The sequence below is a fragment of the Eublepharis macularius genome, chromosome 7, assembly GCF_028583425.1.
Source record: "Eublepharis macularius isolate TG4126 chromosome 7, MPM_Emac_v1.0, whole genome shotgun sequence".
In the NCBI taxonomy this organism is placed as follows: domain Eukaryota; kingdom Metazoa; phylum Chordata; class Lepidosauria; order Squamata; family Eublepharidae; genus Eublepharis; species Eublepharis macularius.
The window spans coordinates 28,084,039-28,228,217 of record NC_072796.1 but is presented as its reverse complement, the minus strand read 5'-3'; the positions used below and the strand labels follow the sequence as shown (position 1 = coordinate 28,228,217).

Sequence of the window (144,179 nt, the reverse complement as noted above, 5' to 3'; positions counted from 1 at the left end):
ATTCCTCAGACTTCAAGAAGACTGTTAGGAAATTTCTGCAGTAATTCACACCAGTATACTATCTGGAAGACTTGAAAGCCAGTTTGGTGTAGTGGTTAAGAGCAAAAAGACTCTATTCTGGAGAATTGAGGGCCAAGCTATAAGTGACAAATGACACTTGAACGGCAAGTGGATTAAGTGGAGGGCAAGCGAACAGGGAGAAATGAACAGCAAGACGTATTTCATTCGTCACTTGTAGCTTGGCCCTCAGTTTGATTCCCCACTCCTCCACATGAAGACAACTGGGTGACCTTGGGTCAGTCACAGCTCTCAGAGCTCTCTCAGCCCCACCTCAGAGGGTGATTGTTGTGGGGATAAGAATGACATACTTTGTAAACCGCTCTGAGTGGGCATTGTCCTGAAGGACGGTATATAAAGTAAATAATATTATTATGTTATTAAAAACAGAAGGATTCCATCTACTATGCTATGAAGAGCATTAACATAGCAATTTCTTGTATCAGAATACAGCTAAGGATCACATAGTCATGATCCCATCATGAGGAATGTAAGTCACCTATGACTGAAGTCAATAAGAAAACTCCTACTGATGATTTGTTTAAAACAAATCTGTATTACACCCTTCTGCAATTGGAATTGATTCCATTGACTGTGGCATCTGCTGTAGCATAGTGATGCAGTTGTTGGGCTATGAATTGGCACTATGCTGGTTTGAATCACATTACTGCCGTGAGCTCAGTAGGGTTTCTGGTGCCTGTGGCCGCCCCTACATGCGCGCGCACCCAGACTGCATGGTGACATCACCGCGTGATGACTTCATCATGCAGCAAGCCGGGCCCATTGGCCGGCGGGTGGCAGGGGCAGCGCACAGAGGCTGCCAGCATTCTGCACACTGCCCCAGATGCCTGCTGTGCCTGGCCCGTGGCTGCTGCACCCAGCCGGGGGCGTGTGGTGGCAGCGGTGGCGGCGGTGGTGGCACGGGGCTGGCCAGCTGCAGCAGCTGTGGGCCAGGCACGCCAGCTCCGTGGCATGTGCCTCCACCCCAGCACCCCCTCTGGCAACCCCTCTGGCACCCCAGCACCCGCAGCAGCCACCTCAATGCCTCAATGGTGGCGCCGGCCCTGCCAATGACTAACAGTGTGAGAATATGGATAAACAAAACATCCACAATCCAATTTCTAATATTTAAAAAGCAAACACTTTTTTTAGTTGATGGCCGAGGAAGCTCCTTGCAGTTGTGAGCTGCTGTAGCACAGTGGTTAAGTGGTTCGGCTGTGAATTAGCACTCTACTGGTTTGAATCACATTACTGCCGTGAGCTCAGTAGGGGGCCTTGGGTAATCCACTCCGCTCAGCCCCAGCTCTCCAGCTGCATTGTGGGGATAATAATAACACTATACACTGCTCGGAGTGGGCACAAATCTGTCTGTAAGATCGGCATAGAGTCCTGCTGTTGCTGCTATCATCATCATCATCATCATCATCATCATCAAAACAGAGAAAGTTTGGGCAGGGTTAAATCTTTTTGCCAGATTCTTAAACGGAGCAAGATCTCAGCATATCCATTCTATAAGAAACAGAAAAAAAAACACCAACACAGAGTTCCTCCACTTCCCCCGATGATTTCCCATAATAACTAGCGTTTCTTCTTCTTACACTTCCTGCATATCAGGGAAAAGGGGAACCTAACATACAGCTGCCCTGTGTTTGGGTATATAGACTGATGAGAGCCACTGTGGAATAGTGGTTAGAGTGCTGGAATGGGAACTGGGAAACTCTGGTTCAAATACCCCATTGCCGTGGGAACTTGCTGGGTGACTTCAGGCTCTCAGTCAAACTTTCTTCATGGGGTGTTATGAGGATATAACATAGGTAAGAAGAACAATGTAAGACCCTTTGGGTCCCCACTGAGAAATGGGGGGGGGGGGAGATAAATAAAATAAATCACTTTGCATGTGCATGCATTTTTGTTTTGTTTTGTTTTTTGCATTCTTGATGTAAGAAAACTGAGAGTCTAGCAGATTCCCTTAAAGAAACTATACTGAAACACATAGGAATATTTTTTTTAAACGACTGGCTTTTGCCTGCTTCATTTTTCTGCGATTGGTGCTTGCTTGGGCCTCCTTATTTTCCAGTTATTTATAATGTGCAAAAACATCTTCAGGGTAATGAGAGACAGCCATTGACAGATGAACAGTAAGCCTGATGTGATCTGACCCTAGAAGCAAACAAAGGATACTTAAATGAGAACACTGGACTGATCCATATGAACCGGCAGCAATGCATTTTACACCCCAAAATCACTCCGAGGATGTCATGGCAACGTGGGCTGAACAGTATTTAAAGCATTTCTATGTATGCAGTTCAATTTCACAATAAGTACACGTCCTTGGAACCCTGCACATGTCCTTGGAACGTTAGGGGAGTGGGAGGATATTCCACTTAACTCACATAAGTGATATCTCATGTCTTTCGTTCTGTGATGCAGAAGGAGTTTAAACGACTCGACACAGTGCAGAGTTAGGGCCAAACTACACACCCAACACTGGGGACCTATGTTTCAGTTCCTAGATCTACAACTGAGCCATGTGGGTGGGGGAGCCCGATAGAGAGCGATGCAATGGCATTGGAGAACCTGGTTTTAACTCTGCCAGCTCCACACTGCTTTAAATGTGCTCAAAGGTCTGCTTTAAATGGGAGGGAGGAAAAGACAATTATTTATATTGTGCCTGTCTCTCCCCCCTCCCCACCTCTGGTTTCTCTACTCCACAGAATATACCCTCAGCCTATAACAAAACTAAATTGCTCCCTCGAGTCTCCATGACCCCTTTGCATGAAGCAGGATGTTGGCCTCTCCAGGTAAAAGATCTCTAACAATACAGTTGGGAAGATTTTTGCCTGGAACAATGGTGACCTCCTACCATCCAATTCAGCAGTTGTAGACAAGACAGACCAAATGTCTTCAGCTCCTCATATGCTCTATCTATGCTTCAGATTATTTTAAAAGCATTTTATATCTAAGCCTCACATTAAAAAAAAAAACACGCTGAGCTTTATTTTTCTGTGAGATGAAAATACTCACAGTGACTGAACAACATTTAATTTCTTTAATCATTGCTGGCACTTAATTCAGTTATATTTTCACACTTTATCACAAGCTGCTATGGCGTATGGAGACAATATTCACATCCCATGGGAGTTTATAGCAGATACTAACTAACATTCCAAAGACTTCTTTACAGTTGCTCATTTTCCTGCAGTAGTAAATTCACCAGCCAGGATATCCAAGAGGAAAGATGATGACATCAGGAGCTAACAATCCCTATGAGACAAGTATGGTGCAATCCTAAACGGAGTTACACTTTGTATTGTCGAAGGCTTTCACGGCCGGAGAACGATGGCTGTTGTGGGTTTTCCGGGCTGTATTGCCGTGGTCTTGGCATTGTAGTTCCTGACGTTTCGCCAGCAGCTGTGGCTGGCATCTTCAGAGGTGTAGCACCAAAAGATAGAGATCTCTCAGTGTCACAGTCACACTGTGACACTGAGAGATCTCTATCTTTTGGTGCTACACCTCTGAAGATGCCAGCCACAGCTGCTGGCGAAACGTCAGGAACTACAATGCCAAGACCACGGCAATACAGCCCGGAAAACCCACAACAACCATCAGAGTTACACTTTTCTAACTCCATTGACTTAGGTGGGCTAAGGAGAGGGTAACTCCGCTTAGAACGGCAATGTTAATGTCCCAGCAATTACATCGTTTGTAGTGGAGGGTATGTGATGATTAGTAAGTCTATCAGAAGTGAATTAAGTAAATCAAAATGGCTGTTAAAACTGGTTCACTATGTGGAATTACATCGTTCCAGAGCAAGTAGGTAATGTCAGAAGCAACAATCTATAGAACTAGAAAACATGGCAATTTTGCTATGCTCTCCAATGCTGACAGCAAAGGAATTGTGCATGAAAGCACTTTTGCACTTTCAGGGGAATGGGACACAAAGCACAAACTCTGCAACAGAGCCCCACTGTACTGTGGATCACAGCTTGCTATGCCTCATAATGAATCCTACAAAACATGGCTGCCAGCATTGGAACCGAAGTTCCATTAGAAGCTTGTTTCTCTCAACTCTGACCCTGGAAAAGCTCTTTTTTTTTTTGCTTGTCACCGCTCGTGAAGGAGGAAGCAAAATGCTACTTTTAAAATCTCTTACTCTGGTGCACTTGTTATGTATAAGCTTCACATAATAAATACTGTGAGCTCTCAGGGCAATTCTCTTTGGACACCCAAGGAAACATAAAAACTAGAAAACAGAAATAGCAAACAGAACAAGGCAGGCTGATAGAATTCTACAAGCTGCAACCGTGGAGATAGAAAAGAGGAGAGTCGCACATGCCCTGCTAATTTCTTGTTTTATCTGAGATTATTTTGTTCTACACTCTTCAGGCCAAGCTACACAATATGATTTCGAACTAGCTGGGGCTTTCCCTGAAGCCACACAACAACTGCAGAGATTGGCATTTTAGAATTCTGAAGGTTTAGGACTGAAACATAAAGGGCAGAGGGACTCCCGCCTCCCCCCCCCCAGCTTGCTATTTCCTGGAGCTGAAACAGCCCCGGGAGGAGGGAGCAAGTGTCCCCATTATTTATTTAGAATGTATTTATTAATTTAGAATGTGAATTAAGCATTTCTTCCATCTTGCCTATATTACAGCTTGTATCCAGATCAGAGTGCATTTGTGCTGTTTTATCGGCAAAGAATTTTGCAAATGAGTCACACCTAACTGACTGTTTGTGAGCCAGTAGAGATTCAAGTTTAGGAGTCAGAAGACGTCAAGATACCGACAACAACCGGGATGGTTGTGAACTAGCTGATGCACGGTTGCAGAAAAGTAATGTTCCTTTTCTGTTATCACTTCCATAGGTCTTCCAATGGGATCGATTGCATGCACTATCAGCTTGAGCATGAGTTTTCCATCCATGTCTTTCTAGACACCGTCTAGCCATTTTTAGGTCATCCATGGTAATAAACCATGGGCCTAGCTTCTGCCCTAAGGGTGGGAGACATAGACAAGGGGCAAGCTTGTCAGTGGCTTTAAGGAGCTTCATGTTCCAAGCTTTCACTGTAACCTCAAGTGAGTCTGAGCTTGGAATTCTAAAACCATCAAAGCATTTCGGAATCGAGAAGGATCCATGAGCCTCTGTGGGGTGTCAGGGCCACATTGCCCTATGTCAGGCCAAGGCTCTGGCCAAACCTCCAATTTTTGGAGGTGTACATGCAGTACCCTACAAGCTACACAATATGATTTCTAACTAGTCAGAGCTTTCCCCAGGGAATAACATTTTAGAAGTCTGCAGGGGATTTATTTGGCTTCAGACTGAAGTGTGCGGGGAGGAGGGCATTCTGTCTTTCTCTGCGTACCATTGCCCTGAGTTGAAACAGTCCTGGGGCAGTTATTAGCAGTACCGTAAAGAATCCAGATGTGACTTGTTAGAAATTGTATTGTGTAGCTTGACCCTTAGAGGATTAAAAGCTTTGTGCATCTACATGTAAGCAAGCAAAGTACAATCATGGCAACATTCAGTTATCTAAGAGCCGAACTTGGGTTTGTGGAGGACTTGAGGAGGAAATTTAGCTAGATTTACCTTTGCTACAGTCTGAGGGTATATTTTGTGGAGATTCCTGGAATGACTATTACAGTTGCCAATCTCCAAGTAGGGCCTGGGGTTATCCCAGAATTACTGCTGATCTACACACTAGAGAGATCAATTCCCATGGAAGAAAATGGCACCTCCAAAGGGTGGATTCTATGGCATTCCCTGCCCCAAACAGTGCCCTCCCCAGGCACCACCTCAAATCTCCAGGAATTTGCAAAGTTAGAGTTGGCAACTCTAGTGACTGTGCTGATAGTGTCTATGCTGATGGCACCTCTTTTGCTGGCATTAGGGGTGAAATCTGGGCTTGGAATGCCAAGTGAGCCCTGTTCCTCCACTGATATACCTTAAATGCCACTCATTTTTGGCACCAATGCTGGCACTCTTTGTCAGCACCAGGGTGACATCCGTATAGCAATGAACCAGTGAATATTATCCAGATGTGCTAATGTATTTCCAAGGCATGCTGGTCTAGAGGGTTCATTGTCATCCAAAGGTGACTGCTACGCCAATGTGGTCCTTTGTCTTTCCGGTGTTTTAGTGAAAAAAGTGTGGGAAAAATTGAGAGGTTCCTTCTGTTTAAATATGCTTTCCATTCTTTTCAAAATGGAGAACACAGTATTCGCTTAAGGAAGAGGCACCCTTGCTTCATTAGTTCTTCCTTTTTAACTCTTTATGCTTGTAGGTTTCTTAATTGTCTTTGCCCAAGAGACAATAGGTTGAGGAAGGAATATCCGGCAAACAACAACTTTCTGGATGCTTGCATGCCAATTTGAATGTGACCCACAGGCATTACTCTTCCACAAATGAGCTGGTGCAGTGTGTGCCTCTTACTTACAGGACTGCCAAAGCACAGTGAGGCTGCCAGAGCTCAAACGCCACCAGAAAACTCATTACATAGTATAACAGAACAATGCAGTCATTCTCAAGCAAAGAGCATTACACCGGGAAGCACAGTGCTGAAGAGGCAAAAGAGAAACACAAAAAAGGAGAATGTGGCCATTTTAATTAACAGAACAACACAGCTCAGGCATGTTGCAATTCTGAGGGAAATAGATGGTATGGGTGTATGTGTGAAGGAGCTAGTTTAAAATGAAATGTGAGGATGAATGGTATATGAAAGGAGGGATGTTTGAATGAGCCAAGGGAAGGGTGGTTGCCAGGGCTAGGGGTGGGGATATGAGGGTTAATGTTGACTGTGTTTCTACGTGATGTCCAGAGAAAACCTGAAAGTGACATAGGGTAGGTCTAGGAAGAGATGGAAAATCTATGGTTTTGCCATAGAGTTCTATTGATTCCTAGAACTACTGTACATCACTTCCAGGGTTCCCCCAGAAGTGACACAGCAACATGGCCAACACTGCTGGTTTCCCCTCCTCTTTTCTTCCACAACTGCTTGGAGTGGCAATGGACAACTAGGGCAGCCAGCAGGAGGCCTATCAGCCCGTGCCAACAGAAGTATGACGGCAGGAACTGGCCAAGGGATGTAGCCGCATGGTAGAACTCATGCTTACTGGGTAGAAAGTTCCAAATTCAACCCACAATATTACCAGTTAAAGGCTCCAAAGTACCAGATTGTTGACTTTTTCAGACATTATGCCTGGGGGTATGCAACTGTATGCAGCGGGGGCACATGCTATCTGTGATCTTTCTGTTACATCCAATAAGGCCCACATGTATTTTCAGGCTCACAACATGCCACATGTCATGCTATTGAAACGGGAAATATGGTCAGAGCCTATCCAGACAAAATGGCAGCAACATACATCAGGCAAATCCTATTCCTACTACATATAGTTGGATACCCTGAAATATAATATCTGGAAAAGGTTGTTGAAAAGACCTTTCTGTGCCTCAGGTCAGCACAGTGTTAAACTAAGGGGACAAATGTTCTGACTTGGTAGAAGGCAGCTTTGTATATATCTCTTGAAAGGGAGACAGAGGACAATGATATCAAAGTTACAAGTGCATTAAAAGCAATTCCTGCTAATTATTGGGAAAAAATGATCTCCACAAGGCTATATCTGGCAAAAAATCTGAGGGATATATATATATATTAAAAACACTGTCATTTTAAAATGTTCCATCCAGAAATTAAAAGTCTGGCCAGGAATAATTGTGAACATGATTAGTATGGAAAACATCCCAGTGACAAAATGTTCAAATTGTTTCTTTTATTTTACAAGGTTTTTTTGTTTATATTTTTATTTAGAGATATTTAAACTTTTTCAAGTTATAATAACTAAAGTACAAAATAAAAAATAAAAAAGTAAACTCAGTGGTTAAATCTTTAAGACAAAATGTGCACAATGGCATGTCAAGAATGTTGGCAGAGTGGAGAGTTTGGTCAAGAGTTCTAGCAACTGGGGAAGGGAGGAGCCATGGCTCAGGGGCAGAACATGTGCTTTGCATGCAAAAGGTCCCAAGTTCAATTCCTGGCATCACCAGTTAAAAGGATTAAGTAGTGGATGCTTGAAAGACCTCTACTTGTTGGCGAGCTGCTACCAGTCAGATTAGACACTACTGACCTTACGGCCCAATGATGTGATTCGGTGTAACGTAGCTTGAGGTTTCAATGGTTTCACTTTCAAGGATGTTGAGCACCATAGCTCTCTTTGTCAGATGCATGGAAGATATGAACAAACTGCCCAGAGATATATAGGTGGTGAGGGGAGTGGGGGAGAGGATGCAGGGAGTGAGGGCCATATAAATGTAAATCAGTTGCAAAAGTCACGAAAGACTTGCATACGAAAGTGTGCAATCCTGGCTGGGTGTGGCCCCTTCCCTTCATTGCTGAGTCTGAATGGAATGCCTGAAGGCAGTTACTTCTGGTAATGAGATAACCATCCAGAGTCTCTATTCAATCCAAGTCTGATTGAGTCAAATTTACATATGAGTTCCAATTCAGCAGCTTTCCATTAGATTTTGTTTTTGAAATGTTTCTGTTGAACTATGGTGATCTTTAAGTCCTTGATGGAGTGTCCTGGTATTCTGAAGTGTTCTTCTACTGGTTTCTGGATATTGCCATTTTTGATGTCAGATTCGTGTCCATTTATTCTTTTGCGCAGATGTTGGCTAGTTTGTCCTATGTATAGAGCAGATGGGCATTGTTGGCACATGTGGGCATGTAGCACATTGGAGGATGAGGAGCTGTAAGAGCCAGAGGTTGTGTGGTTGATGCCATTAGGATACCCAACCATCCTTGGGCTTTTTCTAGGTGGGACCTCAGAGGTTTTTTTTTTTATTGTCCACAAGTTCAACCTGCAGTTTCAGTGGCTCACCACAGGGGGCAGCAGAACTTCCAAATAACTTCAAATCCCAGCAGTGCCTAGAAGAGTTCTTCCTATTGATGCATATACATATACAATTACTGTCTTACTTGAATTATATGTGCTTTAGAGGCATCGTCACAGGCAGGGTCATGTCTCACTGAAAATAAGCTACATTAGCATGTATGTCCTGCACAGTTCATGGCATTTATCAGTCAGTAGCATTTGTTATGCTGGCCCATGCTCATATCAGACTGGATTGAATTACAGTTTCCAAGCTCTGATACAAGAATGCATAAATCCCATTAACAGAAATGAACAGGAACGCGTTTAGCTTTTGGAGTCATGCAGGGAGGTAAAATGGACAAGGCTGCAAAAATGGAGTGACAAATCATGCAGCTCTTCCCATCTCCACCCCTCTCCAGCGGGATTGAAAAACCATCTTTTTATTGTAAATTGACCCCCACCCCCCACCCCCGGTGTCAAATACATTGGATGAACAGATGAAGGAGAAGGAAACCATGGCAAAGTATTTACAAACCAGACTGGAAGAGAACCAAGCAGAGACACAAGTAGACAGAGAAACCACACAACTTTCTCCACCCCCACCTTCTGCAACTTAAAAACAACTCTTTTTATTTTGTGTTTTAAAAAATTATATATTTAAGTATTTATCCCAATTTTCCTAGCACTGGTTGTTCAAAGAAACATTTCCCCAAAAAATCACACAAAAGGAAAAACGCACACCGCAGAACTTCAACACCGGGTCTGGGATCCACTGAGTGGGCTTAAGGCCCCAGATGGAGGTGTTAACCAAACTGCCTTAAAGATGGGGAATTAATAAGCAGCAGGATATTATTAAGAGATCAAGTCCTATATATACCAGGGTCAGAGTTCCTGAGACATGCCCAATAAGAGAGGAGACTAATATTTCAATGAATCGAAGACTTTACTTAATAACCTTGAGTCAAAAGTACACGAGACTCACACACACATTCATTACAAGACTCGGAAATAAAAGATGAGAAAAATAGAGACAGTTGCATGACCAGAAATATCGTTAGTGGGCAATACATACCTGTCCTGGCGAGAGCAGAGATCCAGCAGCAATGGGCAGAATGCCTAGTGAGATGCCAGCAACACACTAGGTGCGGTGGGGTAGGAGGAGCCCTGGGGAGTTTGAGCATCTCCCTTATATAGCCAATTTCAGCCCTTGGGCTAGACCCAGGGTGGGCTTATACCCTGTCAAATGGTTCTCAGGAATGGTTGTTGTGGGTTTTCCGGGCTGTATTGCCGTGGTCTTGGCATTGTAGTTCCTGACGTTTCGCCAGCAGCTGTGGCTGGCATCTTCAGAGGTGTAGCACCAAAAGTCTTTTGGTGCTACACCTCTGAAGATGCCAGCCACAGCTGCTGGCGAAACGTCAGGAACTACAATGCCAAGACCACGGCAATACAGCCCGGAAAACCCACAACAACCATCGTTCTCCGGCCGTGAAAGCCTTCGACAATACATCGGTTCTCAGGAAATTTAACAAAAAGAAATAATGTGCCACTCAGATGGAATAAAGGAGATCCGGACTGGGTACTTTGGAGTCTTAATGTTTGTGTTTGTGACACCTCAAGAATAACAAAAGGGACAGGAGGAAGAGAGGATGAGGGGTGATTGATTTTTATGATGGTCCATGGCAACACTTCCAGAGGGAAGAAAGGGCAGAGGGGAAGAGCGGATGAAAAGTGATCTGCATTTTATGATTGTCCATTGCTTGATGGGTGGAAGCGATTATCTTGATTATGGGATTACCAGGAGATCCTGAAGTGCCTTTTGTTCCTGGCCTCTCCCTATCAAGAGGCCCATCTGAGATGCAGACATGCCATGGCTTCCACAGGAAAAATAGTTGTCGCTTTAAAACTGTCTCTGGGAAAATGGCTTCTCTCTCTTTCACTTCTAGTCCTGGTGCCTACAGGAATCTCAGCAGGGGCTGGCATCTTGGCAAGCAGGCCCATTTATCTGGGTGCAATGTGGCCACTCCAGAGTGTTTGCAGAGAGGGTGGCTTGTGGGTGCTGTTTAGGGGGTTGCCCTGCCAGTCCCATGCCACTCCCTTCTTCATGCATCATATTGGCCTCAGTACCAAGTTATGCACAGTCCATATATGAAGTCCATGTCTAGATTCTGTGAGGGGGGGGGGTCCAGGCAACAGAGGACCAAGAGCTCCTTGACTCCTGCCCTTCAGCTCATTGCCGCTCTGGCCTAAAAGACCTATTTTTAAACACCCCAGGCTTAAAAATAGGGAGGGAAACGGAATCTTAGCTCAGTTCTCATTCAACAGTTAGACATGATCCCAAGATTCCCATATGGTTGATCACAAAGAAGGTAGATGAAGACAGGGGCAGGGAAGCAATTGTTGCTGTTCATAATTGGTGAATGAATTGTAATCCAAACTGGAGGTGGGCTGTGTGTGATTGAATATCTTTGTTCATGTTGCACTTAGTATGCAACTAAATCAGAATTTAACCCTCATGTACCAATGCAGTTGAGTTGCACGATAAAGTGCTAACTGTGGGTTGATTTGTTAGCTGGACAGATGACAGAGCAGCCACAGAACAGCTTAAGCATATGCCAAACTTTGCCAGAGTCCATGCCACTAATCTTCTGAGTAAACAACCCATGTGTCACTTCAGATGTTTTCAAAGAAGAGGCCAGAAGGGAAGGATGAGTAACTTAAATACAAGACAAAATTCTGCGCTCACTGGAATATGGGCTGAAACCGTGTCTTCCAGAAGAGGCAAAATTATTTTCAGAGTCATCGTAAAACCCAAAGCTTTCTGGATAATTCCAGAATCAATCCAAAATCTTTGATACAGAGGAGGAATTTTCTTTCCAGTTGAATGCATCAGAGGACTTGCTCTAAACATGATGTGTGGGGGGGGGGGGTTCCACCACACTAGATACTCGCCAGTGTGGTGAGGATACAGTCCTTTTGACAACTTATTTAAATATTTTTACTCTGCTTTTCTCCCTCACTGGACTCACAGCGACTTACACCATTGCTCCTTTCTTCCACTTTATTATTGCAACAATAGTCTTGTGAGGCTGGCTTGCTGCTACCAGCTCCTCTTGCTCACTGCCACTGCTGTGACTAGTGGGAGGAAATAATTTCACTGTTGGTGACAGCATGAGGTCACTTCCAGGAGAAACTTGGAAGTGGCCTTGGACTTTTCTGGGAATTGCTAGAAATTGTATGGTTTTCCCATAGAGTTTCTAGCAATGCCTAGAGAAGTATGCCATCAGTTCTGGGAAAAATCCAGATGCCACATATTTCCAACACCCTCCCAATGCCCCCCCACTCTGTTTCATTGGTTGCCAGGTCATACCTGGAAACCCTAGGTAGGTTAGGCTGAGAGATTGATTGGCCTAAGGTCACCCAGGAAGCATCCATGGCAAAGTGTAGATTCAAACTTGGTCAGACCTGGGTCTCCCAGATCCTAGTCCAACACTCTAACCACATAACCCACTGACCCATTTCCTGGCCTTGTTACATTCATGATGAAGTTTACCTTCTGTAAAAAGGGGAAATTAGCATGATCTCCCAGGCTACATTTAGACATCACGAGTAACTAGCATTAAGGGTAAAATATGCACGGACCAGTTGGTTACCAAACATGCCTTGCATAGTATAGTGGTTAGAGTGTTGGACTAGAGATGGGCACAAACCACAAAAAAACCAAACCATGATGTTCGTGGTTCATGGGTTTTCACAAACCAGGAACCAGGAACTGGTACGAACTGGGGCAAGTTTACGAACCAGACTGTGGTTCATGGGGTTTAAATGCCCCATTCCAGCCACTTAGCAGTGGCAGGGAAAGGGGCATTTGACAGTTTAAAGGGCCCTTTCCTGCCTTGCAAGCAGCAGGCCCCTTTAAACTATCAGCTGGCAGGCGACAGGGGGGATCCCCCCTCGCTGCCTGCCAGCTGATAGTTTAAAGGGACCTGCTGCTTGCAAGCGGCAGGGCCCTTTAAACTACCCAAACCCCAAACCCCAAACCCCAAACCCCACCCCAGCTCCCAGCTCCAGCTCCAGCCCCAGCCCCACTCTTACCTTGCCCTGTGTGCCCACGGCATCCTCCCCCTCCTCCCACGAGGGGCGGGAAGGCCATTTTTGGCCTCTTCTGCCACTGTGTGGGCCATGCATGGATCCCCCCACCACCTGCCAGCTGATAGTTTAAAGGGACCTGCTGCTTGCAAACCACAGAAAAGTTTTAAACTGCCCCTTTATTACCCAAACGAACCAGTAGACCAGTTCGTGGAAGCTCATGGAAATGAGCTTCCATGAACCACTGATTCGCGAACCACGAACCAGCCTGGTTCGTGCATTTTTTTGGGTCGTAATTCAATTTGTGCCCATCTCTTTGTTGGACTAGGATTTGGGACCCCTGGCTTCGAATCCCGACTGCTATGAAAATTTGTTGGTTGAGATTGTGCCAGTCACTTAACTCATAGCCTAACCTACCTCAAAGAGTTGTGAGGATAAAATGGAGAAGGAGAAACTGTTGTAAGCCCCTTTAAGTCCCAACCGGGAAGAAAAGTGAGATATAAATACCCCCTTCTCCACTCTCTTCTCATGCCTAAAATGCTAGTTAAACATTAATTACGGTACACATTTGCAGACATGAAGACAGCTAGTTATCTCCCCACTAACTGGGATCCTGTTGCCTAGTAACTTAATTTAGACTTAGAATCCTGGTTTGTGGGAGAGGAGGTTAACTCAGTTAAGCAATGCACCAGCATTCATACATTATATGTAAGTGTAATTCAGTGCCATTCTCAGAAGTGTGGAGTGAGACACACGAAGGAGCCAGTCAACAAGATGGTTCCGGGTCCAGGCATATACTTTTTTCCTTAACCACTGTTACATGCAATGCCTGAAAGCAACCTGAGTCAAAGGATTTGCTGGGATCAGTTGCAAGATAGCAGTTTTTTAAGCACTTTCCCACACTGAAAGTTATGTGGTAAGAAATTAGAACTGATTCACTTATCACTCAGTGTTTTTACAATTTGAGCATGTGCATGGAGGGGGGAGGGGTTGTTCTACAAAGAATATTAGGTACAGTTTCCTTTGCTTGGGGAACTGTGTCCGGAATGTCTCAGTTTTTACAATAATGTCACTCTTCAGTAGTTACCGGCACAGCGTTGTTTCTTTTCGGTCTCTCGAGATCAGAGCCATCATTTTTTCTTTGCTAGTCGCTATCTCTATGACAACCTGAAACTCTTTCCATCTCTTCCAAGTTGTTCTGCAGATTATCTGATAAGTGCCAAAACAGCTGCCCTACAAATTAACTTGTGGAACTTTTATTTATTAACAAAAATTGGTCAAAAATGTTTTCCTGATTAATGGCATCAAGGTGTGTGTGTGTGTGTGGGGGGGGGAATAATTGACCTTGGCTGTTCAGTGACTGATACAGCCACAAAACTCAGTGGAACCATAGCAGGCCAATATAACTATGCAGCTTTAATGTATCTTTTCAGCAGGAAGGGCATACCTGAACAACCTCAGCTTGAAAGAATCATTTCGGGACAAATGGAGCCAATAGGGCCCATCTTGAGAGTATAGACAACTACACAATTTTAGCTTTTTAGAACGCAAAAGCACTCGTCCCTCACTAAACAGGGAACTGCTATACGACACAATTCAGTACAAAAGGCTTGAAAATATTAGGCTATTCCAGTGGCACATCTTCCAGCTGTAATTACTTATGTATAGAAAATATGTATACCATGCACTCTCCATCCATTGATTCACAAGCTGTTCAGCAGCATTCCTGAAGAATATATCCTATATGCAATAATATACAACCTGGGCACTGAGTGTACAGAAAACAAGCAACATACACTGTAGCCTCCAATGAAGTAGCTTGAAGTGGAACCCAAGAAAACATCCCGATAAGACTAAGAGTTACCAAAAAATCTTTACATCATATAGACTGCATCTTTTCCAATATGAGCATTTATTAAAATATTTCTGTCCTGCTTTTTTCAGAACTATCCAAATGAAGTGATGCCTCAGGGAAATCTTACATGAACAAACAGTAAAATCCCTACAATGATGTCAGTAGAATATCAGCACAGGAAAAAACAACTATTTAAACAATACTGGGAAGAGCATACTGAGGAACTGATAAATAAGTAGGTATTTGGCAGATGCCCAAACACCAGTGGGTAGCAGGCCAATCTCATAAGTAAATAAGATCCAAAGGTGCAGGACCACATCAGAAAAGTACTATTGTTCATCTTCATCCTTGAAGAATACCAGAGAAATCCTTTAGAGTTTTATAGATTAGAATCAACACTTTGAATTGCACTTAGAAACAAACTGGGAGCCTGAGTAAACCTTGTAAAATGGTTGCAATGTTTCACTGTAATAAGAAAAGCTAGCTTTATGTGCAGAAATGAACGAGGAGGGGGAATCGGACAAAACCACAATATTTTCCCATTTAATAGCTTCTTTTGTAATTCTTCAGAACAGACCTTTTTTGTCTCTGAATTGTACTGTATGTTTTCACTGAACAATAATACAACAGCTTTGTTTCGGACAGGATATAGATATAACTGCATCTGGAAAAAAGATATTTCATTTTTATGTGTTTTATGAAAAGATTTTTGTCTGTGGGTACAAAATCGCCTCTGGATATATATAACAATTTGCACCAAGATATTCTGTAACATCTACAGCGCGAATGAAGACTACTTGCTTTCACGAGACATTCTGCAAATACACAGGGAGAGGAAATCCTTTCTTCAAACACAGTACAATCTGAATTGGCATTGCATTGAAATGACGGGTTGAGGAACAGAAGGTAAAACGGCTTGGTTCATAGCAGATCTGAGAACACGTCAGAGTTCAAAGAGAATAGAATCAGCCCCTAGATAATTTCATGTGGACTCCGTAGGTATCAAAGTGAAGCCTCCTGCTCATTCCAGAATATGCTTTTCATACATTTAAAAACATGACATTTTCTAAATAGATATTTCATTGTAATCTGGGGGGGTGGGGTGGAAATCTCTATCTAGAAGATGTGTAATTTCTATTTTTTCGACCAGACAAATTATTTGAATATTGGCACCATTATCCTAAAAAAAAATATCGGTAGCTGCAATGGCTCACAGAATGGTTTCTGGCAGTATCAATATGGTGGCAGATCATTGACTCATACTAATGCAAATATTAAATTGTTACCATGGCTGGCTGGACTTGAAAGCATCTTTATGATGGCACGTAAGTAGACTGTCTAGTCCTCAAGCCTTTCTGTGCTCCATCTCCTCCTAATTTGTTTCACCTAGTAAGAATTTGGTGAATTAACCAAATGTTACATCTTCCAGAGGTGGCCATTGTAGTGACCAGTGTCGGACTAGGAACTGGGAAACCCAGATGCAAATCTCCACTCTGCCATGAAAGCTTGTGAAGGTGATCTTCGGCCAGTTACTTTCTCTCAGCTTAGTTTACCTCACAGGTCCACCTTCTAGACAACATTTTCAGCAGATAAACTACTATGCTGGAAAATTACTGTTTGCCATGCTTACCACCATGCTTCTATCTACCATCCAAAACACAAACGATCAATCAAGCCTTAACATACAATTGAGCACCACGAGTATTTAAAATATGGCAAAACATCTTCAAGATTCATATCAAACATTCCTAAAACAGCAGTACTCACCTGGAGAGATGAAGAAGCATATTGACAGCTAAACAGGAGACATATTTTACAGGGGAATAAAGCCCTGTTGTCACATTTCCAGCATGTAACTATGGATTTGCAACCTCTCAGAGAAGAAGATCCTTTTGCAGCACTTTCGGATCCTCGCTTACTGTGACACCAAACTGAAGGAACTAGTTTCCGGTAACAATGGACAACCCAATGGAGATACAAATCCAAAGACTAGTCCCCGCAACTTATGTTGCCCATAGAGAGTCAGTTTGGTATAGTGGTTAAGAGCGGCAGGACTCTAATCTGGAGAGCTGGGTTGGCTTCCCCACTCCTCTGCTTGAAGCCAGCTGGGTGACCTTGGGCCAGTCACTGCTCTCTCAGAGCTCTCTCAGCCCCACCCACCTCACAGGGTGATTGCTGTGAGGATAATAACAGCACACTTTGTAAACTGCTCTGAGTGGGTGTTAGGTTGTCCTGAAAGGTGATATATGAATCAAACATTGTTATTTTGAAACAGCTACACTGGTTGCCTGTTTGTGTCCAAGCTCAATTCAAGGTGCTGGTTATGACCTTTAAATACTTTTATGGCCTGGGACCTACATGTTTGAAGGAACTTCTCCTTTCGTATGTCCTTGTGTGCCAACTTTGGTCTTCAAGCAGCCATCAGTTAGTGATCCCACCTGTCCCAGTGGCCCATTTGGCATCAACCAGAGCTCCTGGCTTTTCTATTGTGGCTCTGTGGAATGGGCTCCCTGAAGAGGGGAAAGGAGCTCCCATCTCATATATCTTTAGAAGGCTCTGCAAGGCCTGTCTGTTTGCCAGAGATTTTGAGGAGGTTTGAATAACAGGCATATTTTAAGAGGAGAGGGATTTGTGGGTTATTTTGATTTTAACTGTAAATGTTTTAATACATTATTGTAAGCTATCTTGTAATAGCAAGAAAAGGTGGTTTAAAATGTTTTCGTAAAAACATATTTTTGGCACGTATCATTTAATCTTTTGCCTTTATGAAGTCCCTGTCCCTTTACCAAGACATCTCTCTGAGCCAGTCTTATAGCACAGCCCTTATTACCTGAGTAAAAAGCCCTCCTGATAATTTAGTTTTTCAAAGTTTGCAGAAAGCCTGACCTCTCCAGGTAGGCCATTCCATAAAGTGGTGACTAGCACAGAGAAGCCAAGAGTACAAGCAGCTGTTGGTTTCGCCCAACTGTGGGGTGGTATCCGAGAAGGCCTTGTTCAAAGGAGTGAAGCTGCTGTGTTGGAGCACAGTGGGATTGGCCGTCGTGCAAATATCAGATGCCATGAATGGTTTTGTATGTAATAATCAAAACCTTGAACTAAGCTCAAATGTGGGAAGTACAATGTCTTTCAAGATCTCTTCCCCAACCAGCATCCTATCCTAGTTACGTCCTATCTGGGTTCAATTTCAATTTTTTCCCCTTTCATCCATTTGACCACAGCTGTCAGGCAACGACTCCTGCATCCTGGACAGCAAGATACAGAGGTGGGTATCAGCTGCATATCGATGGCACCCAAATCCAAAGCTAAAATGATTTCTCCTAACACGGGGGGATAAGATTGCACCTTGTGGAACCCTGCAAGATAATTTCACACTGAAGATAGCTGGGCCATTTCCACACACATTGAATATTGCACTTTCAATGCACTTTCATAATCCTTTAGAAGTGGATTTTTTGTTCCACACATGGAAAATAAGTTTCAAATCTTCACTAAAGAGTATTGAAAGTGGATTATCCAACATGTGTGGAAGCAGCCCTGGTCTCCAATTGCAACCCTTTGAGTTCGTTCCAAGAGGAACAATTGAAACCAACCCAAGGCACATCCACTGATACCTACTTCTGCCTCCAAATGCCTTGGCAGGATCGCATGGTCTACTGTATCAAAGGCTGCAGATAGATCCAAGAGGAGCAAAAAAGATGCAAGGCCTTTCTTTGTCTATATTCAGGCACAGGTAATCAAGCAAAGCAACCAGCGCTCTCTCTGTGCCATAGCCTGCCCTGAAACCAGTCTAAAAAGGGTCCAGAGCACTTGGAGTTGGTCAGCTACTGGTCTCTTTTCCCAGAAAGGGCAGATTAGAGGCTGGGTGATAATTGGGTATATCATTTTTATCTAGAGATGGTTTTTTAAAGTAGTGGGCCAGAGGATAGATCCCTGAGTTAGTGACTTGTTTATGACAGGCATCAAGGCCTTATTTATCTGGCCTTTACAAGGTTTTGGTAGCCAGGATGGGCAGGGACCCAGTGCACATTTAGTGACCTTCACCTGGCACCTTCATAGATGCCAGGATTTTATCATTATCCATCACTATAACTTGGTCAAAATGATTTAGGAATGGATCAGACATTGCATTTCTTCTGTCTCACCTATATTCAAGTGAGCATCCAGATGAGAGCCAGTTTGGTGTAGTGGTTAAGAGCGTGGGACTCTAATCTGGAGAGCCGGGTTTGATTCCCCACTCCTCCACTTGAAGACAGCTGGATGACCTTGGGCTAGTCACAGTTCTCTGGAGCTCTCTCAGCCCCACCCACCTCACAGGGTGTTTTGTTGTGGGGATAATAATGGCATACTTTGTAAACCACTCTGAGTGGGCATTAAGCTGTCCTGAAGGGAGGTATATAAATCGAATGTTATTATTATTATTATAAGAGCATATTCATGATGTTTTATCAGCAAAAGAACTTTGCAAAGGTGTCACAACAACTCATTATTAGTTCTTGAGCCTGCAAAGGTTCAGATTTAATAGTCAAAAGTTGTTGAGATACTTTAAAATATTGGGATGGGCATCAACCAGCTGATGCAAAAGTTGCAGAGAAGTAAAGTTTCTTCTTTACAACCTAAACACCTCACAGCCACCATAAAGATGGACATCTTATTAGCTGGACATCTTATTAGCTGGTCATAAACTTAAGAAAAACTAAAATCTTTCCTATATTGATCAATCTATATGTTTATAAACAATTTCACACTTCTCTATTGCAGTTGGAGTGGATTACAAAGTCTGTTGAAAATCTTAAAAATACAAGATTTAATTGTGACAAATACACACCCCATGTGTCTAAGAATTTGAAGAAACTTCATGGAGACTCCAGACAGCAGAGATTTAGAAAAAGACTGATTAGAAAAGCTTATTTTCAAGTGCTCTCATTTCTGGTAAACAGTATGCTCCTCTCTTAGTCTGACCCAGCTGTCAGCGAATGTAGGCTCCTATATTAAAACATTTCTAAATACAAACATGTATTGGGTACATTGAATTACAGAGATTGCTCATTCATTTATTAATCCCCTTCCTGTTTTCCATAGGAATGTAGCAGGCTCAAATTCTATCAAAATCCTCTCAAGTCATAAACATGGTCTGTCAGAACCACAGTTTCTCTGAAATAACATAAAAGTCTCATTTTTTAAACATAAAATGAATTTAAAAATCCCGCATGTATTTTATCAGGCATAACAAAATGAAGGAACCTATTCCATATTCAGAGTCTAGGATGACAGGAATAACCAATCAGATCTATACTGTATTTTTCCAGTTTCCAACAATGGTCACAATGAAAGCTTTGGTGAATAGCTTTGATTAATAACGTTTTATTGTATCATTTCATACACTGTACCTCATCAAAATGAATAACTCCAGAGGGCAGTCTACAATGAATTACAGTTTTCCCAATATAAGAAAGTCAGGAAGTTTATTCTTAAAAAAAAAAAAATCCACCCACCCCTTGAAATCTTGCTGAATTTTTCAAGAGACAGGAATCTATTTCATCACAAGAATGACAAGATCATCTGAGATTTCTCTTCTGAAGAGTGAGTTATTCAACAGGCCTAACTTTATTTGGGATATATCTTTTCAGGTTGCAGGTGAGAACTTAGAATATTAATCACTCTTACATATAAAAAACATTATTGGCACACAGGAATGTAGATGTACACAGAAGGGGTAATAGCCTAGAGCTGTATTCCTCGTATACTAGGGTAGCCATGCTTAGAAATACTGTTTTTCTGAGCAGATAAGTGCCATTTGTGGCATTAATGCTGTGGACTTGTTTACCCTGGCCTGCTTTACTTTCAAATGTGTCACAAGACATTACTGGTCAGGAGAGAATCCAAGGAGAAGTGGGCAGCAATTAGTTACATAAGGAGTTAAGCCCCCTCCTACACAGGCTTTTTCTGACTGCTGTTGATCCACCTCCAGATATACAGGAACCAAGCCATGAAGGGCTTTGTACGTGATAGCCAAAACCTTGAAATGAGCTCAATAACTGATGAGTTGCCAATAGAGAGGGGCACGAATCGAAATACAAAACAAAGTTTGGCACGAACCACACCAGTTCATGGTTCGCAAACCGGCGGTTTGTCAGAGCCCATTTCCGATGAACCGCCATGAACTTTAGGCCGGTTCATTTTATTCTTTTTCAGTTCATCACTGCAGACACTGAATACTTCTTGAAGGTTATGCTTTTTCATAAGCTTTCCCATCTGATCAGTAATTCCTTTGATATATGGCAAAAACACTTTTCCTGTAGGAGACTGTTTTTCCTTGGTTGTTTGATTCATCCTGGGTTTGATTGCTCTTCGGATTTCATTACTGGAGTAGCCATTCACCTGAAGTGCATGGTTTAGATGATTAATTTCCTCATTGAGAAAGTGCGGCTCACATATCCGTCTTGCACGAACCACTAATGTTTTCATTATGCCTCTTTTCTGTCGGGGGGGTGTATTCAGACCCACCCGAAAAATACAACAGATGCTACGATCAGCAAAAGATAGTAGAGACCCCCTCACCTCTGCAGGAGTATACCGTATACCCTGCAGCTGTGGACAAGTGTACATCGGGACCACAAAGTGTTGCATCCAGACAAGAATAAAAGAACATGAAAGACACTGCAGACTTGGACAACCTGAAAAATCAGCAGTGGCTGAACATAGCCTAACTCAAACAGGGCACAGTATCTTATTCCAGGACACCAAAATACTAGACAACACTTCCAACTACTTTGTCAGACTGCACAGGGAAGCCATTGAAATTCACAAGCATAAGCAAAACTTCAACAGGAAAGAAGAAACCTTAAGAATGAACAGAGCATGGTTTCCAGTTCTGAAAAACACCAGGCTAACAAAACACTCTACACCCGACAATAGCCCTGCAGAGAAGATTAGCACATCAAGCCCCAATCCATATGCAAAAGAACCTCCTCAGGATACAGTGAAGCCTCCCGCCATTAGCATTCCACACCCTGGGAAACTCTTACAGGATGACTCAGCTCAACCCCACCCCTCCTGAGTAGATATAAATGACCTGTCAACACCTTTTCCACACTGTGACACTGAGAGATCTCTGTCTTTTGGTGCTACACCTCTGAAGATGCCAGCCACAGCTGCTGGCGAAACGTCAGGAACTACAATGCCAAGACCACGGCAATACAGCCCGGAAAACCCACAACAACCATCGTTCTCCGGCCGTGAAAGCCTTCGACAATGCATTAACTTGCTTCTCTAGTAGCAGTACTAAATCCAGTATAGACCATAGCTTCTTCAAGGGTCAACTGAACCACAATGAAAGTAGGGAGCATAATGTCCTTCAAGATCTCTGCCTTCCCAACCAGCATCACTTCCGAAGACAGAGCTTCATCCAAGCATCCAAGAGGTTAAGAACCAAGAAACTGCAAGTTCCCTTCCCATATCAGGTCAAGAGCATTGGTCAGGAAAATAATGGAGAATCAATGACCATGCATGCACAGTTCCATCTCTATGGTCAGTAGTTCCTATAAAATAAATAATTGTGAATTAATTTAAAGAAAACACATTAGGACATGTCTTCAGTCTTACTTTAAAATATTTTTTATCTTCCATTTAAGGTCAGGATGCATGTTACATGCAGCCACTACCACAGATGCCTCTGCCTCCCTCCAACCCTTCAAGAAAAAAAAAATGTCCATATTATTCCCAGTACTCAAAACAAGAGCTGCCTTCATCACTTAAACCTATGCTCTGCTATGTCTTTGTACCCTGGACTTTCATTCACGTGTTAGATCCAGTCTGGGTCCACATGTTCTACCTTCTGGATCTTAAATTTATTGCTTGGATCTACAGTTTCTGAATAAACTAACCCAAGGAGACATCCCAGCACAGAAAAAAGTAGAATCACTACCCAATCTTTCAGCAGCTACACTTTTATTTTTAAAGGCTGACTGTGGATAAAATTTTTTTGACAGATACAGTCCACAATATTTCCTCAGACACTTCAGGTTTGGAGTTGTGGTAAAGGTTGTGGTTATAAAGGTTGATATAGTTAAGAAAGAGCTGATTGGGACAGTCTTACTAATTCTGGGGCCCTTGGCAAAAGTTCAATACGGGCCCCTAGAATTACCCCCACTGACAGGACAGGAACCAGAACTGAAAGCTGACTGTCTAAGTTGACAGGGTAAGCTTGAACAGCTGCCATCATAAACCAGCTTCCTGAGCCCTTGATGGGGCAGGAGTGAGAGGCTGTAACATTAGCTGCCAGAGCCCTAGTCAAGGTGAATGTGAATAGATGTTGCCAGCACATGGCCTAAGCCCTGAACAGGGTGGGCGCAAGTGGTTTTGGTGTTGAGAGCCTTGTCTTCTTTCCCCCCTTCCATTGTCCATAGACAGACAGGAGGCCCGTCCCACTTGGGACAGCTGATCTAGTGGCTAAGTTGCTGAGACCACCTCTGGAGGTACTGTTTGGAGGCCATCTGCCTCCTAGTGTGTCTGGGAAGAAGCTGTGATGGCTGCTGGATTTACTGCAGATAGGAACTCCTTCTGCTGGGATCAGTTCTTTGGGGAACCTGGAGGATCATCTTCAGTTCCAATTACAGTATGAGTATAATAAGCTTGACAGGGAAAGGAATACAAAAATGAGCAGTAAGCCACCAGGAATGCCTCTCTGTATCCCTTTTTTTCCAGTTGTGCACATGGATTTCATAATCAAAAGAACATTTTTAGCAGATCTACAGCTGACAAATATATTACAAGCTGTTGTGTCAATACTCCTATACCTTTCCAAGTAATCCTTCAAGGAAACCAATCATAGAGCTGGGTCACATGGCAGTACTGCTGTTACAGTATTTTAACAACATTGTTACCCACTGTGAGCCCACTTGCAGGGAGGGTGGGTTAGAAATTCAATACATTAAGTTAATAAAAATAATTTATGGAAAGAACACTAGTATGAAAAGTAGTGTTCACATGTTATCCAGAGCTTACTGAAAGCAGACATTCCACAACAGCCCCCATGCCTCTGCTTGTCATGTGGAAACCAGTTCCTTAACCCCCAACTCCTCCTAGAGATGGGCACGGAATGGAAAAAAACAAACCATGTGGTTCATGGTTCGTCACATTTCATGAACCATGAACTTTCATGAACCTGCCCCTGGTTCGTGAACCGGTTTGTTTGGTTCGTGAAAATGTCACATCTGGGTCAGAAAATCTTCACTTCCGGGTCAGCAGAAGGTCACTTCCAAGTCAGTAGAAGGTCTGCAGGAAGTCCATCCCCTGTTGCCTAGAAAACTTATTGATTGGCACCAGGCTGTCTGCAGTCACAAACCAAAAAATGAACCAAATGAACCAGCCTAAAGTTCATGGAAGTTTGTCAGAAATGGGATCTGACGAACTGTGGTTCGTGAACCACAAACCGGCCTGGTTCGTGCTTAATTTTGGTTTGTATTTTGGTTCGTGCCCATCTCTATTGTAGATAGGACAGCCTGTCCTGGGAGAAACTCCATGGATCAGACTCACCAATTTAAAAAGAACAGTTACCTTCATTTTGTCTGCACTGCTTAGATACCTGCGATAGCCAAAAAGAAACCACTCGAGAGCAACCATAATGAAACTTTCCCCCTCAGTAGTATATATACTTCTGTTATTTGATGCCAATAAATTTATGACAATTTTCAGGGCCAAGCTACCCAATACGTGTGATGTGACTCAGGTCACAGTTCCCTGACCTGACATGCAATGATGTTTGATTGGGGCATTCTCCTTCCAAAACTCTTTATCGCTTGGGTGGGGGACTTCAGCCTTCCCTTTCATGCCATTTTCCTGTGCAAAACAGCTGCAGGAGCCCATTTGCTCCATTCTTACATGATTCTAGTCATGGACACTCACAGCATCATGTGTATTGTGTAGCTAGGATCTCAGAACCCTGTATGTTTCTGGAAACTACAAAGAAACTGACATAAAATACATACTTTTATATGAACATGCTGATTTTCTCCCACTGAATTTTCCTTAAGCTTCAGAGTGAAATTCAAATTAGATACACTTAATGTTACCTACTCCAACCTGTTTAGATTTGGCAAGGTCATTAGGAGCTTACAAGAAATGTTTACAGGGCTGTTAGCGTGCGGAAAAAGTGGAAGGAGGGAGATCACTGTTAAAAATAAAGCAGAACAATGATAGAACACAGTGAGGTGGTAGGAATTAAGGTATGCATGGCCTAAGCAATAGAGGTTTTTTAGAGATTATTTTATTTAGAACATATGGCAGTATAACCTGGTCTGAAATACACATTGTAAATAGATTGCAAACAGCTTTAAAAGGCAAAAACCCTGCACTTATCAAGTGTCTTCGCTTCACAAAATAAAGTAAGATTTTCAATTCATTTAAAATTATCTTACTCAGAATAATGTTTTGTATAAGTTTGCACTTTTTTCAAGAGGCCAGTGGACTAAATTTATTTCATATTAGATGCATATTTTTTTCTTACCCTTCCAGCACAACTGGATAATAATAAGAAAAATCATTATCCAATCGATAAATGCTCAGTTGTCTGTGCAAAATGATTCAATGATCCGAATGTATTCCAGGTGGGCAGGTACACTCATAACAAGGGTTGAAAAAATGTCTTTGCTAGCAGTTTCAGAAGGGAAGACTAAACTGTCCTAGCCACAAAAACTGAAATATCATTTAATTTGAAGTTTTATGTGCATGGTAGGCTGTATAGGTATAGACACAAACACAGCATATCCTACATCTGCACTCTACCTCACACACAAACACTATATATTCCTTTGGGAACAGGGCAATTGACCTACTATATAAAAGGCAAACTGTATTCCAGACAACTCACCTCCTACCCTGGTGCACCTGGTGCTGCCATGGAGGGAAGCCCAGACAAGGCAGCTCGGGTCTCCAGAGAGCACGCTGCAGCAGGAAACCCAGACCAGGATCAGGCACAGAGCAGGTGGTAATGCATGTTCCCCACCTTCACCCTGCTGTGATCAGGAACGGAGCAGGTAGCAATGCCTGCCCCCCAACTTCACTGGGATCAAGAGTGCAGTAGGTGGCAATGCCCCCCCCCCCGCAACTTCACCCAGCTGGGATCAGGAGTGGAGTAGATGGCCCACTCACCTTCACCCAGCTGGGATCAGGAGGGAAGCAGTACCCAGCTGGAATCAGGAGTGGAGTAGGTGGCAAAGCCCACCCTCCTTTATCCAGCTGAGATCAGCCAATATATATAATTCTTAATATATCCCTAATGTGTGGATCCTTAAATCCAGAGACTGGAGTCATGAACGGACAAAACAGATCTTTCTATAAACTTAAGAAAAGTCCTAGATCAGCACAAAAACCTGAAATCCTCACAAACAAAATAAAAATACCATTAAGAAATGAATGAGTTCACAGAAGCCATTTGGGGGGTTGCTAGACAACCACAACAATATCGCTAGCCTTCAAAACTTGGTTTCTGTCAGTAGAAGGTAAGGAGGAGAGTGCTTCCCAATTCACCCTACTTACTCTTCCAAATGCCTTGGGGGGACAGCTTGCCAGGGCCAGCAGCAAATATCAAGCAACTTTATACTATGCAATTTGTGTGATTCTCCGAGACAATTTGATGTCATGTAACCTGCCTGGGCCCAGCAGCATTCTCCACAGAACTTGCTTAACTTGGCTGGGCCCTGTTGTGGCCACCATGCAACTCACTCGAGCAACTTGCTATTGCACAACTCTTGCAACATAGCCATATTTTTCCCAGGGAGAGGCTGTCAAGGGAAGGGAAAGTGGGAAAACTGAGAGCCAGTGGTGTGCAGTGGTTAAAGTGTCAAACTAGGATCTGGGAGTCCCAGTTTCAAATCCCTAGTTTGCATGGAAGCTTGCCGAGTGTCCCTTGGGGCCAACCTCTCCTTTTTTCAGCCTATTCTATCTCACAGGAGAGAAAGTTGGGATATAAATGTAAATAAATAAATAAAGCTGAAGACTGTGGGACAGATAAAAGAAACATTGGTTGGTGAGTGGGAAGAAGGAACAAGGAAAGAGGAGAGGATATGGAGGCTATCAGGAGCGGAGAAAGAGGAAATAGTATGAGGAAGGAGGTGAAAATGAAGTAATGCCAGCAAGTTCTTGCAGGTTCTCCACTTGTCAATATATCTAATTCTCAATATGGTCCTCCTATAGATTCTTAAATCCAGAGACTAGGAACATAGACAACACAGATCTTTCCTCTGAACTTGAGAAAAGCCTCAGATTTGCAGAAATATCTGAAATCTTTGATTGATTGATTGATTGATTGATTGATTGATTGATTGATTGATTGATTGATTGATTGATTGATTGATTGATTGATTGATTGATTGATTGATTGATTGATTGATTGATTGATTGATTGATTGATTAGTGGTTTAGCTCCCCCAGTGACAGAAGTAAGTACCTGTAGATTTAATAAATGAATGCACTAAGCTAGGCAACAAAAACAGCATTGCCAGTCTTCAAGCCTTGGTTTCGGTCCATTGCCTTTTATGTGTGTTGACCATATTCAGCAGTAGAACTTACCTTGTTTGACTGTGATGATCAGATGGGCACTGAACAAGTTGAATGCCTGCCGAGCAGACATGCATAAATGTTTTTCAAAACTATATTCCAAAATGCTTCTGATGCAAACAGATCAGCAGCCATTAATAGGACTATTTAGATGAATTACCAGCAGTAGGATTTCTAGTAAATAATGCATTTATTTGTGAATGTTTTATATGGTTTTAGAAGGGTATAACTCTGGTTAGGTTTGCTTTGTTAACTATTTACACTATGCTCAGTGGAGCAGTGGAACAACAATGAAGGGTAGGGGATATAGTTCAATTGAGGTCTCTAGGAACAAGCATGTGTGAAAAGCCTATGGCCCTGTTAGGGAAGAGGACATTGAATACCTGCCAAACAGCCACAAATGGCTAGACTAACAGTCCTCAGAAAAATTGGCTCCTTACTCATGCCTGGCAAACAAGACATGACCTGAAGCGGCAGGTGTCCAAGCACCTCTAGCCATAACATTAGAACATCTCACTATCACAACAAGGAAGTAAAGCTCACATCCAAGTTGAGAAGAACTTTCACATTCAGGATAACAGAGTGTATTTGAATTACAGGAGTTGGAAAATTCTTTACTAAATATATAAAAATTACTATAAGTACTCTAACGTGCTTTTCACAGGAAATGTTTGCTCATCAAAAGCGTAATTTTAAAACTTGTGGAGTGCGAGACTGGATGCAGCCTCATCTCCGTTTCTATTTGTAGCTTCTTCACGAGAGCAATTAGCATGAGAAAGAAAGAGGAGCTATACAGCCATCAAGCTGTTCCTCATAAATGTTTTCATTCCTTGGGATAACAGTCCCCTTCTGAATGGGAGTCTTCAGTGATTCTTCAATTAAGCTGAATGCTGCAACTAACAAAAGTTTCATTTTCATACAAGAAGACTGGATTGCAATTTAAACTTCTTCGTTATTGATTATTATGTGTTATCAAGGCAGTTGTTCTGTGAAGCCTTAAGAACGGCCTACTGTTAAATTTTGCCCACTTGTTTCAATCGTCGACACTTCCATTATTGCACTTAAAATAACTTGGGCTGATTTTTATTCCCACCCACCCTCAACTTGGAAATTCAGTTTTTGATTCATTAGAATATTGAAATATACCATAGTGGATTTTAAAAGCATCATTATTTAAACATAAGGATGAAAGTCAATTTGCTAAAAAGGTGAGGTGGGAAATGGTTGCCATCCTCTAGGTGATGCCTGAAGATCTCCTGGAATCACAACTGATTTCCAGGTTACAGAGATCAGCTCCTCTGGAGAAAATGGCTACTTCGGAGTAGGTGGGCTCTATGACATTATACACTGCAGAGGTCCTTCCCCTCCCCAAACCCATCCCTCTAAGAATGTCCCAAACTGGAGTTAGTAACCCCCGATAGCATACATTTCACTCTGAATATTATCAGAAAACTTTAAATACTTATCAAACCTGGTCTCCCCCTTTGCTCCTCTGAACCAGTTATTTTCTGCAGACAGCCTTCTCCTTGAAGTGTCATCCTTTAGGGCCGTCCATATGGCTATACTACATCATGGGCATTTTTTGTGGTAGGTGCAGTCCTCTGAAATGGCCTACTGGTGTGGGTGAAAAGTCCACCTTCAGGATGGTATGTAAAGCAGTCTAAATCCAGAAAATATTTGATGGAGGGTGAATTAAAGTTGTGCTCATTCTAATCCTGTGTGGCTATTAATAAATGAGTTCTATGCATGCCAAATAAGCCTGTGCAGCACAGCGTGTTTCCTATTCTGCTAGCCCTTCTGTTTGGGCAGGACAAATGGTTTTCAAAGAGCCCATGCACAAATGGAAGTGCTAGCAACAGAAACAGTCGGCCACTGGACTTACCTAGTGGCTAGTTTGCAGCCGACCGGCAGGGAGGAAGGATGAGGCATGGTGGCTGCCATTGCTGCAGCTCACCCAACATTCCCCTGGGTGAGCCAGCAGCCAATCAGATTGAAATCCCCAGCAGCCAATCAGTTTAAAAATCCCTGGCAGCCAATCAATTTGAAATCCTTGGCCAACCAATCAGGGGCAGCCGGAGATATGCTGGGGGGGGGGCTGGCACCGGACCTCAGGGAGGCACTTCTCCCTCTGGTATGGCAGCTGGGTATTTATTTAGCTGCTTCCCTGCTTCTTCTGCATTCTGCTCTCCGGCAGCGAAGAGAGCAGAAGGAAGAGCTGGAAGAACAGTGGGCCTGAGAACCGGCAAAGGCAACAAGCAGCTCGAGGCTGCAGGGGAGAGGTTGGAGCTGACCCTCACCCTGAACCAGCTCGATTGCCTTGGTGGCCCTTGGTGGCAAAGAGCGGCAGCACCGGTTTGTGGAAGAGGAAGATCACAGCTGAGCCTTCTCCCTGACTCGACTGCCTGGCCCCACTGCTGAAGAACAAAAGCGAGGGAGCAGCTGGGACTCAGTGGCAGCAGGGGTCTTGCTGAGCCCCGCACTCTGTGGCAGCAGCTTCACAGGCAGCACCAAGAGGGAGCATGTGGCTCTGGGGGCCACACAGGGGCCCAAATCAGTCATTTGTGTTTTTTTTGGTGGGGCAAGGTAGGTTTTACCATGGTCCCCATCAGGCAACTGGGGCTGGAAGCCTCCAGGACAGGCACTCAGCGAGGAGGTAAGGCAGCAGGCTTGCCCCCCAGCAAGGGCCCAGCCAACCCCACTTCTGGTTCCTCAAGAGGTTCCAGGGCCAGGAAGCCAGTGCAAGTGACCTCCTCTTAGCGAGGCCAGCTGCACAATTAAGTGCCAGCAGCAGGCCAAGTGAGGCCAAAGGGGCCAGAGGGATGGGTAAATGCCAACAATCCTCAGCAAGGCATGGTAGGCCTCCCTCCTCTTCCGCTTCTGCCAAAGGGAAGGGGGATGAACAGGGCAAGCACAGGTCCCACTCAAGAATTGGGGCATGCAAAAGGAAACCTGCATCCAGGAGGACTTTTGGGGCGCTGCAGCCTCAGTTCCTGGTCTCCCGGGTTGGGCCCAACAGCGCAGAGGGGATCAGGTCAGGATGGGTGACCCCAGGGAAGTTTGGGATTCCGAGTCGGCCAGTGACAACCCTCCTGTCTCATCCTTCATGGACAACAAGCCCCCCCCTTGGAATTCACTTGTCCCGCAAGATGTTTTGGATGGCTATTAAATAGACATGTTTTCCCTTCTCAGACCTGAGGTGGAGGATGGGAGGTGTGCTTTCTCCTCTAAACAGGATAGAAAAAAGGGAAGAAGGAAAGTAGAGCGTACTTTTAGCAATTGGCTAGAAGTCTACACAGTTTATATGGGGGTGGTCCAGGCAGCCTAGCCCAAGAGGGGCTGACATCTTACCAACCACCAGGGGAATGTTCTCCATGCTAGGGCTTTGGCAGGGGACAATGCGGTCATAGAATATGATGAGGCCTTCCATAAGAGGGCCTCCCATAATCCTAGGTCTAGGTGGGAACTCATCAACCAGAAATTGTGGCTCTGACTGATGGGACCTCACATGCAAGGGAAGGCTGAGGGCCTCCATTCAGGGAGATGGTTTGCTCAAAGGGACAAACCCTGGGGAACATGATGAGAATTTAACCAGGGCAAGTGCCAGTGGCCTAAATGTCATTTTGAGCCCTACTGTGATAGTTGTGCAGGTCCCCATTCCCATGTGTCGTGCCTGTGAGGTTCCTTCCCCCCCTTGCCCTTTCGGGGTGGCCGCCCCTCCAACAGTGGTCCCCAAAAGGATGGGGGGGCTGGAGCTACCACTGCTTAGGGAGCCAGCGGCAGCAAGTAGTGTTAACCAAGGCATTCTGGGCCTCACCCACACCCCTGTTAAGGTCCAAGCTCTCCTGCCCCTCCTCTCACGGTACCCTAATAAACAGGATAATAGTTTCCTCAGGAAGGGGTTCACGGTGGGGTTTCACATTCCATTCATGGGGCCCCGTGTGGCCACCACCTCCAGGAACCTGAAATCCATCAGAGAAATGCTGGAGGTCGTGGCAGCAAAAATAGACAAGGAAGTAGCTGCCGGGTGCATCGCTGGGCCATTCTCCTCCCCCCCCTTGCCCAATCTATGGGTTTCCCCTCTGGGAGTGGTCCCTAAGAAAACTCCAGGAGAATTCAGGCTAATTCACCATCTATCCTATCCTGGGGCTCATCTGTCAATGAATCCATTCCCCTAGTTATGCTCAGTGAGGTATACCGGTTTTGATTATGCAGTTCACCTAGTTCGGTCCTGTGAGCCTGGGGCCCTTATGGCCAAATATGATGTTCAGTCTACCTTTAGGCTTTTGCAAATGGTTTTCAAAGAGCCCATGCACAAATGGAAGTGCAAGCAACAGAAGAGGAAGAGGCTATGAAGTATACGTTAGAACTCATTTATTGAACCCATGCCTGTGTCTTTTAAACCTTGAGTGCTTTTAAATTTGTAATTTGAGTATTTTAATCATCTTTTATTTAAAAAAATACATAAATGTAAATATAATTTATAGTAAAAAGTCCCGTAGCACCTCAACAAATTTGGTTAGTCTTAAAAGTGCTACTGGACTTTTACTATTTTGCAACTACAGACTAACACGGCTAACTCCTCTGGATCTAATATAATTTATATAAATTATTCAATCTGTGGACAAACTTCCAGTCTATAAGTGTTCTCTGTTCAGTTTTTTAGCATTTCCTCTATTGCTGGTTTATCTGAGTTCTTGATTAGAGATGGGCATGAACAGCAATATGAACTAAAAAAAGGCACGAACAGCCCAATCAGCTGTTCATGAACAAGCTGTTTGTGATGCCCCATTCTAAATGAACAGGTGATGGTTGCATGCCTCGTTCATTGCTGTTCGTTGCTGTTCATCAAGCTAGACAATCTGGCACTTGCAAGCAATTCCCTTGGCAACGATGGCAGGGATTGTCTGAACTCCTGCTGTTGCCCTGGAAACCCCAATCTAAGCCTAATTTAGCTTGATAGGCAGGTCTTCCTTTCAAGTGTGGAGCTCCAAATTTGTTACAGGAAGCAAAGAGCAGGGGGGAGGGGAGCTACCAGCTCTGGTTTTGCAGACAGTGGAAAGGGAGAGACATTTGTTGTTGGCATTTTGAGTGAGAGACAGGGAGAGTGCTTTGGAGCTTGAATTTTCTTTGTGTGTGGTGGGATAGGGATCTACCTCTTCAAGTTCCAAGGCTGCTGCCAGGCTCTGAACCAAGCTAATATTTATTACTGGTACCTTTCCTGCTGCCTGCTCAAGTAAGGTTTCTGGGAGTGGTGCAGTAGGGATCTACCCCTTCAGGTTCCAGGGCTGCTGCCAGGTTCTGGGGCCAAGCTATTATTGGTACATTTCCTGCTGCCTGCTCAGGTAGGGTTTCTGGGAGTGGTGTTGTAGGAATCTTGATGGCTGGAGGAGAGCCTGCTGGCCCCCATGAACAATGAACAATGAACATGTTCTTAAACAGGTCATTTTCGTCAATGTTCATCTTTCGTTGTTCATGGATGGCAATGAACAATGGACACCATGTTTGTTTGTTTTCCTGTTCATGCCCATGTCTATTCTTGATACTAGCTAATTAATATTAGAATTTCTCTGTCTTCCATGTGACTGGGTTCCTTGGTACTTTTAAAAAATTTGATATTTGAACTCATTCATTTAGCCATTTCCTGTGAAGTACCACCTCACAAAAATAAGCAACACTTGTAATGTTCTGGAATTATTAGGACCAACTAAAACTTTGCAAAGTGGTGAGCTACCTCTTAACAGAGCACTTCTGCAGGCTGGGTATTAAGCAAAACAATAACAAAAAAGGGGGCCGGAGAGAAAAATGCTGCTGTGACATAATTGGCCGGGCTGCAAATCGGCACTCTGCTGGTTTGATTCCCATTACTGCCATGAACTCAGCAGGTGGCTTTGGTTAAAGCCACTCCTCTCAGAGTCTCTCTACACTAGATGCCTTGGTGCATGTTTGTCAAGCGTAGGGAATGCAATGGTAGCTAGGAAGCCTAGTTTAAAAAGATAGAGCCAGAGGAGATAACTTCTTGGTCATTTCCGCTTCGCCTCCTGAAGGCTCTGTCAATTTCACCTCTCCAGTCTAAAACTGTGTGGGATCACAACCAGAGGGCATCAAGGAATGGAAATGGGCTGAAGCTTCCTTCTGGAGCCGGGCTTGGACCTGGAGAGGTTATAATGGGCTGAAGTTTCCCTTCTGGAATTTCACAACCCCATCACACAGCTCCAATATATAGCAAAGCCTTTGCCCTGCTGCCGGTTCTGTCTTTTTAAGCTACCCTTCCCAGTTAACATTGCATTGCCAGACAGATGTTCTTCACATATCAGATGTCTTGTGTAGAGAGACTCATAGCCCCAGCTGGATTGTAGGGATAATAACAACACTGACTTTGTTCACTGCTCTGAGTGAGGCAGTAATCAGTCAAGAAGAGCATTATATCAGCACAGTAATTATTATATTGGACATGACAGGAGGGGATAGTATATTGACTATTAAGTTAGGTTGTACTGGGTACCAAGGAAAAACAAAAATGTCACATTGCATCTGAGGCATTCTCTCTCTACCACCTACTTTATTTCTTTTGCTCAACATCCACACCAAAGAAGAGTTCTGGTAAACTCAAAAGTGTCACAACATTCCTGTTTTTTTTTTTTTTTTTAATTTGTGATATTTTAGCCTTGATGCTATTTCTCTGTTGCTTGTAGAATTTTGCTGCTGGACCAATATGTATTAGTGACCTGCAATTTCTATTTACAAAGGAGTTTGCAATGTTTCCAGATAATTATTTATCTGCCTAACAGCTTGCCCACTCATGAGTCTGACCTTCACTTAGCAAATGGTTACACTTTGTTCCAAGATCTGGTGATTTGTATCCTTTATATCTAATCAATATGAACTCCAGATTTGGGGTGAAGGACCAGTTGCTGCCTTCTGCTTAAGACTACTGGCAGTTATTTGTCAAGGTGAGGGACACCAGTCAGATCAAATAAGTATTTATTGTCACTTGAACCAAAATGTCATCACAGGACATTTAAAACTTAACACAATTAAGCTACCCGGAGGATGTTTCATCGGGGAGAAATCATGATAGCCCTACCTTCACCTCATTTCAGAAGAATCAGGCATTCTGAACGGGGGTTGCAATGATAGTCATAACAGCCTGGCATCTTTTTATGTAAAGATACCGTAAGCCATCTCAATTCAGGAGTTTTAAAGAGAGGCACTAGCTAAGGTTGCCGTCTCCAGCTTGGAAAATTCCTAGAGATCTGGGGGTAGCACCTGGGGAGGTGAGGGAGAGCAGAGGGGATGTATGGCTATAGAGTTTGCCCAGCCAAGCTATCATTTCTTCCCTGAGCAGGATTTTAGCCCAGTAGCACCTTAAAGACTGACAAAGAGTTTTCAGGGTCGAAGCTTTTGAGATTCAAGCTCCCTTTATCAGATATGGTATCTGACAAAGGGAGCTTTGACTCTCAAAAGCTTAGACCCTGGAAACTCTTTGTTTGTCTTCTATACCTTGCTCATCAACTGCAGACCAACATGGCTACCCACCTGAAACTATTTTCTCCTTGGAAACTGTTCACTCTAGTTTGGAGATCAGTTGTAATTCTGGGAGAACTCCAAGCCCCACCTTGAGACTGGTAACCTTAGTACTAACTCTTTGAATAAAAAAGGAATTGCTATCCCATGAAGATCTTTTAAACTGCTGTGATGTATTCCCATAAAGCTATTATTGGCATACAAATGAATTGCAGATAATATTTTATATATATTCTAAACTCATCTGCTCCCTGTATGTATACTATCACGCAACGGTGAAGGGATATGTACGTTGGCCAAAACACACTTCATTAAAAAAGAGCATCTAGATGAGCTGACAGACACAAAAGGCTAACACAACATACACATGGGAATTTAAAAGTAGATCTCAGTGTGTCTAAGGGCAACTATTAGAAAGTTCTCCAGAGGAAAAAGAAGATGGCAAAAGTTCTCCCTCTGGATTCTTCCTATAGCCCATTTCTTTCATTACATTTGTGCAGCTACTGCTAATTACTAGGGAAAAAAATTAGTATAACAAAGCAAGGCTTAATCACTAGGATCATTAGCTTGCATTACATTATGCCACTTCAGAGGCCTGGAGAATTAACAATGAATTTAAATGATCTTAATTTAGCATGCAGTTCCTTTCTGGCAAATCACTATTTTGGAATAAAAATATTTCCCCATTCTTTATAACCTTTGTTAAGCATCCCGGTTATCCCAGGCTTAATAACTAGCAATTTACTGGGAATTCGAATGGTAATCTCCTTTGAAATCAGTCTTGCAAACTTCTGATTACCTGATGGAGCCCACTAGCCATCTGTGGTGGCCTGATATGTCTGTTTTGGTTGCCTGACAAAATGCAACATTACCAATGGGTGGGTCACAACTCATCCAGACCAGACCTCAGACCACGGGCTCTGGTGAAATTACAGCATTTCCAAAGTCAGTCACCAACCCAAGGGACAGAATGCACCATTCCCAACAGAGCTGAGTGCCTGGCAACACAACTGGCTTCAGTGAAGAACAACTTTTATGCCTTATTACACATATACCTTATTTTACAAGCCCCCTAGAGTGTTGGATTATATTTGTTGCCTGCTTGCTTCATGCATTAATAATCTGATAATAGAGGGAAAACAGAATCTTTTGTATTCAAACATTATGATGCTGCTGTTGGAGAAGAAGCAGCTGCCCCCACTTGGGCACATGTGTTTGAATAGATAGCATTACCACAGAATAAGGGATTCCAGTACATTGTGCATCTGCACAAGCCTAGTACAGATGACCCCAGCCTCCCCCCCCAACTGATCATGCAGGGAGGGAGAACAGGAATGAGAGTATTGGCTCCAGCCCCCACCTCTGCACAATTGTTTGCAAGATGAAGGGGAAGAGAATGAAAAGCTATTGACCTGAACTACTGTCATCCTCTTTTTTAAAATCTGTTTTAGTGATATCTTTGAAGAATGCTAAAAACTACGCTAAAAATTAACTACAGTACAATGGGTTTAGGCTGGAGTAACTCCACTTAGGACTGCACTGTTAGGCTAGCAAAGTTATTCGACGTCCCATTGGATAAAGGAATGCTACTGTATTATGATGGTTATAAATGATGGGGTGATGATGATTAATATAATGATGAAGTTATATATTCTGGTATGCCTGGAGGAATGTTGCAACCATTTTTCAAAATTGGGATCAGGCAACGGGCATTATTGCCTGCTGTGCTCTGCTCCTGATCCTGGCCTGGGCTTCGCACCTCGACATGCTCTCGGAGGGATGGGCTGCCTTATCTGGGCTTCCCTCCATGGCAGTACCCTCTGGAGGCGCACCAGGTTAAGAAGTAAGTTGTCTGGAACATGGTTAGCCTTTTCCATAATAGGATAACATTTTTTAACTTCTATAACTTCCATATATAATCAAGTTTGATCCCCTAGATTCTTTTCCGCATATCCCCCAATTTTCATGGCAACATCTTTCTAAAGATCCCACTTGCAAGATGCAAACTTGTCTGTGTAAGTTAGTTATTTTCTCTCACACACTCATTAGCTAGCACACAACCTCCAATCCCCCATCATGTTTTCTCTGCAATCGATATTACTTTGCTAAGGGAGGACCAGATTTTCTCTGTGGCTTCAGCTGATAGGCCAGCTACAGCTGTTACTCTAAAAGTGTGATCTCCCACAGTGAACCATGCTTTGATTGCATCCAAATTGAGTTGTCCACATTGGATTAAAAAGTTACTGGAGATTTTAGGGCTGGAGCATGGGGATGGTGAGATTTGGGGAAGGAGGGACCTCTGTTGGCTATTATGCCATGGATTCCACCCTCCAAAGCAGCCATTTTCTCTAGGCAAACTGATCTCTGTCATCTGGGAGATGACAATTCTGGGTGATCTCCAGGCCCTACCTAGAGGCTGGCAACGCTACATGCAAATTAAATTACCGTAATGAGCATTACATGGGCTTGGCATTTGAAAACAGTCTGGAAACTTCAGTTCATCCAAACTGCAGCACCCAGGCTATTGTCAGAGGTGGAATACCTCAGTCCTCTGGCTGTCTATTTGTTTCCAGGCTCAATTCAAAGTAGGAACACTTACCATTAAAGCTCTAAATGGCTTGGGGCCAGGGTACTTGAAGGATTGTCTCCTCCCATATTGTCCAGCCCACCAGTTTAGATCTGCCTCACAAGCACTGCTTCCTGTTCCCTGGCCTTCAGAGGTGAGGTGGGTAGCAACCAGAGGTAGGGCTTTTTTTATCAATAGTGCCTCACTTAGGACCTGACCTGGATAGCCCAGGTTAACCTGATCTCATCAGATCTCAGAAGCTAAGCAGGGTTGGCCCTGGATGGGAGACCTCCAAGAAAATCAGAGTTGTAGAGGCAGGCAATGGCAAACTACCTCTGTTAGTCTCTTGAAAACCCTGCCAGGGGTTGCTGTGAGTCAGCTATGACTTGATGGCACTCTCCACCACCACACCTCACTTATGGAATGTCCTTCTCCTTGAGGCTTGCTTGGCACCTAAGTTGCTTTCTCTTCGGTGCCAAGCCAAAACATTTCTGCTCAAGCAGAACAGAATTTAGGGAATTACAATGCAATCCTAAGAAGAGTTACTCCGGTTTAAGCCCTTTGATTTCAATGAGCACAGACTGGGGTAACTCTTCTTCGGATTGCATTGTTAATCTTTTAACATGATTTTAGTCTGGATAATGCTATTTTTTATGTTTGGTAGGTCACCATGAGCAGATTCCTGGACAGGTGGCAACAAAAATTTCTAAACAGTTAATAAATAAATAGAAACAGTTTGAAATAAGAACTTTATTAGGCAACTTTTTCTACTTTCTTCCTCCTATCTCCCTTGAGTCTGGCCCTTCAAATTTCCTTGAGGACAACCTTCTAAACAACTGAACAGATTGGCCATTTCCACACGTCTGAACCATCACACAAAACTCACGGGCGATGGCATCTTCATGGTGCAATTCCCTGTCATTACTCCATTTTGTGGTGCGATGATGTCAGAAATCATGCCATGAAATGAAATCCTGATGGGAAATCGCCCCATGATGATGCCATTGTTCGTGAGTTTTGTGCGATTTTATACAACGATTAAGATGTGTGAAAATGGCTAATTGCCTATTTTAAACAGAACAAACTGCAATGTCATTTTTCTCTTATCTGCTACTTATTTATCCTATTTTTACCATATTCTTCCTCCAAGAAATTCAAGACAGAGTTTTAGCATCACCCATAGGGAAGACCAGGTTTAGACAGAGTAGGTATTCTAAAGCTACCCACTGAAATCCCTGGCTGCACTCAGTGCACAGTCTTTGTATGTCTACACCACGTGTCTCGCGGCATAAAATTATAGGTAACATTTTGCAAAAGAAATCATATTAGTTGGTTATATCAATAATGTATTTACATTAAGTAGCAATAATTACTAGGATCTCTTACTAGCAATTACCTGTTCTTACCAATTCATCCTCTGCTTATTTGTAGCACTTGAGTTATTTTGGTCTGGAAGTCAGCTATCGATCATTAAGCAAACAGAATATTGCATCCTTCCACAATTATAGCTTGGTCAGATGCATCTCCATTACAATTTCCTCCAGAGAGAACCTGTCAGTTTTCACTTTTAATTCCAGGACTTTTATGAAAGATCACCTTAATTATAAGACTCTTGGCATAGCATTTATGTTGTCATTCAACATGACTGATGTATATTACCAAGCTGTTGTCAATCCTTTAAAAATATTCAGAAGTATATTTAATTAACTGTTTACTTCTTAGTCAACCAAAATATGAAATATGACTACATTTCAGAAGTGGGTTTTGAGGCTGATCAGGTCCATCACACCTACTGTAGCATATTGGTTAAGTGGCTGGGATGCAAATCAGCACTCTGCTGGTTTGAATTCCACTACTGCCATGAGTTCAGCAGATGGTCTTCAATCAGCCACCTCTCTCAGCCCCAGGTGTATTGTGGGATAATAATGACACTGACTTTGTTCGCTGTTCTGAGTAGGACACTAATCTCTCTAGAAGAGGAGTATATAGGCATACTTTTTACAAGGCTGTTTACTCTAGTAAACTAGCACAGCGTTGACCTTTACTAAGGTTTTAACTCCTCTTAACTATTTCATTCTCTAACATTTGTTCTTACTGTTCTTTAGCAAGAATGTAATTGTTTACAAAGAGAATGTTCACAGCTTTCTAGATTGACTTCCTCTAAAATTCCCCATTGATTAAATGATGACAGTTTGTCCCCCATCACACAAAAGAGGAAAGAAGTTGTTGGGAAATATAGGCAATGGATGCCTGTTCAGTAGAAACTAATTTACCTATATTCTATACTTTGGTATAGTTCCAGGATGGAATTAGCACATGGAAAGTACCTGTTTTTTTTTCAAAATATATGTTTGAGTGTTTGTATATACCTACTTATCCTGGAAGAAGAGAAGATTATATAATATGGGCCAGAGAATGTGGGAGGTTCTAGAGAACAGTTCACTGTTGTTTTTATTTTCCATTTCCCAAAATAGAAGTTTAGATCTTATTTTTAAGACACTAACATTAGTGATAAACTGACTGGCCCTGACTGTGCAGAAAGGCATGATAAAAATGCTATAAATAAAAATTTTAAAATGTATTATTCATAACATTTTCTGTCCAAATTTCTTGATGCCGGGGACTGAAGGTAGGTTATAGTGTATATTAAAACACAATGGCACCATAAAACAACATGATCTCATGATGCAACGTAACAACCAGATCAAACTCTGGAAACCCAGCTCTCAATCAAAAATCAAAGTGCCCAGCGTCTTATAAAATGGCACACCCAAGCAATTCAGCTGCACACAGCTTCTGAAAAATTAACAAAGAAGAAACTTTCCCAGGAGACTCAGGAAGTTTGTTCCACACAACTAGGATTGTCAACCTTCAGGTGTGTACAAACAAAAAGAGGCTCCCTTGGGATAAAACTCTGAATAACTAAGAGGGTCACTTTCCCAGGGAATACAAATCACAATCAATTGACCATTAATGATTCTATTTCCAAGTGACACAAGTGCTATAGTGCTAACAGTGTAATAAATAGTAATAAATAGATCATACAATAAATATACAGTCAATAAATAATTCAATTCAAGCTCATCAGTTCCTTAAAAATACGCAATCTTACTATATAACTGAGTAAGTGTGTTTCAGATAACTCACGTTATACACTGGTGCACCACCAGAGGGTGCTGCTGCAGAGGAAAGCCCAGGCATTCCACCATATCGCTCCAGAAAACATGCTTTGGTGGGAAACCCAGGCAGAGAACAGGAGAAGAAAATGTGGCAATGCCCTCCCTGTGTCTTAACTCGGCTGGTATTAGGTGCGGAGCAGGTGGCAATGCCCATCCCCCACCTTAACCTAGCTGATATTATGAGCGGAGCAGGTGGCAATGCCCGCTCCCCCTTCAGCCAGCTGGTATTAGAAGTGGAACAGGTGGAAATGCCCACCACCATCTTAACCCAGCTCATATTAGTACCGGAGCAGGTGGCAGTGGCCACCCCCTTCAAGCAGCCTGTATTAGGAGTGGAGCAGGAGGCAATGCCCACCCCCTGCCTTAACCCAGCTGGTATTAGGAGCGGAGCAGGTAGCAATGCCTGCCCCCTGCTTTAATTCAGCTGCTATTACGAGTGGAGCAGGTGGCAATACCCGCCCCCCTTCAGCCAACTGAGAGCAGGAGGGGAGCAGGTAGATATACCCACTCTCAGACTTAAACCAGCTGGTATTAGTAGTGGAGCAGGTGGCAGTGCCCACCTGCCACCTTAACATAGCCGGTATTAGGAGCGGAGCAGGTGACAATGCCCTCTCCCCTTCAGCCAGCTTGTATTAGGAACAAAGTGGGTAGCAATGCATGCCCCCTGCCTTAACTCAGTCGGTATTATGAATGGAGCAGGAATGAATGCCCATCCCCCACCTTAACACAGCAGATATTAGGAGCATAATAGGTGGCAATGCCCACCCCCACCCTAACCCAACTGGTAATAGGAGTGGAGGAGGTGGTAATGCCCATCCCCAGCTTAATCCAGGTGGTTTTGTGAGTGGAGCAGGTGGCAATGCCCGCTTCCCCTTCAGCTAGCTGGGATCAGAAGGTGGTAATGCCTGCAACTGCCTTAAACCAGCTGGTATTAGGAGCAAAGCAGGTGGCAATGCCCACCCCTGCCTTATCATAACAGGCAGTCAGAGTGGAGGAGGTGGCAATGCCCACCCCCGCCTTAACCCAGCTGGGATCACGAGCGGAAAGGTGGCTATGCCCACTCTTGGCCTTAACCCAGCTGGTATTAGGAGCGGAGCAGGTGGCAATGTCCACCCTCCTTCTCCCAAGTGGGATCAGAAGCAGAGCAGATGGCAATGCCCACCCCCTTCACCACCCCCTTCACCCCCCCCTCAGATCAGGAGTGGAGCAGATGCCAATGCCCGCCCAGTGCACCTGGGTGGGGATCAGGCACAGAGCAAGAGGCAATTCCCTTCTCCGCTTCCCCCAGCCAGGACAAGAATTGGAGTAGGCAGCAGTGCCCACCCCATCTTCACACTGTTGGAATCAGATGCCAAGAAGTCAACAGTCTCCTTCCCCTTTCAACCTTCCGGAATCAGGAGCAGAGAAGGTGGCAATGCCCGCACCCCATTCACTCAGTTGTGATCAGGAGCAGAGCATGTAGCAAAGCCCACCTCCTGCCTTCACCTGTTGGGATCAGGCAGGGAGCAGGAGGTAGTGCTTATGCCTTCCTTCACCCAGCAGGGAACAGATGGCAATGCCCACTCCCCTTCACCCAGCTGGGATCAGGAGCAGGCAGCAATTCCTGCCCCACTTCACCCAGCCATAATCAGGCACAGCAAAACCAAGAGAATTCGTAAAAACTAACACCACCAATAATGAATACTCCTACAATTCATTAGCATCAATATCTTGAAGTGTAATTAATCAATAGTACTCTATACAACCAATTCTAAAGCAGCAAACTGCACCCCAGCAGCATAAATTTGCAGTACAATACATTAATTAGTACAGGAAGGTCACTTAAAGTGCTTCGTGCAGATACCTATATTCATACAATTACAGTTCATTCCCCATTACTGGGTATATTCTTAAAGTGCAAATTCCGAGGTACGAAGAATGTTCATTCAAGCACGTTGTGCCTCCCAAAGAACGTAAGAGTCCAATAATAGTCGGGTCGTACTTCCAAATGGTTATCATCATCCTTGAAGATGGTAAGATCCAAAAAATTAATTTGCTGGGCACTATAGTGCCAACTGAAATGTATGTGTGGGTGGACCCCATCCATCCAACCACAAAATGTTTCCTCCTGCTCGATATTTGCATAAATTATGAATAGGTCATCAATATAGCGGTGAAACAAGATAATGTTGTCAAAAAAAGGATTATTAATATGGTTACAAAAATACTTTTGTTCCAAGGTATGCATAAACAAATTGGCCACGCTGGGAGCAGCAGTACAGCCCATCACCACTCCCTTGATCTGTAGAAAAAAAGCATTGTAGAACTTAAAATAATTTTTTTCTAACAATAATTCCAACAAGGAGACCAAGAAATAGGTTGGTGGCAAAAGTACAGGGTGTTGATTTAATGTGTCTTCCACAACGAGCCTAGCCTCATCATGTGGTATGCTCGTATATAACGAGGCTACATCCATCGTAATTAGTGCTGCCCCTTCAGGAAAGCGCACACCCTCTAGTTTGCAAATTATATTCCTAGAATCCTGTAGGAATGTTGCCATTCATCTTACAAAGGGCTGTAAAAATATGTCAATGTATTTAGATAGAGGTTCAAGTACTGAATTTGATCCCGAGACTATCGGTCGTCCCGGGGGGGGGGGATGTTTATGAATCTTAGGGAGTAAATAAAACACGGGTGTCCTAGGTTGGGAACTGATAAGAGCTCTATGTGTTTGCTCAGTAATATAACCCAATGACAACCCTTCATCAACCCTTCACCCAGCAGGGAACAGATGGAAATGCCCACCCCCGTTCTCCCAGCTGGGATCAGGAGCAGGCAGCAATTCCTGCCCCCCTTCGCCCAACCATAATCAGACACAGAGCAGAAGGCAATGCCCATTTTCCTTTCACCCAGCTGGGATCAGGAGTGGAGCAGGTGGCAATGCCTGCCCCCCTTTACCCAGCCTGTATCAGATGTGCAGCAGGTAGCAAAGCCTTCCTGTTGCTGAGATCAGGTATGGAGCTGGTGGCAATGCCCATCCCCCTCCTTCACCAGCCGGGATCAGTGATGGAGGAGCAGAGAACGCCTGGCTGCCCACTCTCCCCTTTCTAGAGCCCGTTGTATTTCCCCCCGCAATGGGCTTTGTTTCTAGCCAGTAGCATAGTCCATATGGATTCATGATTTCCTGGGAAGTGCTGTTGCCTGGATTTAAACTTGTCTTCTCAAATCCTCATCTGATACTTTGTTTTTCTCTCTTGCAGCTTCAGTGAAAAAGAATCCACCAGAGGATCCCTATGGGCACCCAAGTAAGTAATAATCTCTCTTTGATGAATATATCAATGTATTCAGAATCTTTCTTTCTTTACAGATTGTAAACCAGCCCGTAACTCTGCCCAACAGACCATTAGCTGCACCTGCTTCACTGTGCTTTTTCAAGGGCTAAGATTAATGAACATAACCATGTTGTTCTTCACCTCACTGAATGTTCCTGTTCAATTGAATGATGGTGGGGCGTGGAGATCTGCCAGTATTACAACTGATCTCTAAGTGACAGAGATCAGTTCTGCAGGAGAAAATGGCTGCTTTGGAGGGTAGACTGTATGAAATTATTCCCCGCTGACATCCCATCTCTCCCCAAACCCTGCCAGCTCCAGGGTCCACCCAACAAATCTCCAAGGATTTCCTAATCAGAAGTTGACATCCCAACACACAACAGGGGCTGCTACTGATGATGTGCCCACCTCCTTACAAAATGGTAGTGTCTATAAGGCCTGATCCATTGGTGAATATATAACCATCTGTAGCTGCAGTCCACAGCTGCTTGTTAGGAAATCAAGTTTCTTGAAATCAAAGGGAGTTGTTTCTATATAAACCTGATTAGGATCAAGGTGGATTGGAATAATAATTAGAAACTTAGCAATTATACGCTACAGTCGATGGAAAATGAAAGGGAGGGCGTATTTCCTAGTCAGATAATATCTTCCTTCTTCAAAAGGTCTTGTTACAGAAGACTTTCTGTTACAGAAGTTATGCTGCTTTCCTTCTCAACCCTGTGAAGGCTTTTCTTTCCCCCCTCTAATTACCCAAAAGAATGATCAGGATGCCACCATGCTTCTAATCAAATGGAAGTCTTTCTTGGCAAGGCTCATCCTAACTTTCTTCCAAGAAAATCAGGACATAATGATTTCTGCATCCTTTCTCAGAGTTGCAGCTATGATGAACATATTATCTTATAGGTTTCTATATAATAATAATAACAACATTCAATTTATATACTACTGTTCAGGACAACTTAATGCCCACTTAGAGCAGTTTATTTCATTGTTATCCCCACAACAATCACCCTGTGAGGTGAGTGGGGCTGAGAGAGTTCTGAAAGACAGCTGTGACTGACCCAAGATCACCCAGCTGGCTTCAAGCGGAGGAGTGGGGAATCAAACCTGGCTCTCCGGATTAGAGTCCTGCCACTTTTAACCACTACACCAAACTGGTGTATACCATTAGAAGTGTGCGTAATGGAAAAAACAAGCTGAAAATACAGCAAAAAAATCCCTGGTTCAGCTTCTTAAAGCAGCTTCTGGAACCCTGAACCAAATCTGGAAACCTAAATTTTCACAAGTCCCTCCCACCCCAAAGTTTGAGTGTTTGATTTTGTTTCATACCTCCCAGCAGCAAGCACTGGCCTGGGCTTGCCTTGCAGGACAGTGGCAGGTTTTCCTGAACACCATTCACTAATCAGATTCCAATGGGAGAAAGAGACGTTACATTATTAATTAACTCTGTTAGCTGGAAGGGGGAATGAGACCAACATGCATGAATGTGCTCACACACCCATCGCTACTCAGGAAGTGGCTTTGTCTCCCTCCCTGTCCTGTGCCTGGGTGGGTGGTCTCCTCAGGGAGTCAGTTGCTTACTTGGCTGGCCTGCAAAGGAGCTGGAGACTTGGAGCTGGACAACAGGGACTACTTGATCCAACATTGAAGCTCTGCCAAGCCTCAGCCTAAAGAGGCTGAGGGGTGATCTGGATTCAGCTGCATCTGCTGGCAGGTGTTGGGGATTGGGAGGCTCTGCTCTGGCCATGGTTCTGCAAGGAAGCATCACCATCAGAGTCCTGGCCTGAGTCTACAGGGAGATGGTGCGCTGCCAGCCTTGCACTTCACCCTCTCTGTGTCACTTCTGCTTGGGCCCTTTGTCACCTCCATTCTCACAGCATGGCAGGTGGTCTGGAGGGACTATGGGCCCTGGTTCATAAAGTGCCTGGGGAGGCCCCAGTGGTGGTCTCGGAGGCAGGCAGCACAGACACACTTGCAGGTGGCAAGGGCTTGATTGCAGGTTCTGGTGGGGTAGTTTCAGGTGCTGCTGGTATAAAGAGCAGAGCAGGTGGCAATGCCCTCCCCATTCCTTAATCCAGTTGGTATTAGGAGCGGAACAGATGGCAAAGCTCACTCCCAGCCTTAACCCATCTGGTATTAGGAGCTGAGCAGGTGGCAATGCCACACTCCACCTTAACCCAGCTGGTATTAGAAGCATAGCAGGTGGAATTTCCCCTCCTACCGTAGCCCAGCTGGTATAAAGAGCAGAGCAGGTGACAATGTCCACCCACAACTTAACCCAGCTGGTGTTAAGAGCGGAGTAGGTGGCAATGCCCTCCCCTTGCCTTAATCCAGCTGGTATTAGGAGTGGAACAGATAGCAATGCTCTTTCTCCGCCTTAACCCATCTGGTATTAGGAGCCGAGCAGGTGGCCATGCCCACCCCGACCTTAAACCAGCTGGTATTAGGAACGAATCAGAAACAGAGCAGGTGGCTTTGCCCACACACTGCCTTAACCCAGTAGGTATTAGGCATGGAAACAAGTGGCAGTGCCCACCCCCCCACCTTACTCCAGCTGGGATCAGGAGCAGATCAGATGAAAATACCCACCCTCCTTCACCCAACTGGGATCAGGAGTAGAGCAGGTGACAATGCCTCCCTGCTCTAACCCATCTCGTATTAGCAGCAGAGCAGGTTTCAATGCCCATCCCCCACCTTAACCCAGCTGGTATTTGTGGTGGAGCAGGTGGCAATGACCACCCCCTGCCATAACCTATTTGCAATCAGGAGTGGAGTAGGTGGCATTGCCTACCTCATGCCTTCACCTGGCTGGGACCAGGTGCAGAGCAGTTGACAATGCCCGCCCTCTTCAACCTACTTGTATAAGCCACTGTGCATGTGGCAATGCCCTCCCTGTCTTCACCCTGCCAGAGTCAGGAGCCAAGCATGCAGCAATGCCTGCCTTCCTGCTGGAATCAGGAGCAGTCTGACCTACAATGGCCAGCTCCTCCACCCCACTGGGATCAGGAGCAGAGCAGGTAGTAAAGCCCACCACCCACTTTCACCTGTCAAGATCAGGTGCAGAGCAGCAGGCAATGCCTTCCCCCCTTCACCCAGCCATAGTCAGGTGCAGAACAGGAGGCAATTTCCCCCCCTTACCTGGTATGTTTCATGCATGGAACAAGTAGCAAAGCCCACCACCCCTTCACATGGCCAAGATCAGGCAGATCAGGTGTGGAACAGATGACAATGCCCACCTTCACCAGTTGGAATCAGTGACAGAGGAGGAGCGAATGCCTGCCTGCACACACTCCCCTTTCTAGAGCCCATTGTATTTTTCCCGACAACAGGCTTTGTTGCTAGTAATAAAAATAAAAAGAATCTCACTCCAATCACAAACATTTTCTAATTTTAGATGCATGGTCAGTCGGTACTTCTGCAGCATTTGGCCTCTCCTGACCCTGCTGGTCAAAGGAGGGGGATGACACTCCCTGTCAACTGGGTCCTTGCAAAGGGAGACCCCTTCCCTCCCCTTAGATCTGGAAATACTTGGAAGAGAGACTATAATCATAGGCTGCAATTCGAGAGAGACTGCCTTAGAAGTAAGCACTATTGAATAACATAGGGATTACATCTGAGTGGATCTGTTTAGGATTGCTTCCATAGTCTTTCAGGGATCTCTCTTTTTCTGAATCAAATGATAAACCCCTTCCAAAACCAATCCTGCCTGCCCCCACAGCAAAAGAGAAACTTTTGTGAAAAGCATAGTTTGGAGGAGGGGGGAATTCAGACAATCATTCTGCCTGCTTACCTGCCTGCCTGTACTTGGATGATGGAGAAGATTGGCAGTGAGAATATCCCATTTTGCAGCTGAATGCTGAGCATCAGAAGGAAGGATTTGAATCCACTCCTTATTGTTGGAACAAAACTACAAAGCACAAATACAGCAGCAACAGGCAAAAGTAGAATGGAAAGATAACAAGACAGTGGCACTATAAACAGAAAAAAGTGAACATGAAGCAGGGGTGTTTTTAGTGATGTTGAACTGCACTGGTTGGATTTCTCTGCTACTGGGAGCACCCCACTTCTGCTGCTCCACCCAACAATACTTGCCTTCTACTGGTCCGTTGTTGTGTTCATGTGTTTTATTGCGCTTTAGAAAAAACTCAGTGTATCAGTGGTTTAGACTATGAGGGGGACTAATGGTTGATGCATTTTTTGGTTAAGCACTAAAATACAGCTGCTCCACACTCCACTCCCCTTGAAAAGAACAGCAAGTATTTGTACATGTGCTGGCGATGCACAAGCAATGGACTGAAATTCATGGGGGGAAAAACAGTTGCAAGCTGTCACCAGCTGATCTGGAACAAACTAGTTAATGGAAGAGAATTTTTCTGGAACACCCAGAACCAAAACTGAAATGGAAATTTTCGTGGTACACTCTGCTCCGTATCATGCTGCCGTTAAGCACAAGATTGCTCTAATTCCCCATACTTCAGAGGGATAACAATGGAGTGAAAATAAGAGGCATTATCAGCCACATAACCTAGTGTTTTGGAACATTTAAAGGAAAAGCATGATCTCTGATTTAGTTCTTCCTAAGTTTTACCTACAGACCACCTCTGCCAGTATGATCCAGTCTACCCATTAAGATCTGCTTCTCAAGCCTTACTATCTGTGCTACTACTTGCAGATGTAAGGCTAGTGGCAACTAGAGACAGGTTTTTACCCAGCTTTTAACTAATGGGTTTTATCTTTTTGACTGTTTTATGGTGTACTTCTAGTCTGAGGTCTGTTTTATGGATATTTTTAAGGTGTTCAACAGTTGTTTTATGCAGTTTTTATGCCCCCGCGTTATCTTTAATGGCTTGTTTTGTTTTTTATTGTTGATTTATAATGCTTTTATGGTTTTATAGTATTGTTTTTCCTTGTAAGTTGCCTTGAGCAGGACTTTGGAGAGGCAGCATATAAATTCTCTAAATAAATAAATAATGTTCAACCAACTCTTTGAAGTGTTTGTCCTAAAATCACAGCTACCTGTAGATGATACAAGTGTTAAGTTTTTTTCATCTTACACTGTGTTTGCTATTTTAAAAAATACTGGTTCTATAGAATAATTTACCCAGTCACCTTGTAGCCCCATACTATGTTTCAGTGCTAGTGCCCCATAATTAATTCATAAATTACATAATTACATCCTCTTGGTGAGTTAATCAAGAAGAAAGTTTTTGGATACAATTCAACACTTCCACGCAATCTACTATCCCCCCTTCCCGCAGCTTACAATTTCATTTCTAAAATCATTGACTATAAGGAGGAAGAGAAGCACCACGGCAAGACTCTGTCAGTGGCAAGACTGACAGAGAAAAAATCAAGAGAGGGGGAACAACAGGGAGGGGAAGCAGTTGAGAAGTTTGCAAGAGGAAGAGGAGACAGAAAAAGGCACACAGAGTGAAAGGAAGGGGGGGCAATTGGATTAGGATTACCAGATCCCAAGTAACCCCACCCCTGAGGCACAGGGCATGCTTTGGTGGAGCCATGAAGTGGGGCCCAGGGATATCACACTGAAGGTACTTCTGCACAGCACTAGGAACTGTACCACAAGGTATGGACAAATATGTGAAGTCACAATCATGTGACTTGGAAGAAGTGGATTATTTACCACATACATATACATACTTATGGAAACCATGTACTAAATATAAAATGTGTTTATATCAGCCGGCTCAAGGTTGACTTAGCCTTCCATCCTTCCGAGTTCGGTAAAATGAGTACCCAGTTTCCTGGGGGTAAAGTGCAGATGACTGGGGAAGGCAATGGCAAACCACCCCATAAAAAGTCTGCTAAGAAAATGTTGTGATGTGACATCCCCCAATGGGTCAGTAATGATTCGGTGCTTGCACAGGGGATTACCTTTACCTTTATTGCTGGCTAGTGCTGATTTCCACATGCAATAGTTGGGCTTCATATTTGTGACTCTGGGTTGATTCCTATCTAGCATCAAAATTCAGCATTGTTGAGACAAGATCTTCTCTGCCTTCCTCATCCTCCACTAGCCACCTTTGAGCCACAAAAAGCAGCTTGGGAAAAACTCCCCCCCCCCCCCGTATGACAGATAGCTTTGAAGAGAAGATTAAGAGAAAAATGTCCCTGAGCCTCTTCTGCTGCTGCCAAGGGACGTACTGTTGGCAGACAGGGCAGTTGCATGGTTTTTTATCCATGTGATTCCCCTGATCCCTGGGTCTGCATTTCCAAAAATCATGGACAGTTGTTGGGAGGGATAAGAAAAAATGATCCACTTCCACCAGTACCTTACACTGGTGATATATAGGATCCAGCCCTGTATCGTTTACCAAGAACAACCAAACATTATGGTCCAAAATCATAGTTCCAGAGTAATGTTCCTCTGTATACCTTCACTATTTAATTTTTACCTAGTGTAAGGACAATACAAAAAGTAGATTCATGTGAGTAGCCATGCTGGGCTATAGCAGTAGAGCAAAATTCAAGGCCAATAGCACCTTTGAGACCCTGGAAATCGAGTTGGTCTCTAAGGTGCTACTTGACTTGCATCTCACTCTACAAAAAAGCAGAGTGCCTAAGTAGATAAGCTTTCAAGCCAGTGCTGAAGGCACTTCACGACTAGCAACTCCTGTCTTAACCCTGGTGGGTTCCAACAACCTCTCTGACACAGCAACAATTACTTTAATGGGTGTAGGTTAACAGGGAAGCTTCATCCAAGAAGAGAGTGAGAATTAATAATTGGGTTCCGAGGGGTGAATCTTTAGATAGGCTTTTTGTGCGTGATAGTTAAGCAGCAGGAAAGCCCTGCTTCTAGGCCGTTCTTCACAGGGGTCTCCTAACAAGTCAAATATTGAACAAAGTCTCTACCTTGAGCTGCAGTCTGACAGTAGGACTCCATCTTCTTTGTTCCAAATTCTTCAAACCCCACTGGTGCTCTCATAGTTCTCTTCCTGGTTGCAGTTATCTCTCAGACCTTTTCTTAATCTTTTCCTTCCATTTTCTTTCTCTTCTCCCTCCTATCCTGAAGAGAAAAAAAAAAAAGAGGAATTTTTTCTTAGCTCAGAGTCAGTTAGAGGCTGTTGGGAGATGTAGTCCCAAATCTCAGAATCACCATTACTCTTAAACTATATTTAACACAGAACAATCAGTAAACTGCAAACTATACATTGAACTGGAGCCTGGGAACTCACGTAATTTGATTTACCATCCCTGTACATAAAATGACAATGAGTATCATTTTCTCCTGAGATTTGTGTTTCTATAAAGTGATCTGTTTGTGCCCTTTCTATTATCTAATTTGTTACATTCGTATCCAAGTTGTCAAAAAGGTTTTTTTTTTAATGCATTGCATAAAATGAGATCCGAGCTTGTGGCTGTTATTACTTAGCAGAATCCTCGAAGGATTTCACAACACAGTCTAGAGTTTTGTACAGTTACAATGCCAGATGCCACTTTATGGGTATTGCAAAAGTCCTCGGAAAAAGAACACGCAACAAAAAACACTATATATAGCACAGGCTAAAGATAAACATAATATAAAAATAGAACACACTACATTCCCTGATCTTACTTGTAGTGGAACAATTGGATGAGCAAAATCCCCTGTTAATCTGACCCTTCAATACCTGCAAAGTCATTTCTAACTACTGCCTCCTACTCCTCCTCCAATTTGGAAAAAAACCCATGAATTCAAAACTTGGTGACAGAGTTTTCTTCAGCTGGACAAATTGAAGACAGTGGCAGTAGTTAAAGGAGCATGTAGGGATAACAAGACTGGCTGTCTTCATGACATTGTAATCTACAGAACTCCCAACCCACAAGGTGAGGCCTGGGCTTCTCCCAGGATTACAGCTAATCTCCAGATTACAGAGATCAGTGAGCCTGTAGAAAATGGCACCTTTGAATGGCATACTCTATGGTTTACCATACTATTGAGGAGAATCTGGAGTACTAGAGTGACAGAACATCCCCTCTGAGCTCCCTCTCCTCCCCAAACTTCACTCTTCCCAGGCACTGACCACAAATCTCCACGATTTTCCCAAACTATAATTCGCTATTCAGGGCCTGGTCATACATGCACTAAACTTGTGCATGTTTGGGAAACTGCAACTCTACTTGAGTTTAACGTATGAACCACACTCACATTCAAAATGATTTTGGGGGAGGGAGATGGGCTTCTGTGTGTGCACATGGAGGTAGGAGTGACTTCTTCTGTCCCTGCTTTCCACTCGGTGTGATTTTGCAGACAGGAAAGAGCCATGGGGGGTTGGCTCTTTCTCTTTTCCCTCCAGCTACATATGGCCAGCTAATCCAGCCCACTGAGTCCAGGTTCCCAGATCTGATCTGCGGTCCACCCTCAGGGTGTCAGACTATGCTACTCCAGAGTTGATAGTCTGTTTCACTCCCCTCTGCAGGAAGACAAGGTCTTTTTGATTTCAAAAGGTTTATTGTGAAAGACAGCATTCATCTCCAGGTATGACTCATGAAGAGAAAGTGGTTACATTTCACACTCCCAAGCCCAGCCTCCCCCCTGAATTCACACAGCAAAGCTTCTCAGAGGCATGTTGAGCTGGCCAAGGTCGAGCAGACAGATAAGAGAGTTTCCTTTCCCATGGACTCGGCTCCTTGCAGGTGTTGGGGCCTGGAGGAAAAGAAAGACTAAACACTACAGAGTTAAACATGGCGTTACCCAGGTTAAACAGGCTCTGACACAGGGAACCAGCATAGCTAGATTCGGTTGGATCTGAATAAATCCAGCTTTCTTGCCAGTTCCCAGACCCAAATCACACACTCCTAGCTCTTTCCCTCCCCACCTCAACCATTTTGAAGCTGAGTGCAGTCACACAGTACATTCAAGCAGAGTTGAGGTTTGCCCCAATCACTCATGAATTTAGTGCATGTGTCAGCAGGCGTCCAACTAACAGTACTGCTAGGCTATTTTGTTTATACAGCTTCTAATGACTACTGAGTAGATTGGAGCTTGGAGATCACCAAGAAATTCAGAAATCCAGGAATTTCTGGTGCCTTAATTACTCTTTTTTGCTTTTCAAAAGTCTGACATGATCATCCAGTGCTGTTCAAGGAAGCTATTACAGTGTCAGGAAAAAGAGAGTGACTGATGAGCGAACATCTGCTATGATAGTGAACTCAGAGTGAAAGTAAAGAAATACTCTCAGCTGTGCTTTTGTATCATGTCTCTCTCTAAACATGCTCCGATACGTCTGCTGTGTTAATAATATGTGGGCATTTATAATTAGTAGAGGCTGGCATGAATAGAAATACAAACTGAAGTTAGTCACGAACCAAGGTGGTTCGTGAAGCGGCGGTTCGTGGGAGTTCATTTCTCACGAACCATGATGAATTTTAGCTTGGTTTGTTCGGTTCATATTTTTGTTCATCACTGCAGACAGCCTGGCACCAATCAATCAGTTTCCTAGGCAATGCAGGAGATGGGCTTTCTGCAGACCTTCTGATGACCTGGAAGTGACTTCTTCATGAACTGGTTCACAGACCAGGGCAGGTTCATGAAAGTTCATGGTTTGTGGTTTGTGAAACATGGCAAACCATGAACTGCATAGTTCAGATTTTTTCTGGTTTGTACCCATCTCTAATAATCAGGCATTCTGCTAGACTTAATATGTTTAAACTGATGAATGTAATCAGGCACTGATAACTATTTACTAGGAAAAAACATTTAAATGTACAAAGAGATCCAAGACATGAAGAGTCTACATGCAGTAAAATATCAGAATAATCACCGGGCAAAAAAGAAGAAGAATCACTGGGCTTTTACATACCACTTTACTATGAGTAGAATATGAGGACAAGCGACTCCTAGTTCCCCTGTTTTAGTTGTGCTCTGTGATGCTTTGGTTTTAGGTCAGAAGTTAATTACTACATTACTGTGGTCTAACCACAATACATATCTTTACACTCAATTGAGTTGGTGTTTACAGACTCAAAATGTGAGAAATGTTCAAAAGAGAAATTGATGTTTCCTTGATGACGTGTGCTGCTGCTCATCTTACTATATAATTGAGTACGTGTGTTTCAGACAACTCACTTTATACCCTGGTGCACAACCAGGCTGCAGAGGAAAGCCCAAGTAACTCACCATGTCACTCCAGAAAACATGCTGTGGTGGGAAGCCCAGGCAGGGAACAGGAGCAGAGCAGGTGGCAATGCCCTCCCCGCACCTTAACCCAGCTAGTATTAGGTGTGAAGCAGGTGGCAATGCCCACCTAGCACCTTAATCCAGCTGATATTATGAAAGGAGCAGGTGGCAATGCCCGCCCCCTTCAGCTAGCTGGTATTAGAAGTGGAACAGGTGGCCATGCCCACCACCACCTTAACCCACCCGGTATTAGTACTGGAGCAGGTGGCAATAGCCACCCCCTTAACCAGCTGGTATTAGGAATAGAGCAGGAGGCAATGCTCACCCTCTGCCTTAACCCAGCTGGTATTAGGAGCAGAACAGGTAGCAATGCATGCCCCCTGCTTTAACCCAGCTGATATTAGGAGTGGAGCAGATTGCAATGCCCTCCTCCCCTTCACCCAGCTGGGATCAGGAGGGGAGCAGGTAGATGTGCCCACTCTCCACCTTAACCCAGCTAGTATTAGAAGCAGTGCCCACCTCCCACCTTAACACAGCCGGGATCTGTGATGGAGGAGGAGGGAATGCCTGCCTGCCCAATCTCCCCTTTCTAGAGCCTGTTGTATTTCCACACACACACACACACACACACACAACAGGCTTTGTTTCAAGTAGTAGAATATTTCATTCTTCATCACAGGAAGAACAAGGAATTTCTGCTGTAAAAGAATGCACCTAGAGTATACTGTATGTATAAATGAAAATAAAAATCTTGCTTAGTGGTAGAGATTTAGAACAACTTTGGCCTTCATTCCTGAAACCCTATGCCAGATGGTGACATCCACATGCAATGACTATGAAGCATACCCCTTCCCCATATACATATGTCATCATGAGTATCACACATCCTACATTTTACTCATTTCCATCATTTCATTCCTCCCCAGACCTATAACAGCATTCCATTTCCTTTTCCCCCATGTCATAAAACAGATTTTTTTAAAAAGAACATGTACACTCTAACCACGGTATTCATATACTCCTTTTGCTTAGATCAGTCACATCTATGCATGGATGCATGTGCGTAGGTGTCAGCTCACATCACATAGGGCAGGCATGAGCCAGAGATTTACTCATCCACACATGGATTCTGCATGCTGGGTGGTTGTGTGTTAAACCAATGTGATAAATGACCCAGCAAAAAAAGATTGAGGTAGATGTTAGCCTTGGATAACAAAGGAAATCAGCCTTGAATAACTAAGGAAAAGCACCTCTTTAACACCCATATTAAGCCTGTCAGATCAAGTGCTCTTATTTTACAGTATTAGAAGGTTTGAGTTCGAAAGGCTGCAGCAACACCTCTCCTAAATGTAATTGAGTTTTTAAAGGTTTTCCTAAAGTTCAGTGTGGATTTAAGATGAAGAATTTCAAGCCCGCACAGCTATAAATAAAATATGTTCTTTAATGTTTGAAGCAAGCATATTTTTTCCTGTCAGCAGAAAAAAAAATGATCATCATTCGAAGAAAATGAAATACGACTGTTAAGTTCAAGCTAGTTTTCATCCGAGTTATACAGTTTTATAAGTCACAGTTTTATAAGTCAAAGACATTGTTATATTTCCCTGGCTTCTTGCTTTTATTTGAGGTTGTCTAGCCCAGATTAAGTTGTTTCAATTAGAAACTGTTTTGGAATAAGAGTCAAGGCTTAGCTTTCCTTTCTATAGTCATAATTAGAGATGGGCACAATCCCAAAAAAAATTAACGATCCAGCTGATTGTGGATTGGCGCCGGCGGCGAGCCCAAATTAGCTATCCACACTGATCATCTCCCATTCCCGAGCTGTGGATCATGGATCATGGAGTGTGGAGGCCAAAGCAGGGCACACTGCTATTCCCAGCTATGTGGGAAGGTGGGTGGTGGCAGCGGCCGCCGGGCCTGGCGGCAACGAGCTGCCACCCCTCAGGGGGCGGGGGGGGGGGGTCTGGCCAGTCATCTGTGTTTGGCCATCAGAGCTGCCTATCAGGGTTTGCAGGGATGAGATTGGAGTGCCCATGGCTACAGAACACCCCCTTCGCCCTCCCTTCCCTGGGTGTCTTCTCCCAACTTGTCACTGCTTTGCTGCTCTGTGGTTGGAAGGAAGCCCTGCTGATCAAGGAAAGCTGGGCTTCCATTCGGGTTTCCAGGGCGACAGAAGGAGGGCAAACAGAGCTCAGGCATTCCCTGGCTCTGTTGCCAGGGGAATAGATTGCTGGCGCCTGAGTGTCTGGATCCCCGATCCGAGCCTGCTTGCCCCGATCCAGGCCTCTCCCAACCGCTGGATCGTTGGCTGCGGACGATCACGATCTGCCAGTTCACGATCGCGTGATCACCATTATCGTGGGTTTTTTTCATTCGTAATGCGGATCGTGCCCATCTCTAGTCATAGTGTTCCTCCATTGTTATCCATAGCATTATATTAAAGAATAGTTTTTAAATGCACATGGCCCAGTATAAAGTTATTTGGAATCAAGAATATGCAGGACTTCCTCGCTGGGCTGGGCTGAAGACAGAATCTTCACTGTCTTTGTATGTCTTCTGAGGACAATTCAAGGTGTCAATTTTGATCTATAAAGCCCTTTGTCTGGGCTCTAACTGCTCAGAGACCACCAACTTACTTTGCCCATCATAACTGTTAAGGTCCACTAAGTTAGTGTCAAGTTCATCAAGTTCAGTTTATTGTATATCGCCTTTGGCTGTTACAAATATACATTACCATCAACAGTGAGGGATATAAATTGTGTTCAAACTATAAATCAATAAGTACACAAAGAATAGGATGTAGAGCCAGGAACCAGTTTTAAAATATAGCTATAAACTCACTACAATAAGAATAAAAAGAACAATTGTCTAGGTAACCTTCCTTCACTTTACCACCTTGGAGTGTATGTTCTTTGCAGTGATGGCAAACTAAGAAACTCTATAGGACACGTAAGTGTCTATGCCAGATAACAGAAATGAGATTTTCTCCCCCATTGGGTATGACAGCAGTCCAGATGGAATTCCTGCCAAAAATTTGGCCCTTGGGCTAGAGTGGAATGGGCAGAAAATAATATAGTGAGCAAAGTCCTCAGGTACTCGGGAGTAACAGATGCATAGTTTAAAGGGACATGCCAGTGGCAGGCCCCTTTAAACTGCTCAGACCCCAGATCCCCCTACCCCCACCCCCAGCCCCAGCATGACACCTTATCCTGCAGTGTAGCATCCTTTCTCTCCTCCCGGGGGGGGGGGGAAGACTGTTTTTGGCTTCCCTGCCCCTCAAATGGCTGCCGCAGCAGCCATTTGAAGAGCAGAAAGGCCATTTTCAGCCTCTTCCATTGCCCTGCAGGCCCCCAGGGTGGCAGAAGAGGCCGAAAATGACCTGCCCGCTCCTCCTGGGAGGAGAGGAAGGACACTATACTGCAGGATAAGTTAAGTGTGGGGCTGGGGGCTGAGGGGGTAGGGGGGCTGGGGTTTGGGCAGTTTAAAGGGCCCTGCCATGGCAAGTCTCTTTAAACTATCAGCTGGCAGGCGGCAGGGGGGATAGTTAAAGGGACCTGCTCTGGCAGGGCCCTTAAAAGGGCAGTTTAAATGGTCATTTCCCTGGGTAAATGGCCATTTAAACTGCCCCTGTAAATACGACCCAATGAACCAACATGGAAAGGAGCTTCCACGAACCCTGGTTTGCGAACCCCGAACCGGCTTGGTTCGTGGGTTTTTTTGGGGTCGTATTTAGATTCGTGCCAATCTCTGCTCGGGAGTTACAGATGCATAAGCATTGGTCCCTTAGTGTTTGATTGAAACAACCCTCAAGAAGTGCCATTGGCATTGATTGGAACCTCAAGGAAGTGAGGGACACTCTGAGTGAGAAGTTAGGGATGTTAACTAGGTAGGAGGTTCTAATATGGTCCAGTTTCATTAGTTTAAACCACGGAGCTGCTTTTGATTTTAAGATTAAGGAGCAATCTAGTTGGGCATTGAAGTCATATATCCAGTTTCTAAGGGCCAAGCTACAAGTGACAAATGACACTTGAATGGCAAGTGTATTTCTCCCTGTTCACTTGCCCTCCACTCAATCCACTTGCCAGGCAAATGTCTTTCATCATGTGTAGCTTGGCCCTAAGTTGCAAGTTTTCAGTTGATGTTCCTAGAAGATCGTCCAGAATGGAGTATCTTGCGAGAGTGGTATTCAGAAACATAAGATGTTGCAGATCTTTAGATAGCATCAAGTTAAAGTATTGGTTAAAGTATTGGCGACCGACAGTATTGGATCTTGAGTTTTTGACTACTTTCCAGTATCGAAGAATTGTTAAATGGGCCACTAAGTTAGTGCCCTCAGATGAGCTGGCTTCTAATCCCAGACTGGTTCAAAACTAAAACCACAATCATAAGAAGAGTTACACCAGTATAAGCCCACTGAAATCAATGGACCTAGAGTAGAGTAATTCTGTTTAGGATTGCACTGAAAGTTTTGTTGTTTGGATTGTTTATACTGTATTTATTTATTTGCTGTTTTCAGTGCCTTCGGAATTCTTCAGGGAGAAAAGTGGGACACACATATTTAAACAAATAAATGTATTTTTCAATGTAACATATATGTGCTGAGTTTGTACCAGGGTTGCCAACTGGCCAGAAGAAAAATGGCCTATCCCTTTAATAGAGGTTTAAGATTTGAAAATGGGCAGTGAAGATTTCCATGGCATGCGGTTATATAATATAACTTACTATTTGCTGCCACTCAAACTGATATCAAAGGGACAGCTGAAAGGAGCAGTTTAAAAAGCTGGTAACTTGAAGGAAAGGAGAAAGACTATATTAGTGGCATTCCCTTATTCTAAAAGGACTGTCAAATTGCTAGCTTGTATAGTTTCAGGAAGCACGGTAAAACTTGCTTCTCTGGCCTGGCAATTAAATGTTAGGATTAAGCAGGTATGGGGAAACTTTAATTTAGCTAAGTGTTGTTGTTTTTTTTAAAATTGTGTGTCTGATTTTATGGCAGATAGACACTGAATCTAAAAATAAAGGAACAACATTAAGATTATAGGCGATTGTTAAGAAGCAAAGAGATTTATTTTGGGACTGGATATTTTAATTACAGTTGTTAAGCAATTAAAAAATATTTAGTTGGTAAATCACCTGATTAATTGATACCAGTTATATAAATACATTCTTGTATTGCCAAAAACTCATTCAGACATCTTCTTAAAATATTGAAGGAGATGTAAGTTAACATTATTTCACATACAACAGCTACTGTTCATAGTTAAAAGGTAAGGCAGTGTCCAGTCTATTTCTTCAGTATCACACCTGAACCAAAACCACCTAAAATGCAGTAGACAGACACAACCTTCAGAACATTCAACCATGGATTCAGATTGGTCCACATGAATTACAAGTGGTCTGTCTTCAATTAATCAACCACGGCTTTTTTTGACTAATCTACCAATTGCTGCTTTAATGTTAAGCTGCAACATCTTTAGGTAGAAAATCTTGGCTTTTTCAGGGTCTGCAGATTAAGCAAATTTCCAAAGTCAATAGATCAGTATAATGATGTTTGTTATATAAAATGCCAAGCTTAAAAAAGCGGGGGGAGAAAACCTAACACAGCAGCTAATGGCATGGATAACTTAGCTGCTAGAGAGGGTAACAAGCAAAATGAGACCTATGTGGAATAAAATTTGCATTCAAGTCAACGCTCTGAGTGCATAATCAAGTACTGTATGCAGCTAAATGAGTCTGTTGTCTTGCAGTAATGAATATCTACATCCATCCTAAGAGTTAATGAGGAATAAATGACTTATTATCAATGAATGGCAGTTATCTAAATAGCTGTGCAACAAAAACAGAATATTAAACTGTGGAGCTAAAATAGATCTTAAATGATAATGAACTCACCCAGATTATTAATTATTTTTAAAGCCTCCAGTAAGGTTTACTACTTTGGGATGAATTCAGCACTTGGCTCATTCAAGTCCTCTTGCCCATTTGCAAGACGAGTGAATGGCTTTGGAAGAATTAATTCCATTCATTCCTAAAGGAAAGGCACAAGTTACCGGACATCAGGAGTCAAACTTAGGGGCACAGGGTGAGTGCTTAAACTAGGTGGTGCATCAGAAAGGGCTTCTGCTGCAGTACAGTTGCAAAAACCAGCATGGGATGAGTAGATCCTTTGGAGGAGGGATTGTGTTTTGGCAGCAATGAGAAATGGCTGGGAATTTGGGAGCACGGTTTGGGCAAAGAGTGGGGTAACAAGAGTAGAGATGGAAAAACTAGAGTAACACACACCTTGGTTACAAGCTCAATTTGGAGAATCCATCCACTTCAGCCTGAGCTGCCTGTTGGGCACTGCCAGCTCTGCCTCCCAGCAGCAAACCAAAATCATATGATAAGGCGAGTGGGATCGTCTATGATTGGTGGTGCATACTGTAATCTTGGACGAGCAAAAGCTCTGATGTGTACTATAAAGTAAAGCACTGTCAAATTGCAGCCGACTTATGAAGCCCCCGTAGGGCTTTCAAGGCAAAAGACATTCAAAGGTGGTTTGCCACTGCCTACCTCTGCATAGCAACCCTGGACATCCTGTGCAGTCTCCCATCCTATTCAGGACTAGAGATGGGCATGAACTGAAATACGAAACAAAATTAAGCACAAACCAGGCCGGTTCATGGTTCGTGAACCAGCGGTTCATCAGATCCCATTTCTGACGAAATGGCACGAACTTTAGGCTGGTTCGTTTGGTTTGTTTTTTGGTTTGTCACTGCAGACAGCCTAGTGCCAATCAATCAGTGTCCTAGGCAACAGGGGCTGGACTTCCTGCAGACCTTCTGCTGGCCCGGAAGTGACCTTCTGCTGACCTGGAAGTGATTTTCTGACCTGGGTGTGATGTTTTCACAAACCAAATGAACTGGTTCATGAACCAGGGGCAGGTTCATGAAAGTTTGTGGTTCATAGTTCATGAAATTTGATGAACCACGAACCACATGGTTCTTTTTTTTTTTTCCAGTTCATGCCCATTTCTATTCAGAACCCATCCTGCTTCACTTCCGAGATCTAATGCGAACAAGATAGCCTGGGCTACTATGCCTATGATCAAAACTAGTTCCAATAGATGGCTCCATCAAGTCCAAAAACTGACTTCTAAAAGGATGATCATTTGGACCCCCTGCACGGTTTTAGCACTAAAGAGAGAACACAGCTCAGCAGCAGAGCATTTGCTTTGTGTGCAGAGGTTCAAGGTTCACTTCTCAGCACCTTCTGCAGAAAGATCTTAGGTAACAAGGCTATGACAGACTTCTGTCTGGGACTCAGGAAAGAAAGTGCGAGTCAGAGAGAGAGGAACAGGAACAAAAAATCTCACTGGTTGAGGCTATGCTGAAATAATAGCTTTCAACCTCCCACAAGGGACCAAATCATGAATAGGGCTGAACAGTAAATGAACTGTTTAGCGCAGCCCCAACCAGTGGGATTTTTTTGTATCGTTGTCATTGTATTATATAATATTGTGAGTTGTGTGCTTTTCTACAGACATTGGTATTGTTTTCATTGAGTTCACTTTGTTGTACAGAATTGTAATATCACTAGTGTGCATTTGTGTTAGAGTATAATTAATACTTAGTGGATTTATTCACAGATATAAATACATAATTTGGTATACAATTGTTCTATTCATTAATTGATTCCATCTTAGTGCAGTGTCACTTTTGTTTCTGCTACTTTTTACACTGCCTAGTCCCCTTTTTTTCCTTTGTCAGAGAGAGAAGATAGCACCAGTCTGGTGGTGTTGGAAAGTGCCATCAAGTCATAGCTGACTTACAGCAACCCCTGCTGTTTCAAAGCAAGAGACTGCTTTTTCATTTTCTGCCTCTGCATAGATTCTGCATAGACACTGGTCTTCTCTGGAGATCTCCCATCCAATTAAGGTTGACCCTGTTTAGCTTCCGATACCTGACAAGATCGGGTGTGCCTGACCTATCCATATCAGGGCAGATCCAGTCTAGGATCTTATTCTGGCTCAGAGTGATATCTCTTCATGTGTACATATAATATAATATAATATAATATAATATAATATAATATAATATAATATAATATAATATAATATAATATAATATAATATAATATAATATAATATAATATAATAATTGCATTGATGAAAGAAATCTAGCACTGGTAAGCTTGTCACATCACAGTGCAGCAGAATTTTGAAAAACCACCCCTGCCAAAATGCACTCATTTAAACAACTGCAAGAGTGTTAATGCTAAAAGGCTTCTGAATTATAACACATTCAGATCCCCTCCAAACAAAATGCCTAGGAAATACATGCATATAGCTTTCTTTTTCAAAAAAAGTGTGATAGTTCTCAGATATTATAACAAGTTTTCTGTATACAGGGGTTTCTGTTAAGTGGGACATGTGGGGAGGAGGGAGGAGTTGTGAAGTCAAGTCAATTTTGGCTCCTGCCCTCACAACAGCCCTCATTTTCCAGAAGTCAGAGCCTGGCTTAAATTTTGTTAGCCTGCAGCTCAGGCACAGTTTGACAGATTTGCATCATGCATGGGGAAAAAATGTTTCTTTTTATCTCATGGTAAGACAGGAGGTTTTCTAAAAGAGGGAAATGAGAAGAAAGATGGAAGAAGACTGCAGACCAGTTTTATTGATGGGAGTTGTTCACAACAGGGCTTCTAATGCTGTGCTTTTTGTGGCCTTTGAAGTAACACATTAAGCCGAAGCGCATATCCAAGCAGTATTGTGCAGACAGTTACAATGGACAAACTGAATGTACTTCAATGAAATTCCTGCCCATATTTCCTGTGCCATAAATGCCCTCTGCACTAATGTCCATTAGAATGAAAGGCTGCCTTATTGTGCTTGACGGAGGGAATAGCCTGGTCAACGCAATCTGCAGACACAGCAGCATTGTGACTCTAACCCGAAAGTAATTTTCAATGGATGTGTTATAGTATCTCACATAAAAATTGATTTAAGTGTAAAGGCATGCTTGCTTTTAGATTCCCTTAAGTGACTGACGGAATAGTTAGAGTTGGTATTTCATATTAAAAAAAAAATTAGCTGTAGCAGTGGTTTTCAAACTTTTGCTTTCAGAGAACCCTTTTCACAGTGACTTATGAACTGATCGACTTTTGAGCATGTTCTCTGGAATTAGGGTTCCCAGGTGCCTGCTGGTGCCCGGCAAACACACGAGGGTTTGCCCCCATGCCCACCAATCACCCAGTGATCGGCAGGATGTGGCAAGCTCCCAGACTCAGAGGTTGCCCGCCACCGACAGGCACCACAGGACTGTGCACCATTTGCATGCTCCCAACAGGCATGACAGCATCACTCTTCAAAATGACGTTGTCATGCTGGCTGTGAGAGCACTCCTGCTCTTCATTTGGGGCCCAAATCGGCCCTGCACAGTTGCGCTCCCACAGCTAGCGCAATGATGTCACTTCCTGGAGTGACATTGACGCAGAGGCACTGAAGCACACATGTGCACAGCACATGCCTGAAAGACATCCAGCGGGAGGATATAGGGACTTGGCAGCCCTACCTGGAATTTTTGTGTGCTACAGAGTATTCTAGCGTGTAGACTAGGTGTGTGTGAATACTGGGTTGAACTGGGGAGAGGGGGGCATGAATGCATAAAAGATAGGTCAATTAATGGCTAATGTCAGTGATGGCTTAATTGGACCTTATTGAATGCTAATTGCTGGAGGCAAAAATTAGTTACACTTGAACATATACTAGTTCAGCTCATGTCCTGCTCGCTGGTCACAAGCAGGGAGCTGATCTTTAGTGAGTCATCTGCATACATTAAAAGACATTTCACATATGTCAGATTTCCTTTGTTATATTTCTTTTGTTGCACAATTAGATGGCTTTTTGCAGCAATCTCACAACAATTGTTCATCTTCTGCCTCCTTGCATTTTAAATAGCACCTAATCAGTTTGAGATTTCTGAACTATGACTTATTACTTCTGTATTTGATTTACCACCTAGGTAATCACCCACGAACCCAGCTAACCTTTGTAATGGGATGGTAGGCCCACTATGGGCCTACATATGGTAGGCCTGGGCCTACATAGTGAAGCCTAGTGGCTACAAGGAAGCCTTTACTAAAGTGACTACAGGGCTTACATTTCTCAGGTCCCCTTTGGGCTCTGTGATTGATTAATAGGGAATTTGAAGGGGGGAAATGCACCAATAGAGAAGTAGGGAAATGGTGCCTGAGAGAAGGGATAAAAGGCCTTTCCCTAAGTGGGAGGGTGTTCACTGTTAGGGAAGACAGCGTAGGAGAGTCTGCTTAGGAGAGTCTGCTGCAGACGAAGGGATCCCTGATCCAGAAGGGGTGAGTCAACTTGAAGCCAGTCACCAAGAGACAGCTAGGAACAGCCTAGATAGACACGTTAAGTTATTTTGTTTGTTCACCAACCTTTACTGTTGTCCTTAGCTTACAAAGTTTTGAACACGAGTTATATTAATCTGTTAAATAAAGTTGTTTATTATTCTGTCTGGGTCCTAACATCTCTTTTGGTCACATATAAAGTAAAACCTAATGGGAAAGAATAAACAAAAGGAGTTGGGGGGTGCTCTGGGCCCTCCCAAGGAGACTTGTACCAGAGTGATGGCAGCCTACAGAGAGCTTTTCTGGTCTCCTGCCTGTGACATGGGTTCTTGCAACCTCTTCTTGAATAGATACCATTAACTAAGAAGGCATAAAAGGGAGGTAATACAATGTCTCCTATGATGGCTATTTCAAAGATGCATCTCAGTGTGCAAGTGCAAGGGGAGGATGAACTGCAAACAATTGGGGATGAACTGCACACATGCTTTATACATGTTGGTCAATTTAATAATCCAAACGATCGCAATCCTCTACGGTAATAAGATGACTACGTTCTTGTACTCGGTAAAAGCAACCACCAGCTGTTACTTCTAATAAGAAATTAAGGTTGTATGTAATCAAGGGAATTTGAACAAGGTAAATAGGCCTTAGGGTTGCCATCCCCCCACCTGGGGCGGGGGATCTCCCGATCCCACCCTGCTCCCACTTACCCATCTGGCGGGGGGGCATGCTTCCTGGGGTGCCCCCTCCCCAGGGGGTGTGGTGCACCCTTGGGTGGGGGACACACTCCCGCACCGTGAGAGCAGGCAATGGTGGTGGTGAGAGTGGGCCGCTCTTGATGCCGCTGCTGCTGCCAGCGTCACCAGCTTACACCACGGCCACTTGCTCTCATGGTGTAGGAGCTGCAGTGCTGACAAATGCAGCCTACAGCAGCAAGAGCAAGTGGCGGTGGGGGTGGCAGTGGCAGTGGCAGTGAGAGCAGCTCGCTGTCACCAGCACCAGCACTTCCTGCTGCCGCCTCTGCTTGCTCTCGCCACTGCAGGCCGCTTTCGCCAGCACAGCAGTGGTGGCAGCAGGTGGCACTGGCGACAGCGAGCCACTCTCGCTGCTGCTTCTGCTGCTGCTGCCGCAAGTGAGCTACAGTGGTGGCAACCAGGAGAAAGGGGATACAAGCACCCTAACTGGTGTCACATGTGGCGACACCAGTCCCGGAAGTACCGTCATCACACACGCCGAGGTGCATGCGAGAGAAGTTGAAAAAAGAAAAAAAAGGTAGGGTGGATGCCAGGATCCAAGTCCCCCACCGGGGGACACGAGGGACCTGGCAACCCTAATCAGCCTGGTGATCACGTGCATGTGGATGTTGAGAACATGACTGTCAACAACAGAGAGAGGCTTTCTCCTCTGTTTCTCTGCTGCAGACTTTCAGGGCATTACTAACTCTACAGTCCCTGTTCAGATCAGGATTCCTGGGGTCGCTTCTGGGGACCACGTTACATACATGGAGTACCAGTCACACGTATCTAGCATCCTGCACAGTGCAGTAATCTAACTATATACTTGATCCCAAACCTTAACCCAGCTGATATTAGGAGCGGAGAAGGGGGCAATGCACACAACACTTCAGCCAGCTGGTAATAGGAATGGTAGAAAACCAAACAAACAAACAATTCCGGGAATATGTATATATCTAACAGTTTTTTATATTTTTATAGTGCAAAAGTGCAAAGTGCAAAATATAGTGCATGATTATATATACAATAATAAATATACAATAAATACAATAAAATATTGATCTCTCTGTCCCAACATGCAATAAATATGGTAAAAATACAGAATTTGATCCTAATGGTTATGAAGTATATTTTTCAAAGGAACAATGTCCATGAATTAATTAAGATGAAAATGTAGCAGCATGCAGGTTTCCTCAGATAGAGCTCCAATGCAGACGTGTGGGAGGCATGAGATGGCAAGCTCCAGTCCAAACTGCAAATAAGTCCAAAAGTGCCGACGGGATTATGCGTGCATATTTATACAATTCCCGTTTCGTATAACATACTTCTTCATGGGCACAATAAATATGGACTGTGAACAAAAGTTAAACGTAGTCAATTTATAATTCAACATACATAACAAAACTCTATACATACATTCCATCTACTCACCAGCCCCCACTTCACCGGTAGCTCCAATATTGCTGCTTAGACCATTCTGATTTCATTCAATTTCAAAAAGCATGAATTGACAGACAGAAATCATGCATAGGAAAGGACTCTCTTAACCACAAAACAGTAATTGAATGATTGGCCAATTTACAATGAAACAAGCAACAATTAGATTGCAGCACAGACCTCAACACCACTTAAGTCCTGTTCCGATTTTAAAGAGACAAGTAATATCAATTACACATTCAAGAAGACAATGCAGTCTATATCCCCCAAATGGGTAAGGCAACGCTGGGCATCCATTAACCCAAAAAACACGAGTAATCCACTTCACTATTGAGTCCTCCTGGTGCCAAACTCCGTACTTTAAAGATCCACCTAGACTCTAATTGCAGCAATTTCCTGGGGCCATCCTGAACACCCTCCCGAATCATATCAATAACTGTTACCTTCAGATCTCTTGGGTTATGCTGAAAACTCAAAAAATGTTGGACCAATGGTGCCTCTCTTACCTGATTACGGATTCTCGATATATGTTCCTGCACTCTAGTTTTGAGTGGACGTGTCGTGCTGCCAACATAAATTAAAGGGCACCCGCAGCAAATCGCATATATCACATTGGGAGTCCGACATGTACTGAATCCACCTGGAGCGTCTCGGCGTCCAGGGAACAGATCTTCAAATTTTGTCATCAGGGTACAAACGTTACAATCCCCACACGGGAAATGTCCCCTCGGCACCCGGGTAGCGGAGCTACATGGTAATTTATGCTGTATAAATTCTGAACAAGTAAGTATGTCCTTAAGACTACGAGTTCTACGGAGACCAATGCTTGGACTCACCTCGCACCCGGGAATATTATCAACAAGGTGCCAATGCTGTCGGACAATGCGGCAAATGGGGGTGGCTAATGTGGTATAGTCAATAGCCCATTTTAAATGTGTGTTCCTATCCGTAACTTTAGGAACCAATAGTTGTTCACGCGGTGTCCTCAGTGCCCGGTACCTAGCCGAAGCAATGGCAGCCAAAGGGTATCCTCTACTAACCAGTGCCTTCCCTAATGCAGTGCCACTTTCCCTGAAATCCGCATTCTGTGATGAATTCCGTTTCAGTCTAAGGTATTGACTAATGGGAATATTGTATTTTAGTCGCTGTGGATGGAACGAAGAGAAATGAAGGTATGAACACCTATCCGTATTTTTCTTAAAGGGACGCACACCTAGTCTCCTCTCACTACATTTGTAAATAGTTACGTCCAAATAGTTAATACATTGACCATTCCCCTGCCAGGTAAATTTAATATCCGTACTGATCGTGTTAATCCATTGGCCAAACAGTTCTGCACTTTCCTTATTTTCCATAATGGCTATGATGTCATCAATATATCGGCGGTAAAACCTAATGGTCGCCTTAAGAGGATTATTAATGTCATTCAATATGTAATCCTTCTCTAGTTGTGACATGAATAAATTGGCGATACTAGGGGCCGCCGCGCACCCCATCGCCACCCCCCTTTATCTGGTAATAAAATTCCCCATTAAACTTGAAATAATTACGTTCAAGTATAATGTCCAAAATGTTTAGAAGAAAAGGAGTGGAGGGGCTCTGCTGTGTCCTAGTTAGCAGTGCTGTTTGTACCACGGCCCTGGCCGCCTCGTGGGGAATCGATGTATACAGAGAGGCTACATCAAGAGTCAACAAATAGGCTGAACTAGGTAGCTCCAATTCTTCTATTAAAGATTGCTGCTTAATGCAGCTTCCTTGACGGACTATTCAGTCAGCAAGTTTATCCCAAGAGGCTTACGTATTCATAAGCCCCCCGGGATGTTTCAAGAGGATGAGGACTTTAAGCAGCGCTGGGCAGCTATTCTCAATAAGTGTTCGTTTGATCGGATGTTATTGCTTATTAAAACATCAAACGTAGAGGCGGATAAGCTTTCATTAGAGATTACTCGAATAGAGGAACAACTGAAAGCAAAACAAACTATTGATGAGTTTGATGCTAAAAGGGCGGAACTGGACCGCTCTGTGGCAGAAAGTAAAGAAAAGCTCAAGGAAATAAAACTAAGGAAGTTTGAGCGTGATAGGAAGGACTATACTTCTGGTAGGATTTATACCTGGAAGGAGGATTTCCCTACCAGACCCCGCAAAAGAGTATCTTGGGCTAAAAACCTCCAGACTGGGTCTGAATTTGAGACGACAGAGCCCTCGGAAACGGACACTTCGGGCGATGAGGGGACCAGTACTAAATATTTGCGTAATCGTAATGTCTCCTATCCCTCTGGGGGCCCCCGGAGTAATTTTTTAGGGAGAGGTCCGCCACGCCCCAAGAGACCGTACAAGCCGAGGACCTAGTATTCAATCTGTCCTCTCGGCCGCTGACTCAGGCCGAGAGGGGAGTTTTGAACAAAGGTCTCGGTTTTGTACCCACCCCTAATTACTATGAGTTCTACACCAGACTGAATGTATACAAACTTATTAGACTTATCAAACTTAGAAAGTTTTTTGGCAACCTCCCTGATAGGGCACAGGATTTTGATAGGCAAATTAGATCCAGATCTACCTTTTGTCCACCCGTCTCCGATGCCTCCATTGATTGTTTTGAGAGAGTGGTTCTGCGTGATATTGAGAACCTGGAGAGGGAGAGGAGATTCCGGAGGTATAATTTGGACCGAGAGGAATGGCAAGCACTTAATTCCTTAAAAAATGACCACACAATAGTAATTAAATCGGCAGATAAGGGCGGGGGTATTGTTATCCTAGATACTGCCCACTATATTCAGGAGGCGACTCGACAACTCTCGGTTACCACCGATTACAAGAAAATCGCCACGAATCCATTACCGCAAATTAAGAGGGTTATTAAAATAGTCCTTGATGAGGGTCTAGGCCAATCTGAAATAAATAATAAAACACACGAGGGGTTACAGAATAAGAATCCCCGCACCCCCGTGTTTTATTTACTCCCGAAAATACATAAAGGGGGCATTCCGCCGCCTGGCAGACCAATCATTTCGGGGAGCAATTCGGTCCTTGAACCCCTCTCCCAGTTTTTAGATAACTTCCTACAGCCACTTGTTGTGGAAACGGCGGCTTATTTACGAGATACTATGCACCTTATTTCTTTAATAGAAGAATTGGAGCTACCTAGTTCAGCCTATTTGTTGACTCTTGATGTAGCCTCTCTGTATACATCGATTCCCCACGAGGCGGCCAGGGCCGTGGTACAAACAGCACTGCTAACTAGGACACAGCAGAGCCCCTCCACTCCTTTTCTTCTAAACATTTTGGACATTATACTTGAACGTAATTATTTCAAGTTTAATGGGGAATTTTATTACCAGATAAAGGGGGTGGCGATGGGGTGCGCGGCGGCCCCTAGTATCGCCAATTTATTCATGTCACAACTAGAGAAGGATTACATATTGAATGACATTAATAATCCTCTTAAGGCGACCATTAGGTTTTACCGCCGATATATTGATGACATCATAGCCATTATGGAAAATAAGGAAAGTGCAGAACTGTTTGGCCAATGGATTAACACGATCAGTACGGATATTAAATTTACCTGGCAGGGGAATGGTCAATGTATTAACTATTTGGACGTAACTATTTACAAATGTAGTGAGAGGAGACTAGGTGTGCGTCCCTTTAAGAAAAATACGGATAGGTGTTCATACCTTCATTTCTCTTCGTTCCATCCACAGCGACTAAAATACAATATTCCCATTAGTCAATACCTTAGACTGAAACGGAATTCATCACAGAATGCGGATTTCAGGGAAAGTGGCACTGCATTAGGGAAGGCACTGGTTAGTAGAGGATACCCTTTGGCTGCCATTGCTTCGGCTAGGTACCGGGCACTGAGGACACCGCGTGAACAACTATTGGTTCCTAAAGTTACGGATAGGAACACACATTTAAAATGGGCTATTGACTATACCACATTAGCCACCCCCATTTGCCGCATTGTCCGACAGCATTGGCACCTTGTTGATAATATTCCCGGGTGCGAGGTGAGTCCAAGCATTGGTCTCCGTAGAACTCGTAGTCTTAAGGACATACTTACTTGTTCAGAATTTATACAGCATAAATTACCATGTAGCTCCGCTACCCCGGGTGCCGAGGGGACATTTCCCGTGTGGGGATTGTAACGTTTGTACCCTGATGACAAAATTTGAAGATCTGTTCCCTGGACGCCGAGACGCTCCAGGTGGATTTAGTACATGTCGGACTCCCAATGTGATATATGCGATTTGCTGCGGGTGCCCTTTAATTTATGTTGGCAGCACGACACGTCCACTCAAAACTAGAGTGCAGGAACATATATCGAGAATCCGTAATCAGGTAAGAGAGGCACCATTGGTCCAACATTTTTTGAGTTTTCAGCATAACCCAAGAGATCTGAAGGTAACAGTTATGGATATGATTCGGGAGGGTGTTCAGGATGGCCCCAGGAAATTGCTGCAATTAGAGTCTAGGTGGATCTTTAAAGTACGGAGTTTGGCACCAGGAGGACTCAATAGTGAAGTGGATTACTCGTGTTTTTTGGGTTAATGGATGCCCAGCGTTGCCTTACCCATTTGGGGGATATAGACTGCATTGTCTTCTTGAATGTGTAATTGATATTACTTGTCTCTTTAAAATCGGAACAGGACTTAAGTGGTGTTGAGGTCTGTGCTGCAATCTAATTGTTGCTTGTTTCATTGTAAATTGGCCAATCATTCAATTACTGTTTTGTGGTTAAGAGAGTCCTTTCCTATGCATGATTTCTGTCTGTCAATTCATGCTTTTTGAAATTGAATGAAATCAGAATGGTCTAAGCAGCAATATTGGAGCTACCGGTGAAGTGGGGGCTGGTGAGTAGATGGAATGTATGTATAGAGTTTTGTTATGTATGTTGAATTATAAATTGACTACGTTTAACTTTTGTTCACAGTCCATATTTATTGTGCCCATGAAGAAGTATGTTATACGAAATGGGAATTGTATAAATATGCACGCATAATCCCGTCGGCACTTTTGGACTTATTTGCAGTTTGGACTGGAGCTTGCCATCTCATGCCTCCCACACGTCTGCATTGGAGCTCTATCTGAGGAAACCTGCATGCTGCTACATTTTCATCTTAATTAATTCATGGACATTGTTCCTTTGAAAAATATACTTCATAACCATTAGGATCAAATTCTGTATTTTTACCATATTTATTGCATGTTGGGACAGAGAGATCAATATTTTATTGTATTTATTGTATATTTATTATTGTATATATAATCATGCACTATATTTTGCACTTTGCACTTTTGCACTATAAAAATATAAAAAACTGTTAGATATATACATATTCCCGGAATTGTTTGTTTGTTTGGTAATAGGAATGGAACAGGTGGCAATGCCCACCACTATCTTAACATAGCTGGCATTAGTACCAGAGCAGGTGGCAATGACCACCCCCCTTCAGCCAGCTGGAGTGGAGCAGGCAGAAATGTCCACCACACCCACCATGACCCAGCTGGTATAACGAACGGATCAGGTGGCAATTCCATTCTCTGCCTTAACCCAGCTGATATTAGGAGCGAAGCAGGTGGCAATGCCCTCCCCCCTTCACCCAGATGGGATCAGGAACAGAGTAGGTACATACACCCACTTTCTGCCTTAACCCAGCCAGTATTAAGAGTGGAGGAGGTGACAATGCCCACTCCACCTTACCCCAGCAGGTATTAGGAGCAGAGCAGGTGGCAATGCCCACCCCCTTCAGCCAGCTGGTATTAGGAGGGAGCAGGTGGCAATTCCCACCTCACACATTAACCCAGCTAGTACTAGGAGTGGAGAAGGTGGCAATGCCCATCCCCCCCTAACACAGTGGATATTAGGAATGTAACAGGTGGCAATGCTCACTCCTGCCTTAACCCAGCTGGTATTAGGAGCAAAGCAGGTGGCAATGCCCACCCCACCTTATCACAACCAGCACTAGGATCGGAAAAGGTGGCAATGCCCACCCCCACCTTAACATTGGTGGTATTAGGAGTAGAGCAGGTGGCAATGCCTGCTGCCCCTTCAGCCAGCTGGGATCACGAGCAGGGTAGGTGGTAATGCCTGCCCCTGCCTTAACCCAGCTGGTATTAGGAGCAGAACTGGCGGCAATGCCCACCCTCCAACTTAACCCAGCTGGTATTAGGAGCAAAGCAGGTGGCAATGCGCACTCCGCCTTATCACAACTGGCATTAGGAGCGGAGCAGGTGGCAATGCCCACCCTCACCTTAACACAGTTGGTATTAGGAGCAGAGCAGGTGGCAATGCCTGCCGCCCCTTCAGCCAGCTGGGATCACGAGCAGGGTAGGTGGTAATGCCTGCCCCTGCCTTAACCCAGCTGGTATTAGGAGCAGAACTGGTGGCAATGCCCACCCTCCAACTTAACCCAGCTGGTATTAGGAGCAAAGCAGGTGGCAATGCGCACTCCGCCTTATCACAACAGGCATTAGGAGCGGAGCAGGTGGCAATGCCCACCCTCACCTTAACACAGTTGGTATTAGGAGCAGAGCAGGTGGCAATGCCTTCCCCCTGTTAAGCCAGCTGTGATCAGGAGTGGAGCAGTTAGCAATGCCCACCCATGCCTTAACTCAGCTGGTATTAGGAGCGGAGCAAGTGGCAATGCATACCCCCACCTTAAATCAGCTGGTATTAGGAGTGGAGCAGGTGGCAATGCCTACCATCCACCTTAACCCAGCTGGTATTAGGATAAAAACAGGTGGCAATGCCCACCCCTCCTTATCAGAACTGGCATAAGGAGCAGAACAGGTTGCAATGCCCACCCCCCACATTAACCCAGCTATTATTAGGAGCAGAGCAGGTGGCAATGCCCACCCCCCTTCACCTAGCTGGGATCAGGTGTGGAGCAGGTGGCTATGCCCACTCTCCACCTTAACTGAGCTCATATTAGGAGTGAATCAGGTGGTGTTGCCAAGTAGGCCCCCTCCCCTGCTTTAAAGCCTGCCATGAACTGTGTTAAAGTTTCCTGCGTTACTGTTTCACTGCTGCACAAAGATTGCTTTGCACGTGTGTGTTATAATGCACATGTCAGTTTCCTGCCTGCGTGTCAATTACCCTGCTGCTGTAATAGACTGTGTAGTTTACTGACTCCATGTTTGGATAACTGCACAAAGGACTCTCTTTCTGGGCAGCCCTGCCCTGCCCTGTATCTGGAATTCCCAGTGTGTGTTTGGACTGTGTTACAAGTGTGCCCCGTGCCTGCATTGCCATCTGCCACGGACCGTGCCTGTTCCTTGCCTTGGACTGTGTTTTAAAGTATTGTTCCCCCTGCCTCCATGGAAGCCTGCCTCATATGGGCCCAAGCCGCTGCTAGCAGCCGGGCGCCTGCCGGGGAAACCTCCAGCGAGCCTGGCTAGGCGCTCCCTGGTCAGTTCCTGCCTGGAGCCTCCCGCGGGTAGGTCCCCGAGCTTGCCCTCGCTACCGGGCAACCTGCAAACCAGCCCCAGCTATGCCCAGCTGGCATCCATGTTCTCAGGCACCCAGAAGACCCCGGGAAGAGGACTGCTTTGGGAAGCCATTTCGGCAAAGCGGGCACACCACGTCCGCAGCGAGAGCCTCTCGCCCCGCTCTGCATATCTTAGGAGCCGCCCCGGAGAAGAACTAAGTGCCGACCATCCCAAGTACTTAGAGAATGCATCTCAAAGAAACCTCCGCATTCCAGAGCTGATGACATCAGGACAAGCCCTGTTCGTTGGAACGTCCTTTCAGCCCACTTGGATTTCCCCCTCCCTCTTTTGTCCCCTCTTCCTGAGGTGTCACTTATCACAATCTGATTACCAAAGTGGCCCATCCAAGCCATTTAGTAGCCCATTAGACCCTTTGTTTTAATCTGTGAGAACCACCAAGTACAGCACCAGCCCCAGGATACGTTTTGGGGTATTTAAGCCGGCCTCTCAGACCGCATGGGGCGCGTGCCATCCTATCCAGACATCCTTGCTGTCCGTCTGTGGTTCCAGTGCTGGCATTGGGCCACCCCCCCCTCGCTGTTGTGTCTCTGCTTCGCTTCAGGATAAGTGAGTATTCCCCCTATCATCGTTGGGAACCAGCTAATGCGAACGTCTCTGTATTTCATACTCTGTATTTCCTAGATCTTGTGTGTTTCTTGTGTGCTTGTGCAAGTTCAGGCTTACGCCACATTGTTAGACAATACACGTGTTTGAACCTATTTGTAGTCTGCCTCTTTTTCACTAGAGTGTCTGGGATCGGGACCTCCGTATACATAGGTTATGATCCGCGCTTAATCTCAAGTTACAGACTGCTATAGCTAATTCCCCATTATAATAAAGAGCAGTTCTGGTAACAGTTTACTGGTGGAGAATGCAGGCATAACCCAGTTCGTGTGGATACACGTGAGTCGACACACGTGTCTTCAGCGAACTGACTTAGAGGAAAATTTTCCAGACCTCAGTGTAAAGAGCGCAATTTAGCTCAGGGAATTAAAAGTGTGAGTGTGTGTGGCTCTAGCGAGCATTTCTATCTTGTGGGTTGGCTTTTCCCCATTTCCTCCTTCAGCCAGCTTTGGACTACTTGCCTTTTGTGGTGCACCGCGAGGCCCTCCAGCCGTTATAACCGGTGTACTGTGGGTGAGGACCTCTGAACTGGTGAAGTTCCTGGCCACCTTCCGGGCCGCCTAAACGCGTCTATGTGGGTGGGATCCCAGAAGTAGGCTCTATATATATATACTTCCTGAAGCAGCACATATAAAATTTTCTTCCGCCCTCCCCCGTCTCTCCTAAGTCCGTCCAAATACCCCGTTCCTGCCAGCACTTAGGCTTCAATCCCCGCTCCGGAGGAAACGTGAAGGGATCGATAGTCTGTTTGGTCAGTTTAGCTTTGGGAATCTAAAGCCAGGTTCCTGAAGCCCCGCGGCAGCCAGCCGCACCGTGCTTAAGAGTTTTAAGTTAGACTCTTGGGCGCCTTTCCGCTTGCGAGTTTTAGGTCAGACTCGTGAGCGCACCTCGCTTGGGAGTCAGTGGGACTCTTGGGCACACTTTTGCTTGGGAGTTGTTAGAACTCTTGAGCGCACCTCGCTTGGGAGTACAGTAAATTTACTCCTGGGCACTTTTGCTTGGGGACTTGCAGAGGCAGTCCTTGAGCGCATTTAGTCTTTTGGTCGAGGCTTGGAGACAGTTTAACCGTTTGTCTCTGAGCACGAGGCCTGGGGACACTTTGAGTTTAGTTCTTGGGCAGAGAGCTTGAGAGCATTTTGGCTTCTAAGCAGAGGCTTGGGAGCACTTCAGTTTCTGAGCAGAGGCTTGGGAGCAGTTCTGGTTGCCTGAGCAGAGGCTTGGGAGACCCCCTTAGTAGCAGTTCCTGAGCAGAGGCTTGGGCACACTTTTTGGTTTCCGAGTATAGGCTTGGGAGACCCCTGAGCTTTGGCTTCTGAGCAGAGGCTTGGAAGCACTGAGCGTTTTTGGTTCTTGGGCTTAGAGAGCTTGAGAGCACCCTCTGAGCCAGTAAACTTTTCCTGGCCCCATGGATTGTAGGCAAGCTTGAAACGGGAATAGGAATTTTTCCTTCTCCCCCGGTGGAGAAGAACCTGTGTAGGACCCTTGAATACCCTTGTGAACCTAAAAGTAGGACCCTTTAATACACCCCTGGTAAAAACCTGTGTAGTACCCAGTTTAAAAATCCTTGAGAACCTGAGGGAAGGATAAACCTCCCAAAGGAACATAGAGAGGAAAAGTTGTTAAAAACCCCTAAGAATCCAGTGTAAGAATCCCCGAGGACCCGAAGGGAAATAACTTCTGAACGGCCCCTAGACGGGAGAACTTATAGGGAGCTCAAACCGCCCCACCCCTGGTGTCGCTGATCTACTCTTTAACCTCCCCCGAGGTCAGCCTTAAACGAAAGGAAAAATGTACCGGGCAAACCCCACCGTGCCCCGCCTGGAGAAGTGGCTAGTGAAGAAGGGAGATTGCCCCTGGGAAGCCGGTTCCTTCAAGGGACCCGACCCGCTCCAGATAGTCAGAAGCGCCTTCCAAGATTTTTGTGAGAAGGAGAAACCTAGGTCTAGTAAGAAAGATAGATATGGAGCTTGGGCACTTTTCACTGCCCTACAGGACAGCGTGTCCCTAATTAGTAAGTTGCACACAGCGCAGGAGGAGCTAGAGGAGAGGTCAGAGTGAGAGCAGGACGCCTTGCGCCTAGAAATCCAAACTCCCAGGACTAAGCTAAACGAACAGGAAAAAGAGTATGAGAGAAGAGCAGTTGAATGGCACGCCGAACGCGTCAATTTCATACTAGAAAAGCAAGGACTAACTACCGCCCTCCAGGACGCTCAGCACAAGGCTGAAGCGGCCACCGCTCGTGCCGACATGGCTGAGCACGCATTAACTGAGGGACAAGAGGAGATTACTAAGCTCACCCATGCCTCCCGGTTCATGGCGGACCACAACCAGTCTAAAACCGCAGCCGCGGACCATTCAGCTTGTAAGAGGGAGCTAGAGGCCCTGAAGCGACACTTGGGGATGCAACAGGCTGTAATTTCCGCCGTGCACCCCTCAGCCCTCTTGGCCCTCCCAGAAGATAGTAAGGATACCTGGGCATCTCAGTCGCCCCAGCCCGAGGAAGCCCCACAGCCCCTCCACCCAATAGCCACTAAAGAAATAGTATCCATGGACGAGGATGGCAAGAAGACTGACCGGGTCGTTAAGGAAACCCGCAATTGGAGGCCCGACGAGCTCCAAGCCATAGCAGATCGCATGGGACCCCTAAACCGAGACACGGCTATCCAGTGGTTCACCCATGTGACCACCTCCCAGCCCTCCGCTAGTGGTTCCGATGTGGCCCAACTGGCCCGCCACTGCGCCAGCCCCGAAATAGTCACAGCCCTTAATGCTTACGTTTCTAATCGAAAGTTAGCCACCCGCAGTCAGTATGGGTCCATCAAAGAACTGTGCGCATTCCTATGGCCCACCAAAAGTTTGAAAGCCCTGTACATTGCAGAGTCTCAAAAACCCGGAGAGGACCCAGAGGCATACTTAGCTAGGAAGCAGCTTCTCGCTGAGCTAGCAGATGAAGTAGACCTAGATGCAAGCGATGTACCCGACTTCGACGAGCTAGAATTCAGAAGGGCAGTCATAGACGGACTCAATAGCACCACTCGCCTGGCGCTGGCAGGAGTAGAGCCCGGGAGCATCTCATGGGGAGACCTGGAAGCTCGCATCAGGAGCATTGCTGGCCTGTTGCGAGAAACCGGCGCCATCCGCCATGTGAAGTCCCCGGCCTCTCGTAGGAAGGAGAGCGAGCCAATAAGTGCAGTCACTTATGCCAACCATGGCCCCCACTCTCAGTACCGACCGCAGGGACGCAACTCGTACTCGGAGGCAAGGGGAGGAATCCTGAGGGGGAGGAGTAGCAGTTTCAACCGGGGAAGAGGGCCAAGGGACTACCGCCCGGGAGTTTCCTTTGCACCCACCCCGAGTTACGGTTCCTCCTCCCAGCAGGGACCCCACGAGCCCCGACCGCAAGATGCGCCCCTAGCCCCTTCCCATTCTCGAGCATCGCACCCGTACAACCATCAGGTCTACCCGCCTCCAGATCAGTCTAATGCTTGGGGAGCATCACAGGGCGACCACGAGGGCTACCGGGACCGCGGCAGCACGCCCCAGTCCAGGGACCCCCTCCGTTGGGAACTTTGGATGCGCCTCAAAAACATTGGAGCGAACATGGAGCTATTCGATGGAAAGCCCACATCCGTTCTAATGAAGGCGATCATGGAATGGGAAGACCAGCAGCAGCCCCCAGTACCCCCGTCGGCGCCCCCTTTGCCGCCAGACCCTCCCTTCTCGAGTCCCCCAATAGCTGCGGTCCGGGAACGCCCGAGCCCCAACAACCCCTTCAGAGGAAGCGCCGCTTCCACTGACCAGGGTGCAGGATCAGAATAGGGTCGCCCCGAGTCCCAGTCTCCTTCCGTGGGCATAGTTGCCAAACTAAAGCCGGACACATGGGGGAGACCGACAGTAAAGGCAGGGATCGGGACTCCCGGGGAAAAGAAGAAACCTGCTACCCTCCTCATAGATACCGGAGCTTCACTTAATATACTCCGGCCCACCTTAGTTACGAAGGGAACTCAGACCCCCACCACCATGCAGCTCGCTGGTTTTGGAGGAGGCATGCAAGAATCCCCGGTCTGGCAGGACATCCCCCTCTCCGTTGGGAACCTGGCCACCAGGATTTCGGCATGCGCAAACCGGGGAGAAGATGATGGACTTTTGGGCATGCCATTTTTCCGTGCCGAGGGACTGACCATTGACCTAGCGAATAGGCTCCTGTGGCGCATCCCAGGAGGCCCAGACTTTGTCAATGCAATCCAACGGTGCGCTGCCCTTAAAGCCCCCCTACCTCTCGCCCCCATCACGGGAGATCCCTGGGTTCAGGACTTTCCCGAAGTTTGGGTGACCGACAAGGCCGAGTGTGGGATAGTGAAGGGCGCCTGCGTCCTGATTGAAGGAAAGGACCCCCCTCCCCAAAGACAGTACAAGTACCCAGCGGAAGCTGAAGCAGGGATAGCCAAGACAATAGAAGGACTCCTTGAGTGGGACGTCATACTCCCGATGCAGTCCATCTGCAATGCCCCATTGTGGCCAGTACTGAAAGCAGATGGAGTGACCTGGAGAATGACGGTCGACTTCCGTGCCCTGAATGCCACCACCCCTCCAGTTGCCCCGGTTGTGGCCAAGTACAACGAGATCCTGACGGCCATTGCCGCTGGGTCCCGGTTCTACTCGGTCATAGACCTGGCCAACGCTTTCCACTCCATCCGGTTGCATGAGTCTTGCTGGTACAAGTTCGCGTTCACTTTCCGCGGCCAGCAATATGCATTCAAGCGGACACCCCAGGGATTCCACTCCAGCCCCAGTATTTGTCATGCCCATGTAGTTCAGATGTGGGAACGCCTCCAACCCTCCTCGAGGCCCCACGTACTGAGCTACGTGGATGACATTTTAGTCCACGCCCCCACGGAAGAACTAGCCCGCCAAATCACCAGGGAAGTCCTGGAACTCCTCCGCGAAACTGGGTTCAAGGCAAGCAGGGAAAAGGCTCAATTGGTTCAGACCAGCGTCAAGTACCTGGGTCTGACCCTGGGACCCGAGGGTCGCACCCCGGATGCCCAGCGAATGGAGGTCATTTCCAAGCTGCCTGCACCCACCGATGTCCCCTCCCTCAGAGCCCTTCTAGGAACTTTTAACTTTTCCCGAGACTTCATCGAGTCCTTTGCAGACAAGGCTCGCCCCCTTTATGCTCTCCTTAAGAAGAACACCCCCTGGGAGTGGGGACTGGATCAACAGACAGCCTTAGCAGAACTGAAGCGCAGCCTAGCCGCAGCCCCGGCCCTAGCCCATCCAGATGTCACCCAGCCATTCTTTATTCAGCTAGCCGTGTCAGACAAGAGCATAGGAGCCACGCTCACCCAGCAGCAAGCGGGAGCCGCTAGAGTAGTAGCCTATGCCTCCCGTAATCTAACTCCGGTCGAGACCAAGTTCAGCCCATGCGAAAAGACGTGCCTTGCTCTAGTTTGGAGTCTGACCCATTGGGAATTTATCATAGGAGGCTCACGCACAATAGTTCAAACCACTCACACGCCCCTCAAATACATTCTGTCTGGCAAAATACAAGATGGACAAGTATCAAACGCCCGCATAGCACAATGGACCTTGGCATTGGTTAACCGCGGAGTAGAATTTAAAAAGGAAACCACTGAGCCACCAGCCCCCTATGGCCTGTTAGTAACCGGGACCGAGCACGAGTGCCCCCTGGACCCGCCACCGCAGGTTGTTTGGCCAGTCACTTGGGGAGTCCCGCTAGAGGAAGCCCGACTGAACGGCTTCACATGCTGGTTCTGCGACGGCTCCTCCTTTCACGTTGGAGGCTCCCCTCGGACAGGCTACGGCGCCGTACGAGTGAGCGACGCATGCACTCTAAAGGGTCCAGCCCACCCCCATTCCAGCCAAGCGGCTGAGGTGCAAGCGCTTCTGGCAGTGCTTGAGTTTGAGCCCCCAGAAAGCCCACTTGCCATTTACACAGACTCGGATTGGACGGCCAAAGCCGCCACGGTCTGGCTCCCGGTATGGCAGAATCAGGGGTGGAGAGCCAGTGATGGGAAACCCGTAGCCCACCTACAGCTATGGCAGCAAGTAGCCGCACTCCTTCAGTCCCGCACAGGCCCAACACAGGTTACCCATGTTAAAGGACACCAAAAGACAAACTCAGAGACCGCCTATTGGAATGACCAGGCAGACCTCGCAGCCAAGGTGGCAGCCACGGAGAATGCTCCCTTACCGGAACCAGCCACTGATTGTCCCCTCCACCCTGTCACCACCCGGGCACAAGCCCGCAGACAGGCTCAGGGAATCGCAGGAACACTAGACCTAGCTCAACTGCAAATATCTGACCCAGAAGTAGCTGACCTCCTAGCCGCAGGAAGAGATCAGACAGGAAGACTAATGATCCGAGAAGAGGAAGGCATAGTTTGGGCAGTAGATACAGCCGGTGAACGCCACTGGGTAGTGCCACTGGAAGTCAGGGCCGACCTGATTCAGTTTGTCCACGAGCAGGGACACCGAGGCAAGGATCTGACTCTGGAGAGGGTCAAAGAGGTTGGTTGGTGGCCTAGCATGCGTACCGAAGTAGCACAATGGGTGGACAACTGTCTGTCTTGCGCTATGGTCAATGCAGACCCAACTGGACCTAGAGCTCCCCTCCAGCATCAGAGAATTGATGGACCCTGGGCTTGTATACAGATTGACTTTATCGGTCCCCTTCCTCCCACTCCCCGCGGCAATCGCTACTGTCTCACTGTCATAGATCCCTTTAGTAAATGGGTCGAAGCATTCCCGTGTAAACATAACACTGCAGCCACCACGGCCAAACTACTGTTCAATAATGTGTTTTCGAGATGGGGCACTGTACGAGTCATGGATTCCGATTTGGGCTCACACTTCATTGGAGAAGTAACCCAGGAACTTTGCAAGGCGTTAGGCATCCAACAACGCTTTCACATAGCCGGCCATCCCCAGGCTTCCGGCGCCATAGAAAGAACCAACCGGACCCTCAAGGAGGCTCTCCGCAAGATGGTTCGCTCCTCCGGGAGAGACTGGGATGAAAAACTCCCCATAATTCTAATGGCCATCAGAGGCACCACCACAGTCCACGGGCTCACGCCCCATATGGTCATGACAAGACGGAAAATGCAGCTCCCAGAAGCCTTCTGGCTAGATACGCAGCTCCCTTCTGATATGCAGCCTGTAGTAATTAATGACGCCTGGGTTCAGGACCTCATCTCATCCATACACGCCGTCCACATGCAAGTGGCCCAGAAGTTAGGCACAGCTCAGAAGGATATGGACCGCAAACTAGGATGGGTCAGGAACCCCAGGCAGTGGGAGGAAGGACAGCTCGTTTTATATAGAAAGTTCTAACAGAAGGCACACTCACTAGCGGCAAAATGGCAAGGCCCCGTCCCAATCACGAAAAGAGTCTCTCCAGCCGTCTATCAGGTAGCCATCCAGAGGAAGACAGGAGGCACTTGGCTAAAATACTTCCACGCCTCTCAATTAAAGGAATGGAAAGGGAAGCCGCTCCAGACCGCCCCGCCTGTGTATGACCCTGGGGGAGCCGCCGCCAGCCCAGCCCCCCTCTGCCCAGTGATTCGCCAGACGTCCCTTCACCCTGGGCCAGAGATACCCTGTGTCCCCTTAGACCAGACCTTTGTAGCCTTAGTATAAAAGAAACAGCAGAATATGTAAATGTAGATGTGAATGTCAAAAGTTTTCTAGTTCTATTCTTTAACTTCATTGGCGGGCCCCACAGTTGGGACCCTTGGGGAAGACACGGCAACCAAAGCCAAATAGGACCACCACCGAGAGTGATTCTTAATTGGATTGTAAGCCGCATGTTCGGAAAAAAATTGCACAGGCAAAAGAGATTTGCTGTGTGTGAAAGTGTTTGGAGAGGCTTTAGCCCAAAAGTGAATGTAGTCTTCCAACGTTGAAACCACCAAAAAAGGTGATTTCTTTGTTTGAAAACATTTCACCCGCCGTGCTGGTGAAGATCCCGCATCTACGTAGATTCGGGGTCTCACCTGCCAGACCCACGCTTTCGCATGATGGTCGGCTTTGGCTTTGAGGGCCGTGCCTCCCCTGGAAAAGGACCCCCAGATAGCCCAACATCCCTCTTTTACCAATGTTCATATTCGTCATGGTGAGTTGCTATACGGCGCCACCATCCAGTACGCTTTAGTGCAAAGGTAAAAGACCCGCCAATATTTTGTAAATATGTTACCTCTGGAATATGTTATTGAGGTGCGTTCGCTACGCACAAGGGGCAGCGTGCCTCATTTACATAGCCAGGATCCCCCGCGCCAAGATGACCCCCGAATAACCCAGACCCAGTGGCGCCGGCAGATCTCGGCCGCCTCCGCCGCTTTTCGATAAACGCTGCCGAGCACCTTCGGCTCCACTTCGGCCCTTTCCGCCAGCAGCCGCTCGCCCCACGTACTGAAATCTTTTCCCTTGCCCGTACCGTATAAGGGAAAAGAAGGGGGGGGGAGACATATTGAAGATATAGTGAAGCCCTGCCAGGCCTTCCAAGTGAGGGCAACCTGAAAGTAACCCACGCCCGTGTGCTTTTGTTTTGTGTGTTTCTTTCTTTTAACATGAAATTGGGGCCTCCCGAGGGAGTCCCTCCAAAAATTGATCCTAGGAAAAAAATGGTCCGCTGAAATACATACATGAGGTCCTGCAAAAAAGCAGAGGGAAAAAGGCAAAGCAAAAGCAAACCATCATAAAACATACCTTCAACCCTAACCTCATCTACTTAAAAATTATTTTAGAAAAATAGAACGAAGGTCTCCTTTGGCAGCAACCCTTATAGTTAATGGAAACCGCTCTCTAGTTTTTTCCCTTTTAAAGCGGCAAGGCCAGGCCGAGCCGGACCGATAGCTCTCAGCCCGCAAAATAAAAATAGCCCGCCACCGAGCAGGGGGCACCTGAAGGCCACATAGTCTAGGCACCCAGGGACCCCTGGGGCGAGTTTGCATAATCCCGCCTAACGTACAGCCGACCCTCTCGACGTAAAGACGTTACCCTCTGAAATATACATGCCTTAGGAAGAAGCCCCCGCACAGGAGTTCCCCAGAGCAACAAGCTGGAAGGCTCGCTTAGTGCCCCTGGGACTTCTCGTTCGAACCCCGATTAATAGACAGTGCTGGCAGAAAAATGCCCTCCCTCTTTTTCCCTGCTTCACTTTATTTTATTTTGCTGCAAGAAACTCAGGGAACCTGTACTTATATCCGCAGGTCTCCCCAGGATATTTTCACCACAAAAGGAAAAGGAAGGCCAGGAGATGAGGCACCTGGTTACTCTGTGTTTGCTCGTGCTGGCAGGCACCCTCATAGAGGGACGCTTGTCCAAATTAATGCCCTACCCCCACTGGAGATGTATTAACACACTAGCAGGAAATGAAATGATGGTCTGCAAAGTTGTACAGCAGAGTAATATGACCACCCCCACGGATCGCACTAACTTCCGCAGTTGTGAAGAGCAGTGGATCCGACCCCCAGAGCTTGTTATTTTATGTGTGGGAGTGAAAACCATGTCCCAAGAATTAGTATGCTATTCACCTACTGACACGGTTTCACCACTTGCTCCGATTCCATGTATGTTCCTTCCCCGTATCAGGCCAGCCCCCACCGCAGTCCCGGTGGTAGACAAATATACCACCCCTGCCGATGTCGAAACCTCGCCCTTTGTTACTGAGGCTTTCGGACCATACTGTGAAGTTATTCTAGTGTCGGCCGCAGTATGGAAGGCAGGAGACCCCTTTAGAATGACCATCCTACTAGGCACCACTACCACTGAGTCTGCATCAGTCACTATCACGCCCCCTTCAGGCGCAGCTCTCTCCTTTGCTATAGAACGCTGGGAGAACCTGACCTGGATTGTAAAGGAGGAAGACCTAGCCAAACACGGCCCACCCGATTGGATACTGGTTCAACAGACGCCCGAATGCCAAACTAAGCCCCTAGTAGAGAAATTTCACCGGCTTGGGCTGCTCTTTGTAAATTTGACTCATGAACCAGGCAATTATTCCCTGCTGATCCGGACCCAGGAGACCCACACCATCCAAATTGACCCTTTGATTGCTAGCAATGAACAATTAAGCCAAGGCGGCACGCACATAGTGGGCTCCCATGTTTTGAAAACTGACATTCGAGAGAGAGTTCTAGTCCGCCCGCAAATGTCTTTAAAAGAGATCCGCATAGACTTAGCTGAAGTAAATGTAACCCAGAGGCTGCCGCAGTGCGCTCCCTATCTGGAGGCCGGTAGCAAGGGTTGGAATGCATGGCTACAACTGTGGATCGATCCCTCTCCCTCTCTCTCGCGTGCCAGACGAAGCATTGCCGACTGGACTGCTCCTGCAGCCGGAGGCTTAGCAATCATGGATTCGCTCAATATTGAGACTCTCGCTAATAAGTTTGCCCATGTCACGACTAGCATCTCCGACTTAGGTAAACCGGTGGTGCAGTCCCTAAATTCCATTGCAAATGGGCAACACGAGATCAGCTCCATTTTAGTTAACTGGGAGAGTCAAATTGAAAAAGATTTTTCTCTGCTGCTCAAAGGAACACAGTCTTTTGAACGCAACGTGTCAATAGCCATGGCATGTATGCAAGCCCAACAATTAAATCAGGCTGTGGCCATGGGGCTAATTCGGCAAGCCACGGACGGGCATTTGCCCCTGGAAATTAAAAGATTGATTATGCCCAAATTGTCACCCATAGAACTGGAGCTCGAATCCTGGTGGTCTCTTGTAAATTCCTCATTTTCACCGACCACCCAGGAGCTTAAATTATTTTTATTAATGGCCAGTGCGCACGAGTCATTCCATGTGTATCCAGTCGTGCCTCTGGGACTCCAAGTCAGCGACACCGAAGTCCTCTACGCCAGACACCCCGACCACTGGGCCCGCTTCACCCCGACCGGATGGCAGCTCGTCAGCCTCCAAGGGTGCCAGCATCGAGACCAGACCGGCTTCATTTGCCAGGACCAAGCCCTTGCACCTCATCACCCCTGCGTAGCCCCGCAAGTCGACGCCCTCAACGAGTGTTCTTTTGAGGTCGTCCGGGAGAACAGCTCCGCTGTGGTCTACCTTGGGAAAGGATGTGCCTGCGTGCGAACGGCCTGCGACTTTGTGGTCCTGAATTCGTTCCAGCTCAAGCCAGTGATCCCGGGAGTCAACCGCTGCTTCTGCAACCTGTCCTCGGTGGCAGCCTGCGACTTCACCTACACGGTACCGGTCTGGACCCAAGAAGAGATCCTGGTGGCACCCTCCATCTATCGCTATGTGAAGCCAGTCTCCCTTGGCATCGGTCTGGAGCTAATCCATGAGCTCCTGGCCCACCCCCAGCTCCACCGCACCCTCCAGAGCATCCAGAGGGACGGGGACACCACTGCTTTGGTTGTGTCCCACAACGGCAAAGAGATTTTGGACCTTGCCCAGCGGATTAAGACCACCGGTGAGCATTCGTGGTGGGAGACCCTCTTTGGCTGGAGCCCCACTGCCACTGGAATTTACAATTTGGCTTTGCACCCGATCGTTGTTATTTTGGCCTTTCAAGTTTTGTTATGTGCCTCACTGCTTTATTTGGGCTGTTGGAGCCGCCGACAGCTCCAGCAACTCCAGCTGTCTTACCGCTTGGATCACTATAACCCCGACCTCCTTCTGCCTTAGTGGTTGTTCTTGGCGCCCCGTTTTTAGCCCTTGTTTATTCTGTTGCTTGTGTGATTACGAACTATGCTTGTGCATTTATGTGTAAGAACTCTGCACCGGCCCCATGGACGCTTTGCTGCCGGACACCGCTCCGAGGCCCTCTTGTGGACTAGGGGGGGACATATTTCTCTGCCTCCCAGCCCACGGCCCGCCTACGAACGACCGCCAGCAGCGCCACCTCCATGAGGACCAGAACTGTGTGTCTGAAGCCCTTCTCGCCGCCTGCCGGCCCTGCTCTGCGGATTGTCGCAGACAGCAAGGGGGGGTGGAAGTGTGTTTTGGAACACATGGACTAAGCTTGCTTGTTTCTGTATATATGCAACCCAGTCTAGCAGCTGTACTGCGGACTGAGCCATCTGTGATCTTTGTTGCTCTATTGTTTTATGAATTTCTTCCCATTGCTTTTTATGAATTTTACTCCCATGAATTTAGCCCCGAACTAGCCCCTCCCTCTATCTACCGCAAGTGCGCCCATGATCCTCCCATGAACTGGGATCCTTTTTATCACCCCCTATTAACTTTATCCTTATGAATTTGATTTTAACCTTATGAATTGCCTTTTAACCTGACTCCCTCCGCCGAAGTGATTTTAGCCTATTTATCCTTCTATGAATTTGGTTTTAACCGGGACCCCTTCTGAACGGTCTCTTTTATTGGGTATTTAAACATTGGTTTTAGATTTTATGAATTTGGTTTTAATCTGGCCGTATGAGTTGGTCTTTTAATAGCGAAGTTTATTTTTCTGCCCCCGTGAGCCCTTCCGCCGCTTACCCCTCATGAATTGTTTCCCCGCACTTGCTTTTACTATTGCTGCTTTTATCTATGAAATTGGTTTTAACTTCCGGAATTATTGTTTTAATCCTATATATGTATTTATGGTTTTAAACACCTATGAATTGTTCCACCCTTGATGAATTGGTCCATGCCTTGCTTGCACATTTCACTTTTATCCTGTATGAATGATCACCTATCTACTTTCATGAATTACCTTCGCCTTTTAATCCTGTATTCATGAATTGGCTCATGAATTGCCTTTGCTTTTAACCTTATACCCATGAATTTGCCGCTGCATATGAATTACTTATTACTATGAATTGCTCATTACTGCTTATGTAACTATGAATTGCTATCGCTTATGAATTATTGCTATTTATTCTGACGGTTGCACTTAGCACACCCCCTGGTGTGAACCCAGAGACCTGCAGCCCATTGGCTGATCTAAATTGCACTTATTCGGTTAGGTGGTTCTCCAAACTAAATTTTTGAGTGACGCCTCCTCCCCCTTCCCTTCCCACTCCTTCTTCGCTCGAAGCTCGACCACCGGACATTGCTGACCACCTCGCCTTTGAAGTCAAGTTCGGAGACCCACGCGCCTGACGTCACGGGGTCTCCGAGGGGGGGGAATTGTTGCCAAGTAGGCCCCCTCCCCTGCTTTAAAGCTTGCTATGAACTGTGTTAAAGTTTCCTGCGTTACTGTTTCACTGCTGCACAAAGATTGCTTTGCACGTGTGTGTTCTAATGCACATGTCAGTTTCCTGCCTGCGTGTCAATTACCCTGCTGCTGTAATAGACTGTGTAGTTTACTGACTCCATGTTTGGATAACTGCACAAAGGACTCTCTTTCTGGGCAGCCCTGCCCTGCCCTGTATCTGGAATTCCCAGTGTGTGTTTGGACTGTGTTACAAGTGTGCCCCGTGCCTGCATTGCCATCTGCCACGGACCGTGCCTGTTCCTTGCCTTGGACTGTGTTTTAAAGTATTGTTCCCCCTGCCTCCATGGAAGCCTGCCTCATATGGGCCCAAGCCGCTGCTAGCAGCCGGGCGCCTGCCGGGGAAACCTCCAGCGAGCCTGGCTAGGCGCTCCCTGGTCAGTTCCCGCCTGGAGCCTCCCGCGGGTAGGTCCCCGAGCTTGCCCTTGCTACCGGGCAACCTGCAAACCAGCCCCAGCTATGCCCAGCTGGCATCCATGTTCTCAGGCACCCAGAAGACCCCGGGAAGAGGACTGCTTTGGGAAGCCATTTCGGCAAAGCGGGCACACCACGTCCGCAGCGAGAGCCTCTCGCCCCGCTCTGCATATCTTAGGAGCCGCCCCGGAGAAGAACTAAGTGCCGACCATCCCAAGCACTTAGAGAATGCATCTCAAAGAAACCTCCGCATTCCAGAGCTGATGACATCAGGACAAGCCCTGTCCGCTGGAACATCCTTTCAGCCCACTTGGATTTCCCCCTCCCTCTTTTGTCCCCTCTTCCTGAGGTGTCACTTATCACAATCTGATTACCAAAGTGGCCCATCCAAGCCATTTAGTAGCCCATTAGACCCTTTGTTTTAATCTGTGAGAACCACCAAGTACAGCACCAGCCCCAGGGTACGTTTTGGGGTATTTAAGCCGGCCTCTCAGACCGCATGGGGCGCGTGCCATCCTATCCAGACCTCCTTGCTGTCCGTCTGTGGTTCCAGTGCTGGCATTGGGCCACCCCCCCCCTCGCTGTTGTGTCTCTGCTTCGCTTCAGGATAAGTGAGTATTCCCCCTATCATCGTTGGGAACCAGCTAATGCGAACGTCTCTGTATTTCATACTCTGTATTTCCTAGATCTTGTGTGTTTCTTGTGTGCTTGTGCAAGTTCAGGCTTACGCCACATTGTTAGACAATACACGTGTTTGAACCTATTTGTAGTCTGCCTCTTTTTCACTAGAGTGTCTGGGATCGGGACCTCCGTATACATAGGTTATGATCCACGCTTAATTTCAAGTTACAGACTGCTATAGCTAATTCCCCATTATAATAAAGAGCAGTTCTGGTAACAGTGGCAATGCCCACCCCCTACACCCAGGTGGATTCAGGAGCAGAACAGATGACAGTGCTCACCCCTTTCACTCAGCTGAGATCAAGAGTGGAGCAGATGCCAATGCCTGCACAGCACCTTCACCTGGGTGGGATCAGGCACAGAGAAGGAGGCAATTCCCTTCTTCCCTTCACCCAGCTGGAACAAGAAGTGGAGCAGGTGGCAATGCCCACCCCCTTCAACCTACTGGAATAAGGCACTAAACAGGCAGCAAAGTCCACCCCATCTTCACCCTGTAGGAATCAGGAGCCAAGCAGGCAGCAATCTCTGCCCCCCTTCAACCTGCCGGAATCAGGAGCAGAGAGGATGGCAACGCCTGCACCCCCTTCACCCAGTTGGGATCAAAAGCAAAGTATGTAGCAAAGCCGACTACTTGCCTTCACCTTTCAGGATCAGGCGAGGAGCAGGAGGTAGTGCTCGCTCCTCCCTTCACCCAGCAGGGAACAGGTGGCAATGTCCACCCCACTTCATCCAGCTGGAATCAGGCTTGGAGCTGGCAGCAGTGCCTGCCCCCCTTCACCCAGCCAGAACCCGGCTGGGGTCAGGATTGGAGTAGGTGGCAATGCCTGCCCCCCTTTACCCAGCCTGTATCAGATGTGCAGCAGGTAGCAAATCCCACCACCTCTTCATGTTACTGAGATCAGGTGTGGAACAGGTGGCTATGCCCACCCCCCTCCTTCACCAGCCTGGATCAGTGATGGAGGAGGAGGGAATGCCTGCCTGCCCACTCTCCCCTTTCTAGAGCCAGTTGTATTATTTTCCCACAACGGGGTTTGTTTCAAGTCAGTTCATACAGATCAAAGGCCAGACCGATATAAACTAAGTTTTACTGCACATTATTCTATTCAGTAAATATTGTCCTTTAACTTTTCATATCAAGGAACAATAGGTAATGCTGAGAAAATGATCTTTCGGTTAGCTTGTCTACCTTCATTATTTTTTTCTCAATGAAGACCAAGAGAAAATGCTTTCTGATGCTGAGAAAACTCTTTTTCAGTAGGCCTATCTCCCCTATTTTTTTCTTATTGAATAATTCTGGTTCCCCTGAAACACAGTTTGAAAACCATGGAAGTAGAAATTATACAGTCTTATGAAGAACAGGTAATTCACACAGCTGATTCTCAGTGGAACTCATTTTGATCTTTTTTCAAGCCACAGTTACAATGGAAGCTTTGTTTAATGTTATGTAGGATTAATCAACATATTTTATTTATGATTTATTGCAAGTTTTAGGGACAGTGACTAGTGTACTTCACCAAGGACATGGCTCTCGAGACGTGGCTTTTATGGTGAAATCAATTCAAACTTCCTTTTAGTATCTGGCTGTCAGTTACTATCAATCAGTGAAGCCTTTTAAAAGCAAAGTATGTGAGAGAATTCACTGGCACCTTCTATTTGGAGCTCATCCAAGAAACCATGTGAGAAGTATGAATGTGTTCGATGAACCACACAATGGTGCATGAAGGAAGCCATGCTTTTTAACTGCATGAGCTTTCCCTGTTTTTAAGTGAATTGAAATCTTAGAATATCACTGTTTATACAGAGCTAGACCATATTTCAACAGTATAGGCATTAAGAGTGCAGCCCTAAGCAGAGTTATGCCCTTAGAAGGCCACTGAAGTCAGCGTGCTTAGAAGGATGAAACTCTGTTTAGGAGTGCACTGTAAAAATTACAGTGGGAGAGACAAGCACAAAGGCACCTTTCCTCAAGTATCATGTTTTAGCATGCCCCTAAATCTTTCTGAAAGAAGAGGTCCTCTTCCATGATCCCAAAAGCTCCAAAATTCAATCATAATCACACTGTTTGTTTGAACTGGATTACTACCAGCCCTATAGAATGATACCAAAAGGCAAATCCAATAATGTTGAATAGTTCTTGAATGAGTAACTCCAGAGTGATGTCACTTCTCTTTATCAGGGGAATTTATTGAGCAGTCTAACTAGATGACTGTGATGATCCTCTTCCACTAAAGCATATGTAGATGAGCTGTGTCTTCAAACAAGATTTTGGGTTGTGAAAGTCCGAACCATCAAGTTGAACACAGCCCAACAAGCAGTTCAGTAAGTCCTCTTTTTGTGTGTCTTCCTGGAACTGCAAAACTAGGAAGGTTGTCAATGCTAGCAGGCTAGAGCACATGGGTAGTTGGCTGCTCTCAGGATACCAAACTCTCATGCCTGTGGGAAATCAAGAACCTGAACCAGATACACAATCCTTTTAAACTCAAGTCAGTTCCATCTAAAGTCCAGTTTATATCAGAGATGCTTTCAAATTCCTCCACAATCGGAATTCTACAAGGATATGCTTTGCCACAGGATAGACTATGCACCATCTTTCTTGACTGTCTTCCACTGGTATATTCTAGCTTGGGGACAGGGCAAACATTGGATACACAGTGGATACACGCCATCATCATGGAAGCATAGGTTGCAACATGTGTTGAATATGTATCATATGTGTAAACTGGAGACAAACCACCTCTGTTTGACTCTTGCTTTGAAAACCCAATGGGGTCAGCCGAAGTTGACTGTGACTTGATGGCACTTTACACACATGCACAGGTTGTGACATGTGTTGAATATGTGTATGACGTGCATACCCAAATCTACATTGTGTGCATATCAATACAAAGCAATAATAATAATAATAATAACCAGTGTGCTCATATACCACCCTTTTAGACAGATTAAAGCCCCACTCGGAGCAGTGAACACTGTCAATGTTATTATCATCCCTACAATGCAGCTGGGGACCCGGGGCTGAGAGGAGCTGCTTACCCAAGGCCACCTGTAGAGCTCATGGGAGTCGAACCAGAAGAGTGCTGATTTGCAAATCAAACACTTAACCATTATGCTATATCAGTGGAGCATGGGAAAGATGTGAATCAATGGACAATAGAAGAAAGCTGTGTATGTGTAGACATTTCAGAGAGAGAGAGAGAGAGAGAGAGAGGCGTTCAGTGACAGCCACTTATAGGCCCCAGTATGAAAAGTAATTGATAACTGTTTCACTGCGGAAGATGGTGTACTATCCTTCTATTCAGCTGAGGTGCAATGCTTCAAGCTGTTCCACTTTGCAGTATGGTGCTAGGTTTCCCTCACACATCACATTTTGATATGGCATCTGTTACATCATACTGGATAAATGTTCCTTTTTCCAGGGATAAGTAATAGAAACCTCAGAGCTTCTCTTGACATAAAGTCCCCTTGATAAAGGAATTTAGGCCAGACAGAACCGGTAATCATTTGCCACACCTAACAATGTGTAAGGCTGCTATGGAGACCACAGGCCTCTTACATCAATCCAGTTGAGTTCCTAAGGTTGCAAACCCATCCCCCTTCATTAAATTCACTGACACTTTTCTTCTTTGCTTCTAATGTATTTACAGTGCAATCCTGAAAAGAGCTGCACCCTTCTGAGAGCAGAACCACAAGTGACAAAAGGCACAGGTTGGACACTTGTCTGCTTCCCTCAAGTTTTGATGGGAAACATAGGCATCCTGGTCTCGCAGCTTCGCTCTCTGACTGCTGTCCAATGGACTTTTCAACTGTCACTTGTCCAACATTCCGCCAAGCTGCCTACATTTCCCATCAAAACTGTTAGTTGATTTGTGTGTTCAGGACTTGCCAAGAAATTTTGGTTTAGTCAACGCAGCAGCAAGTTGGGCTGCATTCAGACCACAAAATAAAATATGCCTTGTGAAAACACGTTTTAGTCTGATACAACGGGAGGGGGAGGAATCCAGAACTGCATGCAAAATCCAGGTTGTCTGCTTCTTTCCTTCTCCCCACCGCCCAGTGAGGAAAACTTCTCTGTACTGCTTTGTAACCGGCTGGGTGCTACTTAACAATCTGCGATTTGTTTGATCAAAGCCAAGCTACAAGTGACGAATTACACTTGCATGGCAAGTGAACAGACTCGCATGTATTCCTCCCTGTTCACTTGCCATTCACTTGCGTTCCACTTGATTAAGTGGAGATCAAGTTAGACATCACAAGAAGTCATAATCAGTACAAATTATTTTACTTATCAGCTTGAAAGCAGGGGCTCATATATGTTGTCCTGACTCCTGAGCACCTTGGAAAATGAGCAGAATAAATATCTAATATACTAATAAATAATCTTATTAAATTCATATGAAATGTATAGCAAAGAAGGGACTTTCTTCCCTCCCTCCCTCTCTCTGTCTATAGATTGACTGGCAATTCCACCACATGGAAGACCTTTCTCACAATCCAGTTGTATGTCTATCCATGTGACCAGAAATATCATCTAGGAAGGAGAGGCCAAAATGCTCCATGTGAACATTCTCCTAATATATATATTATTGCCCTGACCTGGATAGCCCAGGTGAGTCTGATCCCATCAGATCTCAGAAGCTAAGCAGGGCCGGCCTTGGTTAGTAACTGGATAGGAGACCTCGAAGAAAAAGCAGGGTTGCAGAGGCAGGCAATGGCAAAACACCTCAAATAGTCTCTTGTCATAAAAACCCCAGCAAGGAGCAGGGGTCACCATAAGTCAGCTATGAGTTGAGAACACTCTTCACCATCATATATATAAACTGAGTTTAGGGTTAATTGGAAGAGTTCAAACTCGTAAGTCCATTTCAGACATTACATTACATTCATGCATTTATTGGAATATACCAACTGTGTGTAGATACCTCTAGCACATATAATCGCCGTGTTTTGTGAACAGCTGCAATGTGTGTACAACTCTGGTATGTTACCTGAACACTGGATTTCTCAGGGCCAAGCTACAAGTGACAAATGACACTTGAATGGCAAGTGTATTTCTCCCTGTTCACTTGCCCTCCACTCAATCCACTTGCCAGGCAAGTGTCTTTCGTCATGTGTAGCTTGGCCCTCAGTCTCTCTCTTCTCAAGACATCTTACATGGGGACACTCAAAAGTAAGGAGACACAATGTTAGCCAGGTAAGATTGGTTTAAAAAGGCAGAGCCAATTTCACCTCTCCATATGAGGGTAGTTTAAAAAGACAGAGCCAACAGAGATTGCTCCTCAGAGGGTTTGTTAATTTCATCTTTACCTATCTGAAGGCTCTATCAATTTCACCTCCCTTTCCCAGAGGCAAAAATGAAATTAACAAACCCTCTAAGGAACAGTCTCCTCCAGCTCTGTCTTTTATATTTACCCTTCCATAGAGAGGTGAAATTGACAGAGCCTTTGGCTCTGTCTTTTTAAATTACCCAGCTAACATTACGTCTCTCTATGCTTGCCACTCAGTGGTTCGTGTTCAGGTGTACCAAGGCTGTACAAGCATGGTAAATATATGTGTTGCCCGTGTTCACACAACATGGTCCCTGTGCGTACTGGAAAGACTGAGGATAGTGCATGCTCTAGATACATGTGGTTGATAGATTTCCAATACATGTGATGTAACAGCTAAAAGCAGCCATTATTTTTAGGGGAACCGGATTCCTTATGTTGTAGTATGCTGCAGTAGCTTCTGAATGTTCAGTCTAGTTATTTTACCTTTCACAGCATAGCATAGCGTAGCATTTGGAGATAAGGCATTCCAACAGTGCCTTATAAAAATAAATCGATTGGAATTTTGCATATGAGAGTCTAAAGAAAAAAGATGTTTCCTCTCAGCTGTCTAGGATTTTTGATTAAAAAGTTATCATAGCAGCTCTTCAATCTAGTGATGCTTGTCTGTATTGTGTGGGAAGGAGAAATAGAAAACAATGTCAGATTTAAGATAAGTAGTTCACATTTCATTTAGAGTCTTCCCCCCCTGTTGTAACCCTCTCTGTGCTTGCAGTGAGAAACATTCAACCTACTTGGTTCAGAGGCCCTTCAAGAGAAACAAACCAATTTCTAGAATCAATTCATAATTAACCAAAGCATGACATTTAAGATAAACAGAATGGTGGAGTGTAACAATATAGCAAAACATAAATACGATCTCTTACCAGCCGGTCTGTCGGCTTGACAGCTATGTTTCCTGGTGGGGGGAAAAAGCCATATCTTTCTTTACTATATAATTGAGTAAGCATGTTTCAGACAACTTTCTTTATACCCTGGTGCACCACCAGAGGGTGCTGCTGCAGAGGAAAGCCCAGGTAACTCACCATGTCGCTTCAGAAAACATGCTGTGGTGGGAAGCCCAGGCAGGGAACAGGAGCGGAGCAGGTGGCAATGCCCTCCCCGTACCTTAACCCAGCTGGTATTAGGTGTAAAGCAGGTGGCAATGCCCACCCGCACCTTAACCCAGCTGATATTAGGAGTGGAGCAGGTGGCAATGCCCGCCCCCCCTTCACCCAGCTGGGATCAGGAGGGGAGCAGGTAGATATGCCCACTCTCCACCTTAACCCAGGTGGTATTAGGAATGGAGCATGTGGTGGTGCTCACCTCCTGCCTTAACACAGCCAGGATCAGTGATGGAGGAGGAGGGAATGCCTGCCTGCCCGCTCTCCCCTTTCTAGAGCCCGTTGTATTTTCTCCCCACAATGGGCTTTGTTTCTAGTTGAGTATAATGGTCCTTGGTGGTATCTTCAGCTTTTTCCAGTTAGTCATTAATCCCCAAGAATTGGCCTGCATCATAATAGAATGACCAACAGTAATAAGTGCTGATGAGCAAAGTTAGGGTTCCTCATTGTAAAATACCTCACTGAGCATGAAACATCCCTACTTAGAACTCATCAAGACATTGAATCTGGTATTGACTATTTAATTCATAGAGATATAGCATTATGAATTGGTTCCAAGGACTCCCATCTAAAATGAGAAAGTTTCCTCAGACAGAGCAAAGCTCTTCACTTAAGGTCAAACCACACGAGGCAAAATATACCTGAATTACACTTGAATTACACTCAAATACACTCAAATTACAAAATACACTTGAATTACCAGTGTAATTTGAGTGCATTTTGTCTCGTGTGGTGAGACCCTTAGTGGAAAGGAGTGGTTGGTCTATCAGTGCAATCCTAAACTGTGTTACGCCTTTCTACTGACTTAAATGCATGTGGAGTTACACTCTTCAAAGCCCACTGATATCAATGAACTAAGAAGGGTCTAACTCTGTTTAGGATTGCACTGTATATGTGTTCAATAGTCATCCAGGCATTTTCCCTGCCCCTTCTTAGCATCACACAATTTAAGGAGTTAGTCTCCTCTCCGTTTCTCGTTGGCAGGAGATGACGAGTACTTAAAAGATTGGGCATATCAGGGACTTTTGTCTTGAACAACTTCTGACCCCACATCGCAGTGCCAGCCCTGAACTATAGTCAGCAGGTGTCTGACAACTCTCCTGTCTTAATGGTCCTAAGCAGGAAGTAAAAATGGGATGCATATTGAGCCTCTGATGGACTGTTACATGTGATGGGCAGTCAGCGTCGTAGGCCACAAGCTGTGTAGCCATCAAGAGTCTGTCCGCAGAGACAGAGTCTGCATTGTTTTGAATGTATAAAAATGTTTTTGGGCTAGGGATGAATGCATTGTCCCACTTCTATTCTGTTTTTATACCATTGTTCTGTTATGCCCCAGTTGTCTTCCAGCAACTAAAGAAAATTTCAGAATATTGATAACGGATTTTGAGAAAGGTGGGGGGAGATATCCCTTTTGGGTTTTATTGAAGTATATTTTGAACTAAATTTAAAACTACAGCCTATTAAAAAAATAAAAATACTTTTGTATAGGAACACATTTAAAAATATTCCTATAGAAGCATATTTATAGAAAAAATGAAAATGAAAGCATCTAAAAACTTTTTCTCTTAATTTTTACATATCCTTATATATATACTTTTTGTTTTAATTGTAATATTGCTCCTGCACAACAGCAAAAAATTCAACCATAGTGTCATTAGTTCTGTTGTCACCTGGAAGCAATGTCGTAGCCTTTGCCTGAAACTCTAGGCTTTAACCATAGTTCGGGGTGATGGTTAAAGCATCACCCAACATGAGGACATCCCATCCAGGTTGCATTGGAAATGACATCATGGTGCTGGTATGACACTGATTGCCCTCTCATTTCCCCCAGCATTTCCCCCCTGCTGCCCAGCTGAGCATGGAGAGGTGGTTCGGGGGTGGAAGCAGGAGACTTAACCTCCCTATTCGTGTTACTGTGCCTGGACTCTAATCTGGAGAACCAGGTTTGATTCCCCACTCCTCTGCTTGAAGTCAGCTGGGTGACCTTGTGTCAGTGTCAGCTCTTCAAGAGCTCTCTCAGCCCCACCCACCTCACAGGATGTTTATTGTGGGAATAATAACAACATACTTTGTAAACGGCTCTGAGTGGGTTTTCAGTTGTCCTGAAGGTCAATATATAAATCGATGATGATGATGATGATGATGATGATGATGATGATGATGATGATGATGATGATGATGATGATGATGATGATGATGATTTTGGTGGGCCCTAGAAGTATCATTACACTCTTATGGGAAGATAAAATATATACATATTAAAGAATCTTTAATAATATTTACATTTATTTATTGGCGGTTAAAAAAAGATTTTCACTGGAGAGGTGTTCTATAAAAAATAACCAGTTGCCATAAATTTTATTTTTATTACAAAAATTACTGAAATATAAGCCTGGAGGAACTTGGAAGTATGATGCTATGCTTCTGTAAATAGTAATATGGAATCTTAAAATGGGGTGGGTGGCTAATTCAGGTAAGGAGGATTTTTAAGCATTCTTAGTTTTGTATCACCAGAAAGGACAGTTGTTGTTGTTTTAACCATTTGCTTGAATAACAGTGAGAAAGATGACCTATAAATACATTAAATATCTTAATATACAATTGAGTAAGCGTATTTCAGACAACTAACTTTATACCTTCATGCACCACCAGAGGGCACTGCTGCAGCCAGTAGTAGGAGTGGAGCAGGTGGCAATGCCTGCCCAATTCAGCCAGCTGGGATCAGGGGTGGAGCAGGTGGCAATGCACACTCTCTGCCTTAAACAGATGTTATTAGGAGTGGATCAGGTGGCAGTGTTGGCCTTCCACTATAACCCAGCAGATACTAGGAGAAGAGGAAGTGGCAATGCCCCCCTTCCTGCAACTGGGATCAGGAGCAGATCAGGTAGATATGCCCACTCTCCACCATAACCCAGCTGGTATTAGGAGCGGAAGAGGTGTCAATGCCCACCCCCACCTTAACCCAGCTTGTATTAGGAGTGGAGCAGGTGGCAATTCCCACCCCCTGCCTTAACCCAGCTGGTGTTAGGAGTGGAGCAGGTGGCAATGCCCATCCCCAAACTTAACACAGCAGATATTAGGAGTGTAACAGGTGGAAATGCTCATCCGCACATTAACTCAGCTGATATTAGGAGTGGAGTAGGTGGCAATGCCCACCCCCACCTAACTGAGGTGGTATTAGGAGCGGAAAAGGAGGCAGTGTCTGCCCCCTTCAGTGAGCTAGAATCAGGTGCAGATCAGGTGGTAATGCTTGCCCCTGCCTTAAGCCATCTGGTATTAGGAGAGAAGCAGGTGGCAATGCTCACAACCACCTTATCACAACTGGCATTAGGAGCAGAAGAGGTATCAATGCCCTCCCCCTGCCTTAACCCAGCTGGTATTAGGAGTGCAGGAGGTGGCAATGCCCACCTAGACTGTAACCCAGCTGGTATTAGGAGTGGAGCAGGTGGCAATGCCTGTCCCCCTTTACCCAGCCTGTATCAGATGTGAAACAGGTAGCAAAGTACACCACACTTTCCTGTTGCTGAGATCAGGTGTGGAACATGTGGCAATACCCACCCCACTCCTTCACTGTCTGGGATCAGTGATGGAGAAGGAAGGAATGCCTGCCTGCCTGCTCTCCCCTTTCTAGAGCCCATTGTGTTTTTTCCCACAACAGGCTTTGTTTCTAGTGTAAATAAATAAATTACATGTCTTTGGTAAATGCACCACATACCATCCTCTACTGAGCTGTTCCTTTGCCTTTAATAGCTACATAAGCCGGATATCAACATTTAAAATTTCCCTCATCACTGCATCCCATGCTGTAAAAAAAGTGGTTCCTTTTGAGTTTCTACTTGTCAGGTTTATATTTAAAAGGAAGTGAAATATAGACCAGTGGTTTTCAATTTTTCTGCCTAAGGAACACTTTTTGCATTGACTTCACTGCTGAACAGTTTCCATGTTGCTGTTGTAGCACCTGTGAGCACTGTAGGATGTTCTACAGTACTCACTCCATGGCTCACGGACAGCCACATTCGCATTTGCCACCAACTGAAAGAACTGCATGAATGCTGGAGGCCTGTGCAATACCCCTCCAATCAAGCAAGCAAGCAAGCAAGCAAGCAAGCAAGCAAGCAAGCAAGCAAGCAAGCAAGCAAGCAAGCAAGCAATAATATAACTGTTAATATTAAATGTATAATTATAAACCTTTAGTAATTAATGGATTACCTCTGAGCATGCAGGGGTGTCTCTTCCCACCACTATTGAATGTTATCCACCCCATGTGTCTCTGGAGTGATGGGGAGGGCTTCTCACTCTCTTCTCAGTATGAGGCACAGTTGATCAGGAGATGAAGTGGCATTGCCAAGGCACCATTAAGCTGGCTGAGGACTAAGGGAAGTCAAATCACTGCCACACCACTGCGGCCAGCTTGCTCTTTTCCCAGATGGGGAGTGTACTGCAACCGCAGCTTAGAAAGCCTCGGTATCTGTCTAGTCAGAACTATGTGCTGTCCCTTAACAATTGGTACTCATGGGAATTGTAGTTCCCCCCTCCAACATTAGGACAGTGGGACATTCGAGAAGTTTATTGTAGGTCCTCCTGTAAGTTTATGGTCTACCTTTCCTCCTTTGTTCGGCAACTTACCCCCTCAAGCAAGGAAGCAACAGCCATCATGAATTTACCGCTAGTCTACAAATAAATCTGGACCAATAAAGATGTATCTTGCTTCTGATTGAACCACATCTTGTTTACTGGCTCCAACTGTAAATAAGGATTCCTTTAAAATCTGGGTTGAAAGAGGCAGCGCGTTAAAACTACCTGGAAGTCAGCCCCAACGTTCAGCTGCTTCCAGAATAGTGGTGGTTTTGTTCTCTCCTCTCTGAGATGCTTGTTCTCTTCCCAACAGCTGCCTGGGTGCTGGGATGAGAGTATGGAGGTTCCAGAGCATGGAGGGGAGTGTTAGGGAGGATGGGTCCGTCCTTGCCATGTACTCCACAGCTCAGGGAGGCTTGCAGCTTATCTGTCTTTCAGTCCTTTCTGTCAGCAGTTGTTTCATGGTGAGAATTATCTGTTAAAAATAAGTCCTACTGGACAATGGCCCTGCCACTGTCCTGTAACATGGGACAGATCTCATGTTGGGGAATGGGGGCATCACCTTTGGTCCCTTTCACTCGAAATGGATACTTCCATTTTCTTACCATTCCACGTTATCACTGTTAATTCTCTTTGTCTGGATTCAATGCTTTGCCGATTGCAGAACTATTAAGAAGATTCTCTAATACTCACACAAAGAAAGGTTTTGTCCTTGTGACTTAGAAAAAACCCATCTCTCCCCCCCCTCTTCTCCTGTAGCCCATACACAAAGTTGACAGCATCTTTGCTTAATCCTCTTTTAATGTCCTTCCTCAGTCATTTCCGAGACTACCATTTACTTAATCTTCTGTCAAGTGATGACAGAGACATCACCCTGAAAGTTGTCAAGTACATATCTGTGGCTGTAAGGCTGTGAGATGCTTATTTAAACCCAGGTGGATTATTATTTTGGAATCTTCTATTTTGCTTTAAGTATGGTTTATAATTTTAGCTCTCTTAAACTAACAGATTTTGGAGTGTGTAGGAGGTTTAGTGTGGGGATTTGGTTTTGTATTTTATCTTTAACTTTGTATTTTATATAATTTTGCATTTTATATAACTTTGTATTATCTATTAACTGGATAGCCTATTAACTGGATAGATGCAGCTATTAATAAATGGGATGGAGTGGGGAGCAATGATCAGAAGGGAGAAAGGTTCATGTCAAAGAAACACATAAGTGAGTGAGTGAGTGAGTGAGTGAGTGAGTGAGTGAGTGAGTGAGTGAGTGAGTGAGTGAGTGAGTGAGTGAGTGAGTGAGTGAGTGAGTGAGTGAGTGAGAGAGCTAAACTACAAGAGACAAATTACACAAGGACACTCACATGAAGGGAGTTGCAATGTTAGCCAGGAAGCCGAGTTTTAAAAGACAGATTGGAAGGCTCTGTCAATTTCCCCTCTCTATGGAGCAGCAAAGATTGCTCCTCAGAGGTTTTATTTCCTCTTCGCCTCCTAGAAGGGGAGGTTAAACTGACACAGCTTTCAGGCAGTGAGGAGGAAATAAACAAACCCTCTGTGGAGCTAACTTTGTGGGCTCTGTAGTGAGGGGAAATTGACAGAGCCTTCCGATCTGACTTTTAAAACTCGGCTTCCTGGCTAACATTGCAACTCCCTTCATGTGAGCGTCCTCGTGTAATTTGTCTCTTGTAGTTTAGTTCTGAGTCTTACTGTTTTAAAGTATGTTGTAGAATGCTTCACCATTTTCTTCAGCATCTTGGCTAGATCCAGTGGATCTCAATATTTCTTCATATAAATTGACAGTATACTTTGCAACAACCGATGCTCCCCTGGTGTTGTTGTCTTTAAGGGATGCTTGTCCACCCTTATTGGTCCTTTTATTTAGAACATCCCAATAAATATCCAAAGAACTCCAAGGCACTCAATATGAAAACCACTGGTCTAGGCAGTGATGTCGGTCCCATTAATATGGCCTTTCATTTAAAAACCATTCCTGATCAATGCTGAAATAAATCAACTTATTGGGTCCCAGCACAAGCACACAACAAAAGGTAGCAAGCAGTATGAACCTGTCAGTTTTCTAGCAGCTGTGACTGAAATTTTAAAAAATGGAGAGAAAAGAGGCAAAGAGAATGTCAGTCTCCACAGACGTTTAGTGTTGTCACCACCTCCAGCACTGATAACATTTCCTTAAGCAATGTGACAGCTATTTCTCATTCCCTGCTACATGACATCTGCTCCTAAATTTTACAGAGCAATGCACAGGGATTAAGCTTTGCAACTCCTGTTAAGAGTCAAAAGACTGAGAGCCCTACACTCATACAAATACACACACACAAATACACACAAACACAAAACACTTTTGAAATCTATCCTTGGGAAAGATGAGTAATAGCATGAAAATACAAGACAGCTGTGACAGTACCTACACAATCCATTAATAAAACAATAACCTGTTTATGAGATCCCTTTTCTATGGATTTAAAATAGTGCCAAATAGTTACTTATCAATAATATATGCTGGTGACATGTCAGGGCAAAAGTATGGGGAAATGGAGGAATCTTTGTTAAAGATGAGCAAATCCCCAAAGGCAAACTACTAATCTTTAGTGATGTGATGAACATCTATAGGATTTTTTTTTTTAAATTTCCGGAGTGGAAACCATATATTCATAGTTATGGAAAAGTGTCTGTAGTAAAACACCATAAGGAAGAAGAGGAAGAAAAAAGTGTGGTATATTATGTTGTACAGGTAAGAAGAATCATTTAAGCTGTAACTGTAGATACCTGATTTTACAGGTAAATACCCCAACCATGTTCAATAGGGAAAAAAATATACACAGAATAATGGGAAAGGTCTTATATAACCCCATTAATCTTAACAAGATTCTTTAACCCATCTTGCTCAAAAACCAGTAGATGGTTCACCAGAACAAAATCAAAAAAATTTGCACCACATGTCACTGTGAGTAGGACCTGACAACAACTTTGATGTGTCCAACATGCCCTGATGACATTGAATTTTTTTTTTTTTTTTACATTTCTACAGATGTTTCACCTCGGTAGAATCCTGCAATTTTCTCTCAGGTTTTACTTCAAGTGGGATTTTTGGCAACATTGAAATGTATAGAAATCCCTACAGAAATTTCACCTCTATGTACTTTCCTTCAGCTTTTGCTTTAGGTGCAATTTGGTGGCAACTTTGGGACATGTAAACCTGCCCTGGGGAAATTCTGCTAACCTCACTGAAATACTTTTAACTTATTTTGAAATTCCTACAGATGGTTCACCATAGCAAGGCCTTCAAAATTTGTCTAAACATTTATTTAGGCGTACTTTAATACCACTTCTAAGGCATTGGTTTTGTTTTTCCATTCCGTAATTAAATCTGCCAGACTCCATACTAGAGATAGCTCCAGATCCTTTAAGAACTTTGTGGTAAGGAGACATTTTATAATACATTTCTTTCATCTTTGTTATCAATAGGAAATCAATGTGTCAAACATTTCTCCACCGTGCAGCTATTTAAAAAGAGAGCAAAACTATTTTCCTAATCCATAAGGCATGCTGCCTTCTATCTCCAGCTGTTTTTCTTGTCTCTAATAAATGTACAATTATTGTTTTTGAGAAGAATCTAATTAATGTGTCTCAATGTAGCATTATTGTTCAGGGATACTGCAAAACAGAATACATTCTTCCTGAGAAAATGCCACTTTCCTCTTGCATACATATTGGATATGTAGAATTTATGTAGATACTTATGGGATATGAAGACACACTGAAGTGTCGGGGCCAACAACTAGTTTCTATGACATTATTGGAGATGTGACATAATTTTGGTAACTTTAATGGCTCAGGACTCTCATATCAGCATGACTATCTCTCCCACTGTACTCCAGTGACACAACTAAAACTATCTTCTGCTGTCATACCAGTGCAATCCTTCCTAACATCTTTGGGAATCTTCTGCAGTACTGGTATCACAACATTTTGTCACAATTTCAAGGCAAAATTATTTAGAAATTATTGATTTTCCAAGGCAGTAGCAGCTCAGATAGATGATCAGATGATAACTGATCAGGTGTTTTAGAGCTGTACGACAGGCCTTTTCTTCCAGCTGAGGGAACTCACACAGCTTACTATAATTTTGGGGAACTAAGGGTCTCACCACACAAGACAAAATACGCTCGAATTACACAGGTAATTCGAGTATATTTTGTCATTCGAGTGTATTTGAGTGTAATTCGAGTGTAATTCAAATGTATTTTGTCTTGTGTGGTTTGATCCTAAATTTGTTTTGAAATTTAAACCTTCCCTTAGTTCTTATGGTAGTGTGGGTAGTGTGTGTAAAGGCTTTGGGTTCAGGGTCATGAGGTAAATTTTGTATTAAACACAGAGAATACAATGATCGCTGAAGCAGGAGGTTTATAAAAATAATAAAGATCATTTCTTTATGCACAGTTTATTTCTAAAGAAGAGATCAGCAGCTGAGGTCTCCCAACATTCAAAGGAGAAGCCTATGAGGTAATTGGTTTAACCCAGTAGGGAGTAATCAGTACCTAGAACCAGGCAGCTGAGAAAGATGGCTGGTTTCTGGGGAGCTTGATAATAATTAATGTGCTCTTATCACCCTGAATAAGATAATCAGAAATGGTGTATGTGAACAATATGACTAAAAGTGGTGTATGTGTATTATGGTTGGTTGGTGTTATTACTGGGATTACATTGTTCTTGCAGGGCTGTAATTCCCCAAGAAGAGGACTGAAGCCTGGGTTCCAGTTGCTTCAAACTGGAAGAATTGTGGCAAAGGACTCTATCTCTTGGTGGGATCCGACAAGTTGAACTGTTTACCTTGAGTGGTTTTCAAAGATAATTGTGGGATGAAAGTTCCCGTATGGTTGCACTTATGAGTGTAGTTAAAGAAAAGAAAAATAGTTGTATTGTACTAGTTGTTAAAAGGTTTGGAAAAAAAAGTTTCACACAACTTACATATGTGTGAAAGTTTGTTTCTTAAATTAGCCCCATAGAACCCATGCAAAAGAGGTTACAGAGGCAAATAACTTTAAGACAGGCATGGTTTCAGATTGAGGTTTTATTCCCTTTAATGCCTTTTTTTCACTGACTAACCACCAGATTAGAAACTTTCACACTTGCACAAGATTCTGCCCACACCAGCCTGCCCTTTCCCAAGAATGAAACTAAAGAGACAAGGTCTACTCATCACTAGACATGGGCATGAACAGCATTATGAACAGAAAAAACCCATGAACAGTCTAATCTGCTGTTCTCAAACAAGCTGTTCATGAGGCCCCATCCTAAATGAACAGGTGGTCCTTGCAAGCCTCGTTCGTTGCCAGACAGTCTGGCACCTGTAATCAATCCCCTTGGTAACCAGAGGCAGGGAGGGACTGAACTCTTTTTGAACTCCTGGCTTTCCTTCTGGCTTTAACTCTTCAAAGTACTTCCAGCAGAGAGCCCCATTTTTGCCACTGTGAAGAGAAAATGATATCCCATGGGGAGACCTGTGGATCATGACTTTCCCTGGGTGTAATCTCTCTGAAACTTGGGGCCAAGCTACACATGACGAATGACACTTGAACAGCAAGTGTATTTCTCCCTGTTCACTTGCCCTCCACTCAATCCACTTGCCGTTCAAGTGCCACTCATCATGTGTAGCTTGGCCCTTGGTGGGTCTTCAGAGGACAGTGAGGACTATGGGCCAAGCTACACATGACGAATGACACTTGAACGGCAAGTGTATTTCTCCCTGTTCACTTGCCCTCCACTCAATCCACTTGCCGTTCAAGTGTCATTCGTCATGTGTAGCTTGGCCCTAAGTCCTCTGCAAATTTGGTGGGTATTGGGCTTTGGAAAGGTCACTTTTGTAACCCCTCAAACTAGATGCCAGCAGACACTGCTGTTTTTGCCAGGACAGGGCCCTTTAAACTATCAGCTGGCAGGCGGCAGGGGGGAATCCCCCCTGCTGCCTGCCAGCTGATAGTTTAAAGGGATCTTTAAAGGGCCAGATAAGTGGGTTTGAGAGGAGGGGGGCTAAGTGGGGTGGTTTGGGGGTGGGGTAGTTCTGGCCCCCACAAACAACGAACATTGAACATGTCCGGGAACAGTTCGTGTTCGTTCATGTTCGTTGTTCATGGATGGCAATGAACGACGAACAGGGTGTATTGTCGAAGGCTGTGACTGGCACCTCTGAAGATGCCAGTGACAGCTGTTGGTGAAACATCAGGAACTACAATGCCAAGACCATGGCTATACAGCCTGGAAAATCCACAACAACCATAGATGAATAGAGTGTTCATGTTTTTTTTCCCATTCGTGCCCATGTCTACTCATCACCAGAAACAGTCCTCACAACTGTTCTCTCCCACAGGTAGAGTTAAACCACTCTATCACAATACCAGACAGACCTATACATGACACTGTCTGGTGTCTCCCTGAGACAGCCCTAGACTGAACGGCTTCTGGGTTTCCCTCCAACACTGAAAGGTGATTGGATACTTGACATCACCCTCGTAGGCTTGGGAAGAAAACAGTGGTTGTTTTACTTTCTGGGGCAAGACAGCCTCCTGTCTGTCACAAGCTACATATTTAAATTTAATTCTTCACTGATGAATGCATTTACATAACATTGTAATCTGCCTTAACTCCTCCTCCCCCACCTTGGAGAAAGGTAAATTAAAATCCGTCCATTAAAAATGATGGCACTGGATTGAATTCTACAATTCTTCTCATTCAAGAATGAGGTTGGAGATGCCATCCAATTTCCCTTCCTTTCTACAGCCTGTAATATGGTAACTCCATCCTAATGCATTTTATTTAAGAGAGTCTCCTAGCCTTCTTTGAAGGTTGCAACAGGCTTCTGGGGAAAGGGAACAGTGGGGAAAGATCAACATCTGCCTGTGGAAAGTTCATAGAAGTCCATCCTATGATCATGTAATTATTTGGTCCAATTTTTCAAGTGAAATAGCCCCTCTGATTCCATTGGGTATTTTACTTGGATCATTAGGAAGGCTGGTAACCTGCCCTGAGCATATTTGATAACCTGCCCTGAGCATATTAAACGTGGGAGTTTCACGTGTGCACACCTAAAGTTTTATCAAATATTTTGCACACTGTTTTTTTATACATGGGGTGTGTGTGTGAACATTAAAAGTAAACTCTATCACTTCGGATCATGTGCAGTGATTCTGGAAGCTTGATGTAATTATTGTAGATATTTTAACCAACTATGCAATTAAAGCACAGAAGAAACAGATTCGCAGGGGGGGAAACAGTGTTTTGCCAAAATCAACTAAACTTGACAAAAGAAAAAAAATGTGGTGTGTGTAATATGCAGTCTTTGAAACTTCCACAGCTGTTGTCTGTAAGAGTTCTGGCTTCAGTTGATTGAAATTAGTCCTCCCTAGCCATTAGTGAAGCTGCCAAGATATTATAGAATGTTTATTAATATTCCAGTTGCCAAATGTCCACAAAAAAAAATCACTCAGTGGAGAAAGGGAATAGGTAATACTATCAAAGACCTTGTTCCAACTATTCTCTAGTCCAATCTCTCTCCAACATGTGCTGAGAAGTGAGAGGACATGTGCCCTCCAATGTGCTTTTTAAGGTAACATTTTAATATAGCATATACATATGAAAGCCAATATGTGCAGATGTGAATACTGTAACTCTCTCCCCCCCCCGCCCCCAAGAATCAGCCACATGATCCTGAACATGGATCCCAGGTGACAAAGATGAAGTTCTAGGATTATTAGGCAAACTGAAAAATATTAAGTCACCAATACATATAAATGCCAATTTTTAGTTCACACCCCTACTAACCTTGTCCCTTGTCCCTTGTCCTTGTCACTAAAACCAGCCTCTCTGCCAGATGACTGGAAAGTGGCAAATGTCACACCAATTTCTTAAAAGATATTCAGAGATCCAGGGAATTGCAGGCTAATTTTCCTAATGGCTGTCCCAGGTAAATTAGTAGAAACAGTTTTTAAAGATAGAGTAATTAAACACATTGAGGAACAAAGCCTGCTGAGGGAAAATCAGCATGGCTTCTGCAAAAAGAAGTCCTAGTTCACCAACCATTCAGAACGCCCTGAGCAAGTGGATAATAGTGGATAGGGGTGATCTAGCAGACATTCCCATATGAATGAATTTTTAAAAAATAATTGGAAGCAATGGAGGGTTGATAGTGCTACCACTGCTATTTAATTTGTTCAGAAATGGGGATTACCAGTGTAGTGGCCAAATTTGCACATGTTACCAAATTATTTAGTATGGTGAAAACCAAGGTGGATTGTGAAGAGCTACAGGAAGATCTCCTTGCATTGGGTAAATGGGCAATAATGTAGCAAAGAAAGTCTGGTATTGTTAAGTGTAAAGTTATGCACGTTGGAACAAAAAAAATGTAATTTTAAATATATGTTGATGGAGTCTGAATTTTCTGAGAGGGAAAGAGATCTTGTGGTTGTAGTAGATAGCTCAATAAAAATGTTAACTCAGTTTGTGGCAGTGATGAAAAAGTCAAGTTCCATGCTGATCTTTATTAGGAAAGATATTGAAAATAAAATGGCCAGTATCGTAATGCCCTGATATAGAGCTATAGGACAGCCTTAGTTGGAATACTGTATACAGTTCTGCTTGCCATATCACAGAACTGGAAAAAGTACAAAAAATGGCAACTGGAATGATTAAGGGTCCTATGAAGATAGGCAAAAGACATTTCATTCTAGAATATAGACTGCTAAGGGGGGCATTAAGAGTTTTATAAAACTATGCATAGGGTGGAGAAAGCGAATAGAGCAAACTTTTTTTCTCCTTCCGATAATACTAGAACTCAGGGGCATGCAATGAAGTTGATAAGCAATAGGTTCAGGACTGACAAAAGGAAATATTTCTTTAATCAATGAGTAATAAAGTTGTGGAATTCACTGCCAGTGGATATAGTGATGGCTTGATCACAGAAGGCATGAGAGGTCCTTCAGTGGCCTACTTACTACACCATGATGAGAAAAGGGAATTTCTGTATACAGAGGTGGCAAACCTCTGAATACTGCCTTGGGAGAAGGCCTTGGCTTCTATGACCTTTTTGTTGGTCTTCTAATGCAACTGTTTTGGCCCCTGTGTAAAAAAGGATGCAGGACGAGACACCACTGGTCTAATCCAGCAGGGCTCTGCTTATGCAATATGTTTATGTTAAAATCCCCTCCGAATGAAGGGATCTTCATCAGTGGAACAAAACTTCTCTCCGTCCCACCGTGGCCTCAAATGCTGCCCCAAACCCCCCTCCTCGGGAACAGCATGACGTGTGAGTTGGAGGTCTGCACTGGGAGGGAGGAATCAGAGAAAATATTTCTGTCTGTGGAAATTTCCCACAGGATCCGAACCATGCATTCTCCCATTTAAAATGTTACCCCATTGTGTAACATTGGTGATATGAGAGATAAAGCAAATACACTAGATGTGCCTAGAGGCAATGGGTGTCAGGAACACCATAAATATTTGATATACCTGATATTTGGGTCCTAAAATACCGGTATAGTATTTGGAATTCTGAATATGTTCTGCTTTATTATTCTCTAAGAGGACATTTTTCCAGGGGCTGGAGGGGCTATTTTTCAAGGAAGCTACAACAAAATCACAAGGAACCTAGTGCTATATGTCCACTAAAGACCTCCAAGTTTTAAGTGAATTGGACAAAAGAGTCCAATTTCTCAGACCCCTGAACAAGCTGCCCACAGCCACTCTCCATTGTATTCTATGGGGGGGGGGAGTCTTTCTCCAAGACACAAGAAACTTTAGGTAACGCACAACAGCAAGCAATCACCAAAAGCCTTCTAATGCAAACTGAATCAATAAAACCCAACAGAGCCAATGTCAAACCAAAGAATCCAAGCAGAACGAAACTGAAGCAAGGGACAATATTACACCATCAACAGAACCAGTGTCACTTAAATAGGCCAAGCAGAACCCAAGGTCAATGCAATTCAAACAGAACCAATGTCAAACCAGAGAATCTCCCCTGAACCAATGCCAGATCAGACAATCACAGCATCCAACCTAGCAAGCCAGTAATACTAAGGTAGCAGCTAGATCTAGCAATGGCATATGGCAAGCAAGCAACATTCACATATCCACACAGAAAGAGTAATGCTGCCTCCCCCCCCCCCTTCTGTTGCTTGGGAAGCCTGGGAAAATTGCAAAGGGGAAAAACAAGCTGCAGCAACCTTTAAATCAAAAAGAGTCCAGTAGCACCTTTAAGACTAACCAATTTTATTGTAGCATAAGCTTTCGAGAATCAAGTTCTCTTCATCAGATGCATGATACAGTGACTGGTCAAATATAGAAGAGGAGGGAGGAGAAGGGGAGGAGAGAGAAGAGGCAATTAGGGGGTGAAAGGGGAGGGTGCAACCAAAACATTCCTTTGCTAGTATATGTAAACATCTCCTTTTAGTGTGTGGATCAGTTGGCTTCAAAGGAGTTTGCCCTGTTAGTTTGTAGCAGCCAAACAGCTAGACCATCCGATTCCAATGCAGTATGAGCCTTCGATAACCACAGCTCTCCCTGCCAGATGCATCTGACAAAGAGATCTGTGGTCCCCGAAAGCCCACGCCAGGTGCCACTGAGCTCCCCCAGACCCCACCTCTGTAAAGGAAATCTGTTACCTGTGATAATGTGATAACCATTCATAGTCCCTATTCAGTCCCAGCTTGACAGAGTCAAATTTGCATATGCAAATGCAATATGCAATATTCAGTCCCAGCTTGACAGAGTCAAATTTGCATATGCAAATTTTTGCATATTTTTTGATTTTGCTATCACAGACTAACACAGCTAACTCCTCTGCATCTACAACCTTTAAATGTGATTTCTGGATATTCCTGAATATATCCAGATAATTTGGTAATGTAAATATCAGTTTATCCAAATACGCTGGATATATCAGGATATATTTGAATCATTTTGAATAGTTATATTTTGGATTCAGTATTCCCAAGCCAAATCACACACTTCAAGTGCAGTGAAGAAGTAAGTATGTAACCCAAACAAGCCCACCATGTTGACCAACAGTTTTAGATTGAGTATGTAAAATTGGATGAGCATGAGTGTAACACATAACAGACACATAAGAATAGCCTGTATTTTGCATGAGAGTCTTTGAGGGAAAGTAAACAGAAATAAATAAAGAAAGTATCACACACAGGGGCACAATCTTGATGAGGATTCAACATGCTCACTGCCTTCTAAATGCTGAAAGCAGATGACTAAATAAGAGAGAGGAGGAAATGGAAGGCGATGGGGAAACTGGCGTGCTCAAGCTTCTGTGAACTTAAAGTATCTTGCGAGAAGAGATTGAAGGGGCTGTGGATCAGTGGTATAGCATCTGCTTGGCATGCAGCAGGTCGCAGTTTCAATCTCTGGCTTCTCCATTGGAAAGGATCAGATAGTGGTTGATATGAAAGACCTCCAACTGAGACCCTGAGAGCTACTGCCCATCTGAATAGACAATACTGACCTTGATGGACCTATGGTCTGATTCAATATAAGGCAGCTTTGCATGTGTTTTTCCAGCAGAGTTCATCTCCTCCCCTCTGTGTGATTCGTAAAGGGTTGGGAAGTTATCATTCATCCCCCCACTCCTCAGTGCTTCACATCACATGTCCCAGACAGAAGTTTCCAAATAGTAAGAAAATTAAGCATGTACAAGAAAAAGAAGATTTTTACAGCACCTTCTTAAATGTGATTAGATGAAGTTATAAACTGACACCTTCTCCTTGGACTTTTGTATTCACATTTCTTTCCTTGGCTAATTGACCAGTCATCAGACTGGGTCTGTGTTAATAAAGAGGAGAATAAACAGCTACAGCCAATTAATCTGGGTTGCAAAGCTTACTCCTGTCCTGACCTGCAATGCACTGCAGAGCTTTACACTAGGTTACACTTGAGTTATTCAGTGATGGGTCATGTGTGCTCTGATGTAATACAATTTGATCACAAATTAATCTGACTGTGGCACATGCGTTTGCTAGCAGATATATCTGCTACAGGCTTAGAGCTTTTTATAAGGGGAAAGTCATCAGAGAACGAACTTTCAGAAATAAGAATTCTAGCAGTCGAATTTTGCCATTTTTTCTTGCTTACTTTTCTCTTCTGATTATGCTTTTCTATAAATTTTCTTCAGCAAAGATTCCAAAACATTTAACATGTTCCCTACAACTTCTGTAGACTTGAAAATCAGTCCAGATAAAAGCATTTTTATAACACCTATGCAGATTCATAAAAAGCAGGATTATTTCTTAAAATACTAATTTGAAATTCATGATTTGTGTTGTTTAAGATTTCAAAGACTCTGGTAGTCCTGACCATCAAATCAACCAGTTTGTGGAGAATTTACAATAGCAGATCTAGGATGGCTATGCTTGAGTCTGACGCCTTTTTAAATTATTGAAATAGGATTTTCAGACCATTTATTTATGATAGATTTATTGTATATTTATTATGATAGATTGATTGCAGATGCAAAAGATTTTAATCATTCATTAGGCTAAAAGGAGGGGGCTAACATGAAGCTTTATTCTTAAGCATTTTATTAGACATTAGGGATGTACTGTGTTTAAGCAGCTGATATTACTATTTGTGATACAGAACATAAAACTAACATTAAATATAATAGTATGTTAAAAATAAAATAATAATTGATATGAGACTATTCATCCCAAAGCGAGCTGGTATTTATATCAACTAGCAGATGTATTGATAGGAGAGCTCCATGTATAAAGAGACTATAGATATCATCCAGCCTCATCTGTTCAATGAATGAGCCTGTGTAAGGTCAATGCTAGAGATGGGCATGAAACAGGAAAATTCCAAACTGTTCAGTTCATGGTTCATCATGTTTCATGAACCATGAACCACGAACTTTCACAAACTTTCCCTAGTTCACAGACTTCTGGTCACTTCTGGGTCAGCAGAAGGGCTGCAGAGAGCCCATCCTCCCATTGCCTAGGAAACTGATTGATTGGTGCCAGGCTGTCTACAGTGATGAACAGAAATATGAAGCAAATGAACTGGGCTAAAATTTGTCATGGTTCATGAGAAATGAGCTCCCATGAACTGTCAGTTTGCAAACCACGAGCCGGCCAGTTCATGATGAACTTTGGTTCATATTTTAGTTCGTGCCCACCTCTTGTCAATGCACAGGAAGGCATCATAATCCTTCCCTACCCCTCTACATCAGCTACATCCTTGCCATGCTACTGTTGGGTGTGTGTTGGTCTAGCCATTCATGAACTAAAAACGTCCTTCTCCCCAGGTCTCTTAGTGTAGTGCCATTCGTGCTGCTTATTAGTGACCTTCTCATTGTTGCCCTGGAAAGAAATTTGTCATTGGAGAGCTTCAGATGAGATATGGGAGAGTGTAAGTTTACCATGAAGGGTTGAGCACGTGTAGTAGGGATTTGCTTGGTGCAATGTGAGACCAACATGGAGAAGACGTAGATGCAATGCTATTATTACCACTACTTGCAAAATGCCTAAAGGAATACAATGAGCATTCAAGAATATATACTTATACGCTGCTTTTCAGAGCCAAGCTATGAGTGACTTTTTTCACGTGGAGAACACTTGATTGTTTTCGCAAGTTTTCCTGGGAATTGAAGTCCGAGCATCCTTCCCCTCTCTGTTAGAATTGCTGCCTGAAGAGCCAGAGAAAGCCTGCAGCAGCAGCAGCTTTTGCAAATCATTCCTCCAGTCACAAGCCTGCTGGACAAGAGGGGTCTCAAAGATCTTTGGGGGTGGCCATATGCTACTTTCTCCCTGGGCATCCTGCTCCCGGGGAGCTGCTCTGGAGAAAGCCGCCATGTTGGTGAAGCTTCAGCTGCGGCGACAGTGGAAGTATCTGCTGCTGCTCTAACATGCCTTCATTCCAGTTTTTCTCCAGGAGCTCAGGAGCAGGGGAAGGGCATGTTAGAGCAGCAGCAGATTCTTCTGCTGTCGCTATGGCTGGAGCTTCACTGACACGGTGGCTTTCTCCAGAGCAGCTCCTCAGGAGCAGGAAGCCCAGGGAGAAAGTAGCAGCTGCCCATCCCGAAAGATCGTTGAGAGCCCTCTTGTCCAGCAGGCTTGTGACTGGAGGAACGATTTGCAAAAGCTGCTGCTGCCACCAGCTTTCTCTGGCTCTTCAGGCAGTGATTCTAACAGAGAGGGGAAGGACACTCGGACTTCAGTTCCCAGGGAAATTGCAAAAACAATCAAGTGTTCTCCATGTGAAAAAAGTCACTTGTAGCTTGGCTCTCAGTCAGTTGAAATCAGGGGACTCAAACCTGACAATTACAGTTTTTAACTTCTGCTAAGTTGCTGAGATGCATAGTTCTATTTTCTTGTTGTTTTACATAATAAAAGCAGTTCCACCATATACTGCTGTTGTTGATGGTTCACAGTTAAACACAGAAAAACTGGGACAATAGTGATGATGGTAAAGAAAACATTTCACATGTTAGTCCTAAATTTTCATTCCCTCCTTCCAGCTGTTGGTGCCTTCAGCAGTTGGGCCCTGTGGTATCCATAACCCAATGTAGTGACTCGGTAGCCATTAAAATTTGGTAGAACACCAAGTGAATGTCCCATTATTCCATTTGACTTGCAAATGGTGTGTTTTAAATACTAACCTTTTCTCAGGATGAGTTGCTGTTTACAAACCCCTTTGTAGAGCTTCTCCATCTTGTACTCCCTGCATTTCTTTCTGTCTTGGTTCAACATGGCAAAAATGTCTGTAAGAATTGTCAACTCTTAGGAACCAAAGATCTGGATGAAAACGTTGAAATTATATTTGATTAGTCTTGAGAATTAGGGATGGTTGTTTATGAATCCTAGCATCCTCAAGATTCACGTTTCACCTAAACTGCTGCCTGTGAATTTAGATAGATGAAAAAGAAAGGAAACAAACCTTGCAAACCTCTTCTACTTTCACAGTTTTCATGTCTTCCAGCTTGATGCCTTCCCAATGTCATATTCCAGTATCTGCATGGTAATAATTGTGAAATGAATATGTAAATATGCCAAATATGCTTTAAGCTTCACCATGGCATGTTGATCCAACAGGAAGTTATTGCACGCTCTGAAAACTGAGCATTAATCTCCCTGCATTTACTAACATTAATCCAAGCTACTGCAAGTATAGTAGCTTGAAAGATTTTCAATTAAAACTGTTCCGTCTGATATAAATTACTATTATTACGTAGCAGAAGAAACACTGGAAATACCTGCTAGCTTGTTAGATGTCTGATGCCCTTTCTCTCACCTCACCTATCAAACAGTGATTTCAGAAAATTGCCTTTAGTTATTTAAAATTCTGTCATGAGCAGGTTTTAAGAAAAACAGGAAGAGCTGAGGAAATGCATAAACCCTTCTTCTGAAAGTTTAGCACTGTCGGCTACTAGATAATTCCACAGGCAGTATCTTAAACATGTATTATGGTCTGAAGGGTGCTAAGCAAATATTTGTTGACTTTTATTATTCATTTGTACAGCTATTGAGTTCTTTTCTACCCAGAACCATTTAATAGAGAGAGACTTCAGGAAACCAAAGCTTTCAGGAAACCTTTAAGTTATGAACCCCTTCTCTGGTTTGGTCAGGCTATTTTGGAGTCAATGGTTGGAGAATTGTTGCCCAAATGATACAATATGTCAATTAGGTATTAACTTGGCTGTACTACAGAAGCACCCCCATGGATTCCTTTAAAAAAAAAAGGTATTAAAATTCTGCTAAGCAGATTAACTATCTAGCCATGAAAATTGTGTATTGCTGTGATAAAAAGGACACATGGAAACGTCTTAAGACTGCATCAGACCATTTATGAAATGAATATTTCAGGTGGAAAATAAGCTCATATTTACCCCATGGTGGTTGCCAACACCAGAGGATAAACCAAATATCAAAAGTATCTTAAAAGCCTGCTAATCTGATTCTAACCATGTTTATTCAGAAGTCCCACTGATTTCACTGGGATTTATTTTCAAGTGGTTATGCTTGTTGTCAAGAGCCAAAGTCAAAATTGATGATAAGGCCAATAGAGGTAAAAATAAAAGCAATAATCATAGGGTTTCTGATCCTTTAAGCCCCGTCCTGCTATCCCAGAGGTACAGACTACCACCTCTATAGTTGATCTTTGCCCTTTGACCCTGACTCTTAACTGGGTTGAGTGTGGGGAATGATAAATGCTTCACTTAGAGATGAGAAAATCTCCACATAAAAAGAAGAGCTTGTCAGATCCCTCTTGAAGAAGTCCTCCTAAAACCCATAGGAATTCTGTAATGGCAGGCCAGTTGCAGATAATCCTATCTTGAGCAAAGAGCTTGAGCTGGTGACAGGGTTGTACTCCAGGCTATCTTGGATGAGATCAATTATCTAGACCCATTTTAAACTGGCTTCATGCCCAGCTTAGGAACAGACACTGTCTGGGGGCCAAGCTACAAGTGACGAATGACACAGGTTGGACACTTGTCAGCTTCCCTCAAGTTTTGATGGGAAATGTAGGCATCCTGGTCTTGCAGCTTGGCTCTCTGACTGCTGTCCAATGGACTTTTCAACTGTCATTTGTCCAACATTCCGCCAAGCTGCCTACATTTCCCATCAAAACTTGAGCGAAGCTGACAAGTGTCCAACCTGTGTCATTTGTCACTTGTAGTTTGGCCCTCAGTCACACTGATGATGACCATTACTGGGAGAGAGACAGGGAGGAGTGCAAACCTGTTGATTCTCCTGGACTTAGCAGCAGCATTTGGTACCATCCTTCTAGAGGCTAGATGAGGGTCAACAAACTGAAGATGAATCTGAAGTTCAGTTGATCAACGGCAACGATGATACTTTCAATCTCACTAAACTTTCTTGGACTACAGCCTATGTAATCATGTACAGGGTGTGCAACTCACTATATGCCTTGAATAAAGTGAGCTGTAGCCCACACTTATGCTAGAATTAAAATAATAATAATAATAAGACTCCTGTTTATTCTTCCTTGGTAATGGTAGCATGGAGAACTCAGAGAATTGTGGGATAGCCCATCCACAGCTTCTCTTTTCCTCTGCTGTTTGGAACAATGATGGGAAGAAAGATACCCCAAAATAGCTGTTGGGTCAACAGCATGACAGCATTTTTAAGAGGAAAAAACACAGAAGTGACGTCAGTCCTCTCTAGAATATCTGGGAACTCTATGGTTTTACCATGTTTCTGGGAACTCTATGGTTTTCTTGGTGCTCCCTCCTCATGTCCTCACCCACCTGGTCTCACTCTGGTCCCTGGCAACCCGGGATGTGGTATTTTTATTTGTACGATAGCCATTTGTTGTTGCGAGGACACAGGAAATGGCATAAAAACATGAATTCACAGGTTTGATTCACACATGGGAGGAGTGAAATATAAATGAGACTGGAGAAGACAAAATAGCAGAATGAGAAATTTGAAGCCAACTTACAAGATGGGTACAACCTTCATATTGTTCTTCATAAAGCAATAGGATAGCAGTTAAGGATTAAATCTTGCCGATCTGTTCCAGTAAGGGCAGTGCTTCCCTCTCACTTGAGGAGCAACCCACTGATGCTTGTTGAAGATCATCTTGCCTCAGAGGAAGTCTCCTTGAACCAGGGAAGAGCTTAGCTAAAGCTTGTGCAAGAAAAATAAAACCGAGCTGCAAGTAGTTACAGATTAGCCCCATTCTTTTTCAGACATGCTTTTTCTCTTAATGTAATTTTACAGTGTAATTAATTCAAGGATGTTTTGCCATCTACAAGGACTGGCAGAATGAAAAACAAATAAGATATTACATCAAACATCTGTAATGGATGGTTTAATCAATGAAATCCCTAAATCCTGAGATTTAAGGCATACTATATTGTAACAGAGACTTACCTCTAGCATTTGTGGGAAATGAATGATCAGTCATATTTCTGTATTATTTTTTCTTAGAAAATGCAAATCAAACTGATACTGTATATTCATCTTTCTTTAAAAATTGAACACATTGTTTGACTGGCTGATTTTGAGTCTTTTATCAGTACAAAAAGATTAAGGGGGGAGCCTCACAGGAAATCAAGCACGGAAGTATTTTCCATTAATGGGAAAACCATTTCTAAATCATTCATCAGTGGTTAAAGGTTCTTATATCTCACCCATTCTTATAGTCAGTCTAACTTTTAAAAAGATACTAGGCTCATATATTAATCTCAGCCCTTCAGACTAGTGTCAGATATATCATATATTCAGATTTTATCCTGTCACCCTTTATAAAATGAAAGCCATCCATTTTCGGAGAACTGCTAGGATCAAAATCCATATCATAATAAGAAACTCAAGGTTGCCATGTGGCTCTGGTTTTAGGGCAGTTACTCATTGGAAAAAAGCATGTTTGAGGTCTCTAGGGGACCTGGAGACCTGGATGTTTGCTGAGAAATTTAATTTTGGAAAGTGCCGCTTGCCAAGCAGGGGTGAGAAAGGCTGTTCCTGATGAAATTCCTTCATTTCCTTCTTTGAAATTAAGATACCAGAGTCTGGGTGGGAGTTTTGTTTTTACTTTGGGTTTTTTTTGCATCTAGACACTGTAGTCTTATTGTGAACAGTTCACATGATTCTCTAGCCAACAATGATCCTATTTTCATGAATACATGCCCCCGATCTCATAACAGTGCCCTATTCCAACCCACCCCCTTGATGAATACAAAGGAATAGTACTTTGTTTGGCTGTTAAAGGGAAAGGGATACCTGTGTGTGCCTCCCACTAGCCTAACCAGACTAGGGAGGGGGGTTCCAAATTACTTTCCCTATGAGGGGTTCCATATTACACCCTGTGTTCCATGTACACCCTATGGGGTTCTATCTGGAAGTGATGTCATGGCACTCTAGGAATTTCCCCAAGCTCTATGGTAAAACCATGCCATGACAATCAACATTGCTCCTATCCCTAATGTTTGCCCTGCTGCGTCTCTATTGAATGATGAGGGGGGGGGAGCCCCAAGCAGATAAATGGCAACACTGGAGCCATATTTGTAGCTGAATTACTGAATAACTCAGAAATGTTCTCATTTATTTTCTATTAGGGTCAACTAAAGAGGATCGTCTTTGAACAGGAAGGCACCTTATTTTCATTCCTAGATTTGTTTGTTGGCCTGTCTTTGGCTACAGAACTGAGACTTGCCAAAAGAAATATGGAGAGAAGCCTGTGCATATAAAAAGTGTTTGAACTTCCTCCAGATTCTGTGTATTAAAGCCTTGTTCTTGCAGATGAGGTGATCAGCCTACCAGCATTCTTTCCCAACAATGTTCATACTCATGTTTCTGAAAGGTCACAAGCAGGACACCAGGCTGTGGCCTTCCCTTGTTGCTTGTCACCAGTGTCTGGTATTCATGGAGGTTCACAATTATTGATTGGCTTATCTTTTATAAATTCTAAAAAAATTCTGTGCTATTGGCCATCAGCACATCTTATGGTTGTACATTTCATAAGTTACTTAAATGTTGTGTGAGGAAATACTTTGTCAGTTCCGAATACCAATTCATTACACTGGATGATCAGATTTCTAATATTTCTAACATTATCTAAGGGCCAAGCTACACATGACGAATGACACTTGAACAGCAAGTGTATTTCTCCCTGTTCACTTGCCCTCCACTCAATCCACTTGCCGTTCAAGTGTCATTCGTCATGTGTAGCTTGGCCCTTATATACTCTGTAGGTTTATTGTTCTAAACTATGAATCCCTGCACCCATGAATTAGAGCATAATTCAGCCCATCTTTCAAAGATAGCGATTTAAGCATATTACAGTGAGTATGATCAGTCACAAAGGCAAAATGGCCAATTTCTGGAGGAAACATTTCTTCATATTTGCAGGCAATGAACATGGCTGTTACTCCAACCAGCTGCAGCATCTTCTTAGTGAGTTTGTTGTTCTGTAGAAAGCGATCAGTAATGGCAACTGTCATATGCATGGTCTCCTGCAGGAGTTTGAATTTCATTTGAACCTGCACAAGCCAATCAATCAGGATGGCCCTCATATTGCCAGTAATTTCTTGGCCTGCCAGGTAGTTTGGTCTCACTGACTGTTGTTCCTCAAGTTCTTTTAAGTAATTGTAAATGTCCTTCACATATTCACTGCAGAGATTTGGGTCAGAAGCATCATCTGTGTCTACATCTCTCACTTCAAGCAAAACTTTAAAGGTTCAGGGATTGGCTTTTCTTCCTTCCAAGGCTCGGGACCTTTTCAACAGCTCGGGCAGCTTTTCTGTTGGTGACCTTTTCCACAACTGCAGGTTTCAGTACTTCCTTTTTCAGAAGCCCCTTGGCTTTGTTTCACAGGCCTCGTTGCCAATATCCCCCAAAGCAGCCCTAGGCCTCAAGCCAGGCTCGGCATTAACACCCCACTTGCTTGCTGCCATTACAGGCTTGGTTTTGTTCTCAGCACTGACCTTTGCATTCCTGGTGACCCTCAAAGCCATAGCCCAGCCTTGATCCTTACAGCATCCGCTTCTCAAAACTGACTTCTCATCTAAGCCCAAGAGCCAGCCGATTACTGCTGCGCATGAGTCAATATTACAGTGCAATTGTAAACAGAGGTACACTCATCTCAGTCCATTAGAATAAATGGGCTGAAAGGAGTGTAACTTAGCTCTGAATGGCTGTGATGGTCAGGAGGCTGACCTGCCCCTGAAAGGTAGAACAGCCACTCAACTGTTTCATTCCTGAGCCCATGGGAGTGCTGTATCAGCATCCAATCACCTTTCAGAGTGGGATGGAATGTTGGAGGGAGATGCAGCAGCAATCAGTTGGTGTCAGAAGAACAGCAGCCCTTATCAAGGGTGGCTCTGCCTGGTATGGTGGCAAATGGGGTTTAGCTCTATCTCTGAGAGGGGTCAGAGTACCGAGTTGTGAGGCCAGCCTCTAGTGATGAGCAGACCTCATAACCTGTAGGCTAACTCTTGGGAAAAGGCAGAGTGGTGTGGTTGGAAAATTCCAACCTGGTGGCTAGTCAGTGAAAGCCTGTTTGTACTTGAAAGCATTAAAGGGACTTAAAATCACCATCTGAAGCCATAACTAGCTTAATTTTATATGCCTCAGCCAGGTCTTCCTGTGAATGTTGGGAAACCTGGTCTGCTGATCTAATCTTTAAAAATAACCTGTACATAAAAAAACTCCTTGCTATTTTATAAACCCCCTGCTTCAGTGATCTCAGTTACCAAAAAGTTACCTCACACAGAGATTTCAAAGCCTTTACGCTCACTATCACAGAAAAATCTACCGAGGGGAAAGTTTACATTTCAGAAACAACCTAGCTCCCAAAATTGTAGGATGCCGTGTGGGTCCCCTCAGTTGGAAGAAAAGGCCTGCCACAATGGCACTGTTTAAGCTCTCAGTGTTGTGGGAGAGGATTTAAATGTTTGTACTACATTTTTGTTCATTTTTGTACTTTTTTAAATGGAGCTTAGAATGGCATACATACTACCCCTATTTTCCTGGGCTGAAAGAGACTGGTCTTAGTTAAGCATTGAGCATTATGGCTCATCAAATATTTCAGCCTGGATCTCTCTGGACTATATCTGGCACTATAACCACTAAGCTGCAATGGTTGCATTGTGCTTTACCATACAGCCATAACCTCCAAATATGAAAAACAGAGTCAGATTTTCAAATGATTTATATAACTATATACTCTCACTTTCACAGACATGTTGCCTGTCAAAGTATAACATCAAATACAGATAGCAAATATTCTCATACTTATTTCTGAATGGATTAATAACTCATTGGGATCATTCTACATAAGGTTAGTCTTATGTAGAAGACTACATAGGGAAAGTCTTTGAAGGGAAGGTGAAAATATATATGTGACTAGTGGAGCTACATGTGGATAATCTCTATCTAAAATTATTCTGTTCATTTCATAGTGCAGATAAAATGGATGAAGAGCTAAGTCTGGCACCAGGTCATTGGTTTCCTGTTATGTACCTCTGCTGGCAGGTAGCTAACAGAGAAGACGGTTGCTTGCTGTCAAACAGAAACCCCAATCAAAATATGCCCAAATCTCTGACCCAAGAAGCAGAACAAAGTACATACAGCAACAATTAGTGACTGTAAATGTCATTTTGCAGGAAGAAGAGAAAAGCAGATAGGGAATATTTAGAGATCCAATTGGTCCGCATAGCTCTGACTTCTGAACTGGGCAGCTGGTGAGTGCCTTCAGTGGGGTAAAGAACCAGTAAGGTGCAGCACTTAGTAGTCTAGGACCAGATAGAACTGGATCAAATTCCAATTATACCATGAAGCTCACTGGGTGACCTTGGACCAGATGTTACCTCTCAGCCTAACCTACTTTACTGGGTTGCTGGAAGGAAAAGTTGGAGATGGGAGATGAGCTCCTTGGAGAAGGGTGGTAAAATGGCATGGGAGTGGCATGGGAAAGTTCTAGGGGATGAACAAAGGTCCTGCTGAGTATTCCTGAAAAGTAGATTCCCCCCTCCCCTGCATATTTTAAGTAAAGTATTTTTTTATAAGGGTGTATTGTAATATAATTGTCATAATTTTTTGTTGGTTGACATGTCTAAAAGGGAGGAGACTTTAATGGGTAAAAAAAGACCATACTGACATTTTGGATACAGCTATTGGAATTTGAAATAGGTATCGTCTCTTTTGGGGCTGTTGAATATCATGTACATTTATTATATCAACAAACAGCAGACCGTCAACGGAGCCAGGGATGAAAACACAAGCAAAATAGTATTGATAGATCAGCAGGCCATTTTTACTGATGAAACACGATATCATATACCAAACATTTACGGGAACCTGAGCATAGGGATGAGGTCTAAAGGAAGCATAGATCATTGGATGCCATGATTGCTACGCAGCAAAATATAGATTTCATTAGGAGCAGGATGCAGCTTCTCAAAGCTAATGAGATGTTTGAGTTCATGCCAGAAACTAGTATTTTGCTTGTCTCAACAAGACAAGCCATAATGGAGATGGGATCTGAGCCAGGATATAAGAAGTCAATACCAGACTCGGAGAACAATACGATGGCGACAGAGCACAATTTCCAATGAGATACACATATAATACTGGACAAGTCCGACTTCACTTAAATTGGCACGGCCACTTTCATTTCTCTTGTGCTGGATTTGCACTGGATGAACTGAGATGAGAAAGGAGATATTCATGCTCCGAGCATTTTAACAGTGTAGCATTCCTGATTTAAAGGCAATACAGCATTGAATATGCCACAAAATCCAGCAGAGTGTTTTTGCTGGTAAGTATCTATTGTAATAAAATAATACTCTTGTAGAATAAAGGTGAAAGTGTTTTACCTTCTCTGTACATGAAGCTCTTATGTAGACAAAGTTTCAGATTAAATTGAGATGAGCATTTTTATAAGGTTCGTTTCAAATGTAGGGGGGAAAAAAACCTACAAGCAGCATTCAGCTCTTTCTCAGAAACAGCTCTAGAGTTTGCCACAATAAAATGAGCACCTTTCAGACTCTGGGGTAGTCACAGGAAATCAAAAGGGATGAATCAAAACGTAGAACCCAGCTAGGGTTTATTTTTAAACCCTGCAGCATCCAAAGTACAATGTGTTCTCTCTCTAAAGCAAAGTGGAAATACAAGTTCAGAATGGGGTGGCAAGTGTGCAGTAGCCAAGTACTGTATTGTGGGAATAGCAGAAGCAGAATGATGGACTACCTGGACCTTGCTCTACTCCGGCAAAGAGAGGCTTGTGTTCTTAATGACTCCCCATTGCATTACATTCAAACATGTAGCTTCAAGAATTGTTCAGGCTTTGTATGCTTTGAATTACAGGGAGCAGCCAGCTTGATCCCACGAAAGAAAGTCATGTACACATTCAGACTTATACAGCACAGTCGATACAAATGCAGACAGACATCCTCATAGTGCTCATATCTGTTCTCTATTGAAATGGCTGGATGAATCTTTTGATGTTGATGGGGATATTTGCCCTCATGCAGGGCTACACGGTGATGCACTTGACCAGTTGAACAGAGTGGGATCCAGGCCACAATATGCTCCATGTCTCTTTTTGCTTGCTAGTTATTGTCTTTCGGTGTATTTTAGTGGTTTAACCCACCACTTTTTCTATCTGTTTCATGAATATGATGAACGATGTTGTTGCCTATAAAAACTTTACTGGCTTATCTTCTAAGTATCAAAGCACATTCCGAATCCATGCTACTGTAGATGAAAGGCACCCGCAGATGCTGTTTTATTAAGAGCAAACCCAAGAATCATTCATTTTTCTCTGCCCTCCCCACAACTTCAGTTTAAATAATGACCAACAGGCTGACCCGTTACCTAAAATGAAATGAAATTCGGATCGGATTGTCGGTGAATATTGAGCTTGTTAGACAGTGAACAGTAATGGGAGTGATTCTGTCATCTGTTCCTCCTGCTAATGAAGTGGCCCCTCCATGGACCCTAAAATGGCTTATATGATTTGTGACAGTAACAGAAAGAATACAGATGACTGTTTGCCCCCCCCCCCCAGTCAGGAATAAAGAGGCAGACAAAGTATTTGGGTATTTAAAGGGCCACTTTATTAAACAATTTAACAAACTGTAAATACGGCAAGGGATCTAACTGTGGTACAGGTCAGGCCTGGTGTCCGTGCCAGGACTGCCGCCCTGACCTGTCTGGGAGAGCCCCGTTGCCCTGGGTGCGAGCCATACAGTGCATGGTTGCAACCTGGCCGGCCAGGCAAATGGTTCCCCCTTTGAAGTTCCAACCACTCCGCCATACAGCCTGAGTGAAGGACTTAACCTGGGGGGTCCCAGTAGCAGTCCGCCCTCTCAGCTGGTCGCCATGAAGCCCACCAGCCAATCCTTTTTTTTTTTTTTAGAAAAATTTTTATTGGGTTAGAATATTATTATTTTTACATTACATTCAATTTTCCCCAAATTTTTCATTTCTAACCCCCTCCCTTTCCCCCCCTTTTGTTGACTTCCAACAGCTTTCCCCCCCTCTGTCCCTTTTCCCTTACTTCTATTAAATTCCTCTATCTAAAACTGATATACATTCTCCATTATATTAAGCAGTACATCTTTAACTCCTTTACTTACTATACACCCAAACTGTACGTCCTTGGATAAACAATTTATCCCCTTTTCCCATTTTGAATATTTCTATATATCATAAACCTATATATCATAAACCATAAAAATTTCCCACATTTAAATCAAACAAATCAAACAATTTGATTTGTTCTCTATATGTTACTCATTTCATCTTTTTATGGTAATTCTATATAGCTCATCACATAGTCAATCAATTTAACTCTTCTGTACATTCAGTTTGGTGCATATAAATCTTATCAAAGAAAGAAAATATTGTTAGTTACTCAATCCTCATGTTTAAACCTTATCATTAATTATTCTCTATCAATGTTCTATCAATTAACCTATACATATCTATATATATATATCAATCTATTAATCTAACTGCTTATAAGTTCACTTTTCTCTTCCTCCCCCGGTAAAGTCACCCCTCTCTTTTATACTTATATTATACTTCAGTAGTTCTCAAACTGCCACAGTTTTCCTCCCACCTCCCATTTCTTCTCCAGATGTTGTTTCAGCTTCTCCCAGTCCGTGTTAAACTGCCCTGAGTCCAGATCTCTCAATTTTCTCGTCATCTTGTCCATTTCAGCCATATACAGCAATTTGTAGATCCAATCTTCAATAGTTGGCACTTCTTGTACTTTCCATTTTTGCGCATACAAAAGTCTAGCTGCTGCTGTCATATAAAATATCAACGTCCTATGATGGGCTGGAATTCCCTCCATTCCCAAGTTTAGTAGCAGGAGTTCTGGGTTCTTATTTATTTGAAACTGTAAAATTTCACTCATTTCTCTTATTATTTCCCCCCAGTACTGCCTAGCTACCTCACACGACCACCACATGTGGTAGAGGGAGCCCTCATGTTTCTTACATTTCCAGCATTTATTAGAAGTATTCAAGTTCCCTAGCGCAATCTTCTTTGGTGTCATGTACCAACGATAAATCATTTTGTAAATGTTCTCTTTAATATTAGTACATGTCGTTATCTTCATTGTAGTTTTCCACAAGTATTCCCATGCCTCCATTGTTATTTCTTTATTAAAATTTATAGCCCATTTCACCATCTGTGTTTTAACTGTCTCGTCCTCAGTATACCATTTCAGCAGTACTTGGTATACCTTGGATATTCTTTTCTTATCTTCTTTAAGAAGGGTCTGCTCTAGTTCCGAGTTCTCTGTTCGTATGCCCCCTTTTGCAGAGTCCGAATTGTATAAGTCTCTGATCTGCCTATACTGGAACCAATCATAGTTAGGTGATAGTTCCTCTTGCGTCTTTATTCTAAGTTTAGATACTTCAATTTTAGTTATTTCTTTGTACGTTAAGCATTGTTGTTCATTATCAACAGCTCTCGGGTCTATCACCTCATATGGAACCACCCACAAGGGGGTTCCTTCTTGTAGATAAATTCTGTACTTCTTCCAGATTGTATATAAACTTCTCCTTACAAAATGATGCAGGAACATCGAGTTGACCTTCACTTTGTCATGCCATAGGTATGCGTGCCATCCAAAAATTTTTTTATATCCCTCTAGGGCTAATAGTTTCTTATTCTTTAATGTCATCCACTCTTTTAGCCAAACTAGGCAGATTGCATCATGATAAAGTCTCAGGTTGGGCAGTTGCATTCCGCCTCTTTCCTTTGCATCTTGTAAAACTTTTACTTTCACTCGAGGCTTCTTGCCTGCCCAAACAAAATCTGATATTTTCCTCTGCCATTTTTCAAATTGTTTAGAGTCTCTGATGATTGGTATTGTCTGTAGCAAAAACATTACTCTTGGTAACACATTCATCTTAACTGCTGCAATCCTGCCCAGCCATGACAAGTTCAATCTATTCCATTTGATCAAGTCTCTCTCTATCTGAATCCATAATTTTTCATAATTATTCTTGAACAAATCTATATTTTTTGCAGTCAGCTCAACTCCCAAATATTTCACCTTACTAGTTACTTCACAATCCGTTGTTTCCATTAACAATTGTTGTTTCTGCTTAGTCATGTTTTTGCATAGTATCTTTGACTTCTTTTTGTTAATGAAGAAACCTGCCAAGTCTCCAAACTCCTTAATCTTATCTATCACTTTTGGCATGTTCTCCAGTGGGTCTTCTACAATTAACATTATGTCATCTGCAAATGCTCTGACCTTATATGAATAGTCCTTTATTTTTATTCCTCGTATTTCCTCGTCTTGTCGTATTTGTATCATCAGAATCTCCAATACTAAAATGAACAACAATGGAGATAACGGGCAACCTTGTCTTGTTCCTTTACTAATCGTCAATTTCTTGGTCAGTTCATCATTCACTACAATTGCTGCAGTCTGGTCTCTATAAATTTCCTTAATTGCTTTGACAAATCTTTCTCCCAGTTGTAGCTTTTCCATAGTGGCAAACATAAAGTCCCAGTTTAAATTGTCAAACGCTTTTTCAGCATCTACAAAGAAGAAACCAACCTCTTTGTCACAACGCTTGTCATAATATTCAATAGCATTGATCACTGTCCTTAAATTGTCTCTTATTTGTCTGTCTGGCAAAAAGCCTGCTTGTTCCTCCTCTATAACTTCCGAGAGCCACCCCTTCAATCTCTCCGCCAATATCTTCGCAAAAATTTTATAGTCATTGTTAAGTAGTGATATAGGTCTGTAATTTTTCACGTTGGTCAGGTCTTGGCCCTCTTTTGGGATCAATGATATATTCGCTTCACTCCAAGTATCTGGAATCCTTTGATCCCTAAAAACTCCATTCATCACCTCTTTTAGGAATGGTGCCAGTTCATTGGCCATTATCTTATAAAATTTAGCCGTAAGTCCATCTGGCCCTGGCGCCTTTCCTAGATTTGCGGATTGTATTGCCTTACTTATTTCCTCATCAGTTACTTCACTGTTCAACTTATTTCTCCAAGCTTCCGAGATTTCTGGAAGTTTGGTTTTCTCCAGATATGATGCTATTGATTCTTTGTTTACTTCTTTTTTATTATACAGCTTAGCATAAAATTTATAAAAGGCTCTACTGATGGTAGTCTGCTCCAAGTACGTTTTATTTTCTTCACAGATTTTATTTATTGTTTTCTTTTCCCTTTTCTTCTTCAATTGCCATGCCAAATATTTCCCAGGTTTATTGGCACCCTCAAACGCTTTTTGATTCAATCTTTTAAGGTTCCACTCCAATTCTTTATTACTCATTGCTGTTAGCTGTTCTTGAAGAATTTTGATTTCCTGGTATATTTTCTTTTTTCCTGGTCTCTTTTTTAACTGTGCTTCTTTGGCTTTTATTTTCTCCTCAATCTCTTGTCTTTTCTCCTCTTTCTTTTTCCTTGCTCTACCATTTAAGTCCATTAGTATGCCCCTTACAACCGCCTTGTATGCATCCCAAACTTTGTTGGTTGGTACTTCTTTGTTCACGTTGTATTGTATGAAAAACTTTGTCTCTCTTCTCAATATTTCCATATTCTCTCTTTCCTGTAACAAGTCCTCATTTATTCTCCAGGCTTTCCTTTTTCTCCTTTTTCCAAATTTCCATATAATTGGGTTGTGATCTGAGCCTACCATCGGCATTATTTCTACCTCCTTAGTCCATAACGCTAAGTCTTTTGAGGCCCAGATCATGTCAATTCTTGATAATGTAAGATGCCTTGCAGAATAAAAAGTAAACTGTCTGGTTTTAGGATATTCTCTCCTCCATACATCTTCGAGAGTCTCTTGTTGAATCAACTCAAAAAAAAGCTTTGGCAATAGTCCTCTTTTCTTTTGTGCTGTTGTAGTCTTTTTGTCTAATTCCAAATCTGTCACTCCATTGAAGTCTCCAGCAAGAATTATCTGGTCATATGCAAGATCGTCTAAATGCTTCCTTAAATCCTCAAAGAAGCTTTCCTTTGCACCATTAGGTGCATAAAGTCCGACTACCAACACTCTCTTTAAATTCCAATTACATTCCACTGCTACAAATCTAGCTTCCACATCTCTCATAACAAATTTTGGCTGCAGCTCCTCCTTTATGTACAACACCACTCCTCTTTTTTTCTTGTTGGAGGCCGCTACAAATTCTTTGCCCAATTTTCCAGATTTTAAATATTTTACATCCTGTTTTCTAATATGGGTCTCCTGCAAACAAACAATATCACATTTTTGTTTTAGTAGCCAATGAAAAATATTTTTCCTCTTATTCGGTGAGTTTAGTCCATTTACATTCCAAGATAATACTTTACACTCCATATTCATAGTTTTGTTGGTAAGTCTTTTTCATTGTCCTTAATAAATCGCTCCATCTCCCGCTCAGATCTGATGCGTTTTTTTGCCCCTCCAAACTCAAAGGACACTCCTTCCGGTAGCTCCCATCTGTACCTAATATTCATGTCCTTCAAAGTCTGAATTAGCACTTTATATTTTTTCCGGTCCAATAACACTGATCTGGGCAGTTCCTTCATTATAATAATCGTCTTGCCATCAATCTCCAATGGATCTTGAAACTGTTTTGTCACAATCCTCTCTTTCATGTTTCTAGTTGTAAACTGCACAATCACATCCCTTGGTAATTTCCTCTGGGTTGCAATTCTCGAGTTCACACGGTACGCCACATCTAGGATAGCCACAACTTCCTCCTCCTCCTTCCCCAGGTATTCAGCCAACACCTCAGTCATCTGTTCTTGCGCTGACTTTCCTTCCACTTCTGGCAAGCCACGAAAACGTAGCTGCTTCTCCATATGTTTAGTTTCTGCAACTGACATTCTCCCCTTCACCAATCTCATCTCTGTTTGTTGCGTGTCTGCTAAATTCTCCATCGCGTCTTCTACTGTTTTAACTCTCTGCTGCGTTCCTTGTAGTTCACTTCGTATTGTTTCCATACCTTTTTTCACTTCTGACAGCTCCGATTTTACTGTCTGTGTAACCTCTTTAACCTCTTTTATCAACTCCAATTTCGTGTCCTTAAGTTCTTTAATCATATCTAAAAGTTTTTTGTCCAGGTTTTTATCCAGGTTTTCTATTGCCGATTGCCACTCTTTTTTTGACATCGTGGGGCTTGCTTTAGCTCGCTCCCACGAATCCGCTCTCTTCCTTAACTCCGTGGCGTAAAATTTAACGTTTTTCTATTTTAAATGTCCCGGTCTTCTTATAGAAATTAAGTTTTAAAGAGTCCAAAATGTCGGGCGTCTTTTCTCTATGGTTTCTCTATGATTTTGTAATCCAAGATGGCCTACTTCCTCTTCCGCTGAAGCCGCGACCCTTCCCCTTTCAAAAATGGCGATTCCCTACTTCCTGCCCTCCAGCAAGGGCCGCTTCTCTCCAGCCACTCTATTGTTATTACGCACTTCCTGTCTCCCGTCTTCCCACAGCAGATCTCGCGATGGTGTCTTTTTCTCACAGCTCCAAAGCCACAGGTATTCAAAACAATAGTCCCATTTCTTTAATAACTTCTTTAAACTTAGTCTCTTTTTAAATTCGATTCCTGCCGAGTCTTCCCCTCCTTTTCACTAGTCTGTTGCAGTTTAAAAATCTACTTTTTTTCCTCTCTGTTTTTATCAATCTGTCCCGTCTCAGAAGATAATGATCTTTACCTTCTCTTCACTTTTCTCGGGTTGTAATCGCTGTTTCGATTTTAAGTTCTCCTCTCAGCTTCTTCCCCCAATCGATGCTTGGGTATGTAGGTCTTATGCCAGCCGAATTGGCCCCAAAACTGCCGCAGAGATTATAGCCGACCCGTCGCAAGGTGGGACCTCAAGGATCGGGGGGAGACTCGCTGTGTAGAGCCCCCCCTCGTCCGAGATCTAGCTCACCCTAGGGTCTTGAGCGTTCTTTGCCTGCTCCCCGCCTGAGAGCAGTCGGCCGCGGGCTATTTTCACCCCGCCGGCCGGTTAAAACGGCAGTCCGGTCAGCTCCGCAAGTGGAGCTGCGTTAGACCTCCATGGATCCCAAACAGGAAGTCCCCACCAGCCAATCCTGACAGACTCCAATCCCCATAGTGGGGATATGCCAAGGGTGCTCGCCGGCCCGCTCCCTTTTTCCAACTCTGTCCTGCCAAATGATTACCTATTTATGGCTCCACCTATACCACTGCCCCAACCCAGTACACAGTGCAAGGTAGGTGAAAAACTCCTCTCCCCATCAGCCAATAAGGGGAAAAGAGAAAAAATTCCTACCTGGCCCTGGCAACCAGCGACCGGCTCTCCTGCACTGGTAAAGGGAGGGTGGGTGGGCCGAGTGTACAGAACACAACTGTGGGGCTGAGGGGGCAGAGCTGCCTTGCCAAGGCTTGGCTCCACCCCCTCAAAAAGCCCGCGAACAGGAAGGAGCAGGAAAAGCCGCTTTCTCCTTCCGGGGCTGCAAATGCAGCCCCCATCCTAAGCAGCCTCAGACTGCCGGTAGGGAGGGCAGAATTAACAAATTATCCAGTAGTAGTTGATGTGATGTGCTTCTGCCTGAGACTATAGAGGGCCTCTGCCCATCAGAGCAGACAATAGATAGACTAAAGTGTTTGTGTACCAGGTAGTAACAATGTATCTGTCTTGGGGACCCAGAGGAAGCTGTGCTTTGGATCCTCTACTAGGGTTGGGAAATTCCTGAAGTTTTTTTTTGGGGGGGGGGGAGAAGCTGGGGACAATGGGGCTTGGGGAGGGGTGGAACCTCAGCAGGGTATAATGCCACACAATCCACCTTTCAAATCCACCATTTTCTCCAGGGAAACTGATCTTTATTAACAGGAGATCACTTGATATTCTGGGAGATCTCCTGCCACTACCTGGAGAAAGGGAAGCCTATATTCTGCCCATATGAGCTGAGATCCGAGCAGATGAGGAACTGGTCATTCTCCATTGAGGTACCAATTTTACGGTATTCCTGCCCAGGAAGGCTTGTTTAGCCAGCTTGCTCAGTATTTCCAGAAATTTGTTAAGTCTTTCATTTAGAAAAGAGTTTTAAACAGGTTTTGTTTAAAATATTTATATCCCACTTTATGACCAGTGATCACTAAAGCAGTAAAAAAACAGAAGCTTCCGAAACAAACAAACAAAAATAATGTTAAGCTAAATCATACAGAGCTCTGTTATCAGGAAAGAAGAATCATCTTAAACTGAGCTCAAAGGCCTTGTTAAAAAGCTGTGTTTTTATAGCTCATCAGATGTCAAACATTGAAAGGAATAAGAGAATTTCTCCTGGGGATGTCTGTCTTGTTCCATAATTGGTGCTACAACTGAAAAATGCATGTACCACTTCATTGATGCTTAGATGTTAAAGGAACATATAGAAGAACGGTTAGGGGTTATGCAGATACGCGGGGAGAAGATTGTCTTTAAGTGAAAGGGTCTGCAAACCGTTTAGGGTTTTAAAGGTCAAAACTTGTACTGCAAATTTAACCTGGGAACAAACAGGCAACCCATGGGGGTGGGGTGGGGATACAGTATTGGGACACTGTGTCCCATTTCATGAGATCTTGTAAGTTCTGTCTGGGCACATTTTGAATCACTGGTATTTCAAAATACTCCTTAAACACAGTTCTACATAGAATATATAAGGTTCAGTTTGGTTGTTATTGAGGCAAGAATTAATACAACTAAGCTAGTCTTTTACAGGAAAGACTGCAGCTGGACTACCAGCCTGAGCTGGGAAAAGACCATCTTGGCACCACTGCCACTTGACCATCCGGATACAGTGATGAAACCAGACTGCAAATGATATTTTTAGGGGGGAGGGCGACTCTATCCAAAACAAGTGGTAGCCCGATTACCAAAATCAGCTGAGCATCAATCAACAGCTCCTCTTTCTTGTCTGGATGGCCATTCTGATTATTCACCCACCTCCATTCCATTAACAAAATTAAAAACGGATTCCAACTTCCACAGGCTCAGCGGACAAAGTAAAGATGTTTCCCTAGTGATTCTAGGACTGTTGGCAACTAGATGGAACCCCTAAGCAGATACTCTACTATTATTTGGCTAGCCTGATGGTGATAGAGAAACCCACCAATTCAAGGGTGTGATCTGCTTGTACGTCCAAATCACCAGCATGGGGCAAAGAATGCACAGAGCAGATGATCAGGGGACAGTCTAAGCATTCTAATGCCAAGACATAATAGGAAAAAAAGGCTCCTGGGGATGTTCCAGAGGCCCAGTTCATCAGCAAAAAAAATTACAAGCCCTGTGGCACCTCATCAACTGCATAACATAGGATGGAGCAACCATCTTCCACCTTTACCTTCTGGACCTTACTCTTGGGTTGTATCACAGATAGCATGGTATCACTCACTCCCCCCCTCCACAAGACATTCTGCAAGAAAACCATGGCCTTTGCGGGGGGGGGGGGGGGTGTCATTTTAAGGAGTTTGTTAACTGAAAAATTAGGGCCAAGCTACACATGACGAATGACACTTGAACGGCAAGTGGATTGAGTGGAGGGCAAGTGAACAGGGAGAAATACACTTGCTGTTCAAGTGTCATTTGTCATGTGTAGCTTGGCCCTTAGTGACTTGTTATGCTTTTATTCTGGATAATATTATTGTTATTAGATGCTAGAAGTAGAGGATATGTGAGGAATTGTTGGAGGAGGCAACCATATGGAAATCCCCTCTCCCCAAATATCTTTTTTTTCAGGATTCTTTAAACTCTCAAGAGATCAAAAGGCTGATTTCTCCTCCTTTCTTTCTTTCAACGGATGCATTCCTGTTCTTCATATTCTGTCCCTTCTAGAGTACAGTCAGTCCCTATTTAGGACAGTTTTTAACACACCCACCCATCCCGTTCTTGAATTACAAATATTTTTCTACATATCTGGGCATTCTTGTGAGTATGCAAATGCCCTGCCTTGTCTGTGGGCAGCTCTGTTGTGTAGATTTTGTTCTCCACAGGGGTCCAGCCAGTGTACTATTAAATGCAATGACTGTTGTTAGCTGCTGTGAGAACCTGCTGATAGGCTAATTTGGTAGGATAACATTTTTTTTTCAAATCAATGAAATAAACAACACCTACACATATAATAATCTGGGGAGATGGATGTTTGTAGCACCTACCTGTAAGGTGAGGATTTTGAAGTGTGTGTGTAAAGTGCTATCAAGTCATAGCTGATTTATGGCAACCCCTGCTGGGATTTTCAAAGCAAGGGATGAACAGAAGTGGTTTTCTATTGCCTGCCTTGGCACAGGGATCTGAACCTTCCTTGGTGGTTTTCCATCCAAGTACTAGCTAGGGCCAACCTTGCTTATTGTTTGAGATCTGATGAGATTGGACCAGCCTGGGTCATCCAAGTCAGGGTGAAGATTTCCGTAGGCATCAGGAAGTGATCCAAAATCTAGGGAATAGAGATGGGCACGGACCAGGAGTCAGCCACAGACCGCCGGTTTGTGGTCCGTGGACTTTCATGGACCATGGACCATGAACTTTTAAATGGACTGGCCCGGTTCAAGAACTGGTTCGAGAACCGGTTCAAGAACCAGTTCGATTCAGTAGGCCTTGTTTTCCCCATAGATTTTCACTTTAGTAGACTTTCCCCCCCAAAAGTTTTCATGTAACACTCTTCAATTATCACTTTTCCAAAGACTTAGACAAACCACAACTTCCCCTCCCCTATTCTGACTGACCCTTACCCACCTTTGGTGGAAGGAGGGAGACTTGTGCTCCTGTCCAGGAGAGGTGGCTGCCCACAAAACCCACCTACATGGGGCTGCATCAGCAACAGATGCCCTCCCTGGGGGCAGGGAGACCAACTCCCCATGATGGGAAATGAATGAATGTACTTGAGTGAAAGCCAACTCCGCAACAGGAGATCGTGTAGCAATTCAAAGGCTCCTTACTGGAATGGAAGGCATGGGAGGGATGGAAAGGATGTCTTCCACACCTTGGGGGAAGGAGACTTATGCTACCTTAATCAGAGGGATCCTCTTTGGGCAGTGGACAACGAGTCCCACCTCAGTGACATGGTGTGTCTGCTTACTTGGGTTAGGGGCAGGGATCTGACCTGGGCCGCTATCCTACTTGTCACTGGACCTTGGGGACTGACCCTCAGAGGGGTCCTTGTGCTCACAGGAGCAAGATGGTCGCCGATGACGCCCACTTCCGCGAACGTGGTGGCATTGGCGAAGGAAGGGCATGTGGTTGCAGTGGCCGCCTTCCCCACACTTGGGGGAAGGCTATTCTAAGTCCCCACAGCTGGGGGAAGGGAGCGGAAGCGGCCTCCCCACTCGGAGGGGCTCTTGTGCTCACAGGAATAGGATGGTCACTGACGATATCCACTTCTCTGAATGTGATGCCATCAACAAAAGCAACTCATGTGCTTGCCGTGGCCCCTCCCCCATGCCTGGGGGAAGGGAGCGGAAGCGGCCTCCCCACTTGGAGGGGCTCTTGCACTCACAGGAGCAGGGTGGTCACCGACGATACCCACTTCCCTGAATGTGATGCAGTCAACAAAAGCAACTCATGTGCTTGAAGTGACCCCTCCCCCACATCTGGGGGAAGGGAGCAGAAGTGGCCTCCCCACGCAGAGGGGCCTTTGCACTCGCAGGAGCAGGACGGTCGCTGATGATACCCACATCACCGAACGTGATGCCATCAACAAAGGAAGCTCATGTGCTTGCCATGCCCCCCTTCCCCATGGCTGGATGGAACCGACGGAACCCCTTCCCCCCATTGGGGGGTGACATACCAAGTTTCATGGATATGGAACTTTAAGTGAGCAGATGGGACAGAAACATAACTCCCCTTTGCATGGGAGCTCTATGCCACCACATACAGAGAACTGGCCCTAGCTGGCAGGATAGCTTCATTAAAAAAAAGATCGTAAGCAGGTGAAAAATAACGAGGTGAGCCTTCGGCAGAGGTACCCAGAGAGATTGGGCCCATAGCCAGTGGGTGACTCTGAAAGCAGGGGCATGTGGGCAGAGTCCTACTCTGCCACATGCAGACACTGGCCATGAACTTGCAGGAAAGGTGACCAAAAGAAGGTGAAGCCCACTAATTTGGAGACTGGGAAATCCTGAGGTGCAGTTGCCAGCCCAGACCCACATGAGGAACCCACCTCACCGACTTGGTGGCCATGACCAAAGCATTCCCCAACCTCCATTGCCACAAAGCAATAGAGGGAGGGCCGGAGACAATGAGGGACTGCCTAGCACAGGGCAACTAGTATGCATCTTCCTGAAAAACATGATTGTGAGGGGCAGCGCACCCATTGAATAGAGCTTGCCTGGAACCCACCTCTCCAACGTGGTGTACCAGTTGGGAAGGTGCCTGCCTGGTTGGTGCAGGACTATGCCCTTCATAAAGGTCAACCTCCCCAGAATGCTGTGTCAGGTGCTGATAAGGAACAACTACCCTTCTCACCTCCAGTGAACCGAAACCCACCTCACCGACGAGGTGAGTGAGAGAAAAGAGGAGATTGGATGGAGTCATGATGAGACAGAGATGGCATGAAAAGAAGAGAAGGAATAAGAAGCAGCAAAAGAGGCTCACTTACAAACTGCTACTGAAGAGAAAACATTTCCTTTGTGCACGGCGGCCATCACAGAGAGGTACAGGTGATATGGTGCCCAGAAAAGAGAAGCCCATGCGCAACCAGGACAGTGTTTCATCGATTGTCCAAACCACTCACCTGTATGACAGAGCAGAAAGGAATAGAGGGATGGATGCCTTCCCCACCCCTGGCATTGGGAGACTTCAGTAACGTGCCCCTGTTGTTGGGGGGGGGGACTGGAAACATGGACAGAATGTTATTCAGAAGGAAGTGACAGCCAAAACACACCTCTCAGACAGGAATCTGCAAGGGAGGCCTTCCCCCATTAAACTCCAGTTTCACTTGAAAAAGCCAAACTGAATGACAGGGGGTGCCACAGCCATCAGGAATCCCACCTCTACGACTTGGTGCCCACCAAATGAGTATTCCCCCCCCCTAGGTTCTATGGCAGCACAAGCCTTCGGACCCCAGACAAGTGCGTATTCTTCCGGCCACAAGGAAGACCTTCTGCCAACAAGACCTGCCCCTGCAATGTGGGGACAGAGAACCCATAATACCACCACAGGTCTGAGAGTGACCTGAACAGAGCATTGCACCACAAGCAAATAAAGATTTGATAGGGGGAAATGGGAGAGGAACTCCATAGTTCCAACTTGCTTGTCTGAAACAGGCAGCCCCCCTTGCACCTCAACAGACAGGGAAGGAAAGCACCCCAAGAGGCACTCAGTATTTGGAGAGAGAAAGGCTTTTAAAGAACTCAAGCAGAGAGCCCTGAAAGCGTGCTCCTGGTCCTCAGAGTGGGTGTTCCACAGAGCCCAGTAGCAGCCCCCCTTGCACCTCAAAAGCCAGGCAAGAAAGCTCCCCCAAAGTCACCCACTATTTAGGGAGAGAAAGGCTTTGAAAGAACTCAAGCAGAGAGCCCCCAAAGCATGCTGCCTGTCACCAGAGAGTGGGTGTTTCACAGAGCCCAATAGCAGCCCCCTGGGCACTTCAAAAGCCAAGAAAGAAAATGGGAAGAAAGTGGAAAGAAGGAAAGAACTCAAGGAGACAGCACCAAAAGCTGCCTTGCACCCACAGCTGGTCTGCGAGTGGGTGGGGTTAGAGCACCATAGAACCCACTGGGAACCCAGAAGCAAGTAAGAGTTTGGGGGGGGGAATCGAGCCCCAGGACCCTAGGATTTGAAAGGGGAAAGAGACCAGAGTAACCCAATAGTACGGTAAAATGATTTAACAAAAAAAAAAAAAAGTGCTCTCATGCAAGCAAGAATTGAAACGCGAAAAAAATTAAACAGGAATGGAGGATAGAGTAAGCTCTCTTGCAACCGAAGCCCCAAAGCCCTTGCTAAGGCACAAGCCATTCTCGCAAAAAGAAAAATTCCAGCAGCAAGCAGTTGCTAACTTGCGCGCCCGCCAGCAAAGTGAAGTGGGGCTTTGCGTGCTTTATCTTTTATACAGAAACACTAGGTGCTCTCTGTTTGGCTGACAGAGCTGCCAATCAAGGTTTCCTGGGCTGAGATTGGTGTGTTCCAAATGGGGAAGGTGGCTCCACACCGTTGCCTAGGAAATTGTTTGAGCGGGAACGGCCGGAATCCTGGCATAATGGGCCAATGGACAGACGGACAGAACACCCCAAAGTTCGGCGCTTTCATGAAAAGAACATGCGCTCGTGGCCCGTGTGTTTGCGAACGACGAACTAGGTAAATTCGTGGGGAAATTAGGTCCGTTATGCAGTTCGTGCCTACCTCTACTAGGAAATAAGGAAAATGGAAAAAAATCTCATTATTTGGGTAGATGTAGCGGATGACTGGCTCTCCATATGGGTGAACGACCGCCATGTTAAAACCATATAGTAAATGGTTGTCAGAAATTATCTATCAGTGTGCTGCTGAGAGAATGATCTTAGACATTAATGAGTTAAACGGAGTTACATAAGATTGTCTATTTCTACTTCTCGAATACACTCAAGGGAAGAAATTTGCTACACAAATTAGGAGCTGAAGCAATAGTTGCCATGGCTACAGGTGCTTCATCACAGTCCTTCAAGTTTACTCCAAACTCGGCTTTAGGGGGTGGGGGTTGGTGTCAGTTGTGTGATATGCATATTGCTTTCCCCCTCTCTGCCTGGCCAAAGTATTGTGCTAATGATATCAAGACTCTTTTCAAGACTCTTTTTGTTTTCCCATGAAATTCCTTTTGCTTGGCTAGGACTGTCCACACCTCCAGTTAGGCAAAATTCAGGGACAACATGGAAATTTGTGCAACACCCTGCTCTTCCTCCAGTCAAGAAATCTGTATCCATGTAACCTTCCTTCAAAATCCATGCAGGTTTTAATTTGGCAAGATCTTCCCGATTCACTTTGAGTTGATCCAACTAGCTGTTTCCACTCAAGCTCACCCTGTGCCCCTTCTTCCTGGATCCCTCATTCTATATTCCTTTTTCCATTGCAGGTCCTACAATCCCCATCACAGATACTTACGGCCTTTTGAATTTCATTTTAAAGTTTTTTTTTTATACTTGGCTTGGATGTGATCAACAGAGTCCCAATCTCCATTTGAACTAGCAGTTTCTTGGTTACCCTTGGAGATACCACTGCATATCTGCTGTGTCTATTAGGAGACATTTCCAACATAGATGTTAGTTCTCCTAAAACAATACCCAGATGGCTTTTACAGTCCTTTAAATGCTTCTACATCAATATAAGTAAAAATTACATCTCCGTTAGTTTTTCCAGCCTGTTATGGTTCCTGATGCGAGATCAATGCAAAAAGCATAACATGACTAAGTAATGTCGATAATTGAATTATCTTTGACATATATTTTGCGTGTCTGGAACATTTACCCAGCCTCCCTTGGAATGGGGTTTCATCATTAAGCTGCACTCAAGGATTTCTTTGCCATCTCTTCCATCATCACATGGGGCCTGTTTCTCCAAAGAGCGGTTTCTTTCTTATAAATTAATAAGGATATCTTCGTTCTCATTGTTACATGAGCTCCCCAGTGAAATGCCTTGACAGGCAAAGTAAATGAAAAATAATAAAAGTTAAATTACTTATTTGTCATGCAAACTAACGAACGCAAATGCTGCTAAAAAAATTTCATACGTACTTCCTCAATCACCTCCTCTACCCAAAGATTCATTACATAAAGTGCCTATTCATTTATTTACATTTTTATTTGACTTGTTAACTGGCCCTATCAAAAAATCAACAAATTATTTCTTGGTGTCATCTACTATATCTGGCCCCAGTTGATGTATTATGAGATTCACTTACAGTGGACATAGAGAGGACCATTTGAAAAGAGGGCCTTAAAAGGGGATTGGACCAATTCATGGAGGGTAGCTTCATCAATGGCAATTAAAGGTGATTAAAGGAAACTTCCACATTCACAGTCAGTTAACCTATAAATACCAGAACTAGGAGGCCACATCAGGGGAAGGCCTTGGCCTCTATGCCCTTTTTGTTGGCCTTTTGGCACAACTGGTTGGCCATTGTGTGAAACAAAATGTTGGACTAGATGGACCACTGGTCTGATCCACCAGGGCTCTTCTTCTGTTCTTCTGCAATGGCCCAGGTTCTGCCATAGGAATGAGGAAAAAATGTCATCTTGGCTCTTTGATGTAAAGTACATCAGTTTTTGATGGCAGCAATGCTGAATAGCAGGCTACTTGTTGGGGAATCTGCTTGTTGAAATTGGGTGGGGAATTGTCTTTCAAGATATGTTAGGTGTCCTGTAGTTAGATAGTTATGGCCATGTTACGCTGCCTTCTGCAAGAGAAAACATAAAGATATATGATGTTGTCTTATGCTGAGTAAGACCTCTGGGGTAACTAGACTAGTACCGTTAGCTTTGACAGACAGTGGCTTTCCCTGTGCAGATGAGATCTTTACCAGCCATGGTATATGAGACCCTTTTAATAGAAGTCATCCACAATGAAATCCAGAATCTTCTGTACTCAGAACATGTGCTCCATTATTGAGTGGTAGTTCCTCTCTTCGTTAGACGTTGCACAAGGAGTGCAACTCCTATCAAAAGAGTTTTGGAAGGCCAATATTTATTGATTTATTTGTTATTTATGGTTGACTTCATTTATACCCCACCTGTTTCCCCAGTGGAGACCCAAAGTGCCTTACATCACTCTCCTGTCCTCCATTTTACCACCACTACTCTCCTGAGATGCTGAGAATGTGTGATTGACTCACAGGTCGCTCAGCCAGCTTCCATGACATACCAAGGATTTAAACCTGTGACTCCCAGATCCTAATCCTACACCCTAACTACTATACCAACACTGGCTCCCAATTAGTCTTAATAGCATGCAAAATAGTCGGTGTAATGACTATGGTAGGCAGGGATGCTCGAAAATCTGCTGATTCAGCTAATATCCTGTCCACCAGTTGCGAACAAGGAGCCAATTTTCCAACTGTTCATAGATGCTTGTTAGGTTGGTTAATTACATTTTCCTCCAGCAGGGCACAAAAGAACAACCGTCTTTTCATGCATGCGTTATACTGCCCCCCATACTTGCTGCACTGCTGTTCTTCACAGCAGGCAACTGTTTAAACACACAATCAAATCAGTAACAAATCATAGAGATCAGTCACAAATAAATGCTGTGTTTTAAAGATCTTACTGTTCAGCACTCATTTAAGCAGTCCTTAGCCCCATTCATGGCTGCTGATCTGCTCAGAAGCATTTTTGTGCAAGTACCTTTTGAAAAGAAAATTGATGCAAAACTGTTTGACAAATGTTCAAATTGTTCTATGCCAAACTACACAGATCCAGTGATCGCCTCTCTAGATCCCTTCTGGTCAGTCCATTGTATAAGGTGAGAGCTCCCAAAATGCATTTAAGTCAGGGCCAAGCTACACATGACAAATGACACTTGAACGGCAAGTGGATTGAGTGGAGGGCAAGTGAACAGGGAGAAATACACTTGCTGTTTAAGTGTCATTCGTCATGTGTAGCTTGGCCCTCAGATGAGGGAGGCACTGCATTGCTTTTTCAGAGGACTGATGTTATTTAGAACAGGATGTCCCGTCCTCAGAAAGTGTCTTCTACTTGCTTGCACAGGGCAGGGGCAGGTATTGAATATTGACATACTGACATTTCTTAAGGAGACAGGGTTATTGGGGGTGCTGAAAGTGAATATTAGACATCTGTGCACTTTATTTCCATAGTGTGTGGAAACAATACATGGCAACCTTGCTATATACAAATAACATACAAGTCTTCCTGAGTCTGTCCTTTAAAAATATTGGTCTCGTAACATCTGAATAATGCAATTAAGAGCTGTCGCCTTCTTATCAGCATGGTTTCTCCTGTAGCTACTTAAAGCCATTAAAATTGATTAAGATTAAGAGATGGGGAGAGTGAGTTGTGTTACCTTTGGTACAAATTATTTAGTTCCTTAGATCTGATCAAATTAAATGGAGATCAAGTTAAGCGCCAGTGGAGGAAATGAGATAGAACCTGCCGGGTTTGAAATTTCTCTCCTCATTATTTGTTCTATTTGTTTAGAATGAGATGTTTCCCAGCATATTAGCCTGAAACATGTACTTAAAGGGCAAGATTCAGACACCACTGAATATGAACCAAGTCCTAACAAATGACCATTGTCAGTTAGTTGTCCAAATAATTGTGTAGAAATCTATGTACCCTCTGATAAAGATCACATGGAAAGGAAAATATCACTTCACAGATCTATAATGATTACCGTAGTGAAATGGCACCTTGCCGCAAAGTAACTTCCATAGGATGTACAACTTTGGAAGATACACTTTGGAAGATCATTTACTCTCTACAGATGTTCAGAAGCCAGTTTGGCAGCCTTTTCAGGTAAGGGTCACTCTAGACATTACTTCTTTTACAAATCCACTATGGAGCTGACCTATGCTCTCCACAGTCACACAACAGCTCCAAGGAATAGCTTCTATAAAAAAAAGAAAAGTGCAAATGAGCTCAGAAAGCTACCGCTGGGGAAGGGAGAGCTCCTGCCTCCCCCCCCCTACAATTTTTTCTTCATGCAAAAACCATGCAGAGGGCAGACATTTCCCCATTTCTGCTGCTCCATGTAGAGGTATTATGTGCATGTGTGACGGCAGAAATGTGAAAATCCACCCCCCCACACACCACCTGCAATATTTTTGCATAGAGAAAAAAACCTTGGGAGAAAGGCAGGAGCTCTCCCTATCCAGTGGCAGCTTTAAGAGCCCATTTACACTTTCCTTTTTAACTAGAAACAATTCCCTGGAGCTGCTGTGTGATTGTGCAGAGCACCGGTCGGCTCCATAGTGAACTCATAAAAGTAATGTCTAGAGTGACCGTAAGAGGATATAAATTACATGTTTACATCTAACTTTCAGTCTGCTGGCTAGGAGGCCACCTTTTCATATAGTGGGGAATGGACCACAAGACAATAGAGGTCTTACAAAATATAGCCAAAATGCCAGCAACTGAAGACATTAGCTCAGACCAGTAATTTTCTACAAGTAGAAAGGATGGTGCTTAAAGGATAGAAATCCATCCTTTATCGGGGACTTGACTGGAACAAAATGTGAGTAATGGCTGGAATAGGGGGAGGCCATTTGGTCTAACTAAAGAGGAAATGGCTTCACGAGAAGGTCCAGAGAGAACTAGCACAAAAAGAAGAAAATAGATTCAGTAAACATTGATTTATTCTGCTTATTTCTTGATTCACTATCATGGAAAGGAACATTTTAGACCTAGAAAGCGATTTTATTTTGCTGTGGGCTGTTAGACATTGCTTGTTGCCCAAAATGTAATTTTTTGGAAGCCATGACTATAATTGCCAGTAGTTACATCTTTCTTTTTTCTGACTTTGGTGTTTTGTTCTTAAGTAAAATTCTAGTTTGGCCCACACATACCAAAGCACAAAGAAATGGTCGTGGCACATACAAGATCTCAAAGGCATGCTGTAATTGTTTATTTGATATTAGTTTTTTTATAGTTTAACATATAATATCTATTTTAGTAGTATATTAGAATGAATAAGAAAAGAAAAAGAGATATAAGTAGTAGATTTAGATAGCGGGTTGGAAAACTGTTGGAAGTCTGAGGTAAAGGGGGGAGGGGAAAGGCTGGGGGAATATGGAAATGAGGGTATTAATCAAAAAAATTGTAATATTAAATTTTACTCACCCAATAAAAATCTTTTAAAAAAAAAGATCTCAAAGGCATCTGTTATATCCAGGATAATTTGAAATAAATAGCCAGGGGAAAGCTTTGTTTTTTTTTAATTTGAGGAACAGTCTTCTGACAGAGATGGTTTAATCTGTATAAGGGGATGTAGGTCAGTGGTAGAGCTTTTACTTCCCATGTGGAAGGTCCCAGATTCAATCCCTAGCATCTCTGGTTAAAAGATCAGCTGGTAGATGGTGTGGAAGACCTCTGGCCGAGATCCTGGAGAGCCGCTGCCAGTCTGAGTAGACAATACTGACTTTGATGGACCAAGGGTCTCATTCAATACAAAGCAGCTTCATGTGTTGTGTCAGGTAGAGAAGGGATTTTATGTCTGTTGGGGATGGTGAGACAAAGCTGGGGGGGTTTCAGTTTATTGTTACAATCATTGATCAGTG

At 44.2% G+C, this 144,179-nt stretch overlaps 1 pseudogene; it reads right to left on the bottom strand.

Annotated features, from left to right (window-relative positions):
• Positions 1-65,320: 65,320 nt before the first annotated feature.
• LOC129333899 (G2/mitotic-specific cyclin-B1-like) lies at positions 65,321-120,531 on the bottom strand (annotated as a pseudogene).
• Positions 120,532-144,179: the final 23,648 nt, after the last annotated feature.